Source organism: Rousettus aegyptiacus, unplaced genomic scaffold, assembly GCF_014176215.1.
Source record: "Rousettus aegyptiacus isolate mRouAeg1 unplaced genomic scaffold, mRouAeg1.p scaffold_m13_p_7, whole genome shotgun sequence".
In the NCBI taxonomy this organism is placed as follows: domain Eukaryota; kingdom Metazoa; phylum Chordata; class Mammalia; order Chiroptera; family Pteropodidae; genus Rousettus; species Rousettus aegyptiacus.
Window position 1 is genome coordinate 63,622,706 of NW_023416310.1, and position 144,179 is coordinate 63,766,884.

The following is a 144,179-nucleotide window of genomic DNA, read 5'->3' on the forward strand; positions in this document are numbered from 1 at the left end:
GGCAGCACTGTGTCTGCACAGTGAGAGAGGGGAGAGAGCTCAACATGGAACAATGGATACTGCCAGTACTTCTGTATGAAGCGAGTCTCTCCTCCACCCTCATTCCGACAATGTCTCTTTGTAAGTCACTGGTGCCCCCTGAGCGCAGCCAAACTAGCCCCTTTAAGAGGCATCTATCACTGCTACTGCCGCTGCCAAGGCTTCCGTCTCACTCAGCCGCCGGAGACCAGGTAACCCCGTGTCCTTGCCTTGTCCTACCTTCTGCTGTTGCAGAGTGCTTTCTTGGATTTCTTCCTAGTTGTATGGTTGGTTTGTCCCAGGCAATTTTTCCTTACTGCTGCTCCTTATTTCCATCACAACTTTGATTTAGTTGCCTGAGGGATGAACAGAGTTTCTATCATCTACACCATTTTTTCTCCATTTATTTTTAAATCCACTTTGTCAATCTTTGTTTCTTAACCGTTATCATTAGACCATTTACATTTAATGTAATTATTATATTATTGCTTAAATCTGCCATTTTACTTTTTGTTTTCTGCTTATCTTTTCGTTTTTCTGTGATCCCTTCCCTCCAAGTCTTCCAAGGGGTTAAGCATTTTTAAAAGAATTTAATCTGTGCATTTGAGTATATCTCTGTGTATATCTTTTCTTAGTGGTTGCTCTGGGCTTTACATTATATATAATTGTCAAATCTGATGGTGTCAATTTTTACAAGTGAGAATATGGACCCCTTATCTTGAGTGATGTGTGGAAAACTTACCTTCTTTTACCCTCCAACATTTATAATATAGTTCCTATTTATTTCCTTTATACGCACTGAAAACCACAAGTATTATCATCTTTCCTTAAACCATCAAACATAATTTAGAAAACTTGAGAAAGCCTATTACATTTACCCATATTTTTGCTTTCCCTGTTCTTCCTTCCTTCCTGATATCATAAGTTTCCATCCATTATCATTTATTTTTTGTTAGTTTTACTTTAGTTATTCATTTAGGGTAGGTCTGCTGGTAGAAACTTCTCATAGTTTCCAATCATATGAGGATGTCTTGATTTCCCCTCCATTTCTGAAGGATATTTTCACTGGCTATAAAATCCTGGATTGACAGTTCTTTTCTTTCAGCACTTGAAAAATGTGCTGATTTCTGGTCTCTATGGTTTCTGTTGAGAAACTTGCTGCCATGCTAATTGTTTTGCTCTTAGAGAAGACAATCTGTCATTTCCCTCTGGTTGCTTTTGAGATTTTTTTTCTTTTGGCTTTAGTTTTCAGTTTATTATGTGTCTTAGATTAGATTTCTTTGGTTTTATCTAAGGTGGAGTTCACTCAGCATTTTTAATCTGCTGGTTTATGTTGTTTTACCAAATTTAGGAAATTGTCAGAACTTTTCTTGGAAAAATGTTTTCAGTTCTACCTTCTTTCTCCTCACCTGGGACTCCAATGACATGGCAGTTTTTGTTGTTTTTAGTTCCACATATCTCCAATGTTCTGCTCATTTTTCAGTTTATATTCTTTCTATTGTTCAAAGTGGTTAATTTCTACTGTTTTATCTTCAAGTTTATGGATCCTCTCCACTGTGAATGAATATTGTTAAATTCATCCAGTTTATTTTGGATTTTTTTTTTCAGTTCTAAAAGTTCCATTTAGTTCTTTATATCTCCTCTTAGCTGAGATTGTCTATTTTGTTGTACTTCAAGCACTTTTTACTTCAAATAAATTTATAAAAAACACAGAAATGCAAAATTCAAAATGCACCAAAACAGTAAGACTTAAAAAAAATTAAGATTCTTGAACAAACCCTTTAACTGACATGTAAGGAGGTCGGGAAGTCATCACTCCATCCTAAATGGTAAAAAGCAGAGTAAACTGAAAAATCAGGAACTCCTCTCAGCTCCAACAGAGAAAAGAGGTCACAGGACAAACTACTCTTCCCGAAACTGGAGAAATCAACAGGCGAAATATAGAGAATCACAACTTACCAGAGTAGCAACCTCTATGTGACCCAGTGCTAGAATAGGAAAATCTAACTCAAACTGACAAATTGCTGGAGGTTCAATGTGGACAAATTTCAGTTTAAAAATACAGTGGGAGCTAGTCCCAGGGCAACCCAATAGTTTTGTGTTTTATCTCCAGGAGCTCTACCTGGTTCTAGTGAAGAGCAGAGAAAAATCTCATTCTCCTAGCATCAGGAAGGGCAAAGGATCCATTCTGAACTGTCAGAGCATGTGCTCCTCCAGACAAGGCCTGCCCTCAGGAGAAGCCAGGTGATCACTCTAACCTAGGGGGTTAGATCAGGGCCTAAGTGCCCTAAGGAAAGGGAAATAACGCCAGCCCCTCAGACCTATGGGCTGGGGGAAAAATTAAGGTTCTTGATAACAAAGTCTTTACTTTTTCCTTTCCACAGCTGTAGATAAAAATGACTCTCGTTTCCCCAATATGGCTAAAGTACAAACAGGACCCAGTCAAGAATTTTTAAGAGATAATAGGTGAGTTAATCATGGTAATTAGAACAAAGCCCCACTGGGGTCTTTGAAGCGATGTGCCTCCCTACCCCCAGAAACTATGGTAGCAGTTCTCAGGGCAAGGTCATTTTTTAATTCCCTATCAAAGATAAGGATCAAGCACTGAGGATATCTGGGGAAAGTGTATTTATCACTTTAATATGCAAACTGACCTTGGACTCATAGCTTCTCTGCTCCAGGAAATCACTGAGGGCTTCCCAGATTTTCCAACATCTTATGAGACCAAATTGCAACTCATTGTCCTGGCCAGACCAGCATTTAACTCAACTTCTAGGTTAAGAACGAAGTCAAACTCACACGTGACAAAGAACCCTTGACCAGAGGGCAGCTCATCTAGCTCTGAGACCCTGACCAAGACTCCACCAGGCCCCACTGGGCAGCCATTATGCTGTAGGAGGCTGCTGAAGTCTCCTTGGGACCCACGTCCTGGCTCTGTACCCATCAGGGCGTAGTTGAAAGTCCAGGGTCCTCAGCACTACTTCCCTCTCTCCCTGGGTCTTTCTTACGCTTAATTCAAAGTTTTCATTATTTCTCTTTCCTGAGTGAATTACACATAACCTCTCTCCTTTCTCCTTATTCCCTGAAAATATTTTGTTAAAATCATGGGGGGAAAAAGTCAAAAGGATGAATTCCACAGAAGAGTTCTGGAATTAGCAAGTAACAAGGTAGAATTCTGGACCCTGGGGCACCCCAAACTGCACCGCATAGCTTAGCTCCACGCAACTCCCTCCTTGTCTATACTTTGTCTTCAATGTCCAGGTCACCATCAATAGTTCCCAAACAAGCTTCTCAGCTCTGTTCATCCCTGTGTTACCAAACTCAAGGGGTTCATTTTGCCTGTACATGTCAATAGCCAAAAAAGACACAGACAGGAGTTCGCAGCAAAGAAAGTAGAGGTTTATTTAAGGAAATGGCACCAAACCCAGAGACTGAGATGAGCTAGTGCTCAAACACCTGGCTCTGTGATGGCCTCTAGGGCATGTTATACAGGGGAAAACTCATTAGTCCCATCAGCTAAGGGAGTTGGGGTCCTGGGCTAGAACTGGAGGTAGTTGATCATTGCATCAGGTACTGATGTCAGTTATGGTGTCTTTCTGTCTCGTTTCAAAGGGATGCTGGTAGGGTCTTCGCCTTCAAGGGTGTGGAGCAGCCAACGTATTATCTTTAGTTAGGAAGAAACTCTGTTTCTGTGGTGAACAGACCTGAGACTTTGTTCCTAAGACTGATGCTGACCTAAGGGCGTAAAGATTAAGGGAGTGGTCCTGCAGTATGCAGAAGACGCAAGTGAGCCCAAGGCCAGTTTCAATCAGGAGTAAGGGGAGAGAAAAAGTCATTTTAAAGAAGATTTGCAGGGTTATAACTACTCAGTAAATCTAAATGTATCACTTAATTCTAGCCAGAATGACAATTAAAAATAAGAAACCATTCTTGAGTCCTCTCTTTTTCTCTCATTTCCTGTCCAATCTAACACTGACCTTTGATTCCAGAGGCTTTTAGGGAATTTTAGCAAGACAAATGAAACCACAGCCTCCTTAGCCTGGCCTCCTACTGGAAAAACATCTCCAATTAAAAATAAATTCCAAGATGATTTTGAAAAACAGGCAAGTCTAGTTTATCCTGGTTAGTTACGGAAACAAATATTCTAGTCAAACATTTGATGCTTTTATTTCCTTGGTGCAGGCGATTTGTCAATACCATGCGGCCCCAACCTACTGGGAAAATGTGTTGCTTTAACTTCCTACTCATTTTTATATTTGTTATTACAGGAATACAAAAATCCGAACACCAAATTTTGAAAAAATTCTTAATAAAGGCAAAAGCTCTCAAACTCTTCATTCAATGAGTCTTAATCTCACAGATGAAAACAAATGGCACTTTTTTTTTTTTTTAACGATCTTGTCTGTGTTGCCTGAGAAGGACACACAATGATTTTAACCCTGGGTAAGATCTGAAGACTTCTTCTCACAGCAGTTCATGTCATATGTAAAGAGTCAGCCCAAGTAGCGTACAAATGTTTTCCATATCCATTCATCAAATTACATATTATACCAAGAGGGATGTTTTCAGGACTTTTAAAATTAAATTCTCCAATATTTTTTTGAACAATGCAACAGTGCGAAGCAGAAAGTCAACCTTTAAAACTGAACGTGAGTTTCAATATTTTATTAAAATAGCATATTTGACCACTGTTAACCAAGAATACGCTAACTTTGTCCCCTACCCAATCCGCCCCACCCCATCCCACCCCAAATACGCAGCACAACACAGTAGTGATTTCGAATGTCCTTGATCATGATAACCAACAGAAATATCTCAAAAGTCAAGTTTGCATCTGAAAACTAGACCTTGGAAAAATTCTGAATTAAAAGAAACATAAAGCTCTCAAACAGAATTCTTTATCCACACGAATAAATGCCGGTGCGCCATCCACCTGACAGTACTGCTAAGTTAGTTTTTTCTTTATGCATAGTATAATGTCTCATTCATAGGTACCACTTTTATAAATAAAATCGGCATTTTTCACCCCATTTAATGTTCCTTTTCAGCTTCGCAAAGAAACCAGTAAATAAAACTGTCAACGACAGTCACGACGTATGCTCTCACAGCAAGATAAAAAACTTGAAAATATGCAGAGATGCATCTAGGCTATTTTACATAAAAAGACAGATTTAAAAAGTGCAAGGCAAAATTTGCAGGTTTTTGAGGGGAGTTTTTAGGCACATCCATTTCTTTAAAGCAAGCTTCAGAATAAAATTCCAGTTTGTTCTTCATGACACCTGTTTAAGTCTCTCTTTACGAAAAACAAACAAACAGACAAACAAATATCCCATCAGTGTAAAACAGGGAGTCTCGGTCCAAGCATGAAGTTTTAGTTATGGCGCGTCCGTCCTTTTTTTATTCTTGCGGGCTTTGGTTTGGGGATGTATTGATTATTTGCCTGGTACTCAAGTTCTTTCCGGAAGTAGTGAATTGCTTTGTTTAAACCTTCTTCCAAAGGGACCTGTTTAAAGAGAAAGTGAGAATGAGACAAGGTCACTAATGAAAAAACCATACTGTCCCAGGCTTCACAGCACAACTTGTGGGTCACAATGGCAATAGGCCTGACTAGGGGAAGGCAGAGTCTTTCCAAAGCTGCCTTCAGAACACCCTGGGTGATCTGACATGTTATGCTCCGAACTGACAGAAAAGGAATGTGAAACCCCCAGAGACCCTGAACTACCCCTTGGGGATTTGGTGTCTACTCCAGATGGAATCAGCCACAAAGATCACTTCTAAAATGATGCACATGTGCTTCTACTGTGGGGGGAAAATGATCTGGCAAGCATCTGTATCTAATCCACATACCTCCTTCTCCCACATGACACTGATCCTATGCACTGTCACCCCCTCTGACCTAAGAGGCTGAGCCTGAGAGGGACCACATGAAAAGCAATCTTAATGTGGAGCAGCCCTGAAGCAAACAGGAAACAAATCAAATCATCTGTTCATTAGAAGGGCAAAGGGAAAAGTGGGAGGGGAGCATTGCCAAGGGGCACCGGAAACTGGTGGGGGCAGCGGGCGGGGGGCGGGGGAGAAGGCAAGCAGGATATGTCTATCTTGAGGGTAGAGATGGTTCATGTCAAAACTTATCAAACTGTACACTGTAAAGTAGGTAGTTTGTTGTATGCCAAGTACATCTCAATGAAGCTGTTAAAAACACGTGAAAATTAAGATGGTTATGACTAAAAGCTTTTATGGACAGTATCTCTCAAAATTTTCTTATGAATTAAAACTAATAGTTGGAAGAGAAACCAGCTGGATGTCTTATATTCCAAGAATGTTAGAATATTATACACTTAACTCTGCATAAATAAAAATACCTACTGTATATGAACCTCATATGATATAAATGCAAAAGTTATGTAGTGAACACACATTTGACTTTTTTCAAAATATTTCATCTAAAACATAGATAGGTTCTACTTACAAAGGAAAGAATGGCAAATTCCTTCTAAGTATGAAGATCCCTGCTCGCTATAACTTGTTTTCTACAGATGGTACTGTTATATAGTAGATTTTGTTAAGTCTGGATATAATCATATTTTTATTTCATTCAGTAAAAATCTGTGGCCTTTAGCAGATCACTGAGACTTGTAGATCACAGGATAAAATAAAGATAGGACTGAAATTCTCACATCTCTTTAAGGTTCAACATTCTACATTTCCACTTACTTAGTTCTCTAGCTCTTTGAAGGGTTGCGGAATATGCCACCTCAAAATATGGCTGCAGGAGTTCAGAACATGCCATCCCCAAATCTACCACTTTGGTATACTGATGATTTTGAGTTGTAAGCATTTGGAAAACAGAAAATGCAAGGAGGGGCTTTCTCTGAACTTCCCTTATCTGCCTAAAGATAGATTCCCCAACAAAACCCTGATGGTTATAGATTCCTTCCAGGGGGTTTCATCAACCAGGGACAGCTGACTTGTTACAGGAGAGGACACTAAAGTTGACATAAAACTGTCACAAATTGTCATATCCTCCATCTATTCTAAGAGCCCATTCATCATCCCTAAAACTCATTTACTCTCCCCTAAGAGGCTACATTCCCCTTCCTCTTTCCCTATTAAGATGGTATTTAAGCCTTAATTCTAAGCCACTTCCTTGAGTTACTCATTTTTTCCCAGGGTATCTCCCACATATAGATGAGGTATACATGTTAAACTTCTATCTGTTTTTCTCTTGTTAATCTGTCTTTTATGACAGGGGTCTCAGCTGAGAATTCAGTGAGGTAGAGGGAAAATTATATTTCCTTCCCTGTACTCTTTTCTAAGTAGTTTTTAAAGGTAAGCAGCTCTAGACTGTATCCTTCCCATGTCTGTGACCTTACAGGGAGGGAGGCTGCCACAACCCACAGGACCACACCTAGGATGGTCCTACATTTACTAAGCACCTACAATATGCCAGGTTCTACGGCAGCTGCTGGAGCTACTGCTATACACAAGCCCATATATCTCTGCCCTCAGTGAGCACACATTTTAACAAGGACCATGGGGTAAGCAAAGAAGTAAAAAGGGAAAGGCAGAGGAAAAAAATGGCATAGATGATAGAGGCTCTGTTCATCCCTCTGGTGACCAAATCAAAGTTGTAACAGAAACAAGGAAAAGCAGCAAGGAAAAATCACCTGGGATCTAGACGAAGAAGCCATACAAGTAGGGACATGTCCAAGAAAGCACCCTGCAACAGAAGAAGGTAGGACGGGGCAAAGATGCGGGGCTGCCCGGTCGGGAGTGGCTGAGCAAGACGGAGGCTGCAGCAGTGGGAGAAGCCTCCTAAAGGAGCCGTGTCTGCAAGTGGATTTTTGCGGTGACGGACCTGCTCACTCCAAGCACCAGTGCCTTACAGGGAGACATTGTTGGAGTGAGGGCCTAAGCGAGACTCGCTTGGTACAGAAGTGCTGGCAGTATCCATTGTTCCATGTTGAGCTCTCCCCTCTCTACTGTGCAGACACAGTGCTGCCATAGCCTGATGTCTTCAAACTGGATAACAGAGGTCGGTCCACCCAGAGGATTACCTGAAACCCCGCCTACCCCAACTCATGGCCTCACCCAAGCCAATTCCAAGTATATCCTCGGTGAGCCAGGTGCTCCTTGCTGAGACTCACACTGGCGAAGGCAGCTGGCCTCAGTTGCTGGTGTGGCCTTTTGAGGCAATGATAAGCACAGCATCTGTGGACTGCTTGCTGAATCTTAACAGGTGGCCCCGGAGGGGTAGAGGCTTGGGCTAAGTTTGGCCTGCAGCTGAACCCCTTTCAGGACTGTGCCACTGGACACCTACTTCACAAATCCACACTAATAAGACCGGAGACTTAGGAGCTTTGCTTAGTACATAGAAACAGACACAGAAAGGCAGCCAAAATGGGAAGACAAAGAAGCAGGAACCATATGAGAGAAGAGAACAGAGATCCAGATATAATGGAGTCAAGTAATCTAACAGATGCGCAGTTCAAAACACTGGTTATACACATGCTCAATAAATTTTTGGTTAAATTCAGTGAGAACTCCAACAAAGAGGTAAAAACACATAAAAATGGAAAAGGGAATTATAAAAGAGAACCAGTCTGAAATGGAGAACACATTACCTGAGATGAGAATTCTATTAAATTGAATAAACAAAGGAATAAACAAAGTGAATAAAGAAGAGGTTCAAACGCCCTGTCTAGAGGACAGGAAAGCCAATCAGGACCCACAATAAGAATGGCAAGAAAAAAGATGCCAAGACTATAAAAGTAATTTAAGGAGTATATGGGACACTATTAAGGCTCCAAATATTCATCTGATCAGCGTAACAGAAGAAAAGCAAGATGTTTAACAGCCGTTTGAAGAAACAATGATGGAAAACTTCCCTAACATGGTGAAGGAAATGGACGTAAAACCCCAGGGATCCAAAGAGGCACACACCAGGACACATCATAATCAAAATGCCAAAGCTTAACTACAAAGAAAGAATATTAAAAGCTGCAAGAGATAAACAAATAATTACTTATAAGGGGACACCCATAAGACTGGCAGCTGATTTCTCAAAAGAAACTATGCAAAACAGAAGGGCTCAACTAAAAATATTTGACAGGCTGAAGACCCGGGATCTACAACCAAGAATACTTTATCCAGCAAAGCTATCATTTAGACTTGAAGGACAGATAAAGAGCTTCCCAGACAAAAATAAGCTAAAGGAATTTATCACCACCAAGCCAGCATTACCAGAAATGTTGGAGAGACTTCTTTAGGCAGAAAAAACATGTATCAAAAATGGGAATAAACTATGGTAACAACTACCTTCTTTTCGATAAGTACCTTACATGGAAAAGAATTAAGTGCTCCAACCAAAAGATAAAGTGGCTTGAAAGGAAACGAAAATAAGACCCCTACATATGAAAAGGTAGGAGATGGAAAAAGATATTGCTTTGATGGACCTAGAAGGTATTTAAGTCAGACAGAGAAAGATAAACACTATATGACTTCACTTATGCGTGAAATTTAAGGAATAAAAAGAACGAAGTAATCAAAAACAGACTCACAAATATAGTGGACCATTTGGTGGTGGACAGAATGGAGATGAGTTTAGGGGGCTGGGAGACTGGAGTGAAGGGCTAAAGAAGTACAAATTAGTAGCTGATGGACGGTCACGGGGATGGGGAACACAGCATAGGGAATGCAGTTAACATTAAACCATTGGCTAGGTAAAGGCCAGGGGAGGGAGGGTGCAATTGGGGGGATAGTTTTATGATCTATATAGATGTGTGACCAACATACTATATACTTGAAATAAAATAATAATAAAAAAATAACCAAGAAAAACATTTTTAAAAAGGGTGGGCTGGGGAGGCAGAGACATGACAGATGATAAACAGGTGAGCTTGCTCCTGGAGATGTGGCTGCCCAGGAAGGCCTTTCTAATGAGATGGCCTCTGAACTGAGACCCGAAGGACAAGAATGCAGCAGCTACATGCAGCCCTGGGGAACACACAGCCCGAAAGGACAGGCATCCTAGGCTGAGGGAGAACTCTGCAGCTTCTTGCAGGACACGGAGTGACTTAGTTGAGGAACTACTGGAAAGCCCATGTCTTCCCCTCGCCTTCCTTCTCTCTCGCTTCCAACTTGGTGTTCTGCCTGCGCAGGAATGGGTAGCACTTGCTCACGACAGTCCACAGCATCTTCACCCAATGCTGCATGTGTAAAACCATCCTGGGCCTTGTGGTGGCAGGCGGGTCACCCATGGCTATGAGGGGCCTTGCAGGTATGTGGCCATCACCCTCGCTACTGCTTTCATGGGTGAGGCTGTGTGTGTGTTTGTGTGTGAGACTGTATAAAAGCAGAGGCCCCAGCAGGCCCAAGCCATTTCCCCAGTAACAGAAAATGAAAGAAACATGGTATGAGAAGTCACTAGATAAAGGTAATGGCCTAAAAACCACCCTACTGGTCTGCCCCGATGCCCGAGCCCAGCTGGCTCCACTGGGGGCTACCCAATAATGGCCAGCCCTGCGAGGACATGGATGCAGGAGGGGGGTGACCTTTTGACCCAAGGCAACATACACCCCACACTTACCACAGGCTCCCACCCCAGCATCAGCTTCGCTTTTCTGATGTCTGGTTTTCTTTTCTGTGGATCATCCTGGGCTTCAGAGAGAAACTGAATTTCACTTCTACTACCTGAGTTGTTTTTAAAAAAGAAAAAGGTTAAGAGCATTACAAACCACTGGAGAAGTGAAGTTTTACTAGAGATGTCAAAATGCCATCTGTGAGGTGGATAGGGTGCAGGTTGATTGTGTGACGCATCTCTCACGGAGTCACTTGGCCACACAAGGGTCTGCCTTGTGCTGCCGGCTCCAAGGCAGACCACCCACCATCAGCTAATGGACGTGCTCAATGAGCATAACTCCAGAGTAAGTAAAAACGGCAAATGTGGTCTGTGTTGAAATGCGGTGTGCGGTCGTCTGTGACACTGCTGCCCCCACTGAACACCCTAGGCGGTCGCGCCCTGGAGGAGGCCCTCACCTGGAATGAGACCGACCTTCAACTTGTTCAACCAGTTGAGTGCAGGGGCAGTGACCATCAGCCAGTTCTGGGCTGACACTCGATGAAGTCCTGGGCACTTGCGCACTTGCAAGGGTGAGCCCTGAGCCAACACATAAGCTGTCTAGCTACCCTGCTGGACAGGGAGCCTGGCTTGTTCGGCATCCTAGCTGGGTGCAGACCTCACTGGCCAGCAGAATCAAGCCATACCCATGACCGTCAGCCAGCCCTGCAGGAGAAACCGCCAGCGGAGGCCAGCCCCATCAGCAGTTACACTGCGGCCCATTCAGAGTTTAGACCAGCTCTTCTCAAACTTTAACACATGTGTGCATCACCTGAAGATCCTGTCAAAATGTAGACTCTACCACAGAAGATATGGGTAGAGGGTGCGATTCTGCATTTCCAGCATGTGCCCGGTGCTGCTGCTGCTGCCGGCCTGGGCCTCACTCTGAATAGTGAGGTCACAGATGGCTCTGACCCCATAGCAGCTGTTAACCGTGCACCCCCTTCCTACTGGGATGGGGATGGACAGATTCTGAAGAGAAAAGCTGGGGACATGGATCGGAATGGAGGCTGCTGGAGCCACGAGACGCTGTGACTATCATCTCTGGAAGTCCACCTCCTCCTTTATCTAGCTGTCAAGAGTTGATGAGAGCAATGCTGGTAAATGACAGCTCAATGCCAGGAAGGACAACCCCGCAGAATCAATCCAGCTAAGTGTAGGGTCTGGACAGCTACTTCAGAACAGCCTACCCAGGCTAGCAAACTACACTATTCTTGTTTTGTGTCGACTCAAATTTCTCCATCAACCCTGGAAAACAGAACTCCCCTCACCCCCACTCTCAAAGGCCAGATTTCCCAGAGCTCCAGTTAGCCCGATGGTGTGACAAAGGGCACACCCAGGGCACATCTGCAATTTAAGGGCCGACTGAAAATACACACACTTCTATGGCTGAAGTGCCTACCTCTGAGGCTACTCCCAGTATCTACACTGACTCCAACATTTCACCGCAGGCTGGCCAGACCTGTGAACAGATTCCATCAGAAACACAAGCTGGAGTGGCCCTCTCCTGCTCTCCGAAATGCCACGCTCAGCACTGCCAGTGTCTGGAAATCAAACCGCTGTAACCTATGCAGAATGGTCTATTATCATGTCTCAAGCACTAGGAACAAAGCTGTTTTTCCAGTTCCACACAGACCTGCAATTACCAAGGTGAACGATACCCATCTCCCTCCCTGCCCCTTTTGCCTTTATCTTTCCATTTCTTAATCAAAGAATCAGAAAACAATTAAGTGCTCTTAATAAAGTTCTGCTTTCTATCCAATTGAATTAGCTTGTATTAATTACACACTTTCCAGTTAAGGTGTTCTGATAGGGTAAATGCAGGCAGTTTCACTCAGGAAGGTGTATGTCTTACTTACCAACAAGGTTTTTAATTAACTGAGCAAATTCCAGGATTGTGTGTTCTTCTGGGTTCCCCTAAGGAAGAAAAGGGTTCTGGTTATAAGTGTAACTGCAAGAGCAAACACCACCAGCCACAAACATGAACATCTTCAAAGGTGTCGTGGGCTGACTTTGGCATCTCAGGAAGTCAGCGGGCTCCTTCCTGCCTCTTCATGTTTCACTGGGTGCTGCACTGTTCAAGATGATGACTTTTCAGCCTGGCAGGGTGTAGACTGCACCTACCGCTACCTGTGTCCTCTAGACTAGCATCTGTTGACAAGAACACCCTTCGGCAAGGTCAAGTGTGTCTAATGTGCCTACATATTCCCTGGCCGAGTTACTATGCCAGACAATTTCCATATCTAACCTCCCTGGAAGTGCAGTGTCACTCTGCATAAAAGTTGGGATCTGCAAAATTAGCTCTCCTAAGACAATTTATTTCTGTTTGAGTGCACTGTGTGAACAACTTAAGTAATAAAGGACTTGCAGACTTGCACATGAAAGCCAATTACAGGAATGAAATGCATTCATAGATGAGGGCTCTGGGCAAGCTGGAGGGCGAGGGGAGCTGACTTGTTTGGAAGCTTTAAGGAAAACCATTTTCTCCTTTTGTTCTTTTTATCACACATTAAAGCAGCCATTGCTCCTCTTCCCTTACCAAACTCCTACTTTGATCTGCTGCCACCCCATCATAAGAGACCACTATAAAGATTGGCAGTTATATATCCCAAATCCTTTTTATTCCCAGTTTCCTACTTTAGCCTGAACCTAGGAGGTAACAGACAGGCAGGGAACTTGGGCCTGGTGATGAGCAGAGAAAGGGCTGCTCAGCAAAGTGAGGTGATGGGAATTTGGGAGGAAGTAGCCCCATCTTTATCGGGGCTATCGACAGACTTATGCTTCAGACTTTAGGAAGACAGGTTTCTATAAGAAATGGGTGTTCCCAAATGTCCCTGTACAAAGGCTCCCAAAAGAGGACAGGAGGAACATGGTATCTAAGTAAAAACGATCAGTGACAACACTTACATTTAATACAAGAGTAAGGAAGGTATGTCTTTCACAGGTCGGTAAACACTCGAAGTAAACTGAGGCCCAGAGAACATGTCTCAGTCTGCTTTTAACTGCATGTTTCTTCAACAGGGTATGAAAGAAGTGCTGGCTGGGTGCTTCCGTACCTGCAAATCTGTCAGCAGCCCCCCCAAGGGAGTGACCTCTCCAGAGCTCACTCTTTTCTATTGGGTAAGAATTTGCTCCCAGATCAGGGAAAAATGAACAACATGGACACGCTAAAAATTGCTGGCTACAAAGCAAAGTACAAGGAAAAGTTTCTGAGTGGTTTCCAAGAAACAAGGTGGCATGGCCATACCTGTTTCTAAAACACTGCAGGATGCAGAAAAAGTGGTCTGGGAAAAGCACCTGCAAGAGACTCCCAGGCTTTGTCGAGGTGATGCTGTCAAGGTGAGGCAGTGCTCGGGTGGCTCCTGGTGAGCTAAGGGGCTCTCATGTCAGTTGTCAATGACAGAAGCAAAACATCTTGAATGCTGGACAGTCTACACTGGACAACTCACATTTTAAACAAGATGGAATGAGATCCTTCATAAGACTGAAAGGGTAAGAGGACTCCAGTGTGACATGACCTCTGGCTGAAAGAGCCGGAGAGGAGACGACTCGTGTGGGATGACTGACTGTGCCCTGCAAATCCATGGAAAGCTGCCACTCTGCAGAGCCATCACACCGGCTCTGAATGGCCTCACATGCAGAGAACACCAGCAAATGAACATACAAGGAATGAGATTTTAGTCCTAAATATAGGGGAAAACGTTCTGTCACCTACAACCAACCATCCAAGGACAGAATAAAGTACTCTAAGGAGAAGCCAGTTCACCAACACTGTGTTTAAGGCCAGGCAAAACTGCCCTACGATTCTTCCAATGGGCATTTTCTGAGACCGCAACACAAAAGTGGTCTGTGCAGCTGAGTTTACAGATGTGATCCGTAACTGGAAACCTTTAACTGCCTCCGTCTTCTCAAGTCCCATTTAATGAAGTCTTACAAAGATCATCTGTACATTAAATGATGGACAAGGGAATGCACCCAAAATGTCCATCTCCTGAAGGCTGTACAAGGTTGCAGACCTGGGCCCTTCAGTGAACGGAGTTGGTTCAGTGTCTATTACATTGTTCATCCTTGTCTTGCAGATGTTTTACTTCTTTATAATCTAGTACTTTATTTTGTGTTTGTCTTTTTTCTCTAGTATTCAGTAAGCAACAAACATACACGCCCTAAGTGTGAGATAGCAAAAAAAGCAAAGCCTGGTGCTTTTCATGATTTCCCAAAAGAATGAGCCTGTGACCTGTTCTGGAGAGAGCGAAAGGAGAGGGCATACTCACCAGGTTGACTGGGCTGCTGACATTGCTGTTCATGAGAGCCACCAGGCCATTCACCAGGTCACTAGAAAGAAGGGAAGGCCAGCTCAGGTGGTGTCTGCTGAGTAGCAGACACAAGCCACCTCCCAGGAGAAAACCCAAACCCAAATGGAAAACTGGATGTCAAAATAAAGTCCTGCAAATAAGAGGGTATTGAGAATGCTGAAGTTCTCATGGATGAAATGACATGATGTTTTGGGATTTGATTTCAGTGGGTGGGGAGTAGATGGCTAAACAGGATGGAAGCCGAGTGATGGGGTTTGGTGCTCTGCTTTTGTAAATTTCTCAAATCCTTTAAAAAAAAACAAATTAAAATAGGCCCACACCTCAAAAAGATGAAATTGATACAAGTTTCTGATGAAAGTCCAAGTGACATGTGAACCCAGGTAGTTGGCCAATACGAAAGCAGATGATTAAAAAAAAAAAAAAAAAAAAAGATCCACTGAAATGAAAGGACTCCAGTATTTAATTCCCACATGGGCAAAGCACAGATAAAGCCAAATAATATTGAGTGTTGAAACAAACTGGAACTTTGCTCCCTACTCCCTGGACCTTCAATTTGCCCACCCCCGGCCCCAAACACCTTGTATGAAACGGTCAGGGGTATCTGGATGTTTCAAATGGATCGTGATCAACTGGGCCATGAAGGTGAAGATAAGTAAGCAAATTTTCGCTTACCAAGGTTTGGTTCTTATTTTCAGAAGCTTTAAAGTGTGGCTCTGTTAAAAAAAAGTTACTTCGTAAAAATGACACCTCACTGTTACACACAAGTACTTTCTTTAAGTCTACATTCATTGGCTGTTTTTTAAAAGACTCAAAATTCAGTTCTGGCGATACGAATGAAGTCTATTTTGAAACCTCTCCCTCTTCCGTCGTTACCAGCAAGGAGCAGGTTACAGGGCAAACTTCCAAAAGAAATCCTCAGTTTTTGCTTTCCTTTTCACTGGAAAACTTTTTTTTTTTTTTGGTGGTGGTGGTGGTGGGGGCGGGGGGAGTATTGATTAAACAAGCCATTTTCTGTCTTTTTGTTTATAATAAATGAGTATTTTGTATGAATACATCCATCGTCCATTCTGTTCTCACTGTTCAAATAACTGCTGACTTGGGATGATTCGCCTTTCTAGAAACTGGCAAAAAGTCACTTCATCACTATGGCAGTAACTTACATTATAACACACTCTCTCATGGCATATGTTTCTGCATATGTGTAAAAGACATTAAAAGCTGCCATTTAGTATCACCCACAATCGTTTTTCATACGGAAGCTGGGAGGGGGTCCATATAAGCTGGAAGATGACTGACTCTTGCGTAATCAGACTTGTGGCAGGGGCGCACATCTTTTATGTTATAAACTGGCAACTTTTAAGGTCAACATTGCACAGATCACACTCATTTAACCTGAAGCTCTTTAAAAGTGTCATTTTGACAAAGTGACTTTTAAAAAAAATATATAGCATGCCTCTGTTATGTGAATGAGGACGTAACTGACCATGAAAATCAAACACGGTCATGCCAGGATGTCGATGCATATGACCCAGACCTTGGGGACCATGAAATGCTGCCGCACGGCCATCACAAATTTTGGAAAACAGTAGATTTAGTGCAGTAAATACAGATCCAGACATTGTGCAACTTTTAACTATAGAGTAAAAAGATACTCAGTTTCTAAAAAATAGCTTATTAAAGTAGCAAAAGTTTGATAAGTTAACTCCCTCAGCTGAGTCTTGAAGAACTAAAAGTGGAAGCGGGGAGAGGCCTCTGCCTAGTCTGATGAAGACACTGAGCCTCATTTTCACAGACCTCCCAACAAGAGAAGCAGATTACCATCGGAGGGCGGGAGCAAACAGTGCAGCACTACGAGGAAAGCACGGTCCACACCACTTCCAGTGATACCACTTCAGCCCTGTTCCCAAGTTGTTACTTGGAGTCTGAGTTGATGACCACACGTGTGGCTGTGCCTGTCCGAGCAGGCCTGGCAGTGTGGCCACGTGTGTCCAAGATGAGATGGTATGCGACACGTGCCTCACTGAATTCTTAAAATATTTTAATCACTAGCAAAGAAAAAAAGGCATCTAACACAATTTTCAATGAATTTATATCTGATGCTTTGAGATGAGAGTAGTAAGAATGGGTTCTAACTGACTTCCCTTATACCCGGTCTCACTAATATTTCATGAGGTGCTACAGCTGGAGAAGTGTGGGGAACAGTGATGAGGTGGTTCCAAGACATTCGGTGTAACCGGAGACTGCAAGACTCCGTCAGGAAAGTGCAGACTGGGAGTGGGGGTGAAGGAGGGTGGGGTGAAATGTATCATTATGAAAAGATGGTAATCAATACACAGAAGTCCAATTAACATGGTCACGACATAGACGTGCCACGACAGTTTTTTCTAAGCACACGGGGCTGGGGTTAAGCGATTTGAAATGAAAACAATTCTGAAGGAGGGGCAATGCCACTTCCGGGTTAAATCCCTTCTTAGAATGTCTGGGCAATAAAATGCCTCATTTTATTTCACTCCCAGGTTTTTTGTCCCACAGAGCAACATATTAATGGGAGGGGAGAAAAAACACTGACTATTACAGACATTTATTCATAGCTTCCTTTTGGACTAAAAGTGAAAATTCACTAGCAACAAACACTTTCAGGAAAGACTTATAATAGTTGTTTTTAAGTTTTTTGCCTTTTTATTTGTGTCCCTCCCCTCCCCCCACTAATAGGTCCATTTTTTCAAAGCAATTTCTACCCTGGACCTCACACGATCATACAAAAGTCTATGTGATTGCTCTGGCGGAGGTGCGGCTGGGTCTACCCAGACCCACGCCCCCACCATGTCACCCCTATAGCACCCCTGGGATGGCCTCGAGACACCAGGAACAGCATTTTCTGACAGGCATTCCAGGGTATTTGCACTGAAAACTCAAAATATTTGATGTCAAAATCTAGAACTCGATTTTATAATGATTTAGGACACTGAACATACAGAATTCACAGTAACTGTGATGCGGGGAAGTATTTGGGTACATATAACTGCTTATATAACTCTCCTTTTAGAATCCAAACTGCATTTTAAAATTAGTCATCAACTGAACTGACCAACAAAAAACTAAATTTATGAGGGTTACCATGACAACGAAAATTACCATGTGAGACTATTCAGCAAAGTTCTTAAAAATATTTTTATCTGGATTTAGTTTCAGCACAAAATTTGACAGCATTAGCACACTCTATCTTATTCTATCCACTCTAGAAAGTCATATTTAAAATGGGTCAGATTTGGATGATTATGGACAAATCTGGAGCTGGCCTGCACGGAAACCATCGTTGCCACGAAACTGGGCAGGTTTAGCTACAGAACACTAGGTGGCAGTAAAGGATAAGCACACGAGTCAGAAGGTACTGACTCGCATGGTAACTTTTAACTTTAAATAGAGAAGCAAAAGAGTTTTCTCATCTCAAAATTAAAACAAACTTTTCACCAAGCCACATTGCTAGAGCTATGAAGCCAATTACTGCGTAAAACAGACACTGCCTGTTGGGTCTGCAGCAGTGCTGCTGTAAGCATCGTGAAGACCGGGCTGCCGGCTGCGGGCCCAGCTGTCTTACCTGACGTACTGGAAGGCCCTGGTCTGTGACCCGGATCCGTACACCTGGAAAAAACCGACAGTTAGACCTCACGTTCTGTGCTTCACAATTATGCCCTGATGGTGAGAAGGTGGCAGAAGTACTTCTGCGTGTGTACATATACACATATACAGGTTTTCTTTGAAAGACAGTATCGGAAGGAGTGAGATGTTAGTCTTAGGATGTGTCATGCACAACAGGTCCTGGGGTCTCCGAGTCCAGCTGGGCGACAGACCCACATGAAGGGCACTCCGTACATTTCACTGCATCCTCTGCCGGGCTGCCATTAGCACAGCTGGCTGCTCCGCCAGACCAGGCCACAGAGGCCCTGGGAGGAGGCCAGCATCCCAGTATTTTTACAGCTGATTCCAAGGTGTGGCTGAGGTCAAGAACCACCCAGGGGGCTCTGGCTGAGAGGGGGCTCATGCTCTGCTTGTGTGCCTGGGTGCTTCCAAGTCACCGCCTCTCGCCTACTTTCCACCTGGCCAAGGGATGCTCATCTCTCAGGGACAAGCTTGGATGCCATCACCCAAGGAGGCATCCTCTGGCTTATTCCCAGGAGTGAATGTACAGTTGTGCCTTTTGCTCAGCAGTCTCCCCCTCCCCAATCTTCCAGACTCCACTGCTGATGCCCTCTGGGAGCTCCCTGGGTCAGGATGTCTGCCCCACTGTGGCTGGTAAGGTGCGAGCGCTCGACGAACATGTGTGGGATGATGGCCTTGTGAATTCTGCACTCTATGCCACTTAATAAGAGTGAAGAGACTGAAACAGAAGGCTCTTGGAGGGATGCCCTGACCCTTCAGTTAAAAAGAACAAAAGAGCCAGGAGTTTGTCTGCTTGCTGGCTTGAGGTAGAGGAGGGACTGCCATCTGGAGCAGCCAGACGCCTAAACAAGATAACGATACCAGCCCCTTCTCCCACTAGCCACCAGCCTCCGGACAGCAAAGGAGAGCCACCCACAGCTCCGTGGACTCCACCCCACTGGGCTCACTCACTGGTCTGGTCTTAACACTGGGTCAGTGGGTTTGCTCTTGTATTCGGGCAACATCCCCGGCAAGTCCCTGCATGTGGAGAGCAGCATGGCCTCTGACAAGCTGCCTGGGCTCGGTCTTCCATCCGATCACCCCTCAGAGTGGTGACTTCCCCCACATGCGCGGTCTCACAAAGCAGAGCTCACTCATAAACATGCACAGGCAGCTCTCAGTCCCACCCAAATGTGCTGGAAGAAATGTGTCCAGGGCACCCATGTTACTATTGTAATTGTTCTGGGGCACCATGAATGGCACCCATGTAAGACAGCAAACTTAATGTGTGAGTTCTGACTGCTCCACTGACTGGCTGGTCCCCCATGTCTCTCCATCTCCTCAGGCCTTCCTAGTCCCTGAGACATGACAGTATTGAAATCAGGCCAGTTAACAACCCTACAATGGCCTCTAAGTGTTCAAGTGAAAGGAAGAGTCACATGCCTCTCACTCTAAATCATAAGCTAGAAATGATTAAGCTACATGAGGAAAACACGTCGAAAGCTAAGACAGGCCGAAAACTTGGCCTCTTGCCCCAGACAGTTAGCCAAGTTGTGAATACAAAGGAAAAGTTCTTGAAGGAACTTAAAAGTACTACTCCAGAGAACACACAAATGATATGAAAGTGGAACAGCTTTACCGGTGACATGCAGAAAGGTATAGTGGTCTGGACAGAAGATCAAATCAGCCAAAACAGTCCCTTAAACCAAAGCCTCATCCAGAGCACGGCCCTAACTCTCTTCAGTACTATAAAGTGAGGGAGCTGCAGAAGAAAAATTTGAGGCTAACAGAGGTTGGTTCATGAGGTTTAGGGAAAGTAGCCATCTCCATAGCCTAAAAGTGCAAGGTGAAGCAGCTGGTGCTGATGTAGAAGCTGCAGCAAGTTATCCAGAAGACCTAGCTAAGAAAATTAATGAAGGTGGCCACACCATCAACAGATTTCCAATGTAGATGAAACAGCCTTATATTGGAAGAAGCCATCTAGGATCCTTATCCCTAGAGAGAAGTCAGCACCTAGCTTCAAAGCTTCAGAGGACAGGCTGACTCTCTTGTCAGGGGCAAATGCAGCTGGTGACTCTAAGTTCAAACCAGTGCTCATTTACCACTCAGAAAATCCTAGGAACCTTGACAATGATGCTACGTCTATACTGTTTGTACTCTATAAATGGAACAACAAAGCCTGGATGACAGCACATTGATTTACAACATGGTTTGCTGAATATTTTAAGTCCCCTGTTGAGACCTACTGCTCAGAAAAAAAGATTACTTTCAAAATATCACTGCTCACTGACAGCACACCTGGACACCTGAGAGCTCTGATGGACACATACAAGACTGTCGTTTTAATGCCCGTTAACACAATACTCATTCTGTAGCCCATGGGTCAAGGAGTAATTTAATTTTGTCTTTCAAGTCTTATTATTTAAGAAATTTACCTCATAAGGCTATAGCTGCCACAGATAGTGATTTTTCTGATGGCTGTGGGAAAAGTACATTGAAACCTCTGAAAAGGGTTCACCATTCTAGATGCCATTGGGAACATCTGTGAGTCATGGGAAGAAGTCTAAATATCAACATCAACAGGAGTTTGGGAGAAGTGGATTCCAGCCTTCATGGATGACTGAGGAGTAACTGGAGATGTGGTGGAAACAGCAAGAGAACTAGAATTAGAAGTGGAACCTAGAGATGTGACTGGATTGCTGCCGCCTCATAATGAAACTTTAACATATAAGGAATTACTTCTCATGGATGAGCAGAGTGGTTTCTTGAGATGGCATCTACTCTTGGTGAAGATGCTGTGAAGACTAGGGAAATGACAACAAAAGACTTAGAATATTAATAAACTTAGTTGCTAATGAAGAGGCGGGGTTCAAGAGGACTGACTGCAATTCTGAAAGAAGTTCTACTGTGAGTAAAATGGCATTGCATGCACAGAGACATCATTCATGAAAGGAAGAGTTGATTTATGGGCAAACTTCATTATTGTCTTATTTTAAAAAATTGCCACAGCCACCGAGCCTTCAGCAACTACCACCCTCATCAGTCAGCAGACATTGACATCAGGGCAAGACTCACTGAAGCCTCAGATGATGGTTAGCATATTTAAGCAATAAAGTGTTTTTCCTTAAGGTACATGTATTGTTTTTATTTAGACATAATGCTATTGTACAGTTAATAAACTACAGTATAGCATAAAAATACCTTTTGCATGCACTGGGAAAACAACCACTTCATGTGGCTCCCTTTATTGCGATACTGGCTATATTGTGGTGGTCTGGATTCAAACCTGCAATGCCTCCGAGGTGTGCCTGTGCTACCTGAGTTAGCCTAAAAGGCATCCTATACAACAGTGACTCAAGATCCTAAGACATGGCCCAAGAATAAAGTTTGCTGAGGGATAAGATAACAAAGGGCTTCAGAAAAAACGCAGTTGGAAGATAAGCAATTACATTAACCGAGCTTAAAAAAGAGAAGACAAGATATTGAGGTATTGTTTCCAACAAGGTCTTTTGATTTAGAAATGACTGTTAGAAACAGCAGAAAAGGAAAAAAGATGGACACATCTCCTTATTCTCTTTGCTTAATAAACTGTTTTTCCAAAGATGAGCTGGACTGAGAGAAACATGACGCCTCCATAGAAACATCTGACAAAAGCAAGAGATACTACCTCAACTAGACAGAAAAGGAGGAAAAGTTGGGACTTCATCAAATCATTGAAGGGAAACAGAATTCTGTGTGACAGAGAAAACAAACACATTCTGAAAGGCCTCCCTGGGGACTCCTGCCTCCTGCCACCAGAGGCGTCTAGAAAAGATGAAATCCTGGCATGTTTTGGACTAACTGCAGTCCTGGATGGCACTAGCCATCCTTCTCCTCTGTCACTGGCACAGACGCTTGCACAGCATGAAGGCAACACATGAGTTATTACCTCTGCCCACAATGGGTGTACTCTTGGGGCAGGCGGGGGACTTGCTCTTCCACCTGATACTGGGCCCTGGCTGCTGCCCAGGAGACAATAAATCAAAAGTTCTCGGAAGGCTTTTAACAGTTTGCTCTGCAAACAAAGCAGCTCTGATCTCCTAGTGTAAGGAAAAATGGCTAAAAAGGTACCAGGAGTGACTCTGAAGGTGAGAAATTCTCAATATGACAGCTGGACCGATGAGCTCAGTGCAGAAACACCTCGAAATCCAGTAGCAGGCAGAAGGGGAACAGGGAGTAAGAATGAGCCCCACCTCATATGGACACTAAAACCACTAGTTTCCAGAATGAGCCACTGAGCCGCCTGTGCTCATCAGAAAGAAAAGCAGTCACTGTAACCCCCACCATTAACTTGGCCATTTATCACAAGCTGCCTGGGTGCCAGGCACTCTTCCAGGAGCAGAGGCACAGCTGCAAGTCAACCGAAGTTCATGGTATCAAGAGTTTACACTCCAGAGAAGGTTGGTGGCTGGAAAATTAATGTTTCAGCTGGTGGTAAGTGCAATAAAAACAATAAAAAGCATGTTTACAAGGGACACAGTGACAGGTGGGTGCATTATATACACAGTGGTCCAGAAGGCTCCTCAAATAAGGGGACAACTGAACGGGGAGACCACCCGGAAGGAAGCGCTCCTGACTGGCAGGAGCAGAGGACTTGGGCTGTGGTGCAGAGTGGGGGTGAGGCTGGGTGTGGAGGGAATCTCAGGACATGAAAAGCCATTTGAGTTCCTGACTTCTCTCCCAAGGCTCCCTCTGGCTGCTGGGTGGAGAGTGCCTGACAGGAGAATGAGGGTGGGTAGGAGGCCACCGTGATGAAATGGGAGCTGGTGGCAGTACAGACCGGGGCAATGGGAGAAGAGGCGAGAAGGATCTGGTGTCTAGATGTACTTAGGGCAAGGTCACTAGGGTGTGCTGGTGGGTCTGATGTGTAGCGTGGGGCGGCGGGGGGGGGGGGGGAGATCGAGTGTGACCACAGCGTGCCTCTACCACCAAGGCGCAGAGCTGGCACCTGATGAGTGTGGAGGCAGGAGAGCAGGCTTGGGGTGTCCACACCTCCAACTGGGGTCTGGATTCACCTCTCCCCTGTAATGTGTTAAGCAAAACTTGCCTAGAAAATGTGTCTTGCCCTGGGGGAGCCACATCAGTGTTCTGGTTCTAAATTGGCTAAGCTATTGTCCTAGACTGGCAGTAGGGAACAAACACATGCAAGAAGAGCTGGAGACCATGAAGAATGGAGAATAAGAATAGGGGCTCCGGGTTCAAACAAGCTGCCACCATAAGCTTGGGCAGTTTATCTGATTTCTGAGCTTCAGTCTCCCGATCTGGGAAATGGGGAAGTAATAGCACCTGTACCCCACAGATTTGTTGTATCACATGAGTTAAAAGATGTAAAGATCAAAGAGCAGAAACGGTAACCAACTCTACTGGTAGGTAGGTAAGTAGAGAGAGAAAGGGAGACATGGATAGGTGGATAGATTCATATGTATATATATATATATATATATATTTGTAACTTTTCCCCTTGGAATGTACTCAGCTCAAGAGCGAACCATCCTAGAGCATTTTCAGAGTACCAGGATGCTTACCTAGTCTGGAGACCCACCAAACGCTGAGCTTTAAAGGACCATGAAAGGCCACAGGTTGAAGAGCAAAGAAGTGGAGGCAGAAAGGCAGGGAGAAGAATGGAAAAAGCAGGAGGGAAGAGAAGCAGGGAGAGGAGAAAGGAGGGGAGCACTGGGGATTCGGCAAAACCAAAGAAAACTAATTGAACTTAATCGGCAAACCCCTGGCAGTGCAGCCCGGGGCCCTCGTTCCCCAGGGAGGTGGCAGGAATGGTGGGACGCATGTGGACCAAGCAGGCCACACTGACTCACAGGGGCTATCTGAGGGCACTGAGCAGCTGGGCACACCCTTGTCGTACACTCAAACCATTGACCTCAGACCACTAGGTGGCCAATGGGCTCCAGAATTCTCCCTAGATGGAGAGCAATCAGCAGAAGGATCACTTCACAGCACTGCCAAGAAAACTGCCAAACCAAGAATCTCTACTTCCTGTCCACCTTAGGGCCACTGAGTGTAGGTGCACCCCTGACTATAGCCAGTAGGCCAGAACGTGCAGAGAGGTCTCTGCAAGCCAGCTGACCAGCCTAGGCAGACAGACTCTTTGAGGCCTGGGCAGCGTGGACCAAGCCCGCTGCCCATGGCACCAGGCTATATGTAGGCTCAGGAAGCAAGGAGGCCCGAGTGACATCAGTCATTCCTCCTCTGGATTCTGTGCGTGCAGCCCCCCTCCTCATCGCTAGGGGCGATGGGGATACACAGAAACACAGAGTGGCAACTTAAGTAATGTGATTTCCTAAATTGAGAGAGATATACTCATCCCCCGCTGGAGGTGCCCAATTTTGCTCTGGGCTCAGGGAAGCCAGCGCATACCGTGAGTGGCTCCCCCTGCAGCGCCTGCAGGATGAAGTTGCTGACGACCCGGCCGTCGTTCATGTGCATGCGCGGCCCGAATGTGTTGAAGATCCGTGCCACTCGCACCTCAACGCCTTCCTGGAACAGAGAGCAGAGGAACAGAGTGAGACAGGTGTGCTCGCTGTGCAGCCCGCATGCACGCACTCTTGGACTTTTCCAGTGCCCTGTGCATCGACAGTGTCCGAACGTGTTCTGCTTTTATTTCTAAATGAAAACGGTATTTTCTTTTAACTGTGTACACCGTGCTCACTGTAAACAAATCTGGACAACATCAAAGATAGTCAAATGTATCCCAGGTGTCACGTTAAAATGTTGCCAGAATTGACACTGGTAGAAGATCTGCAGGACACTTATGTATTTATATAATTCTTTCGTCCCCCAGTAAATATCTATTTTTCCGATTAGGATCATGCTAAGCACACTTTTTGATAATTTTTTTCACGCAACGTTTTTTGCAAATTTATCACTCAATACAGACTTAATTGTCAATGAATATTTAAGAGTTGATTTGAAGAGGCAAAAAAGCACTTTATCTCAGGAAAGGAGGGACATATTAGCATTCTTAAAGAACTATGCTGTGCCTACACCCCAGTCTGTTCCATTGAAAAACTGAAGACAACACAGCACTCAATACTGGCTATTAGCTAAACGGCCTGGAAAGAGATAAGTCAACATTGTTTAAAATGGCTGTATGTGGTGAAATTATAAACATTCATTTTCTTCTGTGCTTTTTTTATTGTTTCTATTTTTATTACAATAAATATATACTACTTTTATAATCAGGAAAAGCTTATTTTCAAATATGTAATCAGGAAAGTATATTTTTTAAACCTTAAAAGCTTTCTCTAAACTATATTATTTATTAGTAGTTTCCATGGATACGAAAGTTAAATGTTTTATCACAAACTCTGAATTAGTGGACTTTCTAATCTGTTGGATCCATCAAACTAAAGAAGTACATTTTCTGGGCATCTGAACAGGAAAGGCATCTGGGCAGGTAGAATGGGGATGTGAGGAATATGGCTCATGTGCCACCCAGTACCACCCTGTCATTTACATTCTCCCAGTCACAGTAAAATGTGGGAGCTGGTACTTCTCTGACACGGTTATTACAAAAAATCAAGCCAATCCCTGTTTAACCCTCAGCACAGGCCCAGCCATGATGTACATTGGTTGCTACTGTTCCTAGCTAACAGGGCTTATGCAGCACAGAATGCCACCTCCATTACAGTGCGTTAAAGGTGATGAGCTGCAGTGTTCCAAGGGCCCATGTTAGGTCTCAAAGTGGCTGCAGCCACTTGGCCAGCTAACTCTGCCCATAGCAACCTCGTCTGTCACTGATGTGAAATTTCTACATATGCTGAGAAAGAAAATGGTTGGGAATAACAGATTCAGCACACAGTTAACTTGGAAACCAAAGCACTGTGTTTTTGCCAACTCCTCCCAGAAATACATTATAATGCTTTCTCATGATTTTTCAAATTCTTAGAACTAAGATATGAGCCGTTATACTTGGTCTAGGAATTTGAAATCAACCCTTTTCTCTACTGAATTTACCAGAGAATATTTCAAAAAGTAGAGTGAGAGAGGTAGGAGGAAGAGACAGAGATGTCAATCTCAATAGACAATAACTCAAAGTATCCACCTGCATCTTAATTGTTAAGATGAAGAAACAATCAGAGATGAATAAATATGGCTTTATTCAAGAAAGAGTGTGGAAAAACTTCAGCAAGTTTACGATAGTCAAACGCCTGGCAAGAGGAAGCTCAATGGGATATACAAGGGTTGTAGCAAATCCAAGGCTTTCGTCTTCCTGACATCTTTCTATGGAAACAATGTTCCAGAACATGGCATCTTTGAAAGCACAGTTCCGCAGACAGTTAACTGGCCAGCTCGTAAACCTGCCTGCTTGTTTTGATTTTCTCATTTGGATCGTCACCTTAGGCAACACAGAATAACTCCTGTAGACAGGTGCAGTTGCAGAGATAATTATGATGCTTTTTCAAGAACTCCAACTCTCAAGCCTGGTTTACACCAACAAGACTAGCTCATAATAAGCCTCACCTCCCAAATCAAATCAATATAAATCAAGCCTCCCTCAGCTGAGACCTGCTCTCTGCTTGTGCACTGGCTCTATCTAGGTAACCTCAGGACTCAAAAGTTTAGCATACAGTCTACCAGCCACTTGACGCTCAGGTCCTGGGATCCTGTGGTGGCCCTGGGAGGGAGGGTGGAAAGTCAGCAGGTGCCCACTGCTTAGACAGTTGACCACAGGATGCCCACATCCTAGGCAGGTATAATCATTCTCCGTCTCAGGCCTGAGGAAAGGGCCAGTGACCCAAAGCCTGCTTCTCGGGATGAAAACCCAGGAAGCACCTGCCAGGCCACAATGCCTCTGAAGAGGGAGACCCCCTTCTGAAGGACCAGTGGGCGAACACACGTATGAACTGCTGACCCACATTCAACACCCCATCAGAGTCCTGCTGGCAACTATGCGAGTGCGCCTGGTCCCACCCGGGGAGGGTGCAGCTGCACACACAAGGCAGGGACAGCCGAGTCAATCTTAAGCAAGGCTGGGTTTCACTTTGTGTCCATGGTTTTGTCTCATGTGGGGAACCATGACTCACTCGCTTACGACTCCAAACATCCAGAGGTCCTTATCAAGGACCAGCACAACTCCCGTCAAGTGTGTCAGATCAGCACAAAACCAGTGGAAACTTGGGAGAGGCTGGATGCTCAAGCGCCACAGGGATGAGCAAACATAAGCGCACACAGGTAAGCAGCCCATAGAATAAGCATGGGCAGCACTGGGGGAAGCGTAGTGGGGTGGGAAGCTAGATACCTGGAGGGCCCTCATCGAGGTCACTAGCTGCATATTCCTGTGGCAGTCACTTCAGTTTTCTAAGATTTAAGAGTCTAATTCTTGGAATAGGGACAAAATATCCATCTGCCTCCATCACAGAAGTTAAAGAGATGAAGTAAAATACATGAAACTGCTTTGATAACAGTCATCATTCCTGTCTATCACCAACTGATGGTTCTAAAGTTAGTATTTGCTCTTGAACTTTGACCTTGTTCTCTGATTACACTCGGTCTTGGCATAATGGCAACCCTGTGTAAAGTGTCTCAGAAACATTTCCAGCAGATGCCCAGGATCACTCTGAGGACCGGGTTTTGGAAGTGGTGACATGCTGCAGTAATACACAGCCTAAGGTAGGTAAGCTGGCATCAGATGGCCTCTCTCCCCATTTGTCACAGCTGAGAGGGGTGAGGGGTTGGGGCAGGCAGCACTGGACTGATTAGCAAGGGTGATCCAGATGGTACAATGAAGGGACAGGGCTTCCTCCCTCCCCAGCATCTCCCAAGGACGGAAACATTACTGGCAAGGATTAAATGGCTCTCCCTCTAAAGTTCTCTTAAAATGTGACCATTCCTGGGAGAGGATTGTCTCAAGCCACTGAACATCACAGTGTGATAACACCCACTGCCTTCACTGATGGAAGGTGCAGGGGATGGGACGGAGAAACACGGCACAGGGAGGGTGAGTGCTGACCAGGAGGCGGCTATCACCCCTCCACCATGTGGACTGCCTGTCCTGAGGGAGGCACCGGGCATACTTACTTGTAGGGGACGCGACAGAGAACCAACAGAAAGTGCTCCCAAGTCCCGCAGGCCCTTTTCTGTGACGCTTTGTCTTCCTCCCTTGTACCCCCCAAGAGGCACATGTACATCCTACCGCAATAGGGCCAGGAGCTTGGAGGCTGAACCACACAATTCTTCTATGACCTCTCATACGTGCATTTTGGTGGGGGTCTGCTCTCTGTCTGGGGATAAGACTGAGGCCACTATAGAACACAAAGCTCACTTTGCTGAACAAGACTCTCAAAGGTCCTAAAAAGTTCCAAATCTCTCTCGGTGGTGGTGTGGGAGAAGGCCAAGGCCACACAAGGTCAGGGACAGTGGAATGTGTCTACCTAGCAACGTCCACAACAGCCTTGCTTTAGTTTATTGTAACAATTGGTCCCAAGTGTTGGCTATACAACAGACTACACTCACTGCAAGGCCAGGAGGGAACAGTGTTACTCTGCCACTTTCTAGGTGGGCAAGTGGGCATGGAGAGTGGGAGTCCAGGGAGCAAGACGGAGCTGAGAGGGTCCAGGCCACAAAGGTCTGGACTGCTAGGGTGTGAATCCTACCTGTTGAACATCTGACTTGTTTTAGTTGCTTGTTGAGTATTTTTTTTTTTAACTAAAATATAATATTCATACCAACCATTTAATTCTTTTAAAGTACTCTGATGCCAGAAAATAAAACGAAGCCATACCCTCAAGGCCTCTGGACTAGATAGATGATTTCTCAGTTTTCTGTCTTTCCCCTCTGCTGGTCTGTGGTTTTATGAATGGTGGCCTGTTTGCAGACCCCACCCAGTGGGTGGGCCACAGACCCAGAGCGTCTGGCTCAGGCAGGGCCATGAGCTCAAACACACAGCAACCACTGGCCACAGCACACCACAGAGGTCCCTACATTTATAAAACTACCACGTCCAAGTGCACGCAGAAGTTGCAATTTAATTTCTCTCTGACAAGTTCAAAGTATTTGTGTAAATGGTATGCCCTTTGATCCCCACTTCCACTTCATTCTATTCCCTGGGAAAAAAACTCAAGGGAGCTTCTCTTTATGTTCATATTTCTGAAGTATGTACTGCGATAGATTTTTCTGGGAAATCAAATTTTATTTTGAATACATTAGCATATTTCATTAAGAGAAACCCAGAAGAGAATCCTTGGGGAAAGGGAAAATCTATAAAAAGGTTATTTCTACCTTTATTTATCTTGTTTATATTCTCAATCTTTATATACTAGGGTAACTCAGAGTGAAATATATCCATATACTATATGAGAGAAATGAAATAATGATTTAAACTTAAGAGTGGATGTGTCATTATGTATAAAAAATAATTTGTTATTAAATAATTAAAAACATGCCAAAGACATACTATTCCACCCAGATCACCCTTCTTTCTGGTCATTTTTTTTCGCTGTTAATTTCTAGATAACATAAATTGTTAACACTTATTAAAAGTTTGGCATTTTCTCATAACAGCTGCTATCTTGAAAGGCTGCACATTCAGAACTGTAAACTGACAATGTCGCAGAGCGGCTCCTTGCTGATGAATCTCACTGCCCTGGGGAGCAATGGCAATTCTAGAGCAATGCCACTGGCACTGCGGGTCCTGGGCGTCATCATATGACTGTGCTTCATAGGAGGCCCATGCCCTGGCACTCAGAGCTGCATCTTTTACTCGGCCATGATTCCTGACCCGAAACGGCTGGGAGAGGGGGCAGCAGCACACACTGCGTGCCGCCAGTCATAGGTTCACACTCTGCTGACAGGCTGGGAAGGGGAAACAAGTTCTAGAGCCCACTCTTCCATCTGTAAAATGGGCCACCCACACCCACTTCAAAGGGGCAGTGGGACCGAGCGCTAAAACAGGCCGAGCCTCAAAGAGGCCGGCCCACTTGGGCACACTGTCAACTAGACCACCTATGTGACAGTTCCTGAGTCACCTAGGTACTACATTCTTGAGCTCAGCCGGATGACATGTATAAACACTTTTAGTGTGTGTGTGAAATGCATCCCCTGGCTGGTATCCAGGTTTATGTTACAGTTCCAGGCATACAGTCAGTGCTCAAAATATGCTGGCTATAGTATTACGAAATATTATAATTATCACAAACTCATATCCTTAGGCTAATATTTATACTTACAGAATTATCAATTAAGTTACACTATTAATCACTTAATTAAAAGTTCAATAAAAATGTCCTGTTTGCCTATTCAAAAATTCACTGAGAAAAACAAGACTGAAAGTAGGACAACAACTAAGAGACACAATCCTCTTCAATTTCCTATGTAATAAAATGTAATTATATGTCCCTCATGAACTCAACTTAGGTTTCTTAAGTACCAACGTACATATACGTTGTGCTATGTATCTGGGAGACCATCTTAAATTTTGAGGTAGAGACCAAGGGGTACGTCACATCTCTGAGGACACGGCGTGAGCCCAGACCTTCTGCTTCTCAGTCTGTGGGCTCCTTCCCCTATGGCACTTAGGTGAGCAAATCTGTGACACAAAACTCTCCATGGGAGAAGCCCCCTGTGCAGCAATGAGCAATTAAGAAAGCAGGAAATAATAGTAAATAAATGTAAATAACAGTTCCTAAAGAGGTTCAAATGAAAGCAAATAATGAATTCATTTTATACCTATTAGACAACTGAAAGCAAAACAAAAAAAAGTCTACTGATTCAGAGGCTTTAAGAAAGCAGAGGCACTTCTTAACTGCTGGAGGGTAATTAGGCAACAAAGCAGCATACAGCCCCTAGCTGTGTGACAGCATCCAAACCTAAAAATTTATCCCTTGGAAATCATTTTTTAAAAAAGGAGACACATGGGAAAACCTGTTGATACCACCATTAATTTACAATAGTGGGAATGTGGGCTTCCCCAGCCCCCACCCCCGGCAGTTAATCATGGCATTTCATCTCTTTGTAAAGCTTCACATTTCACTAGACGAGCGCTCTGCATATCTGCGCCCCCAGCCCCACACCTGCATCGATACCTGCTTCATGTAGGCATAGCACATGGTCTCCGCAGCGCGTTTGCCTTCATCGTAGCAGGCTCGGGGGCCTATCGGATTCACATGTCCCCAGTAACCCTCATTTTGAGGGTGGACTTCAGGATCTATGATGAGGAGAAAAACGAGACCGTGCTTTCATCTCCCCTTTGTTTTAAGTTCACGTGAATGACAAACACTGAATATTTATGATACAAAAGGGAGCTGTGGAAAGACCAAGATAAACTACACAAATGGAGTGATCCGTGTGACAGAGGGACCTCTACAATGCACAGTTCATTCTCCAAGTTCCAGTAGGACATGGCATTCCTACCTCTCATATTAAGTAATACCGTATTTTACAGGAAAATCAAATTAAAAGGTCAAAGTCTTTCAATTTTAAGTCTTTTCTCTCCCATAAACTGTTCTTAACTTTTAGATTATCATAAAAACTATAATTAAATATAATATGTGAAGAGATATATGGTTTAATTTTATATGGATAAAATACATAATTGAGGCAAAGCATGTATTTATTGAAAAAACTTTAAAAGCTTCTTTGTGGAAAATGACACTCACATGTGCCATTACCGGAACAAACCTGAGAACCTCAGAGAGACACCCAGAAGGCCTGGTCTAGTGTTGGTGGGAGGACAAAGTGTCCAGTGGCAAAGGGCTGCTTGTTCCTTTAGCGTTTTTCATATTTCCCAATTCCTACTCTTCTGGTATGTAAATCAATCATACTTTAAGATGTACCAGGGAGATGACTATTTAAGGGAATGTGGTAACAAATTCTTTAACACAAGTATATTTTTAGAATGTGAATTGATAGATATATCTGGTTCTCCAGGAATTTTATACAACCATAGTATAAAATGTGCAAATCTTTGCCAAGAATCCCAGACAAGGTACAGGAATCTGTTATAAATTCATTTCTTGTGTATCTTGTAGCATAAGTCTGACTTTGGCTTGGGGACACACATGGGACTAAGCTGGCTGTCCCCTTGGGAGACTAGCACTTCCTCCAGAAGCACAGCACAGATTCAGACCCTTTTATGTGCTGCTGAGGTTTAAAATTCTCTTAAGAAGGGGTACATTTTACTGCACAGTGAGAGAAAAGGCTTAAGGCAAACACTCTCTGAGAAGAAAACCAAAGACTTAAATTTACATAGATGTTAACAAGTGACTGACATCAGACCTTTTCTGGCTATTTGTGACAAGGGCTGGGCAAGCAAGACTCCAAAAGAGATGGTCATAAATTTGGCAAGTGATGAGAACAAGAAGGCTGGGCAACCCACCCACCTCCTGACTGTCCACCACCTGGGGCTGATATGCCCAGGATACCAAAGGTTCATGAAACAGCTTTTAAAAATTTCCCTCATGAAATCACTGAAAAAAAAAAAAAAAAAACCAAAGTGAAAAATCATTTTGTTTCTAAGAAAGTAAAGGGCTACAGTCAGAACTGCTGTTTAATCAATCTCTCCTTTTTAGCATTTTGTGTGGCTAACAGACCAAGCACACACTCCAAAAAAAGCCAGTTTACTGTAGTCATGAAACATCAGAGTGGCGTGCCAGGTGGATCCCAGAGTCGGACCCTGAGATTATTTAAGGCCCTGAAGAACACAAGCTCTTATCAAATGTGCAGGCAATAACTGAGATGGGAAGGAGAAAAGGGTGGGTGTGGAAGAGATGTCACTGTGCTTCCCTGGACAGGGACCATGAACACCTTTATTTACAGTTATTTACAGTTGAGGCATTTGAAAAGATTCAGCCGGTTGGACCGGATAGCACCACGCCTCTTGTGATGCGTGAAGCCCATCAGAGGAAGCTAGGGGGGATCATCCAATGCCAAGGGGAAACTTCCTGGTCCTTCCCAGAGTCTTCATATGGAAAGAACAGCAAGAGGAAAATTCGAGAGTCCACTCAACCACCTACTCCTAATGCAGCAGGGTGAACATGGGGATGGTGGACACGACCATCCTTCTAACTGCAGAGGATTTCAAAGAACATTAACTGCACGTGGTGGAATTTCTGTTTCTGTGATTATTTTCATTTGGTTCCCTGAGTTAAAAAAGAAAAAAAAAAAAAAAAACTCTTCCCATTTTCCCCTTCCACGTCACCATTTCTCCTGTCTGTAACAATAATGTGAAGGTGATAAATTCCATCATGGCAGAGCCTAGCTTCTGCTGCATCCACTAAGCAGTGCTCCGAAATCCTGCAACCCAGCTGGTTTGGAGTCAAATGGAAATACAGGTAAACTGAAAATGTAACCCCCCTCCCACCCCTGGCATTCTCTCTTCCTTGATAGGGATGGGGAGGGCAGTGAGGTGCTACGGGTTGGCAGAACAGGCCCTTGAGTTTCCTGGCACTATCCAAGATTCTTTGAGAAATCGTTATACAGTGAGGCATCAGCACAAGTCTTCAGCAAGCAAGCTTCAAAGGCCAATCCCCGATTTTCTGGTGGGTCAGGCTCATGGCATGCTTGTTTACATTGAAGAATAATATACACTAGCTAAATTGGCAAAAAAAAAAAAAAAAAAAAAAAAAAAAAATCCTTAATGAGGCTGATTTCTGGGGCACTTTCAGAACAGAATAGCAAAAACACTTCTGTGGGATCATGAATGGCAGGGTGACATGAAACAGTCCTCTGAGGATGTGCTCCAGCAACAGAAAAACAGATTTGTTCCACCCAGAGGAGAGAGCCTGGAGACCAAAGTCGGCCAGGTGGGAAGCCTCTTTGCTGTCATGCACTGAACAGGAAAGACAGGCTGGGCCTTCCTTAAATGGAATCCTGGGCTCAGTTTTGATTCCTTCTTCACCTAAAACAGGCTGCAAATGGTCCAGTGGGGCCAGAGCGAGTGTCCCTTGTAGGAGTCCCGCCTACGCACCTCCATACACCTCCGAGGTAGAGGCCAAGAGTAGACGAGCGCTGACTCGCTTTGCCAACCCTACAGAAAACAGAGACATGATAAGAGAAATTGTTGACTTCAGAGAAACAAGAGAAATAGACATGCATATGCACATTTTTGTGGCCAGTTTAGGCATTTTGGGGGTATTAATGGTATCTGATCATCCGCATGTCTTCAATTACCCACTTTTATTGCACCTACTCAGGAAATGAAAACAAAATAACAAAAAACAATAAGAAACTTAAACACAAATGAACCCTCAGAAGCACAGTATTTAGCTGGATACTCATAATTGTAAGCAAGACCAAATGCAGAACTTGTTGGTTAAATAAGGTGTGATCTGAGGAATTTCACAAAGATTCCTTTGCCTCAACACATCATCCAGTATTTTATCAGGTATTTTATCTGGTTGGCAGCAGACAGGGCCCTTTGCACCTTAACTTCCACCATTCCCTCCAAAATGGTCCACCTGCCACTTCTCCAATGTGCCCTCTACCATCCTCCAACTGTGCCCAAGCCAGTCCCCATGTCTGGGCACTTCCAACCCTGTCCTCCTGCCTTCTTTCCAGGTTTAGCTTAAATAGCACCTTCTTCAAAGCAGCTCGCCACATTCCTCCATTCTGCATGAACCCTTGCCTGTATTTACCCTTCATACCTAGAAAAGACTACAGTACAACACCATTATCTATGGTGGTCACAAAAGTGTAGAAAGTCCTCCAAAAGCCTGCAGAGTCCCAATGCATAGGTCACCAGAGACTCTGAGAAGTCCTGCACAAAAGAACCCCACTGCCTTTCACTTAACCAAGCACTTTCCAAAGGTCCTCCACCACGGACCCTGGCGCACACACATAAGAGACTGTGAAGGCTAGCTGAGCCACGTGCCCTCAGCACCCAGCACTGCACTCAGGGCCTGAGGAGGGAGAGGACAGGTGAACACCCACAACCTGCAGTCACTTCCGGGAAAGGCTGGACGAGACGGAAGGGTCCCAGCACATGGGAACCAGGGCTGAGCGCAGGAGCACCTGCGGGAGCCAAGAAGATGCACATGAAGAACAGAAGAACAGAGATGCCGGAAGGTAAGGATCTGAAGATGACCTGCGCTGGTGCTGCCATGTGCCTGAGGATGAAGGTGGTAAAAGGGATGCAGCATGATGGATGTGGAATTTCTAGGCTCCCAAGACCACAGGCCCATCTCCTTAACTCTAAGTCACCCACAGAAGTCTGTGAAGCGCCATGCCACATCACGCACAGACAACAGAGCTTCAAAAGGAAACAAGGTCTTTTTTTTCTATCAAACTTTTAATTTGAGATAACTGCAAATTCCAATGCAGTTGAAAGAAATGAAAAAGAGATCCCAAGTACCCTTCACCCAGTTTTCCCCCTCGGCAGAAACTTGCAAAACTACAGTTCACTATCACAACCAGGATATTAACGTGGAGACGCTCAAGACACAGAGCATCTCCTTCACCATGGGGTCATTGCTGGGGCCAAGCCAGGGAAGACACCTGTGCTGCGACAGCGCCAAGTTCAGAGACTGGACAAAGAGGTTTCGTCATGAAGAAGCCAACCACAGGATGAGGGAGGTGGCTAAGCCACAGAGAGGAAGGGCCCCACCAGGAAGGAGCCAGGTGACATTCAGTGCATCTTGTCTTAAGTGCAAAGCAGCTGGTGAAAGCCACTCTCAGCTCACAATAAAAGTTCCATGTGGGCCTCTTTCTGGCCTAGCGATCCTTTCTCTTTAGCTTCTGTCCATGTCATTCCCAGAGAACTCTTTGTTATTCCTTCAAGACCTCCAGGTCCAAGGGTCCACGCTCACTCATGGTTCGAGCCCTAACCCAAGAGTCACCTGCACCTTGAACTCTACAAGCACTTCACTGATGCCTCCCTTGTGGAAGCTTCCCCTTCCTGCTTGGTGTCACTGATGGCTGTGCCCACATACTGTTGCCCCCGAGGCATCAAGTTCCCTGGCAGAAGAGCCTGAGAATAATTCTTGTCTGGCTCAGGACGGTGCATCAGGCAGTGACCTCATCACCTAAACCCGTAGAATGAATGACCTCTTTTTAAACATTACACGCTTGGTGGCTTTTCCTCTATTGTGTCTAATTCTGGTATGAAGGAGGGGTCTGGGAGGCAGAGGAAAAGTGTGAAGGAAGGAGCTCACAGTGGCCAGAATGGGGGCAGCCTGTAACACAGCCTATCTCTGAGCAGAAGTGGGGGCACGCTCTTCTGTCTGGTGACCAGGGCAGCAGTCATAACAGGACAAATGTCCTCCCTAGACTATAAGAATAGATCATTTTACTTCAGGCAGAGCTTGATTTTTTAAAAATGTGTAGTCTTAGAGACTTGGAAACCCATCTCTGGCTGCCTTTTCAGACCCTTGCCTGATGCTTTGTTCAAATTAAAACTTAGTGCTGTCTTTCCCAAATCCATTTATAGGATCTGTTTTAAATGTTTCTATTATTAAATCTATTTTTTTTTTACTTGACATTTAAAAAGTGGTTCCTTTCTTCAACTTTGCAACTTAATTAAAACTCCTAGTTTTTGAAACCTGTGCCAAGCTTAGGCATGCTTCTAATTTCAAACATTAATATGTGCATATTATCCATAGCATGTAGTTTGTGAATACACATGTGTGGCCACCTTCAACAACACTCACTCTTATCTTGCACTTCTAAAGCGAATCCTGCAGTTCAGTCTGGAGCCAGGTAACCAATTCAAGGACCCCATAAGGATGGCTCTACCCCAACTCCTTCCAGGACCTCTCCTGAAACCTGCATGTGTGTGTGTGCACGTATGTGTGTGTGTGTGTGTGTGCGCGCGCATGTGTGCGTGCTCCCTCAACCCAGTCTCAGAGCAGAGCTGCCAGCGCCCCTTTACAGCAGTGAGGCACACATACTGAGTGTCAGAGGGGAAAGTGGTGGAGGGCTGGGTTGTCACTGGGAAGCACAGGTAGTTGTCCCAGGAGACTGAAATGAGGCAACACAGACTGGTCACTACAGTGACTGTCTCCCCTATGACCAATTCGGATGGCAAACAGAGTCACACTGAAATAGCCCGGGCAGGAGCTGAGGGAGGGGCGTAAAGACCAGGATCAAACTCTCATAGCACAATGACATATGCCTGGAGTCGGCTACAACATTTCCGACAAAAGCTATAAAATCAGGACAGGGGACTTACCCAGCATGTTCAACGTCCCAATCGTGTTGGTCTTTAGCGTCTTGATGGGGTTGTACATGTAGTTTGGGGGGGAGGCTGGAGAAGCCAGGTGGTATATCTGGTCAACTAAAGGAGACAAAATGGAAGTATGTAATTTCCAAGAAAAACACTAAAAAAGTTCTGAACACATAAGTGTTCAGACTGTATAATAAAAGTGTTCATGTATCTTTCACTGAAATTCTAGTTATTTTATTATTCTTCATAGATACTAATTATATTTGCAATTAGAAGAATTTTAAACAAGTCTAATTATCTGAACAAAAACATGGGCCAGTTATTTGGGTCGGTCCTCCCCTAATTAGGGTTAATCTGATTACAGAGTTGATTGTCTTCTGAGAAGTTCTGTCCCAGATAAAGCATCCAAATCAGAAAGAAGACTGATTTTTCAGACAGAATTAAGCATGCATATCTAAAGTAAACAAAGTTTCTAATCTGTAAAACAAATCTGACATAAAAGCAAAGGCACAAAAGTATGTGAAAAAATAGTCTTTGTTTTTTTTTTTTTTTTAATGTGTATCTTGTACACATAAAACCAGAGCCTGTTGACAGTCAGAGGGTGGTTTTTAAAGCCACAAATGGCAGAACAATTCAGATTGCACACACCTCCCGTGTGCACAGGCAATCACTTTAACATCTCACCCACAACCCTCACTCTCTGGGGTTAGGTAATACCTGCCATGCAGCAGAGGCCCTAGGGCACAATGTCTCCCTTCAAAAGGCAGTGGTGATCAAGCATGTAGGAGGAAAGCCATTCTTCTACAGTCTGGGCCATGCCGTCCTACTTTAGCCCCAGAGAAAGAAAAAATAAGCACCATGACAGGAGGGCCGAGAACGGGAGGCCTGAAGCACTGCTGCCACAGGAATCCTCCCTCGCACACTGCTTTGGCTCCCTCTGCAACCCACCCCCTTGGCTCCCCGTGGACTCCCACCTGCTTCCCAACCAGGCACCAGGGTTCTGCTTTGAGGTACTAGCACATTAGGGGTTAGGTTTCAGAGATGTCAGGCAAAACAGGCAAACTCAAAAAAAACAGTCCCCACGATGAATTCTTCAATAGAACTTTCTCGGAAAACACCTCCCACCAAAAAAAAGTGTCCCACCCATACTTGCACATCACGCATCCCCCTGAAAATCTCCTGTCACCTCCAGGAAGGCGTGGGCATCATTAGTACCTTCCAGGATCTGGGGCTGTTTCCTGACATGTTCTCCCACCCAGGAGTGAGAGTCGGAGGACAATTTCTCACCCTCAGACAAGGGACAGAAGTGGTGCCTCTACATGAGAGCATGATATTTTAGGCTGTGAGCTTGGTTTCCACTTAATGCATCCTAATTATCATAGTCTTTCAAGATTGAAGTCTAGGAGACTGCCACCAAGACTGGGGGTCAGAGGGTGCCGAATGCTTCTGCAGAGTTGGTCTCTGTGGAAGGGTGTCCTTGGTCTTCCACAGGTTCACAGAATAAACCAGTAACTATATATATTTTTCCCCATACCAGGACCATATGTCAAGGCAAGGACATGTGAAAGACTGTAGATTCCATTTTCAGCAAACTCCTGAGGTAACTTTTTCTTAAAAAAGAACTTTTTAAACAAAGGTCTTCCTATTTCAAAAGTAATACTTAAGCAACCCCATCCCTATCAAAATCCCAATAGCATTTTCTGCAGAAACAGAAAAAAAAAAAATCATCCTAAAATTCATATGGAATCTTAAGGGACACTGAATACCCAAGACAATTTTGAAAAAAAAAAAATTAAGTTGGAAAACTCACACTTTCTGATTTCAAAACATATTACAAAGAAACAGTAATCAAAACGTAGGCTGGCATAAAGACAAACACATACGCTAATGAAACGGAACTGAGCAGCCATCCCGTCATCCCTAACTTTTTTGGCACCAGGGACCGGTTTCGTGGAAGAAAATTTTTCCATGGACTAGGATGGGGGATGGTTTGGGGCTGATTCAAGTGCATTACATTTATTGTGCACTTTACTTATATTCTTATTACACTGTAATATGTAATGAATTAATTAAACAACTCGCCTGAGAGTCATAATTCCCTGACATCGAACAAGGACATGAATCTATAACCTGCACCATCACCTCAGGCCTTCTTCTGCAAGGATCAATTCAGAAGTGACTTTGTGTGGGAAGCCATCCCACAGCCTCTGGTCACTCTCCCCGCTGGCTGCCTGTGTGCTAGTTAACAGTGACTTTGGTCTGCCTTGTCAACTGCTTCGTACAAATTGTTACTAGGCGATACACTCACTGAGCACAAGCAGCAAGCCATTTTCTTCCTTATGACCTTTGCCCCAGCTTTGCCATCAGCAGGGAGGGCAGCCCCCTCAGTACCTAGGAGCACATATAAATGCAGATTCCTAAGCAAATGTCTAGGCGGGCCAGAAATCTGTATCTGGAATTGAAATCACATACCCCTGGCTGGTGTTTTGGCCCCAGGCAGTTTGGGAACAGAGCTTAACAAGTTAGCTGAATGGAGAGATGAGCCACAAATTAGGGCTTTTTTCATCCAAAAGGCTATCTACCTGGGGTTTGTTTGTTTTCTCATCTTTTGACAATTTAGCTAACTCTGCTGCATTCCATTCACTCACTCAACTAAAAAAGGCTTATGTATGCCCCCCAAAATATTTTATGTTTATTTAAATAGTGACATTGATGCAATCTATTTAAATACCTGAAAACCCTATAAAATCAATGTTTTCAACAGCCCTTTTTTCCAATGAGAATGTGTTCTGTCTGTAACACTGACAGTAACTCCTATTCCTGTCCTAAAAAGGACATGGTACCAGAGTCTGCTGACTTAATTAATCTGGTACAGAATTATGAAGAGAACAGAGAAAAAACTTAGAAACTGTTACAAGCATAAATAATCAGCAGTGAGAGGTGCTACAAAAATACAAAGTAATATTACTAACAGAGCAGTAAAATTAACCCTCACAGCTCAGGGAAAAATAGCCCTCTAAACACATCAACTGCATAGTTCAAAGTATACCAAAAATGATCATGGCATTCAAAACTCTAAGTTGAGGGTGGAGAGAGAAAGAAAAAAGAAGAAAGGCTCATTCATTTGCTGGATATTGCTGGATGTGACTGCCAAATAACCCTCCCCCACAACCCTGTTACTTTTACAACGGCCATGTGCTGTAATCACAGCTAGAAAAATAGAAGCCTTAAGAAATGAGCCTAACAGGGCTCAAATTAATAACCAAGGAAGGGAAACAGTAAAAATTAAATAGTAAAGCAAACTAATGTTTTCCCTTTTCACATAACTTCCTTAAATGGGTTCAAAATGGCATTCCTGGCAGAACGCAGGCATGTTATGTTGGGGGTGCGGATGGGCAAGGGGTGGGACAGCTGAGGAATGCCCGGGCCTACAAGGTGCTCTGAAAACACGACTAGCCTAACCACGAATGAACTGCCCATAGGTCTTTATAATGAATTTCACTGTGCCTGAAATCCCCACAAATGACACATAAATATGAAAGAAAAAAAAAACAGTTGAAATTGAACTCTTGAGATAACTCAAAATTATTGTTCAGAATCCATAAAGAAATCAAGTATTCTCTTCTACCGAAGGGGAAGTCCACATAGAAACCAACTAAACATATATGTTTTCCTTTGATTTTTTTTTATTAAAGTTCCTAGGATAGGCTGCATATACCTTCTCCATGGGCCAAGGCCACACTTGGCTGAACTGATAAGACACCAAATGCCAACTAAGGATTTGCAGCCTGGAAGCAAAGACTTTGGGAAAAATAAAAAATAAAACACAGGGTTGGTTCTTTCCGTGAACGTGCATGATTTAGTATACAGTAAAATCCCATCGTAAAGACACTTGCTACACATTTCCTTTTACCCATGGCTTAAGTCAGAGGCCTGGAATAAATACTGCAGAAGAATGTCACTCTCTGCAGCATGGAATGCATGGCCTAACCCTTGTCCCCCAATACCAATATTTAGAGAAAGAAAGATTTTAAAAGATACAGAACTCAAAGTGTAAAGACCAAACTTTTCTTGGCATGGAAAAGTAAACGACTGGGATTTCGCCCTGATTTCATATCAAATAATACTGACAATGCAAAAGTAGGTCTGCACATGCCAGACATCTGGCTCAGCCCCAGGATCAAAAGTTATGTTATAGGGCACTACCACTTGTTGATTTCCTCCAGGCCAGCAGCCACCCTCCTCCTGTCTCCTTCGCTGTACCCTAAATCTCTCCCAAGTACTGAGGGGCTCAGTGTGATGATGCCATGACCAGAAAACATCCACAGTGTCTGAGCTGCAGCATAGGAAATCCCCGCGGCCCCAAGTTCAACAGAGAGGGGGATCTCTGAGAACTACAGCCTCTGCATTTTATGTTTACATTTGCAACATAAACCAAAAGTAAGGAATTTTTAAGTAATTCAACAACAGCATTCTAATCAGAGCAGCACTCCTCAAATGTCTGCATTAACATGGACCCAGCAGCTTGGCAAATACTGTTTCGCCCCACCTTTCCGGTCACTCAGGGTGTCTAGGCCAGCCTCGCCTATTGGTGGCCACCCTTCTTGGCCTTGTATAGGATTTCCACACCGAGTTAAAGGTAGATAACAGAAAGGGCTCCAAGCATTATACTATACTCGTAAGATGGAGAAATGCTAACACTATACTCGTAAGATGGAGAAATGCTAATAAAATAACGTTGGGGGAAAAATGTCTCTTGGTAAAGAGACCTGATATAGTCACATAATAAAACACTAAGCAGTTGCCAAAAATCACCAGGATACAGCAAGTAGAAAAAAAAAAAGATGCAGGAATAAAGACTATATTACTTTCTCTACAATAAGGGAGAATTGTGAATAATTATATTCACTGGGCCACATAAACTACAAATGAAAAAAAAAAGTGTTAACAGCAATTTCTTGGGGAGAGTTGAGAACTGGAAAGATGTAAGGTAGAGGCACAAGGAAGACTTTTTACAGTGTATATATTAAATTAAAAAAAATTTTTTTTTAAACCATATAACTACATTGAGTATTGAGCATGTTTTTAATTTAATAAAATCACAGAGAAATGATTGGATGTTAACATAAGCAGAGTTTTTTGTATAGAAGGATAAGAATAACGATCTGCCTTTTATACTTCTCCAATTTTTTTAAATGTGTATATAGTTCTTTTATTGCCTGAAAAGAATATTCTTTTGAAAAAAAAAATTAAGATTCCATTCCATCTCATTCTTTATCAAATACATAAATTAGGAACCAAATTCTCTCATTTAGTTCAAAATATTTCATTTCTCTTGAGATTTCTTCTTTGAACCATTTGTTAGGTTGTTTAAATTTCCAAATATTTTGTGGTTTTCCAGTTATCTCTGTTACTGATTTCAAGTTTAATTCCACTATGGTCTAAAAATATACTTTATGTAATTTCTACTCATTTTTTTCTCTATTAGCAAACTTAAAAGTTTATTAAAGGGTATTTTATGGCCCAGAATGTTCCACAGGAGCTTGAAAAGAATGTTTTCTGCTGTTGAACTAAGGAGCCTACAGATATCAATTATATCCAACTGACTAACGGTGTTGTTAAGTTCAACTATGTCCTCATTTTCTGCCCACTGGATCTGTTTCTGACAGAGGGGTGCTAAAGTCTCAACTAAAACTTCAACTATTCCTCCTGTCCCGTCATTTTTTGCCTCACGTATCTTGATGCTCTGTCAAGTGCATACACATTAAGGACTGTTCGTTAGTCTTCTTGGAGAACTGACCCCTTTATCGGTATGTAGTGTCGCTCTTTTTCCCTGTTTGTATTCTTTACTCTGAAGAGTAGTTTACTTGAAATTAATACAGCTACTCCAGCTTTCTTTTGTAGGGTGTATCTTCCTTTACCCCTTTCCTTTCAATCTATCTGTATCTTTATATATAAAGTATGGGTTTCTTGTAGAAAACAATCAAAGTTGACACTTAATGCAGGGTTAGAGGCACTAACCCCTCACACAGTTGAAAATCCACGTGGAATTTTTGGCTCACCAAAATCTTAACTGATTTTGGTGATAGCCTACTATTGACCAGAAGGCTTATCAATAACGTGAAGTTAATTAACATGTATTTTGCATGTTATATGTATTATATACTATATTCTTAAAATAAACCTAGAGAAAAACATATTAAGAAAATCATAAGGAAAATACATTTATGGTATTTACTGAAAAAAAAAATCCATGTATATATGAACCCATGTTACAAACTCATGTTGTTCAAGGGTTAACTGTAGTTGGGTCTTGTTTTTTTATAAACACTATGAAAGTCTCTGTTATTTAGACTATTCATATTTAAGGTGATTATCAATATACTTGAATAGATAGCATATTTATAACTATTTTCTATTAATTTCCCTTGTTCCTTGTCTTCCACTTTCTGCTCTCATTTTAACTGAGCATTGTAAATGATCCCATTTTCTCTCCTCTTTCAGAAAATCAATGATTCCTTCTTTAGATACTCTTTACTCTAATAATTTTGGTATAGTTGATATATAATATTGTTTCAAAGTATAAGTGATTAGACATTTATATAACTTAAAAAGTGATCAACCCCTATAAATTTATTACCCACCTGACACCATACCGTTACTACAAATATTACTGATAATATTCCTTATGCTATAAGGAATGGCTTTTTTGTAACTACCAATTTGTACTTCTTAATCCCTTCTCTTTTTCACCCATCTCCCCAAGCCTCCTCCCATCTGGCAAACATCGATATGTTCTATGTATCTTTGTTTCTGATTTTGTTTGTTCGTTTTTAGATTACACATATAAGTGAAATCATATGGCATTTGTCTTTCTCCAACTTACTCCATTCGGCACAATACCATCTAGGTCCATCTACGTTGTTGCAGATGGCAAAATTTCATTCATTTTGATTGTTGAGTAATAGCCCATTGAATATACGTACTTCTTTAACCATTCATCTATTGATGGACACCCAGGTTGCCCCCATAGCTGGGCTCTTGTAAATAAAGCTGCAATGAACTTATGGATTCACATGCACCTTAGAAGTAGTGTTTTAGGTTTCATCATATAAATACCCAAAAGTAAAATTACTGGGTCCTTCTTTGTTTCTTGTTATAACCTTTGTTTTAAGGTCTATTTTGTCTGGTACAAGTATTGTTGACCAAACATGTTGTTTCCATTTTATTTATTTTTATTTATTTTTATTTTATTTTAATTTTAATTGTTTATTGGGGTAACACTGGTTAATACAATTATATAATTTTCAGATGTACATTATCATTTGACATCTGTATATTCTATTATGTTTACCACCTAAAGTCCAGTTTCCTTCAGCTACCAAATATTTGATCCCCTTTACCCACTTCGCCCTCCCCCTAAACCCTATATTTATTTTGTTTCCATTTTAATGATATATCTTTTTCCATCCCTTTACTTTCAGTCTGTATCTTTTGATCTGAAGAATCTCTTCATCCACCCTACATCTTTTAATTGGAGCATTTAATACATTTACATTTAAAGTAATTATTGATAGACATGTAGTTATTGCCATTTTATTATTCATATTTTTGGCCCTTTTATTCCTTCTTAAAAAAATCCCTTTAACATTTCTTGTAATAATAGTTTAGTGGTGATGAACTCCTTTAGCATTTTTGTCTGGGAAGCTCTTTCTCTCTCCTTGGATTCTAAACAATCACTTTGCTGGGTAGAGTAATCTTGGTTGGAGGTCCTCGGTTTTCATCACTTTGAATGTTTTCTGCAAATCCCTTCTGGCCTGCAAAGTTTCTGTTGAGAAATCAGCTGACAGTCTTATGGGAGTTCTCCTACAGGTAAATCATTTGTTTTCTCTTGCTGCTTTTAAGACTCTTTGCCTTGAACCTTAGGCATTTTAATTATGATGTGCCTTGGTGTGGGTCTCTTTGGGTTCATCTTGTTTGGGTCTGTGTTTTCTGGTCCTGTATGTCTATTTCCTTCACCAGGTTAGGAAAGTTTTCTTCAAATAGGTTTTCAATTCCTTGCTCTCTTTCTTCTCTTTTTGGTACTCCTATGATGTAAACGTTGGTATGCTCGATGCTGTCCCAGAGGTCCCTTAAACTGTCCTTTTTTTGTTTTGTTTTTGGATTCTTTTTCTTATTGTTGTGATTGGGTGTTTTCTGCTACCTATCTTCCAAATTGCTGATTTGATCCTCAGCTTCATCTAATCTACTGTTGATTCTAATATATTTCTCATTTCTGACCGATTGTTTTTTGTTTTCTATATCCATTTTTATGTTTTTTAACTCTTTGTTGAGTTTTCACGGAGAGCATCCTTATAACCAGTGTTTTGAACTCTGCATCTGGGAGATTGCTTATCTCCATTTTGTTATTTTCTGAAGCTTTGTTCTGCTCTTTTAACTGCGACATGTTTGTCTCCCCATTTTGGCTGCCTGTGTTTGTTTCTATGTTAAACATAGAGCTGCTATGTCTCCTGGTCTTTGTAGAGTGGTCTTATGTAGTATGTGTCCTGTGGGACCCAGTGGCATAATTTCCTTGGTCACCTGAGCCAGGTACTGCAAGTGTGTCCCTTATGTGGGTTCTATGTGCCCTCTTGTTGTGTTTGAGCCTTGGATGTTGGTTATACATCAATGGGAGGGAATGACCCTTAGGGTGATTGGTTGTGAGTACTGGTTGGTGACTGTAGTAGAAGGGCCATTGTGCAGAACCTGACCTTAGGGAGCAGGATTCACTTTATTAGGGCTCTGGTGTCTGTCCAGTTTGCTCTCTGAGTATGTCATCAATAGAGGCAGAGGATGGTGCTATAGTGTAGTCTGAAGCCAGCTACCAGCTACGTCAGCCCCGAAGCCTCTTGGGAGGGACCCCACCACAGGCCAAGTTCAGCCACCACCTGTGCCCAACCCAGGGCAACCTGGCGTAAGCCACAAGGCAATCCACAGATGGCTGATAGTCATGCTGCGTGTGGCAGTGCCTAGAAAAGGCTAAGCTGTGATACAAGGCCGGCTACCACTAATGCCAGGCTTGGAGCTGCTCAGCAAAAGGTATGGGGCACACCGAGGCCAGATGCTGCTTGTTTGGGGTTTGTGAACCTTTGAGAGACTTTAGGAAAGTCCGCGGCATGAGCCAAGACAGGCCGTTTATATGGAAAAGCCACTAGGAGTGACTTGGATGGACCACACAGTTGAGTGAGGTGGAGGTCTCAGGTAACCCCCAAGGCAGGGCAAATGGTGTCAGCCGGGTTGATGGGGACTCAGATATGACATCTACCTGTGTCTGCATGCTGGGAGCGAGAAGGACTCAACAAAGGAACAATGGCTTCTGCCAGCACTCTGTCTTCTCTGGGAGAAAGCTGTCCCTTTGGCTCTAGCTCTGAAGACAGATAGCTTAGTTCTTCCTAGTATGTCTCTGGGGCCTTTCAGGTTGGTATCTCAGCACTGGAGCTCAGCGTGAATCTGTCAGCAAGTAAGTCTATGCGCAGGCCCTTTAAGTGGAATGTCTGAGACTCTAGCTGCCCTCTGTCTCATTTGGTCACAATCCCCGCTAGTTTTTACAGCCAGTTGTGGGGACTTCTCTTCCCGGCCCTGGAGCCCTAGAGCCTGGTGTGGGGCTGGATCCCCTTGCTTCTCAAGAGATTTTTAACTGCCACGTGTGGGCCAGCCTTTTCTGAGTCTCCACCCCTCCTAAAAGTCTCTAGGCTTCTTCTGTATCTGCTTAGTTACAGGACTTCTGTTCAGCTGGATGTCAGGCAATTCTGATGGTTGTTCTGTAGTTTAGTTGTAATTACGATGTTGTCGTGAAAGAATGCAAACACAGCATTCACCTACTTCGCCATCTTGACTGGAACTCTACAAATCAATTATTTAAAAAAATTTGTTTTTAGTGGTTGTCCTAGAATTTGCAGTTCAACTAGTTTATATCTACTTTTAAATGACACTATACTGCTTCACAGGTAGTGGGTAACTTACATAACAGATTATCCCCTTCTTCCTCTTGTCTCTTATAACACTGTTGTCATTTGTTTACTGTTGCTTTTATTATTTTGGACAAACTGTTATGTTAGATCAATTAGCAAGAACCATGCCTTGGATAAACCTCATTGGCCATGATACTGCCACTGTGAAAACTGTTATCTGTTAGATAAATTAAAGATAAGAAAAATAAAAGTTTTTATTTTACAACAGAAAATCCTGCGATGTCCTAAATTAAATTGCAGCAGGCAGGAGGATGGGTGGAAGAGACAAAGGAGAGTTAATCATTTAATAGTCCCAGGCTGAAACGGTCCTATTTCAGAGACTAGCTAGAAAGATAAGCTGACCAATCAGATGCCACCACATCCTGCTTACCCATGACCATGCTGGACTGTTGCCTACAACCAATCCAGAAGCAGCGAATACCTCTTCCTTACGGACAATTCAACTATCACAGCACTTTCTCCACTTCATCTTCTCCTGTCCCTTTATTCTACAGCCAATAAAAAAATCTTTCCAAACAACTTAGTGTCTTTCTTCTCCAAACTCATTGTACAAAACAGTCATATCAACCGTAAGATGGCAGATGTGTCTTTTCCACCTAACGCTGCTGCTGCTGGTTTAAACCGCGTGTCCCAGGACCTGGTCCTCTCTGGCTAGCATATGGCTCAATAAACCCTTCCTTTCAGGATAACTTTTGTCCTTGAAAGGTTTCTGTTTAACATTTTCCATCACTTATTCCTTCTCTAAAATTCTTTCTTTATGTAAATCCAAGTTTCTGACCTATATTATTTTCCTACTCTCTACAGATCTTCTTTTAACACTTCTTATAAGGTCTACTAGGGACAAATTCCCTCAACTTTTGTTTGTCTGAGGAAATCTTTACTTCTTCACTTCTGAAGGATTTCACTGGATAAAAATTCTAGGTCGGTGGGTTTTTTCTTTCAACTCTTTAAATATTCTACATTGTTCTAGTTTGCGTGTTTTCTAAGGAGTATGATGTAATCCTTATTCTATTCTTTTATAAAGTGTTTTCCCTATCAGTTTCTTTTAAGATTTTCTGTTTATCTTTAATTTTCTAGTTTGAATATGTCATGCCTTAGTGTAGATTTGGGGAGTATTTATCCTGCATGGTGTTCTTTGAGATTCCTTGATCTGTTGTTTGGTGCTTGTCATTAATTTCAGAAAATTCTCAGCCATTATCATTTTAGATATTCTATTCCAGTCTTTCTTTTCCTGGTATTCTCATTATTGTGTATGCAACACTTTTCATAACCATCCCGCAGTTTTTGGATGTTGTTTTTTTCTTATTTTCTCTTTGTTTTTCAGTTGGCAAGTTTCTGACCTATCTTCGAGCTCACTGACCCTTTCCTCAGCTTTGTCCAATTTATTGATAAGCTCGTCAAAGGCATTGTTCATTTTTGTGATTTTTATTTTAGGAATTTTCTTTTAATTCTTCCTTAGTTACCATCTCTCTGCTTTCATTACCCATTTTTTCTTACATGTAGCCTCCCCGCCCCCCGTCCCCCATTGCAGTCTTTAACCATCATAGTTATTTTAAATTGCCAGTCTGGTAATTCCAAAATTTCGGTCTTATTTGTCTTAGTTCTGATGTTTGCTTTCTCTTTAGATTGTGTTCCCTGCCTCTGAGAATCTCGTAATTTTTTATTGAAAGGCAGAAATGATGTTATCAGGTAAAAGAAACAGATAAAAAGGCCTTTAATGTGAGTGAGATTTATATTTATCTAGCCAGGGGTAACTGTTTACTAGTTGCTATAGTTCTAGGTGTCAAAGGCTAAAATTTTCTCTAGTGTTCCTGTTTTTGTCTTCCCTGCTGTCTTTGGGTTTCTCTAGAGACTCATTCTTGACTAGGGCTTGAGTCTTAGAGTTCTCTCAGTGGTAGTTGTTGTTATGCTAGATTTTTACTAATGTGGTGTTAAGTGTTGGAGGAGCGGATGTGTTCTGTAGCTCTATGATTAGGTTTCAGCGGGTCAGTGAACCTGGGTTCAGAACTTCCCTTTTCCCCTTCTGGCAAAACAGATTCTCTTAAGGGCAGGCCTTTGGTAGGGAGAAGAGAATGCTCTGGGTTCATTTCAAATCTGGGTTCATTTCAAAATGATTGTTTTTCCCCTCCCACTGCTGGAACTACAGAGATTTTCCTCCGATCTTCACTGAGAGCCTAGAGGGGCACCTTGAGGTAAAACTCACAAAAGTGTGCCCCCCATTCCTCAAAATCTGTGACTCTGGAGATTTTAAGTCTCAAGACTGTCCACACTCAGCCTCTAGCGATTGGTCAATTTTCTACAAAGTTTTCCTATCAGGCTGCTTGTAAATTGTGATTTACGATTGTGATTCTATTTTCACCTGTGTCTCTAGTTTTTGGGTTGCAATTTGCCCTGTGACCCTAATTCACTAATGAAGCTAAAATAAGTTGCCGAATTTCAGTTTGTTTACCTTTTCTTGCAGTGAGTACAGGAGTGCTGCTTTCCTAGCAACTCATATGCTGGACCAGAGACCTAAAGGCCATAGTCCCACTGTTAACTCCTTCCTCTCTCTCACAGTTTACCCACCGTGTGGACTTCCTGCTGAATGGGTAATTCCATCTCCTTTCAGCAGTGCTGGATCACTTCTGGAAAGCCCTCTGCAATCATTGTTCGATGTTCTGCATGTTCCCATCCTCACTTTCAAGAGCACAGGGCTCCTTCCTTACATACCCTCTCTTCTTCACAGAGCACCTGATGGCCGGGCTCACTCCTCAGTCCTCCAGGTGGGAAGAAGGAGGTAATGCAACACTGCAGCCCCATTTTCAACATCTTGACGGCCTAGCATATCCCTCACAAAACCCAAACACACTCTGCTACCCTGGACCCAGCTTCTCAGAAACCTCCCAGTATCCTGAATAGAGAGGTTGGAAGAAAAAATAACTTTACTCCTTCCAGAGCTAAATATTTGGCAGGGTAGATTCAACACTGGAAACTGAAATACCTGGGTTGGTAAAATCCAGTTTTAAAATCCATTTTAAAACTATATAAAGTCAGATTAAGTCATTCAATTCCAAAGCAACAATATTCTTTCTCTACAATCTAACCCACACAATACAGAGACTCCCGTCATAACCCCTATGACAAAAGTACCTCTTTATCATTTTTATAATTCACCACATGGCTGTCCCTGAATTCTATAGTACCCCCTCTCAATCCTGACTCTAACGACTGCAACCGCATTCTTCTTTTCCAGTCCTACCACCACATTCTTAATCCAAAGTTGATTTCCCACTAGGAATGTGAAATTATAATAAAACTGCTAATGTCTTTGTTTCTGACACATAATGGTTAGATTCCGAAAATAATAGAAGGGAATTTGTGCTAAGGAAAATTTAATGAAATTCAGCTATGAGGTGCTGCCAAATTAAGTGATACCATTACCTCAATAAAATCCAAACAACGTGCCATCCCCAGCAAAACAAATGAACAAAAATAAATTCCACAAAATACTTTTCAAAGCTGAAGCACATTTCTGCTATGGTGTAAGATATCGGATCAACTAAAGCTTCCTTTATTAGGAAAAGAGTCCTAAAAATAGTTATGTATTAACCGTTGGGTTACAGAATCTGTTATACACTCTTACCAGGCAGAGGAAGAAAATAATTGATCAATCGACAGAACACACTAATTTGTTCATTGTTGCTAAAAATTCTCAACTTCACACTACACCAAATAGTACTCCTACCTAAATGAGCATAGGCTGTACAACACAATCAGAGAAACAACTAAAGTGTAAGTGAAATGTGACAGGCATTAGACATACAAGGCAACAATAGTCAAGGGGGCCCTAAATTATGTCATCCTTTGTGTGACAACACAACACTGAGGAAAGGGGAGGGGGCACATGAAGCTAAGTTCATCTGGTTAAAGTTATTTTGTCTGATGTAAGGGGAAAAGGATGGATTATTGCCTTTGAAAAGCAAAACCGCACCCACACAGAGGATCAAATGATACACTTCTTCACATAAGGAGTTCAGAGTCGTGTGGGCATTGTGCGGCAGAAAGAGTGAAGAGGTGTGGGGACAGAATGGGGTGGAGGGATTATCAAGAGCATGAAAGAACTCGATGCTAAGATTGAGAAAGTGAAAAAAAACAGGCCTTAAACTAGGTGAAAAAATGTCTTATGCTCTCCCACCTTAGTGCCATTTGAGGGAATTTACTGTGAGCATAAGACAAAAAGTGTTAAGCATGGCTGTGTGCCTCCATTCAATATGTGTGTGTGTGTGTGTGTGTGTGTGTGTGTGTGTGTGTGTGTGTGTGTGTGTGTCCCCTACACAGAAGCTATGGTCAGAAGCAGCAGAGACGGCCTAGAGTAGCTCTGGTGTCAGAGCTCGTAGCCAAAGCAAATGATTTACTTGCCAACATATCATTTTTACTAAATTTTGGTTTCTTGGTAGTACTGAAATTATTTGACCGATATTTATTGCCATGTGCAAAAAAGGGGAAAAGAATAGTAACAATAGCTATAATTAAAGGAGCATTTACTGTGGGCCAGCCTCTGGGCTAAGGCCCCTGTGACAGGTTTTTATTGCTGCCCTAACAAAGTTAGAGGCTTAAAAAATATCTATTTATGATCTCAGAAGTGTGAAGGTCAGAAGTCCGGGCATAGTGTGGCTCAGCTGGTTCTCTGCCCCGACTCTCACAGGATGAAACCAAGGTGTCAGCAGGACTGCGTTCCTGTCATCAGAGGATGATTCAGGTTACTGGCAAGATTCAGTTTCACAAGGCTGCAGCACAAGGTTCCGTCTCCTTGCTAGCTGTCAGCCAGGACCTCATGGAGGCTGCTCTGGCTCAGGGCCCTCTTCAAAGCTGGCAGTGGGGGGTCATGTCCTTCTCACATGTAAATCTGATTTCCCAAGGCCTATCTCTTCAAAGTATCTCTTCTACTGAATCTCTCTGACTGGCCCTTCCATCTTTTTCTGCTGCTTCTAAGGGCTCATGTGATTCATGGTGTGGGGCCCACCCAGACCATCCAGGGTAATCGCCGTATCTTAAACCAGTTGATTCACAATCTTAGTTGTTCAGCACAGTTCTTTCACAGCAGTAGCTAGATTTGTCTTTGGCTGAAAAACTGGGAGGGAGCATACTGGGGGGACACCTTTGGAACTATGTCTACAAGAGCACTGTCACATGCATTACCTCAGTTAACCCTCATAGCAAGCCCATGATCAAGTCCAAGTAGAAAGTGAGACAATTTGTCTATTATCTACATAATTTGTTTCATTTAAAAAAACTACAGCCTAACCCCCAAATTAACCCCAGCAAGTAAATTAAAAAATTAAATGTTTAAAAATGAAAACATTTCAAAAAGAAACAAAAAACACCATGGGTAAATATCTAATCTTGAGACAGTTATAAAATAAACAGAAAAAAAATGGCGAAGACAAAAAGAACAGATGAGACTATATAAAATTACAAAAGGTCAATGAAATTAAAAGGCAAATGTCCGGGTAAGAGGGGCAGCGCTAAACATATGTCCAGTGATTAGCATCCCTATTATGAAGAACTCATACTAAGAGCAAAAGGTAAAAGAAACTATTTAGATTTCTTTTGTAAATTCATGCTAGAAAGTTTAACCTTTTTAGTAATGTATGTTGAACTATGGGTTTTCTATCAAATTAACAAAATATTTTTGTTAGTAGTTTAAGATAATGTCCAATGCTACTAATATATTAGTGAAACAGATACCACCAGACAATGAAGGAGGCAGATTATTATTTGACAAATTCATATTTGGACTCTTTATTGAAGAAATAAAATTCAAAGATATTCATAATAAAACATTGGAAAACTTTAAAGAAGGGTAATATTAAATAAACCATGGTATATCCATATAATAACATTGCTGAGCAATTACACTGGCTCTTCAGGATACATTTTATCAACATGGGAAAATGTTTGAGATTTGAGAATGGGAAGAGCAGTGTGCTACACTATCCATGCAGCAGGAGGGCAAGTGATTACAAGCTCTGGAGCCAACGACCTGAGGCTGATTTCTGGCTCCGCTGCTTAAAGGCCCTGTTACTTTGGGCAGGCCACAGCCTGATTCCAGTTTTCCACATAAACATAAGTGGGATGATGACACTTACCTCTCAGGGCTACGGTCAGATTTAAATGAGACAGATGTGAAGCCTCTGTGACCCTAAGAGGCCTGCTAATCAAGCGCCTGGTGGCAGTTCTTATCAGCACACCTTACCAGGAGTCCCCAATCCCCGGGTGGACCGGTATCGGTCCGTGGCCTGTTAGGAACTGAGCTGCACAGCAGGAGGTGAGTGGTGAGCCAGTGAGCGAAGCTTCATCTGTATTTGCAGCCGCTCCCCAGCACTGGCATCACTGCCTCAGCTCCAGCTCAGATCATCAGGCATTGGATTCTCATAGAAGCACCAGTCCCTGATGTCAGAAAGGTTGGGGATTGCTGCTTTACACAGTCTCTGAAAAGTCGACTTAGGGGGCCCTAAGTTAGTTTCGTAAGTACCGCAAACTAGGTGAACTTAAACAACAGAAATTTATTCTCCCAGTTCTAGAGATCAAAGGTTTGAAAACAAGGGGCTGGCCAGGCCACACTGCCCTCCCCAGGCTGCGAGTCATGGCCCCCCTCGCCCTTCGGGCGTTCTTGGACACAGGGCTGCGCAGCTCTGGTCTCTGCCTCAGTCTGCATGTGGCTTCTCCTCTTCTCCCCATGTGCTCGTGTCTTCTCCATCCCATCTCTCATAAGGACACTTGCCATGGGAATTAGTGCTCACCCAGTTAATCTAGGTCAATCTCTTCTCAAGATACTGAATTTAATTACATCTACAAAGACCCTTTTTTCATATAAGGTCACATTCATAGGTTCTGGGGGTTAAGATGTGAACATATCTTTTTGGAGGCCATAATCCAAACCACTTTGGTTCCTAAACCATAATTCCTTTAAAGAGGCAAAGTCACTAGAAGGATTTAAACTTTTATATGTTTAAACTTTTTTATCTCATTATCAATTCCACATCCTGCATCAGCTACATTTCTATAGGAAGCTCAAAGTAATTCATTTGCAGGGGGGAGGGGGAGGGAAGCACAGATCAGTCTTGTTAGGCAATAGGGATGGCTGTGAACTATACAAGCCCTACTTCAACAGACCGTGAAGTTCAAAACCAGGGGTGCCCTGTAATAGCAAAGTCAGATACTCACACTGTCATAACCATTCTTTATCAGAGAATCAGGACAGTGCTCTGTACACGAAAAAAATCATTTCAAGAACAACACAAGACACGAACTGAATGTGGCCAAGTCACAGAGCTTGCCCTTGGGAGCTGGCCGCTCTGGGGAGCCCACTCGCCAGGCTCTAAATGACAGCAGCATTCGGTGTCACTCACCTTCAATGTAGAGAGGCTCCACCACATCATGGTTAATCAGCTCAAAGTTCTCGTGGCCAATCCAATGCTCCACGTTTCTCTTCCTACCCGTGAAGAAGTTGTCCACCACAGTCACTTCATGGCCATCCATCATGAGTTTGTCGGTGAGATGGGAACCCACGAACCCCGCTCCTCCAGTTACCTGCATCATGATGGTGTGTAAAACACCCCCAGAGAAAGCACAAGAGAACATGGGGACAATCGATTTAAGACATATTTCTAGAGTGGCCACAACTTAAAACTTGGGTCTGGGGGAAAGAAAGGAAGATGGCAAAGGCTTTGGAGCAGCATCTTTACTGCTTTCTCCAGAGTGGAAGTCATACTACCTGCCAGGTTCTCAATAGCCTAAAAATTTTAACTACCACCCAGTAAATAAGACAGAAAAATGATAGTTACAGAATTCAAAATATCTTCAACAGAGAATTTTACATTATTAAAAGGTTCATGTTGCAGCACTATTCACAATAGCCAACAAGATATGGACCTAAGTGTCCATCGATGGATGAATGGATAAAGATGAGGTGTATAAATATAGAATGGAATACTATTCAACCCTGAAAAGGAAATCCTGCCATTTGTGACCATGTGAACACACCTTGAGGGGATTATACTAACATAAGTGAGAGAAAGACACATACTTTATGACTTTCACTTACATGTGGAATCTAAATGTAAAAGCAGAAAGTAAAAAAGGGGTTACCATGGGCTGGGAGGTGGGAGAATGAGAAATGTTAATGGTACAACTAGATAAGTGAGTCCTAGAGACCTAATACACAGTCCTGTGATTACAGACAACAGAACTGTGTTATGAACATTAAGCTTGCTAAGAGACTGGATCTTAATTGTTCCTAACACTATAAGAAATGATAATTATATGACGAAATAGATGTGTAAGCTAATGCAATGATGGCAACCATAACATAATATAAATGTATCAAGTCAATATATTATACACCTTAAATTTACACATTGTTGAATGTCGAATATATGTCAACTAAAGTAAAGACAAAAATGGTTCTTGTTTTATAATAAATGGGATGTTGAACATCACTTATATGGTTCTAATACCATTCCTTCAAGTTTTAGAATTACTTTTTGAAAAAAGTGATTAGCAAAATGTAGAGATCTGGTGACTGCTAAAAAAAAATGTGGTATTTAAAATGGACCTTCGAGAATCTCATGAAAAACTAGTAGCTTTCAAACTGCTCATAAGAACAAATTTATAAGCAACTGATGCTGTTTGCCCTGAATGATTAAGTTTCACTGTTTGGTTAATGTCAGAGCAGGAATGAGAACACCATGCTCTGCTACCTGCCCAGCCAAACAGTGTGAAATGATGCAGCTATGAGGGGCCGATGAGAGATAGGAGTTTAGCAATAGTTTTAAAACTTAACCACAATAAATGTGAAAAGTTATTTATATTTGAAAAAAAAAATTTTTTTCATAAAAAGAATTTATTCAAATTAAGTATTGTAACTAGAGGGCATTGATAAAGCATATTTCATTTTTGGGAGGTAGGAGTAAAAAAATAAACTAAAAAAACAGACATGTGATGTGAAACTATCCGCCGTCCTGTTCTGTTCTCTACTTTACTTTCTCCTCCATCAAAGCTGGCATTCACTTCATTCTCCTTCTTCTAAATTAAAAAAATTAACAGTAGGAAAAACACCAATTCTTTGTACCTCTAGGGCTATGATTTTAAAACATTAATTTGCCATGAAGTCCTCTGTTCAAATAAAATCTCACATACAATTTCAGTGTTTATCACAGTGAGAGCAAAGCTGCTCTGGGTGAAAAAGGCAGACTTGGGGAAGCAGGAGGGTGAGTGTTGCCTTAAGAAGAACCGTTTGTCAACCACCAACTAGGAACTTACATATGCTCGATGGAAATACAAATATGGTTTAGAACGTAAATGACTTAAAGTCCTGAGGCTCAACAGCTTTCAATCACTGTAAGCACTCTTCAGTGAGAGCACCGTTTTCTAAATCCTGTTTGGAAGTGACACCCAGAGGAACTGAGTTTTTGATCAAGATTCCCAGTTCACTAAAAATGATATGTAAGCCCACAGTCTTCTTACTTCCATATTCCCTTCATTACCTGTCAATTTGCTGGGTTTGTGTTTTACCTTAGCACTCCAACAGTCTACTCACAAAGCTGAACAATGATTTGAAAAAAGAATTTTCTGGAAAAGTAACTGAATTTCAAATGTGGCTTATCAGTAGGGCTTATTAACTTATGGGGTGAAATTTCATTTTATTTTAGCTTCATTTTATTGCACTTTCTAATGCTTTCCACAGTTTTTAAATAAGAAAAATTATATCTTTTCAAAGAAAATTTCATCCCTCCTAATGTAATTCTATATTGCAACTGTTCCTTAAAATAAGATGTCTGCGGCACTCTAACTTCATCTCAGCACCTAAAATAACTGAGTGACGGTTCAGAGCCAGCAGAAATGCATTGTATTAAATTATACACGATCACTTCCAATAGGGGTAACACAGAATTGCTGGAAGCACCTTAGCTTTGTTTAAAATGGATCTGAATTGCTTTTGTTGAACAGTGCCTTTCTATCTAAAATACTGAAAGATTTATGTAACATAGCTGGATGGTTAGACAAGTATTTCAAATGGAAACAAAACCAGTGGACGCTTACCACTTATGAAGTGTCCTCAGGAAAACTAATCACCAAACCAGGCATACCCTCTAAATAACAAGGAGCTAATAGCCAAATAGCGTAGGAAAAAAGGACATCAGACCTCTTACAGTGAGATAGATTAGACCTTCCAGTTTTGCATGGCTCTGCCATTTGTGAGCTCATTTCAGTGGACTTGTACTTCCTGCTCTCGTGGGAATTAATATGCAGCTAAAGTGGTCCAGTTCAAGGTCAGCATTCGCTCATTCTGCTTAGCAAATCAGCAAAAAGAATGTCTCTCAAACAAACCTCTTTGTGCTAAGGCTTCAATAACTACTGAAAAGGCTTTTTAAGTTTTAGCAACAACATGCCACATTTAGACACCAAAATGACTCTGAAATGTGGGCTTAATCTGTGAGGTGGCAGATGAGTGAAAAACACTAAGTGCATTTATTGTGGTTATATGTAAAGTGAAATAAATTCGATAATACTAAGCAGCAGCAGGAAGATCATCCCACATGGAAATAACAATGACCCCTGCAAGACTGCAGGGTCATGTGTCAGTGGAAGTCATCAGATTTTCTGACCACGCACACACGTGACAGAAGATTAGAAAAATTAACTTGTTCTGCTGCTGAAGACACTGATAGGTTTCTCAATTCATACTTAAATGCATACAGATTTTTGATGTGACTATGGGTATACAAGTAGAACAGACTTTAGAGTCTGTTCAAGGTGAGATTTATGTTAAACCATCTAAAAAGGCAAGAGGTCTTCTATAGTTTCTAAAAGTCAATGGAAATTATGTAGGGAAAACACTTTAATACTGATTCAAGAGTGTTATTTTGGTGTTTGGGATATACACTCTTACAACATAGATGATGGATAGAAGAACAAAAACCTTGTGTACTAACCATTTATAGATCAAGGGCACAGGTAAGAAATTTTTACAGAATGGCAGTGTGAAGCGCTCCGTAGACCTGATCCCCGGCAAAACAACCATTACTGGTGAAAATTAATTTAAATACAAAATAACCATTAAAAATCTATAGAATTTGTCTTAAGGGTATACAATAAATGAAGAAACATGTATGCAAGAAAATCTATTAAAGTTCAATAAGAGTCTGGGACACTTGAGCCATGGCTCACTCCCCACTTCTATCCTCCACCCTCCCAGTTCACAGTGAGTAAAAGTGGTGGGCATGGCCCAAATAATGGTGCTGCCACTCAAAAGACGAAATCTCACCAGGAAAGACAGGCCACCACCACTTTCCGTCTCCTCCAGCTGTGAGCTGTAGAGAATAAATCCTGAGCAAGTAGCCAAGTAGTTAAGCATCCCCTTCCTTTTCTCAGCTCCCAGTCACAGGACAGAAGCTCTACCCCAGGCAGGGCAGGCTATGAGCAATGGGACTCTGGCCATCCTTGTCTCCACTGTCTCCTAGAGTGGAGATTCCAGGCTGATACAGGCAAGGCAAGGAGATCAGTGCTACTGCTCCTGCCATCCCCCTGCTTGCACAGCAGCTGTGTCACTCACTCCCCCAGGTACAGAGATTTCCCCAAGGAGAGAGGCAGTCAATAAACACAGAGATCGCCACGCTCTCCCCAAAGGAAACATCTTTATTTGAAAGAGAGTGTAGAGAAGTTCAAGCATAAGGACGCTCTCAAAAACAATGGAGAGTTAGGTGGTAAGCAATTAAAAAAATAAAAAAGGCTGGTGGTCCTATGAGAAAAACACCTAAACCAAAAGCCAGCAAATTTTGTAAGAACTCAGTGAAAGAGACACCTAAGAGACCTCATGAGGTCAGAACAAACCTCAAAGAATGGCCTCAAAATCTACCTCTGCAAAGGCACCAGAATTTAATGGATTAGACTGAGGAGCAATTTACAACTCATAGCACTGCTGAAAAAATAGTTCATTCAACTGGCAATTACTGGAGCTTAACATTTGGTGTGATACCACACACGGCAGATGGTTAACAGAGAAATCAGGGAAAGACACTGTGAATAAGAGCCTTGCTAGAGCCACAGTCATTCCAAGGTAATTGTCAGGGTGACTGTATCCATGCCCTGGGCTACAGTCTCTGAGGAGCAACCACCAGACCTCCACACTCCAGGGGACACAGACATCATTAAAACAGACAAGCCAAGTCACTAAATAAATACATAACAAGCAAAAATAAAACCGGTCTCTTGATGAAGGGCAAACGATATCCAGAATTGCTATACTACTTAAAATGTCCAATTTTCAACAAAAAATTATGAGATATGCAAGGATACAAGAATACATGACCTGCACACACACATACGTACACACAAAACCAGGCAACAAAAACTACATGTGAGGGCCCAGATGTCAGAGTTAACATGGTTCTTTAAAAAGCCATCGTAAATATGCTCAAAGAAATGGAGAGAAACATGCTTAAAGAAGTAAAATGAAACTAAAAAGAGGTAAATTATAAAATAGAAACAAATGAAAATTCTGAAGTTGACAAGTACAATAACAAAAAAAAAATCACCAGGTAGATTCAACATTAAATTGGAACTGACAGAATAAAAATATTCAGCAAACTTAAAGATAGATCAAGAGAGCTTATACAATCCAAAGAGCAGAAAAAAAAAAAATTAAGGAAACTGAGCAGAGCCTCAGACAAATATGGGACACCAATAAGCACACTGACATGCATTTCGTGGGGGTGCCAGAACGGGGGAAAGAGAAACAGAAAAAATAGTCAAAGAAATAATGGTTGAAAACTTCTCCCAGAACTGATGAAACATATTAATCTACACATTCAAGGTCAAAATACTCCAAGTGGGATAAATGTAAAAAACAAAGAGATGCATACAGACACACCATATTAAAAATACAGAAAATCGAAGATAAAAATAAAGTTTTGAAAGTAATTTTATTGAGTTGAATACTATCCTGCAAAATTCATGTCCTATTTGAAAATAGGGCCATTGCAGATGTAATCAGTTAAAGCAGGGTCACACAGGAGTAAGGTGAACCCTGAATCCACTGAGAGACCAGGGAGAATATCACATGATGATGGAAGCAAAGACTGGAATGATACATCTACAAGCCAAGGAACTCAAGAAGTACTGGCAACACCAGAAAGCTAAGAGAAAGGCATGGGACTGAATGTGCCCTAGAGCTTTCAGAGAGAACATGGCCCTGCTTACATCTCAATTTCAGAATTCTAGCTTTCAAAACGGGGAGAGATTAAACATCTATTGTTTTAAGCTGGTGAGTTGGTGGTAACTGTTATCTCAGCCCTCAGAAACACAGCGGAAAAAGAAAATGACTCCTCAAGTACAAAGGAATCCCAATATGATTAACAGCTGACTTATTGTAACAAATAAGGAGAAAGCAGTGGGATGACACATTCAAAGTACAGAAAAACTATCAGCCAAGAATCTTATATACGACCAAAAATATCTTTCAGAAACAAACAAAAATAACTCAACAACAAAGCAGACCTGCCATATAAGAAATAGTAAAGAACATTCTTCAGGCTGAAAACAAATGATCATAGTAACTTAATCCACAGAGGGGAAAAAAAGGGGGGAGTCAATAAAGTAATTATAATGATGATAAAATTGCATTTTCTCGTATTTACTCTTAAATGATTTAAAGACTTAAAGCCACAGAACTGTACACTAAAAATGGTTAAAATAATCTTATGTTATTAATATTTTACTATAACGAAAAAGAAAAGATTGGTATAAAATGTTTATAATTATATTACTGATTCTGTAAAATAAGGAAATATATTGTCAATAATAATACAAAGAAGGTAAGTGGGAGCCAAACTGTATTGCAGTGAGAAAATGACACCAAAAGTTAACTCAAACTCTCAGCAACAAATAAATCAGTGGAGTCCACTTAAACTATTAGAACTAACCAATGAGCTCAGCAAGGTTACAGGATATAAGATAAAACAAAAATCAACTGTGTTTCTATACACCTGCAACATACAACATAAAATTAAAGAAAATTCTAGTTATACTAGCATCAAAAAGAATAAAATACTTTAAGTTTAACAACCACGTAAAACTCACATTCTTAAAACTACAAAAAATGTTAAAAGGAACTAATGAAAACCTAAATAAAGGAAAGGATACCTCATATTAGGATTGTATGACTTAATATTGTTAAGATGGCAATCCCACCCAAACCGATCTACAGATTCAGTGCAGTCTCTATCAAAATCTCAGCTGGTTTCTTTGGATAAATTGGAAAGCTGATCCTAAAATTCAAAAGGAATTATAAGGAATCTGTAATAGTTAAAACAATCTTGAAAAAGAACTAAATTGGAAAACTAAATTGGAGGACTCACATTTCCCAATTTCAAAACTTACTACAAAGCTACAGGAATCAAGACTGTGTGGTACTGGTATAGAGAAAACATAAAGATCAATGGAACAGAATTGAGAATCTAGAAATATTTACATTTATGGCCAGCTGACTTTCAGCAAGGGTAACATACATTCAGTGTGGCATGATCAGTCTTGTCATCCAATGGATAGCCACATGCAAAAGAATGAAAAACCCTTATCTAACATGACATGTAAAAATGAACTCAAAATGGATCATAGACTTAAATTTAAGAACTAAATGGGATAAAATATTTGCAAATCATATATCTGATAAGGAACTTGCATCTAGAATAAGGAACTCTAATAAATCAATAATAAAAAGAAAAATAACCCAATTAAAAAATGGGCTAAGTCTCTGAATAGACATTTCTCCACAGAAGATACAGAAATGATCAATAACCACATAAAAAGAGGCTCAACATCATTAACCATCAGGGACACTGAACTCAAAACCATGAGATATCACATCATACCTACTAAGAGGACTACAAACAAATACATATAATAAGTGTTGGCGATGATGAGAAGAAATTGGATCCCTCATTCATCGCTGATGGGAATGTAAAATTGTTTGTGCAGTCACTTTGGCACATAGCCTGGCAGTTCCTCCAAAGGTTAAAGATAAAGTTACCATATGACTCACGTCATAAATGGATAACTAAAATGTGACACATCCATACAATGGTTTAGTATTTGGTAATAAAAACATATGAAGTATTGGCACATGCTACAACATGAATGTATCTTTAAAACATACTAAATGGAATAAGCCAGTCACAAAGGGACAAATATTACATTATTCCACCTACATGAAATATCCAGAATTGACAAATCCATACAGACAGAAAGTAGATTAGTGGTTTCCTAGGTCTTGGGGTGTGGAGGGGCTTGAAGTAAAATGGAGAGCGATTGCTAATGGGTACAGGGCTTCTTTCTGCAGTAATGAAAATGTTCTAATATTGGTACGAATTCACAACTCTGTGAATATACTTAAACTACTGAATTGTACATTTTAAACAGTGAATTGTATGGTATTTAAATTATATCTCAATAAAGCTGTTATTTTTTTAAAAAATGCAAAGGTGCTAATCTCTTTGGACAGAATTAGCTACATAATAGTTAAATGGAACTTGTACATGTATGTTCACAGCAGTATTCACAACAGCCTCAAAAGAGAAACAACTCCAAAAGGCATCAATTGATAAATGGATTAACAAAATATGATACATCCACATAGTGGAATATTGGTCAGTCATAAAAAGGGAGGAAGTACTGATTCATACTATAGCATTGATGAATATTGGACACATTATTCCGAGTTTAAGAAATCATATACACAAGACCATATATTGCATGGTCCCATTCATAAGAAATGTCCAAAACAGGGAAATCCGAGACAGACAGTAGTTTCATGGTTTCCAGGAGCCAAGAGGGTGGGGAGAGAGGGAATGGAACATGTCTGCCAATGGAATTTCTCTTGGGGGTGATGAAAACATTCTAGAATTAGAATGTAGTGCTACTTTACAACTTTGTTAACATACTATAAACCACTGCATTGTATATTCTATAAGGGTGAATTTCATGGTGTGTGAGTTGTATCGTGATTTAAAAATTTTCTTAATATGACATATATTAATTAGATATGCCAACTTACCAAAATTCTTTTACGATCCTTTTCTGATAAAAATTTTACTGGTGGGTATTTCTGGGTGAAGCTGTATAATACAAAAAAGATTAAAAGAGAAAGTCAAACATCTCACATGAGTATTTTCTCGGCCTACCATGAAAATAAATTTGATAACTGTTATTGCTCCTTCTCTCTCTACTCCAAGTGAGTTTGTAGGAACCAAGCAATCACTGATAATTTGAATTTAAAAAAATAGCTAACCTGCTACTTGTTTCGAATCAAGCTAAGGATATGTCTTGAGATTCTATCCCCGAAAAGGAAAAATTCAAGAATATGTAGACTATCAGCAGCCAAAGCTAAACACAAATTGAGAGAGGTGGCGGCATCTCAAGATGCTCTCTTAGGGCCTAGAAGGAAGAAAGCAGCTGTGTGATGTCACAGATGTGTCTTGGAGGAGTAGGAAAATAAGGTCTCAACAAAGCCGACTCGCCTGTTTGGGGCAGGTTCACAAGTGCAGCATCGCCTTCCCACCCAGTGCCCCGGGGAAATGATGGAGCATCAAAACTTTCTGCTTCTCTCAGTCTGTTCAGCACCTACTAGATGTCTCATCTTTCAGTGCCTTTTGCTCCTACCAAAGGTGCCAGGGGTCCTGACCCACACTGATGTTTCAGGAGGAGAGAGTAAATGGCATATACGATGTTACATGGGAGTTGATACATGCAGATTTCAAATATCCTTTCTTAAAGTGCTTTAAAAATAAAGTACAAGCAATTGGCTTTACAGTGATTTTAATTGGAGAGCTGCTGGGCCAGGGGCATTGTCGTCACGTTGCTGCCTGGGATGCAGAATGCATTTCTTTAATGGTCACAGAAGTGAACAGAATGTGACAGGTCATCAGAGAGAGGGCCTGAAGCAGGTGTCCCTCGGCTCCCAGAAGCATGTGAGCTCGATGAAGCTGAGCACACAGTGGGAGGGCAATTCCCCTGTTAGGAGCTTCCAGATTCTCAAAAGGTCAAGTTCCCTCTGTGGACCACTAAAACAGAGGTAGGCAGGTGGGAAAGTCTGAGGGAATGGGAGAGAATCAGGCTTTCCCCCTTGTTAGCTCTGTGCACCTCAGAGTTTCCTGCCGTCACCTGGCAGGGGACATCTTTGGCACATCCTGCCATAGTGAGTTCTTTCTTCTGTCACAGAAATACTGGAGTCCTTGAGGGAGCCTGACAGATGCCTTGTTTGTAAAGTGACACTTTTTGTCATTCTGAATACTTCCTCAATCACTCAGGTAGAAGATGGCAAAGCAAATTCAGCAATGCCTGTGAGCAACCCTCACCCCTGCCCAATCCCTGATCTCCTGAGTACTTCACACCCACCACTCCAGACTCAATTCCGAGTTCCAAACCCCACCAGTAGAAACAAGTATGAATTGAATAATGAATCTTTTCTTACCTCTCAATTAATCCTTTAGTAATTACTTTATGCCACTTCAGACTCTAACCTTACTATTTAATAAGACAGACTGTAAAGAAGTACTTTCACTTAGAATTTACATGATCATTACTTGCTATCTATTCAAAGGACATTTAAAGATATAGAGATGAAATTTTTAAAATGGCATGTAAGCAAAGAATTAAGATATGAGAGGATGGTGAGGAAGACATAAAGCCCATGTAATACACTTACTCGGACTTCTAGAATGGCAATGTCCCCATTTCTTTCCCTGTATAAATATAATCATTACTTGTCAAAAATATTATTATTTCTTAGAAGCTACTTTGCTCAAAATGAGAAGCATATCAAGACAACATATTTCCTGTTACAGTCTTATCTCACCAGTATTGAGATGGTTGTTTGATCATTCTTATCACACAGTTAGGAAAAATAAAACTAGACAGAGCTCCACTGATTTCCACCACAAAGTCATGTCTGTATGTGACATTCTAACTGAAATGTTAACTTGGGCTCATCTGTCACCTAACTTGTCCACCAATCTGAAGAACAGAACCACGTTAGAAGCAGTAACTAGTAAAGCAGGGCCAAGAGGCAAATTCTTAACCTCTGCATCTATTTTAAAGGTAACCCTGACAGTGTGACAAGCCTAAATTACAGATAAATTCTTTAAGATTATATTCATACACGTGCTTCTCCTTCCAGTTTAAAAAGCGCAAAGAGAAGCTTTTGAATCTGTTTAATAGAAAATCTACTCTGGGCACAATTTAAAAGAGAAGAGGGCTAAGGACAGAATCACAGGGAAATTCTGTATTTAAGGCACACAGAGAATAAATAAAACCAAGAGAGGAAAAAAGAAGTAGGTACCATTAAAACTAGAAAGCAGTATCCTGAATAACAACAGCAGTTAATATTTACTGAGTTAAGTGCATTTACATCACTTGATTTAAGACTCCTCATAACACCATGAGAGAAAGCCTAAGAAGGACAAACAAAAATGTCCAGAATGGAAATAGTTAACTGCATCAGACTCTATTTTAAAGGTATTTTTTTTATAAATAAAAAAAATCATTTGGGTTGGTAACCGGAAAGCCATCAGCTACATTTCATTAGAGCAGTTTCAGGACAGCGTAAGGAATTTATGACTGATTGCAAAAGATTAAAAAGTGAGATTGTTGCGAGGTAGTGGATGTGGCAAGGATAGATTTTCTTTCAAAAAGCTGGACAGCAGATGGAAAGTTAGGACAGTAAGAGAAGCTTGCGGGATCAGGTGACATTTGATTTTTAATTAAACTTGGGCTTGTCTGTAAACTGATGAAGAAACAGATGAAGCAGATTCCTGGAGAAAGTAAGAGAGAAAAGGATATCCAGACCCAGGAGGGGAAAGAAGCAAAATAACACTTCTACCTTGGAGCCACTGAAGGCAGATATTTCTGAGGATTCAAGAGCAGAATCTAAAACGATACCAACTCCATTTTGTATCATTAATCAGATACACTTTCCTGAGTGAAAATATCCTCCTGATATCCCATCATTTTTGCCATCACCTATTGAGCCTTTTTTGGTCTTGTTTAGCACCTGGACTGATCAGAGAGAGTGAGACGCTGCTGCCATAGTCACGGGCCTCCAGTCTGGAACCAGCCTCAAGGGAATATGTTAACACTTTGCTCTCTGGTACTATGAAAGAATGAGACCTAACTGCACCTGAAATCCCATCTGACTTATTCATAATTACTGCTTTTCCTTTCTACAAGACAGTGCAAATTCTGCCCTCTATGAGTATGTGACTGGAATGTTTTTTCATTTTTCCATAATGGGAGGGAGTCTACTGCTCTGTGAGCTTCCCCAGAGATCCTCAATAAGTAGGAAAGATTGCAAAGTTGGAAAACTTTCCAACGAAGACATGAACTTGACTGAAAAGCATTCCATGTGGTCTGTGGTGAAGCCAGCACCTGTGTGAGTGTATTCACAGCCTGACACTTTTTACGTGTTGTCACATAGCTGAACAGTGTCATTTCGTGGTACAAGAGCCAGTAGTAATTCACATACTCGTGAAGTGGTTAGAAGGGTCCAGCAGGCTAATGTGCCTTTATGTATATTTTGTCAGCACTTGTTCTAAAAGAGAAGTTGCTACTATTTTTGGTTTTGGGAGTTGCATGTTCCCTTTGCTGCACCTTACGTTGTTAATATGAGAAATCACTACTACTGGATACTCTTCAGGTATGGGAGCAATAATTAAAATTACCCAGATGCAAATGATTCACAAATCCAAATTAATTCTGCTAAGCCTGCATAAAAAATCAAGAAAGCTAATATACTGAGGTCAATGTCAGAACTGAAAAGATCTTCAAGAACATTTAATATGACAATTTCTATCTACGGATAAGGAAACTTAGGTCCAGCGAAGACACTTTGCTCAATATCACTGAACATGTTAGAAGCAGAACTCAAATCTCTCTTTTTTTCTGTTTTTCTTAATCACCACATAGATGGCCATCTCTCATTCTTTACCACCACATAATTCTTTACATTCTAGGAGAAATAAACACGATTCCCTGACATACTGGAAAAACCAAAGTTTCTTACTACTTCCATGACACACTAAAGGGGTGAAACAGAGTGATAAGCAAGCCATTACCTTCCTTGTTCCTGAATTTACAGAACTACCTTCCTTCAATCCTACATGAAAATAATAAAATTTTGAATTTATGGTTGAATAAAACTAAATGCTTTCACATGGCTCAATTCATTTGGATATATTTGCATATTGTAAACCATCACGTTTTAGAAATTATTCCAAAACAAGTCCTTCAATATCTTGACCACATCGCCAGCTTTCTCTCCCAGTGAGGGATTATTTAGGCCCAAAAGCCTGGCACCCTTTAAAGTATTGCGGTAAATTTATATTAAATTTTTCTGATTACTGATAACATGCTGACAGCTGTAATCTGATTTCTATGGTTACACACCAAAAAATAGGGCCTTGATTGTGAAGTACCAAATGGATTGATTTAGCGTACTAAGCTAAACCCAAGAAATAAAATGGAGAATGATGGCTTGAAGATGTGCTGAGATAAGTCACAATAACAGATCAAACAAAATTCCTCATCTTTGGTAAACTTAATAAAATGGTATTTTATTGATATTGCTATTACACTTGATTGAAGCTTCCTAGGACACTTTCGGAGACCATGGGAAAGAAATGAAGCAACAAAAACAAAAGAGGAGAGAGACTGAGGACCTGACCTAGAAAGTGAAATGACAACTAGCTGATTATCCTTAGCACCTTTAGGATAAATAATCTGGAGGCTGTAATCTTGTTGATTGGTAAATAATTAGATACTGGCAGGCAGTTGGCTTGATTAGGGATTTCTTTGAGATGCAACTCAGCTTTGTGGTTCACCAACAGGTTGTTTAAGCTTTGAACCAGATTCATTTAAGCAGTAAAGATTTGAAATGATAATAGCAATATAACATTGCCTCACTTCTGGAGAACTCTCTGATGCAGACTTCAGAGAATAAAGTCCAACTGACATGGGGTGGAGAGGGAAATACAAAGAGAGGTGCTCCAAGATGTCAGCTAGGAAGATCTGGAACTTACTTCCTCCCACAGATACAACTGATCGACAGCTACATACAGAACAATTTGTTCTGAAAAAGACCTGAAAAGCAGGTTAACAGTTCCTCCACAGCAAGTATACAAGGGCCACATTGAGATGGGTCGTACAGGCAGAGACTTGGTGTCACTAAAAACTCCACCCCAGCCCTGGTGACACACGTAGAGAAGGATGTCAGAAATACAGAGCTTCTCCCTAAGGAGCAAGGGGTCTATGTCGCTCTTAAAGGGCTCGCATGGAGACTCACCTGCCCTGGGACCCAGCACAAAAGCATTGGTTTGAAAAGTGCCTACACTGTACGTGAGAGGAAGGAGAATCATCTACTCATGTTAAAGAATCTCCAGGGGCAGGAGCCGGATCGACTCTGTCCAGGAACAAAAGTGTTGGCGGAAGCCACGTTTGTGCTTTGCCTCTAACCAGCTGCAAGGGCCAGTGGTATGCCTGGCATCCGCATCCGTGCTGCTCCCACAGCCCCATCAAAGGCAGCCTGCCAGCGCAACCTACACAAGGGACGCCTCTTGAGCACCTGGCTCTTGTGGCTAAGAAGAATTGTTTCTGGACCTCACGAAGCTAAAACATTAAGCAAGACAGTTTTTCACAGGCTACCACCCCCACCCCCAAAGTCACCACAAAGATAGTACACACCCCCAGTTCTCCTGTACAAAAGGGCTATTTGTCCTGGAGCTTCAGCCTGAGGGGCAGGCTTCAGGTTTACCACATACCAGAGGATAAAGAAGTGCTCTCAGACACAGGCCAGGGAAAGCCAACACGTGCTCTCCCTGAGACTTGCTGCAGCTTGCCAGCACCTCCCAGAATGGAGTCATACACTTGTCTGGAGCTCTGATTTTCTGAAGCTACCACCAAGGAGGACACCTCCAGACCACTGGTCTAGCAGCCAGAGGGTTCACACTGTGGCCCACAGAACTGTGTATGTTTGCAGTTTGTAAAAGCTCTGCTTGAGGATCTAGATTCCGGTCAGCCAGCAACTAAATGCCGACTGAGGACCCTCTCTCAGGAACACTGAGAACACAGGTCTTGACATACTTTCAACAACTGGGACCCACCGAGAATAAACTAGGCTGCTTAAACAATCATCAAGGTTCAAGAGATGACCAACAGCCAAGGCAAGGTTAAACGATAAAATTTGTCTCCTAGACATGGCTGTTCCTTTGAACTGGGAGAGAGAAGTATTTCACTAATATGTAGAAATAAACAGAGAATCAAGCAAAATGAGGAAACAAAGAAATAAATTCCAAATGAAAGAGCATAATAAAAACCAAGGAAAAAAAATAAAATGGAGATAAATAACTTACCTGATTAAGAATTCAAAGAAATGATCATAAAGATGCTCACTGAACTCGGGAGAATTGAAGAACATAGTGAGAACTTCAGCAAGGAGATAGAAAATGTAAGAAAGTACCAAACAGAAGTCACAGAGCGGGATATAATAATTAAACTGAAAAGGACAGTAGTGAAACAATGGCAACTAGATGAAGCAAAAGAAAGAATCAGTGATCTAGAACAGGGGTCCCCAACCCCTGGGCAGCGGACCGGTACCAGTCCACGGCCTTTTAGGAACAGGGCCACACAGCAGGAGATGAGCAATGGGCAAACAAGCAAAGCTTCATCTGTATTCGCAGTTGCCCCCCAGCGCTACCATCACTGCCTCAGCTCCACCTCAGATAATCGGCCATTAGATTCTCACATGACCACTGGTCCCTGGTGCCAAAAAGGTTGGGGACTGCTGATCTAGAAGATAGGGCAGCAGAATCACCAAAACACAGTAGCCAAAAGAAAAATGAATTTTAAAAATTGAAGATGGCTTAAGGGGCCTATGAGATAACATCAAGTAGAATGTTTATATTCTAGGGGTTCCAGTAGGAGAAGAGAGAAAAAGACAGAAAACGTATTTTACAAAATAATGAGTAAAAACTTCCCAGATACAGGGAAGGAAACGGATATCCAAATCCAGGAAACCCACAGAATCCCAAAGAAGAACTGAAAGAAACTCAGACTAAGACACATCATGTCAAAAGCTGATAACAATGAGAAAATTTTAAAAGCAGGAAGAGAAAAGCAACTTATTACATACATAGGAGCCCTCATAAGACTTTAGCAGATTTCTCCGCAAAATCTTTGCAGGCCAGAAGTGAGTGGCATGATAATAATTCAAAGTTCTGAGAGAAAAAAACTTCCAACCAAGAATACTCTAACTGACACGATTATTATTCAGAATTAAAGGACAGAGTTTCAGACAAACAAAGACTAAAGGAGTTCACTACAACTAAACTGGCTGTATGAGCAATGTAAAAGAAACTTCTTTTTAGTGAAAAGGGTACTAATTAGTAAAAAGACAACACAATAAAAATCTCACTGGTAAAGGTACATATATAGTAAAGGTGGTAAATTAATAACTTATAAAGCTAATATGAAGTTAAATGATGAAAGAAGTAAAAATAACTATGTAATAATTAGTTACGGAATATACAAAATAAACGTAAAATGTGACATTGAAAACATAAAATGCGGGGGTGGGGGAGTAAAAATGTAGAAATTTTGAATAAGTTCAAACTTAATTGCTAACAACTTAAAATTGTGTGTGTGTGTGTGTGTGTGTGTGTACACATTCGTGCACTGCAAATACAGATTAACATTAGTAGAGCGGTTTGACTGCATAGAGACCATAATAAATCAATTGCTTGCAGACCCATATCAAAACTCTATCAGTGAGTGGCAAGTGACAAGCTGCACCTGGTGGCAAGTGTTACAGTGGCAAGAGAGTTGATGTACTTCAATTGTACAGCTACATCTAGTGGCATCTGTTTCTACATTATAGTAAGTTGTAGAACTATTTCATTATATATTACAATACAATATATTATTAGAATAATAGAAATAAAGTACACAGTAAAGATAACACACTTGAATCATCCCAAAACCATCCCCCCACTCCCTTGTCTATAGAAAACCTGTTTTCCACAACCCCTTGTGCCAAAAGGTTGGGGACTGCTGTATTAATAGATATATACAGAACATCCTAACCAAAAATGGCAGCATACATTCTTCTCAATACACATGGAACATACTCCAGGACAGGTCACACATTAGGCCACAAAACAAGTTTTAGTAAATTTAAGAAGACTGAACTCATACCAAGTATCTTTTCCAACCATAATGGTATAAAATTAGAAATCAATTTCAAGAAGAAAACAAAAAATGAGAATTATGTGAAGGTTAAACAGGCTACTGAAACAAGTCAAAGGTGAAAAAAGTCAAAAAAAAAAAACCTTGAGACGAACGAAAAAGTAAATACAACATATAAAATCTATGGAGTATGGCAAAACAGTTCTAAAGTGGGAAGTTTACAGCTATACAGGCCTATCAATAAACAACAACAACAAAAATCTCAAATAAACAATGTAACTTTACACCCAATAGAACCGGAAATAGAAAAGCAAATGAAATCCACTATTAGAAGAAAGGAAATAATAAAGATCTGAATGGAAATAAATGAAATACACACTAAAAAGACCAAAGAACTGGTTCTTTGAAAAGATGAACAAAATTGACAAACTTTTAGATAGACTAAAAAAAAAGAGAGGCTCAAACCAATAAAATAAGAAAAGAGAAGTTACGACCAATATCAAAGAAATACAAAGGATCGTCAGAGACTACTATGAACAATTACACATGAACAAAGTGAACAATCTTTTAGAAATAAAATCTTAGAAACATACAATATTACAAGACTGAACCATGAAGAAACAGAAAATATGAACAGACTGATTGATTGCTAAGAAGGAGACTGAATCAGTACACAAAAACTCAATAAACAAAAGACCAGGAAAAGATGGCTTCACTGTTGAATTCTATCAAACATTCAAAGATTTAATACCTACCCTTCTCAAACTCTTCCAAAATACTAGAAAAGAAAATGCTTCCAAACTCATTTTAAGAAGCCAGCATTACCGATACCAAAATCAGAAAAGGACACCATAGAAAGGAAAACTACAGGCCAATATACCTGATAAACATACAGGTAAAAATCCTCAACAAAATATTAACAAACTGAATTCAACACATTAAAAAGATCATACACCATGATCAAGCAGGATTTCTTCCAGCGATGCAAGGATGACTCAACGTCTACAAAGCAACGTGATATACCACATCAACAAAATTAAAAATCATATGATCATCCCAACAATGCAGAAAAGCATGTGACAAAATTAAACATCGATTTAGATAAAAACTCTTAACAAAGTGGGTACAAACGAAACGTACCTCAACGTAATAAAGGCTATGTATGGCAAGCCCACAGCTAACATCATCCTTAATGATAAAAAGCTGAAAAAATAATTTTTAAGACCATGAACAAGACACGGATGCCCACCCCTGCCACTTCTATTCAACACAAGATTGGAAGTCCTAGCCAGAACGAATGGGAAGGAAAAGAAAAAAAAGGCATTCGAATTAGAAAGGAAGTAGTAAAACTGTCACTACTTACTTATGACTGTATATAGAAAACTGTAACAACACCAACAAGCTGTTAGAACTAATAAAATAATCAGTCATGATGTTAGGGCGCAAAGTCAACATACGAAAATCTTTTTTTATGCACTATCAGTGAACCATCAGAGAAATTAAGGAAATAATCCCATTTATAATTGTATCAAAAGAGTAAAATATCTAGGAATAAATTTAACCAAATAGGTAAAAGATCTGTATGCTAAAAATTATATGACATTGAAGAAAGAAATTGAAGAAGACACAAATAAATGGAAAATGAAAAGCTATTCGATGCTCATGGACTGGAAAAACTAACATTATTAAAGTATCCACATTACATAAAGCAATCTACATTCAATGAAATTCGTATCAAAACTTCAATGATATTTTTCACAGAAATAAACAATCCTAAATGTTTATGGAACCCAACGAGATACTCCAAATAGCCAAAGCTAGAAGCATCATGCTCCCTGATATCAAAATTTATTACATGACTATGGTAATCAAGAGTACGGTACTGGCATAAAAACAGAAACATAGACCAATGGAACAGAATAGAGCTCAGAAATAAGCCCATATCTATATGATCAAGCACTTTATGACAAAGGAGGCAAGAATATACAATGGGGAAAGGATAGTTCTTTCAATAAATGGTCCTGGGAAAATTGAACAGCCATTTGCAAAAGAATAAAACTGGAAAATTCACTCGAATTGGATTAAAGACTAAATGTAAGACTCAAAACCATAAAACTCCTGGAACAATGGTCCCCAACCTTTTTGGCACCAGGAACTGATGCTCTTATGAAAATCTAATGTCTGATGATCTGAGATGGAGCTGAGGTAGTGATGCTAGTGCTGGGAGCAGCTACAAATACAGGTGAAGCTTTGCTTGCTCACCTGCCGATCAACCCCTGCTATACAGCACAGTTCCTCACAGGCCACAAAATGGTACTAGTCTGTGGCCTGGGGGGATGGGGTCCCCTGTTCTAGAAGGAAACTTGTGATAAGCTCCGTGACAATGGTCTTGGAGATGATTTCTTGGATCTGACTCTAAAGGCAAGGGCAACAAAAGTAAAAATAAATAAATGGGACTTCATCAAACTAAAAAACTTGCAGTGAAAGAAACCATCAACGAAATGAAAAGGCAAACTACTAAACGGGAGAAGACATTTGAAAATTATACATCTGATAAGGGATTACTATCCAAAATATATAAAGAACTAATAAAAGTCCTTCTAAGGTCAACAACTAAGGTAGAGCTTTTTCCTAAACATGAAACAAAAATATACATACCTTTTTTCCAAATCTCTTATTTTCTCTCTTAGTGGTTCGACAATCTAGAACAAAAATAATATGAGTTTTAAAGCAAAACAATCCTGCATCACCTTCTACCCACTCTGATGTTCCAGAGAGGCATGACACAAAGCAAAACAGACCTTAATGTCTCCTAACAATTCACTTCCAATTCGAATTAGGTTATACCACCTCAACTGCAATTCTAGAATTGAGATGATAAATTCCACATTGGAAACCTTATGCCATAGATGCACAAATCTCTCAGAAAAATAACCTTTTTACTTTCCTTCCTATGAGCAATGTTAAAGGTGGTTCAGGCTCATAGAAATAGGCAGATCAACATGACTGTTGTCTTTTCAAGAACTAAAAAATCCCCTAGTTGCTGCCCACATAAGCTTAACATCTTGTTTCTGCACATTATCTCCACATCATCAGCCCCAACACAGAAATCACAGGCTGTGAGACCCCTCATCCCATGCACTAACACCGTGCGCACAGAGAGAACAAGGGAGCTCTAAGGGCTTCCCCATGACTCCAGCATTTGGCTTCAGATTAAAATGAGTAATTCTTCATCCCCTCCCAGGGCCATGTTACAACAGTCTGGACATATCTATGTTTATCTGACTAAAATATAAGCAATTATTTAAAATAGAAGTTGTATAATCAACCAGAGGAGCTAGCTTTTGGTGAGGTAGGTGTGTGGCTTCCCCATCTGCGGATGTGGAACCTCTTTATGTTCCTGGAGTCCTAGCATCCAAGCTGGGCATTTTCCTTTCAGCATCTGCTCAGGGGAGTAGATGTGGGTGCATGCCTCCATTCCGGGTATAAAGGTAATAATCGTTTTCCTTTCTCTAAGAAATTCTGGAAAAGCTTGCCTGAAAAGTCACTTAAAAGTCTAAATCCATTTTGTGTTTAAGGTAGAATGTTAGTCTCCAATTAAGAGAATAAATTTCTGAGAGATGGTTTCAAAATCATAGATCAGCATCAAGTTGCCACAATAAAGACACCAGTACAAGCAAAGGAAATAAAGTTGACAAACAGAGAAAAAACAGAAGCAAAATATGGGAAAAAGACTAACCTCTTCAATCTTCCTTTCGATTTTTAGTTCACCATTTTCCTGGATAGACCTGTTGAGCAGAAAGCTACAAAACTGAAATCAATTGAAAGGCTTTATGACCTCAAGAGTTATTTGTGAACAATTTCTACAACACAAACCAAAGGTTACAGACGTCTCCCTTCCTTCCCTAATATGCGTCACAGGTGCTAATTCTCTCCCAGGTGCTAATTCTCTCCTGGAGGGAGTGCACCAGAGGAAAATGAGACAATGGGAGAGCAAATCTAAATAGAACCTCACAGACTCAAGACTACTGCATGCAATGTTTCTATTAAAGTAATTTCACTTTCACATTATATCCAACATGAGATTTCAAATGCAGAAATGAGATTTCAAAAGCAGAAATGAGTCTTTAGGAGTACAAGTCTGACTGCTGGGCTTTTCTGGGGATTTAATACAAAATGGAGTTTTTCCAAGGAAAACAGCAGAGCTTTTTTAAATGGGATCTGAGCACCCCACCTAGCCAGACACAGAGGCCTTTGTCAGGAGACACACACAAGGCCTGGTGGTAGGAATAGGATCTACAACGCCCACCGGCCCTGTGAAACCAACCTCTATGAAAAGCCTGGTGGGGCACAACACACCTTACCCTTGGAGCCCTGCGCAACGGCATTAAGCTTCCAAGTCCAACTCAAGTCACCACAAACGTGATTTCTATTCTCTCATTTTTACTATCAAAAAACAGGAAGTGGAGCAAATTTTTCTTTAAATCAAAACTGTACTAATAGCACCAAGTTAGTATTTTTATAATGAATGTTTATTACTTTTAGATTTTTTTTTTTAGACTATCAACATAAGTTAACTTTATAACTGTCCCTTCTGTCCTGTGAAGCAGCACAAGTAACGCACACTCAGGCCAGGGGCACCTAGGGACAGGCAGGTGGTCTCAGTATGGTCTGTTCCCTGAGGCCAGGGGCCAGCTGCTTTCCTCAAGAATATCCATGGGGGAAAAAGACAGAGCTCAGATGTGTAAACAGTAAAACACTCAATTTCACTTTTAAAATACCCTTCAATTAACTCATGACATAAATGGTATGTATATATCTAACAACTGAAATGTGTCCATAAAACCCACCCACAATACCCAAGTTATTAAAAACAATTACCTCATATTAACAAAGTTGCCCCAAACAGCTGTAAGGAAGAAAAGAGGAAAAAAGTCAATATTTAGGTTCATGGCAAAGATTTCAACTAATACAATTTTAATTTTTAACCAATGTTTTACAGTTCACTAAGAAAACCAAATTATAGTTAAGACAATAAAACGCATACTTTTAAAGTATTAAGTCCTACTAAAAAATAAGTGAAAACATGATCCTATATATCCCTCTAATTTTGGAATATTTCTTTTGAGGTCTGGAGTTCAACTATGCATGAATTTTGATAAACGGTAAGTCCCCAACCTCCATCCGAGGAAGAGCCAGTCACAAGAATCAGTGGCCTGTGAGAGAGACCTTAGGGTTCAGTACAAGCTCTTCCTTCAAGTGTAGGTAAAACCAAAACCCAGAGAAGTTAAATGGCCTGATGTGGCTTAACCAGGAAGGTCATCCCTCCTTTCTCAGCACTTACCACACCCCCTTAATATCAGTGTCTTGTCACTGGTCTTCCTCTTTGACACAGACACCAGGGGGGCAGGTAATTGTAACAGCAACCAGATTTCACTTACAGCTTTTTCTCCGATTCAAACTGGCTTTGTGACTCACTCGTTTTTCCTGTCATTGTCTTTCCACTTTGTATGCCTGCTCCCTTAAGCCTTAGAACATAAGGTTCCGGCAAGTGTCAAATCTTCTAAGAATGAAGCCTCAGGTCTATGGATCATGAGAAAAATGACTTTCAGTTAAACTGAGGATAACATTTTGGCTTTAAATGTGTTTCAGCCCCAGGCCCTTTGAGGCAAGACAGCCCCACTGGCCATGGAACCAGACAGGAAGAAGCCAGGGCTGATTCCAGAACCAGATAAGATGATCAATTACCCTAGCCCCATCTAATCAGTAGCACCCACAACCCCAACTCCCTTTGTTTCCATGACTGATGATTTTCCCCTGTATAATCTGTCCCCTCAAGAACTAGGGAGTTAGGTTTTCGAGAGCAATAGCTCACCTATGTCTCTGGGACTTGCAACTCTCTAAAACAAATCCTTATTTTCTTTGCTGCAAAACTTGTATGTATCTCATTGGCTTAGATGCACGCAGGCAGACGGGTCCCCTTTTGCTCCGGGTAACATTATCACATATACAGCTGTCATTCAATAAATGTGTATAAATCGGCCCGGATGCAACAGCAAAATTTTACTATGGATGACTTTAAAAACATAATACTGGACCATGAGCAACGATTCTAAGTTATAGAATAAAGGATCACTTCATAAAGACATCGTCCCCATGCATGAGTGTCCTAATACTTTGTACACATCCTATTCAGCTCTTATGCGGTGACTCCCCAAATGCTGAAATTTTCCCAAAGGCCAGATGTTCTTAGGTGCTTCTCAGTGCTTGAGAAGGAGGGTAAATATAAACACTCTCTCCATCCCAGGACTGGTGACTTTGTGAACTTGGGAAGGCCCTGAGATTGGGGTTACCCCCAGCACTCCCAAGCATCTCTTCCCCACCACCCTCTGGGGCACAGTAGGGCTTTAATTAATGTTTACTGAAGAGGACTCAGTGTCCAAAATCACGCCCCCAGCAAGCAATTCCCACTGTTAACAAGGGACATGTCAATCCCATAAATGCGTCTCCTTTCAAATAGTGGAGGAAACTAGGATAGAAGAGAGAGCAATAAAATACTGCAATAAAAGTGACAAGTGAGCAAGAAATGACAATACAGCTGTACTAGATTCATATTAAAAAAACAACAAGTTATACCTTGAACCATTTGATCTTTTGAGCATTATTCCTAAGAAATAAGCATAGAAAAGCTGCCTTCACAAATCAGGGCTTTATTTATAAAGAAAAAAAAAAAGACAGGAATAAAAAAAAATATCTGACAACTGTGGAGCTGCTATATAAATTATATGATACAGTCATTCAACAAAATCAGAAATCCACTATGACTATGAAACTATGTTGTAACATGAGAATACCATTATGACAGTTCCTGACAAAAAATTTTGCAGAATGACCTCTGCTTCTAAAAAATACAAAGGAAAAAAACCTGTGAAAATGCCAAAACACAGAGTTTAAATGGTAACATGAGTAATTGCTTATTTTTCCTTGTATTTACGTGCTTGCTTTGCTTTTTAAAAAGGAGGAAGAGAATGTTAAACCCTTGCTAAACTGTTCACAGTCTCTTCCTAGACAACTTGTGAACATGTGGGTCAGTCTTCAGCTCAGACACCAGGTGATGCCACCACCAAAACAGAGCCCCAGAGATCAGTGACCAGCCATGAGCTGCCAAACCAGATGGAGATTTTTCTTTACTGTGAAACTCAAACACATTGTCTCTTTCTGGCTTTAGAATTTTGCTGCTTGTAAGAGTAGGTAGGCTAGGGTCAGTCCTTCCCTTTCAGGCTATGAACAGATGCAGGAGAGGAATCACAGGCTCCCCAAGGTGCTCTCTGGGTGGTGGGTGTCTTCTGACAACCTTTTCAAATCATTCTGTTGTTATTAGTTTAAGTTTTTTTCCTTTTTAATCTTTTCTCGAGTCCGTTTAAAATGTCTATTTCAGACTTATTTCTTGATCCTTTTATAATCACTTAGACCACTTCAGAACATGGAAGGCTGCCTCCCCTCCTGAATACCTTCTCCTTCTTGAAAGTAAAGACACAAGGGTCTGCTGAGTCCTCCTACCTCTCCCACTGGTCCTGTTTAAGCATCTCTCCCTTGAGAAGCAGGGTGGGGGCGGGGGAGCAGGCCCGGGATCTGCCCCAGGAATGAAGACACACACAGCTTCACCACTCTTTATAAACAGATAATCAGAGATATAAGCAGATAATACCCACATCTATTTCTGTGGTCCAACCTCTACTGCTGACCCCCTGCACCTGGCAATGAACCATCTTCCCAGCAACCTGCTCTTTCTGGTTAACCCTCAAGCTTCACAAGCCCCTTCTCCTCACCAATCAGACCTCCACAGCGGCCCCTCCATGGGACTCCCGAAACCACTGCCATCCCAGCCCTTTAGCTGTCTGCAGGTGGTCTCCTGGCCAAAAGTGCACTTGCATCTCATCTGAGCGAGCACTCAACCTCCCTCCCTGCTCCAGAGGACACTGCAGCCCCTCTGTTGACAAAGGGCCCTCTACACACCTCTAAGAGGTGGTTCACAGGTGGTCTTCCTGCAAGATTAGGTGTTCCCTTATTCACATTTGCAACACAAAGCACAGGAGGGCCAGGCACCAAAATCAGGGGAATGGAGGTCAAGAAATGTTTTCACTTTCTTCTGTTTATCCCTTACTTAGTACTTTTTTTTAACCTCAGAAGTGTTATTACCAATTCATCTTTAAAATGTTTTTATGTCAAATGCTTTTGGCTTCCTTTTAAATTCTCTAAAGCTCCACCTGCTTTGCTTTGAAGAGTGACGAGGACTCACACCCAGCAGAGACAGGCAGGAAAGGGTTCTGCATTACTGCAGACTCATTTCAAGGAGAAAACACAAGTGATTTCCCACAATCATGGAGTTCTGGTCCGAGTGCTTTGTGCAGACTAGCTTGGTGTGTTGCCAGTTAAACATTACCTAAAATTAATGTTACTTTTAGAATTCTGCAATCTGCTTAAATTTATGTGACACACCTTACAGTGCCTCAAAGGAATAGCTGAGCATTACTAATAAATGTACTCAATAAATATTGGAACTGAACTAAATTATGTCCATTATGTGTAATACAAGGACTAAATATTAAAGTATAAAAAGATAATCAATCACTGTTATTGAAAAGAGCTTAAAACCAAATTCCCTCACACAAGTTTCAAGATATTTTAAATTATTCTAATTCTAATATAAATTTTTAAAATACTTTGTATGTGAACTGAGGCGCACTGGTTTTACAATGCTCATCATGTCTGTCTCTAAACTTCATGCTATGCTGAAAACCCCAGATCAAGAAAATCTACCACATAGAAACTGTTATGTAGGGCAAAAAAAAAAAAAAAAAAATGAGTTACTTTTAAAGAGTATGATTAAAAAATGAGTGGTCTTTTCCAACAAAGAAAAAATTAAAATGCTAACCCAACACTTTTATTGTCGTATTAATCTAACTTGGTTTCTGAAATATTAATCAGCTATCACTTGAGATTAATCCTTTTCAAGAACATTTGTGGGTCTCCCTGGATTCATGGATGTGTTTCCAGAAGTCTGGGGAGGGGAGTCCTTAAAAGTCTATGCAAACCCTGGGCCATACCATAGCTTTCAAAACTCCTCCAGAGTTCCAAGACCTCAAACAAATGAAGACCTACCAATTCAGAGTCCATAAAAGCTTGGACTTTAGGAGGCTCATTAGTTTTAGAATGGGGACCGACTTCTCCTTAAATGCTGGGCCCTAAAAAAGGGCAGATTCCTCCTCAAGACTCCTGTTTCCCTATTTTAAATACTGGTAGAATGTCTGATCCAGCATTATAACATTTCCATTTCCCAATTAGACATTTCAAATGGCTGCAATATGCTTTAGCATGTTTTTATTGGGCATCTGATCACCACTTTCACCAGGAAAGTAGATGCACTTTTATCCTAAGTCACAAGAAGAAGTGTGAACTAAAGGAATGGCTTTCCTGCCTCTACATGGGCACACACCTACTGACACAGTATGTAAGGCACGTGCATGGACAGTGTGCTGGGGCCTCACCTACTCTGATATTACACAGTGCTGACCCTGCAGGAAACCCATGGAGGACTTGCCTTCTTTTGTCAGTATTTCCTAAAATCGTTCTACCAGCCAACCAAACAATAAAGATGGTGCTCAGAGAAGCACAGAGGGGTAAGACCCTGTGCATAAAACTTCATGTGGCTGCTGTCAACGTGTGTATGATGTACAGGGAGGACCCCAAGAGAGGTGGGCAAAGCCCAGGTGACAAAAACAGCAGGGGTCCACCTGGTGCTACAGAGGTTAACAGTTTGACCCCATTTGTGCAGGAGAAGGTGGAGCACTTGCCACTGGTAAGACACTGAAGAACTGCCCCAAATCACAGACACTCTGGGCAGAAACAGGACAGGGTTCAACAGCAGCAACAGGGGTCAGTCACCTGTGTAAATGCAGGCGGGTCTCTTTTTTAAAATGCAAACATTTATTTACTGAGCCACTGCTAGTGGCCAAGCAACCTGTGAAATCTTGCAGCAAAGGCTCCTAATCCCCAGTGAGCTCTCCAGGACCTCACAATGGACAAGAATGGGGTTGGGGAGTGGTTGGGGTCTGCATTCTCCAGTCTCGACAGATAAAATTTAGGCTTCCCAGAGCCTATGAAACTCGACATGGTCTGTACTTCAGCCCTCCAGATTCAAAATCTCTCTCAGGAGCCCAGGCATCAGTGTTTTTTAAATGTCCCAGATGACTCTGACCCCTGGGGGAAGTGGAAACCTTTGCCCTAAGGGATTTGGTGACCAGTCACTGCCACACCTCGACCTGTGCCTGAAGTTCTTGTTCTTACAGTCCAAGCTGAAGCCACAGTTTTCCTATGTAATTTCTCTGATATCCCAAGCCTGTTCCTGCCTCATGGCCTTTTTGCATGTCTCCCAAATACCTTTTCATCTGCTTTCCTCTTTCCGTTCATCTGGTCACAGCCCAAGTTACCTTATCAAAGAGATCTCGTGACAGATCCCATCTGTAAGAGCACCCTCCACCTACTCTTCTCTCCTCACCGACACCTTTAACATGCTTTATCTTCAGAGCAGTTATCACAAGCTAATATTAATAAAAATATATGTCAGTTTACCTGTGGATCCATGTTTATTGTGATCCCCTCCAAGAAAATGTAAGCTCCAAATGGCAAAGATTTTCTGGTTTGTTGACTGCTTCTATCTACAGCACTGACAGACAGCCATGTAATACGTGCTCACTAAATGTTTGCTGAAAGAGTGAATGAAAAGCTCTTCCAAACAATCGGGAATCACCGCTCCAAGGCAAGAGTCAGCAAACCTGTTCTGTAAAGGAACAGACTGCAAATATCTTAAGCTTTTCAAGCCGTATGATGCCTGAAGCAACTACTCAACTCCGCCACTGTGGGACCACTGGTCATAAAAAATTCGTAAAAGCCAGGCTGTACTCCCACACAACTTTATTCAAGGACACTGAAATCTGAATTTTCTGTTACGAAATAGAATTCCTCTTTTGATTTTTTTCAACATTTCAAAAATTGTTACAACTTTCTTAGCTTCAGGGTAGGCTAGATTTGGCCACAGGTCAGTGCGCCCATCTCTGCTCTAAGAGATACCAGAATGACCAAGTATAATCCCCTTGTCCTTGAGGGGAGAACAGCCACCTCTATAGAACAGGCACCAGAGTCAGTCTCGGGGAGCAGACAGAAGGAGGCAGGTCACTGAACTACGAAAACGGGAAGGGACATCTACTGGGCTCTGAAGGAAACACTCTTGGAAAGAAAGAGGTAGGAAGGAGGGGTGCGCAAGGCCAGCAGCGGGATGCTAGGGAGAAGACAATGAGGCTGCAGGATCAAGGTGAGCCATGAAGGTTTTCTTAAGAAGCTGACAGGGGATTCTGTCAATGAACCAAGTATAGACACCATTGTTTTACTGTCTGTAGCATTCCAAGACAGCTGGGCTCTGGTTAATGGGCAACCAGTAAGCACTCAGTGTGATGACAGGAAGCCTGTGTTTTAGCATAACAGGAAGCAGGGACAGATGAGCAAGGAAGAAAGTGAGCTGAAAGAATGCCAAGGACAGCAGGCATGTCTTGGGGGCAGGTGGTGTATCAATGAGAGATGAGAGGTCAGGGTGGAAAGATGTCATGGATGATGTCATGATATAAGAACATTAAGGGTGAAAGATGGCTGGGGGCAGGGGATAATAGACTGGAAGGAGCACATGCTGGGTTCAAGACACCTCACAGTAATGCAGCTGAAAGATGTCTATAGGCCAGTAGAAACAGAGCCCTGGAGCTGGGAAAGCTGGGGTTGGCCAGAGGGGACCCTGAGGCCAGCATGGCGAAGGTGGCACTGACTGCTGCATGCAGCCAGGCAGACACCACAGCCCTGGGGGATCCCATGACAAAGCCAAAGCATGAGGCCAGGGAGTGCAGCTGCCAGTCTTGCCATGTGGGCCATTCACCCCAGCTGTTTCTAACCCTAAGGTCATGTTACTACTTCCACTTCACAGCCAAAGACTGAACTAAGAGAAATATCATGTGACTTGCTCAAGGTCACATGACAAGTGACTACCCATAACTGGGCGAACACTTGTAAATGTGAGGCCTCATTCCAAGGTCTGTATGATCTGTCTGTCCAGGGCTCCAGAGTCATCCCTGTCTCCACAGAAAAAAAGTCATCTTGTCTCCAAACTTGTCTTCTAAGTCAGCAGTTCCCAACCTCTTTGGCACCAGGGACAGGTGCTCCTAGGAGAATCTAGTGCCTGATGATCTCAGGTGGAGCTGAAGCAGTGATGCTAGTACTGGGGAGAGGCTGCAAATACAGATGAAGCTTTTCTTGCTCACCTGCCGATCACCTCCTGCTGTGCAGACCAGTTCCTAACAAGCTGCAGACAGGTAACTGGTCTGCAGCCCTGGGGGGTTGGGGACCCCTGCTCTTAGTTAATCCTCTCCCCTCAGACTCCCTGTGTGTAACATGTCCCCAAACTCAAACTGGGTAACACTAACCTCATGACGTCCTTGTGTGGGGGTGGGAGTGGGGTGGGGGTGAGGGTGGGGGTGGGGTGGGGGGGGAGGGAATTAGGCCTATTCGAACGTGGAAGATGCTCCCCATTTCAGGAGAGTAACTAGCAATTTCAACCTTCCACTTGCTCAGGTCAAGAACACTTTCATTTAGAGAAGTGTTCAGAGTAGGAATCCTGTACAAACACAGGGCATCTTGAAAGTTCCAGAAACGCTAGTGTGATGCTGCTGAATGCATTCTGCTATGACTGTTTATTGTTCCTCTCAAGATTTTCTGAGCGTGTTAACTAAAACAAAACACCTCATCTAAGCTGTGACTCAGTTTGTCTGCCAAGTACTCACTGAAAAACTGTACGGTGACACTGTTTTTTACACAAAAGGAGACTCCCTCTGTTGTGGCATTTTTCAAAACCTGTTAAAAAATTCTTTGACATGCCTTCCATGAGGAGGTGGCGTCTCTGTCCTCCCCTTGAATCCAGAGGACTTATGACTGCTTCCATCACAGGGAGAGCAAAATTGACACTATGTGACTTTTGGAGCTGGTCATAAACACTGCCTTATTTGCTGGGACACTGGCTCTTGGAGCCTGGGCCGCTGTGGAAGAAGTCTGACCACCTTGAAGCCAGACAGGTCACTATAACAGCCAGTGCTGCCTGAGCCCATCCTCGGAGGCCAGACTTACCACGAAAATGCTGCCTGGAGTGGACCCACTAGCCCCACCTATTCTGCGTTATCCCAACTGAAGTACCAAATATCACGAAACAGAGAACAGCCGTCCATTTCAAATTCCTGACCCACAGAACCCGTAAGGGTCATAAAATGCTTGTCGTTTTTTTTGTTTTGTTTTGTTTTTGTTTGTTTTTTTTTTTTTTTTACCACCAAGTTTTGTAGTAGTTAAGTGGTAAAACCCAATGAGAACCAAAACAGGCGTGTCGCCACCCCTTTAATCTACTGATGTTCAGTGTTCCCGCAGCAGCCCTCAAATGAACCAGATTCTGAGTTAGATCCTTCCCCACCTAGTGTGTTCCCTACCAAGGGCACATGCACCCTCCTCCCATCAAAGGCACAACTGTGCACAGACTCGCCACCTGGGTAAAGAGCACAAGTCAAGGCTGATGTCCTGGAAAAATCTTACTCCCCAACCCCCCAGGCCGCCTGCCTCCACCTGAACACAACCTTCCACGGGCCTAGGAAAGATGCACCAACAATTCCAGTACTGGAACAGCAAATATTTGACTCACCTGGATAAACTCTGAGGTAGCACAACTGAAATGTTTTTCAAAGCAGATAATATGCATTATTCTTATAATAAAAAAAACATTACAAGAGTTGTTTAAATAGATCTGAAAGTTCAAATTATTAAGAAGAAATTATTGTTTTTAATTCTTCAAATAAGCAAGGGAGAGGTGCAGGAGGAGGGAGCTTCCCAGTGTCCAGTTCCCACTATGAGAATGAGGCGCTAAATGGGCAGGCAGCATCACCCACCAAAGAGCAGCTGTCACTGAAAGGGGACTCCTGCCTACTCCCAAAGCTGATGAAGCCCAGCCAAAACCCTCAACCCGCCCAGCCAGTCAGGCTTGTTTGTCCACAGTGGTGATATAGGATGAAAAATGTCCCAGATGAAAAGGGGAATGGGGTGCCGAGCAGGCTCTAGTAATGGGCATGCTTCTCAGCCTTGGGCAGAGGGCACCCGCTTCTTAGACCTCTCCACGCCACCAGCCTTGCTCCAGGCACTCCCCAAGGCTGACTCCAAGGACAGCCCCAGAAGTAGGCAGGATAGCAGCAGTCTTTTCAACTCCCTGGTCTGCGGTCCCCGTCCGTCCCAGTTGGCAGGTCTTAAACTTCTGCTATAAAACATTTTTAAAGGACTCACACCTGCCCCCCGTGGGTGTACCTAATAAAATCACACTGACATTCCCACAGGAAACACTTTTACCTCAAAAAGTTCCTTTATTTAAAGTGGTGAAAAAGGTAAGAAACCGTGGGCTTTGTACATGACATGTGGTCCTTTTTAAAAGTCTTTACAAGTAAAAATGTCAATATTAAGTGAGAAGGAAAACTCAGAGGATACTTGTGGTAGAATCCATTTTTCTTTTTTTTTGCCTTTTAAAACTATATGGTTGTTTAAAACTACAAGTATGTATACTTATTCACAGAAAAAAGTCTAGAGACATGAAGACCTTTCTATACTTTCATATTAATTTCTACAACTCACAGGAAGAAAATCTGTAACACATCTGGAGGACACTGATTTGACTCTGTCCATTCCAGGCAGGGCAGTATCGTGGCTTGCAAAGTATAGGAAACGTATTAAAAATCCCCCAAACTGGTGGGATTAGAAAGTCCCAAATCCAAAACCATTTACTCTACTACCAGCACAAGGAAATCCCTCTTTTTTAAAGGCTGAGCAACTCTACTGGATATTTACCCCAAAGATTTGAAAACCCATATTCAAAAAGATATTTGCACACCGATGTTCATAGCAGCATTATTCACAGTGGCCAGGACATGGGAGCAACGGAAGTGTCCTACGATAGATGATTGGCTAAAGAAGCAGTGGTACATAGTACATATATACAATGGAATATTACTCAGCCATAAGAGATGAAATACTGCCATTTGCAACAACATGGATGGACTTTGAGATAACCATGCTAAACGAAATAAGCCAGACAAAAACAGCTGAAAATCACATATCACTGTATGTAGGATATAAACAAATCTAAAAGCAACAAATGAGCAGGACAAACGAACAGACTCATGGACATGGACTATAGACTAGTGGTTACTAGTGGGGTGGGGAGGTAGGGGGAGGTAGACGGGGTAAAGGAGGTCAAATATAGAAGGATAAGGAGAGGGTGACATGGGTTAAGGGCTCAAATATATGGTAGCCGAGGGAGACTGGACCTGGGTGGTAAACACAAAATTAGAATATACAGATATCAAATGATAATGTGCACCTGAAAATTATATAATTGTATTAACGAATGTTACCCCAATAAACTTAATTAAAAAAAAATAATAACAAATAAATAAATAAAAGGCCGGGCAAGAGAACACCCTTCCTCAGGGGCCTCTGCAGATGGACAGGCAAATGGTTGTTCTGATCACAGCTGCAGAGTTGTCCTGGAGCATTGGCAGCAGCAGCGGCACCTGGGAACTTGCAGGAAATGCAGATGCTCAGGCTGCTAGGGCTTCGACTCAGAAACTCGGGGGTGGGGCCTAGACATCCGGGTTTCACAGCGCTCCCAGCAATGCCAATTCACCTGCCCTCTGAGACCTTCTGCAGCACACAGCCTACACTGTTCATGCCCCTCCCCCAGTCCTAAGACACGCTATGTTTTGTTAAGACAACAGAGTTAAAACGATGTCAAAATAAGGCCCCTCTCCCTGGCAAAGACATTCCCTCTACTAGACACAGTTCTCGATGCCTTTTCCCTCTGTAATGTCCTCCCTTTCTTCCCAGGCATCTGGCAAACGCTTATGATTCTTCCTCAATGCAGCCTTCAGCTTATGTCCCCCTCTATCCCCGTGCCAGCCCCACATCCAGGCTCTGGCCGCTGCATGAGCCGACCACCTCCATCACTGTCCTCCCATTTCTGCCATCTGCACTTCTCCCTTCACACCAGATCATTTGTCCTTAAGCTGTGTCCTTGTCATTTTCTTGATCAAGATTTCCAAGTTCTCCAAACTACTTTTTTTAACCACAAAAAAATGTATTTGTAGCAGAGCCCAGTTCCCATTGCTTCAATACAACGCAGGAGTAGAGTCACACTGCCACATCACGCAGTCCAAGGCAGAGCTCTGTGCCTTCCCAGGGCAAACTCAAAAAATTCTGTGTAAGCAACCTGCATATATGTACATGTACCACTGTATTACCACCATTATAAAACAAAGGAAGAAGATTTAAAAGGAAGAGGTAAAAAAAAGGTGTGTGTTCTGGAACTTATATAAATGTACATATATATAATATGGAGGTTCCATGGAGCACCCCCACCCTAATGCCAGCCCCACAGGATGCCCCTTCTGTCCCTCACTCCTACACGACCTGTTTCCACTCCTCCATCACCTGCTGTAAGCAGGCAGAATGGTACTGAGCATACCCCGCCCCTGCCAGCCCAGTCTTCCTAATTCATTAAATGCCTTGGAGCTTCTTATGTTCTGTTTGTGCCCCTGGATTATGCAACAACCAGCACCTAATCATAGATGGCCCCATCTCTGATGAACGGCATGGTGGCAACTGAGATAAAGTTTGCTCAGTAGTGGGTCCCCATGAGCTCAACTGGGCACATTTAGGGGCAGGGACTCTGTGTTGCACAGGCTCCACATAACAAAGCAATGGTGGCTGACCTTCTCTCCTAGGAAGGGTGTCCAGGGCTCCCTCCCTCAGCTTCCCAGGCACCAGACCTAGGAATGGTGCCCTCTCCAAGCACAGGCCAGTCCCAGGCCTCCCCCACTCACGCTCATGCACAGGACACCAAAGGAACACTTCCTGCTACTCCTCTAGCCTTATCTCCCATGACCCACCCCACATAGTCTTCTCCTTCTCCCAACACTGAACCCCACCCATGTCTGAGTGCACCTCCCTTGCTCTGACTTCAAAGTCTGGCCCCTTTTCACAGAGGCCCTTCCCCTCCATCTCTCCCGGTTGGCTGGCTCTGATCCGTCACCTGCGTGGGCTCTGCCCCTCCTCAGATGCCCCCTCTGACCCCTTCTCAGGACCACTACAGAGCCTCCACCTGCTTGTCTCTGCCTCCAAGGTCAGGGTCCCTGTCCCATTTACCCTGTATGTACTCTGCAAGAATAACACTGCAGCAGAACGAAAGTTACAACTTCCACACAACTGACCTTAGAAACCCAAGACAGTCTTGAAGGTAAAGCTTTCAAATTGTAAATAATGAAGTGTACCCTTAAAAGAGTTAACTCTTATTCAAGAAGAGTGTTAAAATAACAGTTTGAAGGAAAAGAATTCTGCCACTGGAAGCCCTCACCAGCCAAAGCCTACCTTTCACCGAAACGAGGGCATCATATGATACACATCTACCACTGAGTTCTATGCAGCCAATTAGATGAATGAGGCAGATCTCTGCATTCAAAGATTGTCTCCATGTGTTAAGTAAAAAAGCAAAACACAGAACAATCAATAGTATAAGACCATTTACATTTTTCGAAAACCTAAATACACTTTATAAACACATAATGCAAAGGAAACTTATCTAGATGATTTGTACATACAGACTGGTGTTCAGTAGTGGCCAATGGAAAGGGAACAGGGTTATTAGCTAGAGGGCGAAGAGGACAGAGAATAGATCTTCCAAATGCTTCCACACTGGATGTTAAAACCATGAATAACAACCAAACCCCCCAAAAGACATAAAATATCAATATCTCTTGTACCTTATTATCCTAACTATAAACTACCCTCAACCACCAAACACCTTGGTTTCCAGATTCTTCAACTCAACTTAGTACTCAGAGGCAATAATCATATGAAAAGAAAGCTACCTGTAATCTACTTTATGCAAGTAACAATGTGACTGCTGTGTCTTACAGCTGGAATTAAGATACATTCTGTTCTCAAATCTTCACCCTAGAAAATCACAGGGTCTGTCTGTTCACACAGCCAGGACCCCAATAAATCTGTGAACAGGTTCCATTTGAACACATTCCCAAAATTCAGGTTCCACTCAAACATATTCCCAAAATTCTAGTATTACTATTTAATAACATTCAAAAGTCCTTTAATCTGAAATACTAAACAATGTCATCGAATTTGGAGATGTTGGTACAAAGAAATAGAAAAATGCCAGAGAACTCCTGAGCTCCAGAAAGCAGATGCACTTTGATTCTTTAAATTACTAGAGACAAATACAAATGACCAGACGAAGACTCTCCCTTCTCGCCCCCTCCTCCCCTGCAACTTCACGAATACCAACACATCTCTAGTGAGACAGATGTCTGGTGAGTAGGAAAAGTTGCCATGTTATTTCTCTTGCTTTTTCCACTTAAATACATACTTAGCCTAAGGAAATGTAACAATATTTTCAGTCAAAGATAATAAAATAGACTTTCCCTGAGACCACCAAATGAAAGCATCTCAGCTTTCTGGTGGGAAGAAGGAACAGATTTATTGACGAAAAAAACAACAAAAGCAGAAAATATTCCCAGTGCCTCCTGGCAATCATGAAGGCTACAGAAACACATCTCAGACCTCACTTAGCACAGAGGACACGGACTGGGGTGGAAGCAGGAGTCCAGATATGGCAGTGTTTTCCGGACCGCCTGCACAGAGCAGGCCACTCAATAAACATGTGCTGCCTAGTTGATAACAAATCTGCTGGGAACTGCTGACTTGCAACAGCCCTGATGCAAACACTTCCTTCTCAGCTACTTCAAATGAACCCCGGATTCAGTTGAATAATAACAATAATGGTGGACGAATCTATTTTTAGAATGCCTAAGGCAAAGAAAGCCAGGAGGGAAAAAAGGTTTTAAAAAAAGACCTAACTAGGAATAAAAAGGCTCCTCACCCCAACTTCTAAATGGAGGAAGGAAACCCAAACTTTGGATAGGACATATATGCAAGGCTGTAACTTTTTTTAGAAAATAGAACATTATGATTAAAAACAAGGTAGGAAAGAATGTGCACATATATGGATTCATGCAAAAGGCAAAGGAAAAAACTTTTTGAAAACGCAATATTGCTTTGGGGTTAATTTTGCAACTTGCTGTTGAATAGTTGTTTTGTTCATAATATATTTGCTCTTGGATCTTTATTTAGAATGCTAATGAGAAATTCACAGATATGAACTTCTCAAAAAATGTAAAAACCTAAATGAAAGAAATTATAAAACTTGTCTGGGCCAAAAAGAAATATCTCACTAAATGAAGAGACATCATTACCTCTGTAGGGGGAGGCATTTTAATATGAGAAAATGCTGAGGACTGTGATTTTATTGTCTTTGCACTTCACTCTCTGGTTTTTCCACATTAAGCTCATTATTCTCTTATTTCCAGTTACTTTGTAATTTTTAAATGAGCTTTAAAACTCTTAACAATGATTTTAAGTCTGCCTTTTCATTTCGCTTTTAAAGGAGCAGGCAAGGAAAGGCAGCGTGGGTGACCTAGGAAGGCCATCTCCAAACCAAAGCGCCCGTGGGCGTGGAAGGTGTGCTCACCGGGACCGAGGGGCCCCGTCCTGGACATGTCACAGACAGGGCCCAGGCCAGGCATGCCACTCCACAAGTGACCAGGGCACTGGGTCCTCTAAGCTGATTTCCTTCCAGTGGCATGGCCATCCAGAGACAACCATGTGGAATGGGTACATCTGCAGATCACACCTGGAGAATGCCAGCCATCTACCCACAGCTTTTATCAAGGATGACAAGAGTCCTGGAGAGTACGAGGACAGGGAGTATGTGGGGCAAGTGCAGAGAGGCTGTGTGTGCAAGAGAAGTGAGGGGAGTGGACAGTGGGGTGTGTGGGCATGCGGAGAGGGTACGAGTGATGGAGACAGGAGTGCGAGCAAGTGGGAGAGCAGAGCAAGGGGGTGAAGAAGCAGGCAGAGGGTGGGGTGTTCCTGCAGGAGGGTGTTAGAGGAGGAAAAAGGGTGGGGAAGGGTGGAGTGAGAAGAGGGGGAATGAGTTACAGGTGAGATGGGGTGTGATAGGAGCAGGTGGGAGTATGGGAGGGGGAAAGGTGAAGAGTGGGTTGGCAGGCACACGAAGTTGGGAACGAGGGTGGCAGGTATCTTGGGAGGTTTCTGGGGGGTGGGGGAGCCTGGGTGGTCACTTTCCAGGTCTGGGAATGGGGGACGGGGCACAGCAGGGTGGGACCTGGCCGGTGAGCCAGGCAGGTACACGGGTGTATGGGACAGGTACAGGTGAGTTTGGCAGGTGCTAGACTCTCTCATCTGGAAGGACCAAGGGCCCACAAACGCAAAACCCTGGCCTAAACAGAACACTACTGCTGGGTCTGAGGCGCGGTTCTCCCAAGCTGCGGAACTGGGGCTGTTGGGTCTGCAAGGCAGACAAGTTGGCCTGGGCCCACCACACTGCCTCCTCATTAGCCACATTAAAGTTGTAAAGGAAGAGGAAAGGGCTCCTACTGCAGGACCAAGCAGGAGGCCTTGAGGCAGCTTGACCACCCCCGACATGACAAGGACAATACTCAGGAGTGGAGTTCCCCAAAATTCCTCCTGCTCCACCTTGTAGGCACCCCATCAAGGGCAGCCTCAATGTATAAGATTTTTTTCAGGACACATTTCATTAAAATCCTACCCCAAGCTAAGGAATGGGGTAGGTGCAGCCTTGGGGTTCCTCAGGTCCCTCTACACTGCCAGGTAGCCAAACCAAGAGCTGAGACAGGTCATGTAACCACTCTGTGCCTCAGTTTCCCCATCTACAAAATGGAGAGAGCATCTTCCCCGTCATATTCATTTATTAAAGTAGGTCTCTCCTGCTGCTTCATTTCAGCACCTGCCTGGGGGTGGGAGGCTTAGGGGAGGGAACACGGGCAAGAAGAAGCCTAAGGAGGACTCAGAAAGCCTAGTGTTGGTGGGGGAGACTCTCATTGTTTGAAGAACCTGGGAAGGAAATTTTGTCTTTTAAATAATTAGGATTCACTGGGAGAAAAGAGAGAAGGGGATCTGAATTAAATTCAGTATAATTTGAAAGGAAGAGGAAGGAAAGAACTAAGATCCTGATTTGGCTGCATACAAGATTGACTAAGAACCTGTTTATGAGTACCTGATCACTGACACCTAAGGACCATTTTTACAGAAATCGTCACTGGCCCTGATTAATGTGATTCTTTCACTTGACTACAACTGAGTCTTCGGACACTTTCGGTCTTCTGCTGCTATGCTGCAGTTGTCTGCTTACAACTTTAAAAACCAATAAACGAAAGCCAAGTCACCTACATTATGCCCACTGACTTCCAACTTGGAAGCGGCATGTTGTTAGCAGTTTCTGAAAATACCATAAAAATATTCAAAGACACTAAGAATAAGATCCCCAAATCTCACCACCCTAACAAAATGGTTTTCCTTTTCTAGGACATTCAGGCTCCTTCTGGAAAATATTGTGAAGGTGTATGAGTGCTCTGTTGTTGCTTTATTTCACTTATTTATTTTTGTTAGAGTAATAAAAAGTTGAACCAGATAATCAAAGAAACTGATGGATTAATTTGGAATTCACTCCTTGCCTTTCTAAATGAAAGAGATATAAGGAAAACAGCCCACCCTCTGAGAAACACCCTCTTGCCCACTGCCCTTTCTGCCTGAGAACAGTCCCTCTGTTGCTTGTTACTTTATGACACCCACACCTGGAAACATTTTTCTCAGGTGGCTCATCTATCATGTATTTAAAGAAATCCTTTCAATTCCTCATAGTTTTTAAAAAAGTATTATTACCTACAAGGTATGAGAACATAGTATTTTCATTTTGTAATTGAAAAAATGAAACAGCAAGGTTAGACAATTTATCCTAAATTATAAGATGAGTTGAATGAGAGCCAGTGAAACTACTCTTTTCAGAAAAGAGCCAATTCCAAAGTATTCCTCTCAACCCTTAGGAGATCCTTCAGGATCTCCTAAGACCCAGCACAGTTGTAGAACATAAAGCAAGAAAAAAAACTTGAAATAGCATTAAGGTGTGTTCAACACACATGGAGAAGCTGGCAACCTGCCTTGCCATTCATGAAAGTTTATCAACTTTGTAACAGACTTATTCAACTTCTTGGCCTACACAGTGGTGCCACATACCAGAGCTATAATCTACCAGCATATCTACTGACGGCAGGGAGATATGTACAGCAGAGCATAATATTTAGGCTAGACAGGCTGCTCCGAAATGCAAAACTGATATTTGGCCCTTCCCTCATGTTTGAATACTTAGGGCATCTTCACTAAAATCTCTATCTTCTTCTCATGCTGCATGAATTCTCATTAAACGTTTATTCATCTCACTGACTAAAGTTTATGTCGGGTCAGACTTCAAGTTCTGCCTTTAAAGACCCAAAGGATCCTGGTTCCTTGCACCCTGCCTGTGGCCATATTGGCACTTTTGCCTTCACCTCCACTGTACAAATCCTATCTAACCTATAAATACCAACAACTCCTGGGTCTCAAGGCCTCCCCACTCCTTCAAAGTCCCGGGTCTCACTTCTCTCATTTAATACCTTCATCAGTTTAAGAATCACATGGAGAAATAGGAAAGCCGTTGAAGATAATTCACAGGTCTTAAAACCTGGTTCTATTCTCAGAACACTTATCCCACTAAATGCGTGGGCTTTTCCACACCAATAACTAATTCTGTCATCCTGTGAACACCAACTGAGCATCCAATTCAATCCAATTCTGACACTAACAGACTGAAGTTAACATCAGACCCCACATGCTAAGGGCTCAGTCCTATAAGACTGTCCCTACTTCAGACTCCAAACACGAGTCCCAGGGACTACCTATACTTTTGATGAACAAGTTGTAACTCCCTCCTTGGATTCAATAATTTTCTAGAATAGCTCAAAAAATTCAAGAAAACAGTTTCTTCATGTGAACCCTGAGAAAAACAATACCTACTAAGAAGGGCTCCTGGTGACTGACTGGGCTCAAATTAAAAAACAAAAAAAAAAAGAAAGCACAACAAAAAAAAAGCCTAGCAGCCATTTCTACACAGGAGCTCCTCTCAAATGCCACACATCAGGGAGAAGCCTGCAGTGAAGCGTCTGCCTCCCGCGCTGTGTTCCTTTATAAAGGAGTTCCTGGAGTAGCATTGCAACCAATAGGACTGAGACTTTCCCCGTCCAATCGGAAATGTGCAGCTAATTAGCATTTTCATCGACCATTTAGAGAAGCTCCATTCTGACCAATCAGGACATTGCCTTTAGGACCAATCAAACTTTGAATATTTGGAGTCCTCATTTGCAAGAGGATGAATCAATCATGACCCAGGGAAGGAGCTGTCTGGCTTTACCAGTCAGCTCTCCACTGCCTTAGAGAGGGCACCTTCCCTTTCCAACCAACAGTAGAGATTGTGTCTCCTGGCTGGAGATGAAGTACCAACAATATCTCACCAGAGCATAGTGGACTGGAGTGGACTAGGCTGGAGCAGGAAAGCACAGAGGCGAGCTGTCTAGTCAGAGGGGGGCTTTGCTCCAGGGCCACCTTGCAGCAGTGCTGTTTCACAGGTGTTCTCACAGCTGTGCTGTATCACAACTGAGGGACTTGCACTGACTAAACTTTCCTTCTTCACTGCACCTCAAACTGGGGATTCCCACTGGTGCTGAATTGATGCCAACGACCATAGAGCAACATATGGGGAAGAGACCGGGGCTTCCGTCCCCTCTTCGGGTGCGCCGCCCTCCCAGCACTTCCACGTGTTCACCAACTAGGAAGCTCAACAAATCTCATTGTTGGAGAGTTTTTACAGTGCTCAATCTTCAGTCCCTTAACCCCAAAACTCTTCCGGTGGGTCAGTGGGTGGGGCTAGAGGTGCCAACCCTCTTAAGCACAAAGTTGGCCTTAATAGTGACCAGTACCACTATCCAGGGGCCCCACTCTAAGTCAGTTTCTTGGCATAAACGCAGGTATGGAAAGGGTTCTTACAAATGACAAAAGCACTCCCATCACTCAGGAAACCCCAAGGATTTTAAGAAGTCTGTGCTACAAATAGATGAAGACCAACTATACATTCCCCTATGGCACATCACGCATGAGAAAATGGTTGCAATTTACTTCACAAAGGACAATTAACATCCCAAATGTATAAAGAACTCCTAAATATAAGGGGAAAAAGAGGACCAAAAACTCAGTCAAAAAATGGGCAAAAACATACAGTTCTCAGGAAAAGACATATTAATAGCCCTTAAACATTTGACACACAATAATAAGAGAAACACACATTAAAGCAATGAGATACCATTTTTCAGATTGATGAGAATTCCATCTGCCAATACGGTCTGTTGGGAAGGCTGAGAGGAAACAATTGTTCTCTTGCATTGCTGGTGGGAGCATATGCACAAGTTTATTCACTGCAGCACTATCTGTAATAGCAAAATATCTGAAATAACTTCCATAGGAGACTAGTCAAATAAACTACAATGCACACATGCACAGGAGTACTAAGAAGCTATAAAACAGAACAAAGGCGATCTCTATACGTGGAGCACTTTCCCGGAAATATTGAGCAGGAAAGAAAAGAAAAAAAAAAAAAAAGGCAAAACTGTCTGTATAGTATGCTGTCTTTGGGGTAAAAACAAATAGTATGTGCATAGATACACACAGACTATATTTACAAAAAGAAACCAAGGATGGATAAAACAGACTAATAAAAATGGGAATGGGATAGAGACTCACTGTAACTTTTTATATAGTTTGACTTTTGAAACATGTACAGGCATACCTCCAGAGATACCGTGGCTTTAGTCCAAGAGCACCACGATAAAGTAGGTATCACAATAAAACGAGTCCTAATCTTTTTGCTGGTGAAGGGTCTTGTCTTCAGTTTGTAAAAAACATAAAATGTGTGAGGCACAATAAAATGAAGCTCAATAAAATGAGGTATGCCTATAAATGGTTTACATAAACAATTAGAAAAAAGCGAATCCTAAAACTGAACACAAACAAAAAAAAATGAACCTACTTTGAATAAGGCACAGGAAAAAATTATTTCAAGTAGCTTTTGAACACAATAAACTGCATATCCTTAGTGGGCTATATTCTAAGGACAAAAAGAACTACAAAAAAATCCTGAATTTTTTTAAGTTTGTTGTTAGTAGTGGTATTGCTGTAGTAATTCTAAAACTGTTCTGTGTGTATGGGAGTTTAGAGCAAATTAATTTTTACTGACATTACAAATAAAATTTTCATTGTGGGGAAAAAAGGAAATCGCAATACAGAATGGGGAAAGATAAGGAAGAAACCCGTTAAGAGCAAAATTGGGGGTATCAGCATAAATCCAGGAATGGAAAAATTGTGTACATTTCCTGGCTCCATCCACTGAAAGAAAGGTCTGGAAGCCATGACGCCTTTACAGCAAAGGGCAAGACTACTGCTCAGACTCTGACTGTTAAACAATGATCTGTGCTGCAAGGAAGCAGGGCTCCTTGGAGAAATGGCAGATTCCAGGTTTGGGGCAGGGAAATAAGACGAGCTAGGAGCAGCTGAAGATCATAGAAGCACTCAAAGAGTAACAGAACCTGTGAGTCCAGGGTGATTTAAACAAAATTGTAAATTGACTGGTCCCACCCACCCCGGCCCCAGTATGTCCGCATCCTGTTCCTAGACCTGTGAATATGACCTTACTTGGGAAAAGAGTCTTTGCAGATGTAATTAAGGCTCTTGAGACCAAAAGATCATCCTGGATTATCCAGTTGGGCCCTAAATCCAGTGACATATGTCCTTGTAAGAGATGTAGGGGAGCTGTAACCGAAGAGGAGGCAACATGACCACCCACAAAGGCAGAGTGGAGTGATGCTGCCACAAGCCAAAATTAGGTGCCTTGTTGGAGTCTGTGGAAGGACAGTGGCCCTATGAACACCTCGATTTCTGACTTCTGACCTCCAGAACTATGAGAATACATTTCTCTTTTTTAAAGTCACCTGATTTATGGTAATTTGTGAGAATAGCCAAAAGAAACTAAGAGAGAGAGAGAAGAGGGGGAGGGCAAGTTATTCTTTTCCCTTCAAAAGAGTACCACTTCATGAACAAAAAGATTTACAGAATCAGAAAATCACCATTTTGCAATTCCCAGTATAAAAACTGCTTCAGGCAAAACGCACCAAAAGTTCCAAGAATCACAACCCTCGTGTACTGGGGAAAGGTGCCTTCAAACTTTCATGATATGATCCAAACTTATCAACAGTGGGACAACCTTGATATAATGCAAATCACATAACACACAAGCATTACTAAAAAATGTTTACTCAAATTTAATCATAAGGAAGTAATCAAATAGAGTGTGGGACATTTTACAGGTCAAGAGACCTGGGATTTTTTTTAAAAAGGTAAAATTTAATGAGAAACAAAAAAAAATTGGAGACATAACAGCCAAATGCAATGTGTAGACCTTCACTAGATGCTAGATTTAAAACCAAACCAAACAAAAATAAATGAAAACAAAACAAAACAAAAAAAACAGAAAAGACTATAAAAGACATTTATGGTACAATTGGGGGAAATTCAAATGTGGACTGGGTATTAGATGACATTATTTATGTCAATTAGTCTTAGATTATATTAAAGTATTTAAAAGTGAAGTATTCTGTCTGCAATTTCAAATATTTCAACAAAAAAAAAAGTATTAAAACGTAGAAAGAACAAATGTAGCAAAACAAAGAAACAACTGGTAAATCTAGGCAGAGGACTGAATGTTTACTGAATTATTTCTTCACTAGAAAGAGTAGAAAATAGGTACAGAAATGCTTAAAATATTGAGGGTTAGACATAATCTCCAGGTTGCCCCTCCCAACCCCTAAGGAGGGAAGAGAGCAAGAGCCAGGCTCTGACCCAGAGGTCTGGGGACCATCCTGGGAACCTGCATTTAACCAGCGCTGGCTAAGTCTCGGTGCTCCCACTATTCTGGAAACATCACCTATACTATAGTTTGCTTGCTTGTTTTTCCCTGTCTTTTCCCACTAGAACATCAGGATGGTATCTAACTTACCATGCCTCCTCCCGGGCAGCAGGCCAGTAAATGTTTACTGAGTGAATTTAGGAGGGATTGATTAGATTAAGGGCAAAACCGCCCCCAACAAAAGTCCCTGCTCAGAGAAGTTTGAAGTCTATTATCATAAATGCAAAGCTAACAGTCATAATCATGCTTCTATATGGTTTTCAGGGTTTAATTTTGTCTTCTCTTTTCAATGGAATAACAGTGACAGGATAGACTAGAAAGGTACCACAAATACAAAGCCATTACATCCATGACAAGCTAAAAATTAAATAAATGTGACTAGATATCACAACTCTAGTTTTCAAGAGCTGAAGATGAAAAACTAGCTGCTAAATGCCACTAACTCATCAGAAAATAGATTTTTTGTTGTTGTTGTTCTTGTTTAAGACACAGACCTAGGTGGAAGGGAAAAGGGGAACAAAATGCTGCTGGAAGATGAAAAAAGGATGACTGAGGGCAGAATTAAGAGAATGAGAGGCCAGCAGAGGGAAAGGCCCAGTGATACCCTGGAAGGGTCAAGAATGGTCATGCCAGGTGCAACTGGACATGGGGTAACAAGGCAGCTAAGACAGGAGTTTGACTCAAATCTGTCCAAACAGCAGTAAGACTGCCAGCTTCACTCCCTGCCCTGGCATATGATGGGCAGTTCCATCTCCGGAAAGGGCAGAATAGGGGATCTTGGATTGGGGAGTCCCATGTCCAAGTGGGACAATGATGAAAGTACTATTCAGCTCACTATCCACTGGGTTCACAGATTGCAGGCCGCCAGGCCTCCCAGTCCAGCAGGGGCCTATAAGAACCTTGTCACCACAGCTCAAAGGACAGACCCATGGTACTGAGGACAGGAGGCTCTGCCAGTAAGTGACATAGCTTACAGTCAAGGGACAGCTCAGGGATCCTCACCCGAGTCCTCCACTCAAACACCAGCAGATGACCTCAGTCACCAGAAAGCTGAGGAAAGCCTTGAACAAAAAAGAAATGACCTGGAGGAAAGAGACTCTTCAGTGAGAAAAAACTGAACAAACAAAATTATCGTGAAGAGAATACAATCATGAAACAAAGACCACATTTTTTTAATTTATAAAAATTCAGAAAACAACAAAGTTTATAAGTGAAAAATGATAGCAAAAAACAAAATGTTAAAATCTCACTAGAAGAGCTAGAATACAAAGAAGAGGAAGTTTCCCAAAAGTAGAGCAAAGCTTAAAACAGGAGAAAATATGAAATTAAAGGACCAGATCAGGCAATTTCTACACCAGCATAATAATATTCCAGGAAGAGAAACTAGAAAGGAAATAACCAAAGAATACTTCAAGAAAACTCCAGCACTGAAAAATTTGAGTTTTTGGATTGCAAGGGCTCAAAAGTATCCTGAACATGGGTACAAAGGCACCCAGACGAAGCACAGAGACAGGTAAGTCGGGCAGGCTATGCACAGCTGTGGTAACAATCAACCCAGGACCCTCAGAGGCTGAGAGCAGCAAAGATGGATTCTCAAGTTTATTTCACTCTAAGGGACAAGGAGAGATTGGGGGCAGAGGGAGACTCTGACACTGAGCACTGTCATCTGGAACACTATAGAAACAAACTTGAGTTCACTACTAACCACTGAGCCCAGAAGTGAAGGAGACACCCCCTCCGCCCTAGGCATGGTGATGATATGAGGCCACCCAAAGCCAGGAGTGAGGTAAGGCAGAGGGCAGGACTGGAAATGTGTGGTGCACACCACTATCACGGGCAAAAAGATCCTAAAATCTTCCAGAAAGAAAATGCAAGTCAAACACAAAGGGACTGGCTTGAAATTCCTCATCGACACTAGAAACCAGAAAAGAGTGGAATAATGCCTAAAAACTTCTGAAGGAAACTTTTTCTAGAATTCTACATGATCAATCTATCAATTAAATGCGAAGGCAGAAAAGACACTTCTGGACAAAGTCTCAAAATGGTCCCTCCTCGCCGCCCCGTGCACATCCAAGAAGATGTCAGGGGACAGGAGATATGTGATGAGCAGAGCAAGTCCAAGGCTGGGCCATTCTTCAGGAAGGTGCCCCAACTGAGCCCTGTCGATCTGAGGATCTTTCAGGAAGATACAGGCAACCAACAAAGCATTTGGAGTTCAATCGGTAATAGCACATAAAAAACAAAGTAATTTTTTTAAAAAGCTAATTATTAGCTCCAGGGGAAACAAAAAGTTATGTACAACATGGCCCAGTATGAATGGCATTTAGTCATATGCACAAATACCAAATGCTGATCTCAAAATTCCACCAAACTACTTGGAGGTGGTGAGCATGGGTTAGGAGGAAAGAAAATAAACAATCAACTTCCAAAAAAGAAAGTCACTAGGTAATGAATATCTACAAACGAAAAATCAAGAAGCATATCATTCTACAGCACAAAGGCAAATACCAAAATAATCGCCTAAGAGAATTGTTTGCCTCTGGGGAGCGGTAAGTAGTGGCAGGGGACACCGTTTTGCCTAACAACCTCTGCAGAGGCTATCTGACTTTTTAAACTACAGCTATGTCCAGGTTAAAATAACACTAAAGGTACCTGAAGCTGAGTCTCTGTCAAGGAAGCTACCTAGTAGGTGGGCAGGATCCTCAAACAATCTGAGCTCTTCCAATGAGATAACAGCACTGACCTAAGTGCCACAAGAGTTGAAACATTGGAGACATGTCCCCTGCCCTCAAGGATTGGGGATTTTACTGAGAAGAAATCATGCATGGAAAAGAACTCAAGGGCAATGCAAGGTGGCATATGCTCACCACCAAGGAAAATTATGGGTAGCAATAAGAGAGACTCTGGGCCCCAGGAGGCAAAAATGACTCTGAGAAAGAGGAGGCAAAAGGGGAAGAGGTGGAAAGAGAAAGACTAGTAGAACCTGAGAGAGGAATAGGGGGAGTATTTCTAGAAGGGGGACTAGCTAACAATGAAAGTGAGTGTAATTTGGGAATATAGACAGTTTTGTCAACAAAAGTACTCATAATGGGGGGGGGCACGATTATTAATATGGAAAAGCAGAAGCTGATAATCACAGAAGTCATTGTTAACTTACTACATTTTCAGTATCCTTGGACCCTATCAATCAGGGGCCTGTAACATTTTTCCTGCAAAGTGTCTCAGATTTACCTCCCCTGCTCATTAGTAAAACTGCCTCCACCTAAATCTTAAACGTCTCATAGCTGAAATCCCCCAATTCACAAACTGGCACAAAGCCTCTCTCCCAGGCCTGTTCAGTCCCTGTGTGGTGGAGCAGCCCTGTCACTATACTTCCTTTTCACACTCCAAAGTCATTACCCTTCTTTGTATTCCCAGACACTCCCTGCTCTTGGCTGCCATAGGACCTCTGCGCACACTGTTCCTTCCTTTCCAACACATTCCCTCCTCTACCTTCCTATTAATTCCTACATATCTTCCAATCCTCAGCTCAGACCTCAATTCTTCATAGAAACAAATGTCCCTGGTTGCCCTAACTCAGGGGTCCCTGTTATAAACTCTTTGCTTCTACCAGTTTGTAACTTAACCTTCATTTGGGTGATAGCTAAATTCACGGCCACCTCACCTTCTAAGCCAAGTGGTTCTCAAAGAGGGGGGCCCAAAGACAAAAGCAATAGCTTCCCAAGCAAAGCTGTCAGAAGTGCAAACAGTCAGGCCCCGCCCCAGATCTACTGACTCAGAAACTTCAGATGGTAGGGCAGCAACCTGTGATTTGCAAACCCTCCAGAAGATTCTGAGGCACACTCCAGTTTGAGAACCACTAGATTCCAGGACTGCACAGCCCAGGTGTTTTGCACTCTTTGGTGTCCCCTGGTGCCAAGCACAGCGACAGACAACAAGGACTTGGTAGGATTTCCTACTGGCTTCCCTAGATCCCCTACGTTAATTCTAAACCCCTCTAATGTTAGAAGCCCCCATAATCAACACTGAACCTGCTGCAGACCTCTGCTCTAGCCTTCAGCTCCCCAGCCTTTCTGTGTTCAAAACTTGGTTCTCCATAACTTGTCATCTGAGTGAGAAACCATCTGTGTGAGAAAATTAGAAATTCTTCTAATTTCTCTTGGCTCTAATTTTCTCACCTCTAAAATAGAAATAATCATAGTACCTATTTCCTAGGACTGTTGAGATAACAAAAAGAGACAATGAAAGAGAACTGTGCCTGCACAGCCACTGTAAGTGTTAAGAAAATTTAGGAATTATTGTCATAACAATAATTATGCAACTTTAAGTAGTCTTTCCCCTTGGGTCTCAGCTTTCTTACCTCAAATTGACCACACAAACTTCCTCCCTTGCAAACTATTCACATCTAAACCCACTCCCGGCTTGAAACCTTGCCTAGCAACCAGGAGCCCTACTAGAGCTTCCTCAGCTCCACCTCCTGGAACAGCTGGGCTCCACCAGACAGGCTGGGTCTTAATCACACATGTTCTCTTAATGCTCAACTGAAGCCACTTTCCCTAGTACCCCTTCATCTGGGGAATCAGATATTGGTAACTCAACCGGTTAGCAGGTGGTTTCATTTCAGTGTGTACTGTCTGGTGGCTAGGATTCAAACGGAGCTCACACTGGGAGTTATTTCTAGTGCAATTCTGTTTTTTGGTAAAGTATTAGCAGCAACAATTAAAATATATTCCCATCGAAAAATCTTAAATCAAGAAAGAAAAAAAAGAAAAACAATGGTTCCTGCCTTTAAGAAGACACAGGGTCCAACATCTGCCCTTTCTCGGGAGCGGCCGTGAGTGATAACAGATACGAGAACTTAACACACGGAAGCGCCTGCCCGCTGGGCCGGGGCGGGCTAGGAGCGCCCACCCGCCGCGCCGCGGGAACCCCGCGAGCCCGCACACACCTGGGAGCGGCCGCTGGCTGGCGGGGGCCAGCAACCCTTGGCTCCCCGATAGTTAAATGCTGAGTAATTTTCCTGCCGAGAGAACACTCGGAGTGGGGGCTATGCCAACGACAACAGTATTTTTATCCCACTTAACCAAGACGGCACGGCGGCGCGGCCGCGGGCGTCCCCAGGGTGTCCCCGTGCGGCACAATTCGGAATCGTCAGCTGGGACCCTCGCCGGCTCCCGGGGCGACGTGGACAGTAGCCCTACGCGACCGGGGAAGGGGGACTTGGGGCAGTGGGCTGGCGCTGTGGCGCACGGGTTCAGCTGAGGACAGCTACGCCTCCGCCGCGCAGGGCTCGGCGGTCACCGCGTCCTGGGGCAAGGGCCCCTCCGCCCGGCCTCCGGGTCTCCGCGCCCGGGCCTAAGCAGTCAAGGGTCTGCGCCCAAGTTGGCCGGCTGTTTTGCCGCAAAAGTGGAAAGGGTGAAAGGGTTCCGGAGCCCTCGCGAAAGGGTGAGAGCAGGAAGCACAAGTACCCCCGGAGGGAGGGAGGGAGACTGGGCTGCGGGGCCGCCCTGGGGCCGCACACAACTCGCCGGCCCCCGGACCCGCCACCGCGGTGCCCAGGAATGAATGAGGCTCCCCGCAAGCCGCCTGCGCGCACTCACAGGCGACGTAGGCGATCAGCGCGATGCCCAGCAGCAGCTTCATCCTCCTGCGGTTGACGGCAGACACGAGGCGCTGGAGCGCCTTGCTCACCATCCCCAGGGGCGCGCCAGTCCAGGGCCCTGCCGCGCGGGGACCAGCCTGCTGCACAATGCGCGGTGGCGGCAGCAGCTGCGGCCCGGGAGAGCCCCGCCCACCGCTCGCAAGGCCCGCCCCGTGCGCCGGGTTTCCTGCCGGCAGAATCACTGCGCACGCGCGACCCCGCCCCGCCCCTCCGCCTCCTCTCTGGTCAGACACTGCTCCCGCCGCTCTCACCTCGGTCTTCGAAGAATGTAGCTGCAAGGGGTGGCTGGGCGGGCGCAGCGCATGCGCCTACTGGCGTGTTTTCTACGGAGGTGCCCCTTGCGCAGAGAAAGGGAAAAGTGCGTGCGTCCCCAGACTGAGGGGAAGGCCATAGCCGCCAGGTTTCGTTGCCCAAGCCAACTGGTGAAATGCGGTGGCCAATCAGATATTGCTATGGAAATAGTTATGCTAAATTTGGCCTTGTCTTTCAAGTTCTTTAAACGCCTGCCTTAGTTGACCTGTTCTCTGGGCTGTTTTGTTGGCTTCTTTAGTTACAGTAGCGGCAACAAAGATTAATCCCCTAAACACTGCTGAAGTCGAAACCCGGTGCATTTTTCTCTGTTATGATTGGCATGCCTTTTAAAAATAAATAGTTTATTATTATTATAATAAGGTAATACTAGTGATATAATTAGGACAAACCAGGAAAAGAAATGGATGAAATCATGCTTTGTCTCTGTCTAGAGAAGAACATAGAACATGTCATCACATATGTTTGTTTCATTCCAACCTTTTTGTTGAGTGTATATATTTTAACATAGTTATGTGGGTGAATTGTGGTGGTGTAATGATGGTATATGTGGTATCTGAATTTATTTCTTTCATAAGCATTTATTGAATGCCTCCTACAAGCAACCAGGTGTGTTTAGGGATACACAGATATCAGTTCATCATGAGATGCACAGAAAGGGGACAGAAGATGGTACACGCAGATCTGTGTGAAGCCAAGTCAAGAGAGACTCCAGAAAGTGTTGTGGAGCGGCAGACTAGAAGTGCTGATCTTGAGCCACAGGGACAAATCAGAGCAGAGAGCAATGTCTCTGACCTCTGATTGCTAGGCCCTTTTGCTAAACTTAACAATGAAATACCTTTCTTTATGAGAAATATCAGACAGAAGCTGTAAATAAATTTCAAGCATATTAGATCGTAGGTGGGAGTTGATAAATATCTATCAATTCAAGCAGGCCAGAATTGTGAAATACATGCTATTTCTGTACAAAATGCCTTTAAAACACAGTATTCCTGGTTGAGCATTTTCCTGCCACCAGACACTATTGGCAACTTCTTCTGCCCCATTGGATTATCAGCAGCTTCAGGTAAAAGTGCAACCACTGTCATTATTACCACCAGAAAACTGTTGGTGGCCCAAGCCCCTGATGTCCAGCTCAACCAAAGCCAGAATCAGGGAGTAAGCAATAGTGAGTTTGCGCCCAGTGGCTGTGAGACTGCCTGGGGGAAAGGAGATGCTGAACAGGGCCTCCAGGCTCAGCAGAGAAACCTTGGGCTCAAGCAGATCTATAACCTGTGCGCCTTTTCTCTTTTCCCTTCTTCCAACCAGCCCATCCCCACCACCTCATCAGGTTCTGGGCTCTCACCTCACTCCACTTTGACCTTGCTATCTACTTAATACTTTCAATGGATATGTGAACAAGAATATTTTCAACAATTTACCAGTTACAAGGCACTGTTCTTGATATATGGGGTAATTAAAAAATTATTAATAATATGGCTCCTCTCTTAGATTGTTAAAAGCCTAAGAAGGATAAGAAACCAACATTTATTAAACTTCTACCATGTGTCAGAGACTCTTATTTGGAATGCTTTCATATGTTATCTCATTTAATTCTGTTACAGGCCAGGGATGTTGGGTTGCTGCTGTCTTTAATAGATGAGGAACTTGAAGCTCTGAGAGCTTAGTCAGTGTCCATGTAGCTGTGAGTGTGGGGCTGGGGGTTAAACTCATGCCTTTTTCCTACACAGGGATGCTTTTCTGTGGAAGACTAAAGACGTGTAGAAACAACTATAATTCATAGCAGGAAGTGGGGAGTGCTGTAGGACAGGCTCAGATGATGGCTAAGGAATTTCACAAGAGAGATGTTGCTTCCAGGGAGTGTGCCAGCCAATCAGCTGGTACAGGCTCACTCAAGCTGCCTATTAGGGACTCCAGTGGGAGCATTAATACTATCGAAAGAAGCCATTGCCACAAATCAGGACTTTTTTTTTTTTTTTTTTTTAAGCATGCCTCCGCTTCCAGGTGAGAACAGTTGGAAGAAGGCCTTGCCAAGCAGGTGGTACGTGACTTGATTTTCAAAGCATGAGTAAGACTTCCTCATATACATTGGGCAAGGGCATTCCTCAGGAGCCCTGGGGAGGGAAAGGATCCCATAGGGCACAGTGGAGATCTTAGGCTGGAGGAACAGGGAACAAGAGAAGGTATAAATAATGTTGGAAAGGAAAGACTCTGAAAGGCTTTGAAGGGTAGTAGAAACCAGGAGTCACTCATGTCCTTAGCAAGCGAAACTTCCATGGCTGGTTATTCACCAGTCGTCTCAGCTTCCTTCTGCGCTTCTGAACTCCTTGCTATTCTGCTGGGGCTGGAGTGTGTACACTGCATCGTGCAGCTCCCCGGTAGGCTCTGCAATTGCTTCCCCTTCTGCCTCTTCTAGCAAGGCCATTACTAGTGGTTGCTGGAAGTTGCTAACATTGGTCATAGCCATACCCAGAAGCCCAGAGGCAGCACCTGTTTAGAGATCCATCCCTCCTAGAATCAAAGCCTCTGTTCTGGGATGATTCACAGGGAGCCACTCATGAGAATTTGCAGCTTCTGATCTCTGGGCGTCACTTCCTTCTTGCTCCTCTAGAATCTCTCTGTTCTCTTTTGCTCTTTTAGGAGCTTTGTAACCAAACTCCTACGTTAAATTCCTTTTGTTTGAAATACTTAGAACAGTTCTCCTGACTAGACCTTAATGGACACATCTTCCTCTAAGAAACTGAGAAAAATTGGTCTCAGGTTTGCTCCCGAGTTGCCTGTCCTGAAGCTGCTCCTTCTTCCCATGCCAGCTCTGTTGTGGGTTATTGCTGTTTTCCTTCTGGTCATTGACCATAATGCCTACACTGGAGTCCCCTTCTAGAGGACACTATTCCCTTCTATGGATCTCAGGAGAGAGATAGAGGGGAGGTAGGCCCCATTGCCCTATCGTTTTTTTTTTTTTTTTCCCACTCTGCTTTCACACCAGGATCGATGAATGCATAAAACCATGGAGAGATAGGAGGGTTTGATATCACATCGACATAAGGAACTTGCAATTACATGTCTAGCATTCTCATTCCTATGAGTCTTTTAAAAAAAATAGATTTTATTTTTAGAACAGCTTTAGACTTACAGAAAAATTGAAATGGTACTCCAGAGAGTTTCCTACCTCACACTGTTTTCCCTCATTATGGACACCTTGTATTGTTTATGACTATACCACTTCACATTAATGGTTCACACTGACAACATGACTTATGATTGTTGATATGGGCCTTGAGCACCTGGCCAAGGTCATGTCTGCCACCATAGAGTTACTCTTTTTCCCCTTTTCATTCTGTCCTCTTTGGAAGAAAGTCACTGCATAGTCCATAGGTAAGGAGTGGAGAGTTATGTTCTACTTTTTTGTAGGTATAGTATACGTGAAAGTTATTTGGAATTCTTTATTGAGGGAGATTTGTCATTTTTCCTACATTTACTTAGTTGACTGTTATTATTTATTTATATCATTATGGACTCACAGATATTTATTTTATACTTTGACTTATAATATAATACTACTTTATTTTATTGCTAAAATTCTTCCATCTTGAGTCATTGGAACTCTTTATGTTGGCTCCTGTGCCCCTGTGATATATCTACATCATCATAGTTGGTTTTTTAAAGCATTTCTGGCACTACAAAATACTCCAGGCTCACCTTGTATATTTCTTTCCCCAGTCCTAGAATCAACTATTTCTCCAAGGAGCCCTGGTACCTTTTCCTGGAGAATGGTACTAGAAACCAAGACCTGAGTGCTAAATGTGCTGGTACTACTGGGGTGATATTTTCAGGCCTGGATAGATGACATATATTTTAGGCCTTCAGAGATGACAATATCAACTAATATTTCTGTAGGTAACAATATGTATCTGTATTAAGCTAATGTGAATTCATCCTCATGTCTCCAACTCTAAACCATTGTGCACAGGTCATTCTAGCTTCCGCCCTTGCTTGTTTGTAACCTCCTACCCCAACAGTGAGAAACTAGGCTCCTACCATCCACCATTCATTTACTTATTTTTCCAGTTCCAGTACACATGCATACAAGTTCTTTGACCACTTTACTACTGGCGATGGCCGTCTGTATAGGCTTCCATCCCTACTCCTGACATACATACCCCATTCCTCTTCATCCTCTGCTCTCCTCCCACCCACCCCCCAACAACCCAACCCTGGAATTCCTGTTTATTTTTATGCAGGGCAGTTGATTTCCTCTTCTGTCATTTGTACCATAGTCGCTTCACCTTTCTTAACTCAACTTGCTAATAAAAGCATCTTTCTTAGCAAATGCAATTCCCTCCTTAAGAAGTACCCTGGTGTTGCCCTTCAAATATCTTCTTAAGCATGCTTAGGAAAAGAGTCTAGTTGTTGGTCTATAGACTGGACAGCAATAGGAATACACTAGTAGTCATGTTAGAAAGAGCATAGTAATAAATTTGAGGGTTATTTAGGAAGTAAAACAATAGTAGTTTTAGTTGATTATAGAGATCAAAGGGGAGAAAGATTACTCTAATAGGACTCTTCATGTCATATCTCTGGGTGATAGTGTTAGTCAATGAATACTGAAGGTGCTTTTCCTCTCAGGTATTTGCATTTTAATGAGACTCCTGGATGAGAATTCAAAGTTGACAAACAGGTTTCAAAGGCATGCCAACTCCAGCAGAAAGATAGTGGTTTCCTGAAGCACTGGGTTAGAAAGGGGTTCCTGCATCCAGACACAGCAGGAAAAGTGCTATGATATTGGTGATGCCTCTATGGTTGAAGAACAATGGGATAGGGGCTGGGAGACCTATGACACTTGGTTTCATGGTTCTATCTGCAAGTTTCCTTCCTGTTCAGGAATTTTACGCTGAACTTTAAGTGCTAAAAATTACCATTGGTGGAGATAATTTGGAGCAAAAGCCTCTAGATCATATCGTGTAGGCAGCATCTTTGTCTATTCTAGGGACGGTCCTGTATTTCAGACTAAAATAACCAAAGAGCTAGAAGAGAGTAGTAATGAGTTCCTCAAAATCCAGCCAGGTCTTTGCTCAGAGTACTGTGTGATAAGGCAATGACGAATATCATAGATTCATGCTTTTCAGACCTCATGATTATTTTAAGTATTACAGAAGAAAGTTTAAAATGGCATTTTTTAGGAACAAAGAGCAGGCAGGAGAGAAAATTGTGTGTGGGCAAGTGTGCACAGGCACAAGATTTTCAGAAGCTGAGCTGCTGCTAAGGCCATGTAGCATTTTGGTAGGAAGCAGAAAAAGGCTCCCCTTTCTCAACACACTTTACTACTATCTGGCAGGAAATTGTAATAATAAATATATAAATCTATGTTTTCCATGATGTTATGCCTTCAATCAGTGCACAACTTTCACCACTGTACATGGTATACAAGGGCAAGAATAGAGATTGGATGTAGTTATGCAGTGATAAGGTAGGGGAGAAGACAGTAAGGAAATGTCTATGCATCTGGGGCCATGGAGTTATGACAACTAGACTTGCTCAGATTGGATTTTCTGGTGTGCAGCCAATTATTACACACTAAGGTACTTTGAGCAGGCAAGCAGCTGATGTATGAAAAAATTTTCATGAAATAATACACCTCCTATGTCCTCTACTTCCACTTCACTGTCTGGACTGCTAATCGGGGAATGTGGCAGGAGAAGCTGGGACATGATCAAATTAAGCTGAACAGAGGAGGAAGTAATAGGTGGAGGCCATGAAAGTACCCTGTGACTGTACAGTAATAAAACTGGTAAAATAGATGTGACGATAATTTCACACACATTTTGAGAAAGTGATCATTTTGAAGGACAACATACATTAAGACATGTGAAAAAAGTTACTGTCTTACTTCATACACAGTGTTCTGATTGAAATTACCACTATAAGGAAAAAGCAGAAATCTTGTGATGGTAGCAAATCTCCATCATAAGATAATGTGCAGAACTCAAGGTTGAGATGGGGGAATTTTAAAATCTTAATGGGACAACATTAAAGCATTCTCACTGAATAAAACATGGAGTAGAAGGGGAAAACAGAAGATTCAGTGCAAATAGATGCCAGTTTACTCATTTAAAAGACAGGTAAGCCCAGTTTAATGTACAAGTTCAAGGTGAAGCACCAATAAAATAGCAGCTCAACAAAGCCCGAGACCCTTCTCCCTTCATATCCCAGAAGCGGCTAGTCCTGAATGCTAGGTTTGCTTAAGGAAGGTTTTCACTGGAAAAGAAAAACTTCAAAAGAGATATTGTAGGTGAATTTCTACATAAAATTAAAATAAAGTAACACTGCCTAAGTGTCCATCCATGGATGAATGGGTAAACAAAATGTGGTACATACATACAGGGGAATATTATTTGGCCAAACACGAAAGGATGAATGTTATATGATTCCACTTACATGACATACTTAGAGTATTCAAACTCATAAAGGAAGTAAAACAGTGGTTGCCAGAAATTAGGAAGAGGGGATAAGGAGTTATGTAACGGGTATAGGGCCATTAGGGAAGAAGAAAAGTTCTGCAGAATTCCGAAGAAGGATGGTTGTGATAGTTGTCCAACAATGTGAAGGTACTTAATGCCACTGAACTGTATACTGAAAACATGGTTCAAATGGTAAATTTCATGTTATATATATTTAATCACAATAAAGAGGATCATTCTTACTTTCCATCCTCACTATAAAGTGAAAAAAAAGCTAAACTCCTCGAACTTGAAATTATGTAACAGAAATGTTAATCTTCTGGTTTGATATTCTCTCCTGTTGCATTAAAAAAAAAAAGTAAAGTAACGCTAAAACACCCAGTGAAACCTTTTTAAAGGTGTTTGTCAAATTTCTAGAAGGAAATTCTTATATAAAATGAATATGTATAAAACAGAGATATAAAATGGAATTATATAAGATGGAGCTAGTCATTTACCATGTGATTTGCTAAAATGGAAGCAATGTCATAACTATAAAGAAACAAGCGCCTATACAGTAGATTTTAGCACTGTAGAATTCAATACACAATTTGTGTGAGATATGTCTCAGAAGTTCCATTTAATTGGCTTAATAGCCTTTGGGAAGCTTTATAGAATGTAACTGTATGTGCATCTGATTAAATGGTGGTCACTTTTATGAGAAGTTCAGCATCAAAAAGAGAGAGAGAGAGAGAGAGAGAGAGAGAGAGAGAGAGAGAGAGAGAGAGGACACAGTAGTGTAACTTATATGTGTTGTTCGAAATAAAATAAATGGTTACAGTGTACTATTCAAGAATTTTATCTGTACTCTTGTGTTTTCTTCTGCTGAGAAGAGAGGTGTATTCATGCACATTAGCATGAGAAAGCATGTTAAACTTTCTTTAGTAATGTAGACTAATATTTCATATCACAGAGACTAATGCATTCCCCTACAAAGGATAACTAGCAGCTACACAGTGGATGAGGAGGAAGGGGCACGAAATTTAGTATTTGAAGCCAAAAGACTCCCTGTAACAGAAGGGCTCTAAACATGTTACTTGGCCTCCTTTGAGCCTTCATCTGTAAAACATACTTCTCAGAGTTGCTGTAAGGATTAGCGATCATATATGTAAAACAGTACAGTGCTGGTAGCAGAATGAATGCTAATACATACTAGATATTATTAATGTCATTAATGTTGTATTTATTGGAGTTTTGCTCTTATGACATTGCACTGGCAAAAGTATGCTTTTTCAAAATTTTGAGATGAGTGCTAGATTGAGAGCATTGATAACTAGAAATTAGCATCATTGGTTAATCTCAATAAAAACCTTCACATCTGGATTTGTTAACTCTTTGAACTTTTCTAATAATTTTTTCGCTATTTTTTTGTATTGAATATCATACAGAAAATGTATGAAGGCATGCCGACAATTACCCTCACTAGTGAAGAAAAAGAAAATCCCTATTCTATAATGTGTTACATCACTTTATAAAGATTGTCACAAACAGCAGACGCAAAAATACAAGTTGTGATTTTGTGGTTGGTGCAATAAGAAAGTCAGTCACCAAGAGAAATGTCACACTAACTCTCCTCATCCTTTAACAATGTTTCATCATATTAGTATAATGGAGCCCTCAGGTGTGACATTACTAAAGATATATCTCAGCATTTGAGAAACAAAAGTTTTCATCCCATCTAAGGTTGTTGGCTATTGATAAACTTAGCTGTACTATTAGGATATTTACAGTTGCAAGTGACAAAAATCAATGTCGTCTGCCTCCCAAAAGAAGGATACTGAAATAATTGACAAGATCAAAGGAAGAACAATAGAAAACAAGGGCTCCAGGAGTAGAACTGGGAACTCAATAACTGTCTTTTTCTGTCACACACATGCACTCTAATTCTCTCTTATACTAGATAGAATTTTCCTTAAAGGGGAAACATGGTCCCAGGGAGTTCTAGGATTCCCAGGCAAGGTCAACGAGCTGCAACCTCATGACGTGCTTTTGTGTGGCCTGCAAGTCAAGAATGGTTTTATATCTTAAACACTTTTTAAAAATCAAAAAAAGAAAAGTAATATTTTGTGGCATGAAAATTATCTGAAATTCACACATCTGTACCTATCAAATTTTGTAGGGACATAAATATATTCATTTGGCTGCTTTTGCTACAAAGGCAGGGTTCAGTAGTTGGAACACCCTCGTCACGTTGCATTTTTGCCCAACATACTATGAATCACAGTGACACAGTAAATAACTGGACAGCATTTCAATTGCCACAGACATCAATATATTATAATATTTTATTTTTATTATCTGTGAAAACTCATTATGCCAAAGTAAGAAAAGAAAAGTAGGCTTTGAATGTCTGCCTTTAAGGCACACTAGAGTATGAATTTTCTTTTATTGGATTAAATGGCAAAGCATTGTGTTTATCATACAGCAACACTCTGGCTGTGCTAAATGAGTACTACATAAGTTGACAATACAAGACTAAGCACTCACAGCAATATTTCCAATTCATAGGAAAACAACAGTCAGAAAAATGAGAACACTTAAAATAAAATGTCTTATGAAGCAGAATTTCTGCACAAAAAATGAACAATAAAAATAAGGCTGCAAAGTAAATTTCCTAATGGCTCATCTGTTAGCTAAGCAAGGACAACTATTGACTAAGGTGAATTAATTAAATCATATTTTATTGCAGCAGCCAAAGAAATGTGTTCAGAGAAAATAATTTATTTAGCCTTTTGGTAAGAAACAGTTCTTTAAAGGGTTGAAGATATTGGGAGCAATATCAATAGACATTTTTTTTAGAAAGAAATTATTTCAAGGGTTTTTCCTTCACTTCTGATGAATCTGAATGTTACTGCTATAGTTCAACTATTGTTATTTATTTTGAAAGTCAATGGTAAATTTGAAGTACATGAAGAATTAACTTCTATAAATAATCTGTATGGAAGAACTGTAAGTGAGAATATTTCCAAAGAGGTTGAGAATATACAAATTCAGGATGACTTGAAATGGGATCTTCTAGGATGTGTTACATGTGATGGTGGTATAAATATGTACAGAGTAGAAAAACAGCTTGGTGGGATAAATTTACAAAATTTGTGAAAATGCAAGGTGTTTAAAGCCTGTGGTTACTCATTATTAGGTACTCAATAGAAAATAGACATAATGTGCTATTGAACTAATGATGTCAGCAGTGGACCTCGTTCACTCTTTTGGGCTTAATTATTATCAGTTTTATGAATTTTTGTCAGAAAGAGAAGCTGAATATCCAGAACTGTTCTACTACACAGCAGTTTAATGGCTTGACCGTTAAAGTTTTATTGCAGTTTTTTTTTGAGATCGGGGCTAAGATTGAATTTCTGAACAAAAAGAACTGTATTTAATCCCTATTATCAAACTTTGAATAGGTTTGGAAATTCTGCTGTATACTTAATAATGTTTCTTAATCCTAATATTAGAAGGCAAAACAACACTTACGTGCAAAACTTAAACCATAGTAAAGCCATTTCAATAACAACTGTTTAAGTCACACATAATGTCAAAAGGCTTTATACACTGTTCATTCTTTCAAAAGTTGAAATAAGAAATGATATCTCCAGTTCCACACAAATTTTCAATGTATATATATTTTTGAGCTCAAATAGAGTTCTAGCAGTGTTTCTCAGACCTCCCAGAAAAAGGAACTAGAGGAAAAATGAGTAGAAGCAGTCTTGAAGAAATCATGTCTCATAATTTTTCAGAATGGTAAAAAAGAATGAGCCTTCATAGATTAAAAAATAATAATAAAAAAATCCATACAAGACAGATCTACTAGAGAAACTGTAAAACATCAAATCAAAAGAGAAATTTCTAGCAGCTACCAAAGAAAAAATATATTAGGTTAAGAGTAAACATCTGAACTGCAAAAAAATAGGAGCTGAAAGATGATGAGACAACTGCAAAATACTAAGGGAAACATAATGGTTGACAAATTCTATACCTAGTTAAGCTATCATTCAGAGGGAAGGTGAAATGAAGACATTTCAGCTTACAGATACTGAGTTTGCTACTCATAGACTGACACCAAGATTGGTTGGAAAAGAAGGAAAAACAGATTGTGTGGGAAGAAGGAACAAATTTAATTTTGGACACACTGAGTTTGAGACATGCATGCAGCTGCAGATGTCCAGTGGATGATGCAAATTTGAATCTGGAGCTAAGTAAAACTGTCAGTTCTAGAAATACAAATTTGGTATTCAATTAAATTTAATAGTATCAAAGCCTTGGACACATATTAATTTGCCCAGGGAGACAGACTAGAGTGAGAATAAAGGAGGACTAAATACAAGACCTTTAAGTAATTAGTAGAGAAGGCAGAGAATGGAATTGCAGGAACCAAAAGCAGAGTGAGTAGTAAGACAAAACTTGGTCAGCAATATCAGAAGATACATAGAAGTTCAGACAACAAGGATCAGAGTAGGTTTTAGATTCGACATTGTCTATAGTGACAGGCATCCTCATAACCAGATTCCAATGAAAACCTCCTGTTCTTAAAGACCACACTGACTTTTTCCCAACTAAATAATCACTTGATTCAACCAAGATCCAAACAAAAAAACAAACAAAAAAAACAAACAAACAGCAACTACTCAAAATATTTTAAACCTGGAGAATTCCAGGGAATATAATATAGGTACTTGATTATGGTGAGGGCTAGGATGGTGAAGCATCCTAGCTACTGGTAAAGGAGAAAAATCAGTAACTCCTGCAATAGACTGAATACTGGTGTCCCTCTAAAATTCATATGTTAAAGCCTAAATCCCCATGTGATGGGAAGGCATTTGGCAAGTAATTAAGTTACGAAGGTGGGGTCTTCGTGAATGGAATTAGTGCCCTTATAAGTAGCTGAAGATACCAGAGTTCTCTCTTTCTGCATTGCGAGGAGACGCAACCTGTAACCTGAAAGAGGGCCCTATCAGAACCAACCGTGCTGGTCCCCTGATCGAGGACTTCCAGCCTCAAGAGCTGTGAGAAATAAATTTCTGTTTACAAGCCACCCAGCCTATGGTACTTTGTTATAGCAGCCTGAACTGACTAAGGCTGTGCCTTATCTAGTGGAACAAAGATAGGAGCCAGTGTTACCAGAGCACAGATGCTGTAATTACCATGAGCCTGTCCAGTGGGAATTGGAACCATGGAGGAAACAGCTATGATTGGAACTGGGACTGAAAAAGAGAAAATTATGTTCACACACCTGGCTTCTCTCTTTCTGCCAGTGCCTCCTGGCTAACTCCTGAGGCCGGTTGGCTCAGAAGCTGATAAATAACAGCTCGAATGCAGAGTGCCTGTGTGATATTGGACAAAGCAAAGGAATGGTAAGAAATGGATCTGAGAGCAAAGAGGCCAGGCCTCCAACCCCTGGTACTATATCTACTTTTCTTACTTCTACTTCTCTCATTAATTCTACAACAATCAAATAGATGCACTGTGCTTAGGGGTCTAAGCATTGACTCACATGATTCACTGAGTTTAATTCTCTGCTCTTTTTTTTTCTCCTCTGAAATCTCTCATTACCTACACTGTTCAGCTCAAATGCCACTTTGTTCATGAAAATTTTCTTGATCCCCTTCTTAGAAGTTATCTCTTTCTACTTTGAATTGTATTAGCATTTTATTTCTAGCTCTCTCATGATGCTTATATATAGAAACTTGATTGAAATTATTATGTCCACATATTATCTGTCCTAATAGATTGAGATTCTTGGGAATAGAGAACACATCTTCCTCATTTTTCTATTTCCCATGGCGCCTTGCTTTTTGTAGGCATTAATTGAAAGTTTATTGAGTGGTCAAATAAATGCAGGTAAGAAACACGATAAGTTCTATGAGTTAAAATGACCTCACAATTCAAAAGTAAAATTCCAATATGTGTTTTAAGGAGGGGACTTATTAACATTATAAACATTATAAACTTATTATATTACAGCAGAGGAGAGTCTGTAACCTTTTTTGTTCCTAAAGATAATGGCTCCAGTTCTATGTGATTGCCTCTGGTATCTCTATTCTATTCTTTTGGCTTCCCCATTGCTTGGTCTGTAATTTGCTACTTGCTTCAATTGAAAAACAAACTGTTGATGGTGGTGATGATAAAGATTTATTAAGATTTTATTTAGATTTTTCGAGAACCATCAATCTAGGTTTTTCAACATAGTTGCACATTAGAATATCCTGGGCCATTAAAAATAATACTACCTCCAGCCTCTGAAGATTTGGATTGAGTTGGTCTGGGTAGGATCCAGACATTGATAGTTTGATGTTAGAACCAACAATCAACCATTGAGAGTCTAGAAATTTTTTAGAAGGAACAAAATTTGTTTTCATGCAGTTTAGCCTTTTACAAGTAAAAGATAGGGAATCAGATGATTTGTTGGATTCAGATCAAGAACTTTGGCCAAATTACCTACTGCCTCAGTTTCCTCTTATTTTAATTTAGATCAGTACTAGTACCTGCCACATAGAGTTGTTTTATGGATTTAAATGAGTAAATACATAGAAAACACTTAGAAAAGTGCCTGGCATATAAAAATGCTGAATGCTATAAGATGTTATTCCAAGTTCTCAGCCTTTAAGACAGCCATCAAACACCTAGCAGTGACTAGGGTATTCTATTGTTACAAAATTATTTTAAACTTTCATAAACTTTCATTGTGTCCTTGTGCTGATCAAACAAGATAATATATCATACGTTTCCTAATATAAGGCAAAGGTTTCCCTCCATTAAAGTTTACTCTTCAGAAAAGTTACTTTATACTGAAAAGATCCACAAAATGGGATATGATCTCAATTACTTTGTTTTGCACAACATTTAAGTTTAAAAGAGCCTCAAAAATTCTAGTTTTGCTTGTATGTAGAGATCATTTAAGGAATCATTCTTTTAGAAAAAAGAGGGAAGACATTTGGTCCAGGTTTAATAATAGATCCGAAGGCATGACTTCAACTTGCAACTATTGAATGTCATTGCACACAGGCTTGTTAAAGATCAATGAAACAAGTAATAGAGTATTCAAATTATAGCAATCATGTACAGGATGAACGAAAAAAAATAAACTATATTAGTTAATTAAGAGAATGGATATTTGTGAATTGGGCTGAATTTTCTATTGGTAGAATAAATACCGTTCAAAAAACTCTTATCTCAATTTAGCCAAACACCAAAAGTATAGGCTATAGAAAATTGTTTTAGAGGCTCAAAATTAGCTCTGGTAATGACAGAGCCCCTTATATACTACACGAGGAGTTTGAATAAAACTGAAAAAAAAAATGAGTGGAAAAATTAATATTTCTAAATTTATATATTATTGAATGTTTTATAACATGTGTAGTAGCTGATTAATAAGTTAAATATTACAAGTAGATATTTGGTCAAATCCACATTTACATCCTTAAAGTTTCTATACTTAAGTTGTCTATGAAACAAAACAAAACAAAACAAAACAAAGCAAAACAAAAGATACTGGGTATGGAGAGCATTGCGCCTAGGATCTGGTTCTTAGCAGGTCACAAGAAATGTTTTCTTTGTTTTGAATGGAAATCCTGCTTCATCAGATGCACATACATCCTGCTCTTTGAAAAAAGAAAAGAAGCGACACCTGCTCCCTGCCCTTCCATGTCAGCATTGCCAGTGGCTGCCTTCTTACCAATGCTTTTGTACCTGTGAGCAATGGTTAGTCACTGTTTGCAGAGCAGATAAGAAGGTGGTCAGCTCTGCAAAATCAGCATGTAAGCGTAATGCCTATGTGCTGCACCTCCATCATATGGCCTCCCTGCAGATGTCTGCAGGAAGAACTAGAGGAAAACACACAAAGCGAAGAAGAGGGCTTTCACTCTTGATTTCTGCCTTCTTTCCCAAGTCCTCTCCTTTACAGTACTTTCCCTCTGAGCAGCAGCCTGGCCTGAGGCTAAGGTCAAGTGAGTGAGGCTGGAGGCTTGGGGAACACTGTTTGTCTCTCTGTACCCCTCCTTGTCTGACCACACACGGACCACACTGATTGATACCTGGTGTTCATGGGTCTCCCTCTAGCATCTTTTCACCATGGCCTTAACAACTGGCATGTGAAAGAATGATCAATATATTATCTTTGGAAAATTGTTAAAGAGGGGACGATATTAAGAATATATTCAGTGTGGCAGCCACGCCCCTCCTCCCTTTTAATGCCTACAAGTCCATTATTGAGAGGACATGGTGGGGGCTCACCTTCTATCTGGGACCTTCACAAGCTGGACGAGGATCCAGGAGGTGGTCACAACTGTAGGAGAAGCTGGTGACAGAGCCAGGGAGAGTACATGAGTATGTGTAATGGGGTATAGAAGCAAGCTCTGGGGTGCTTGCCTCTATTCCCTGCCCAGGTCCGAGGTTTGTTTTATGGACAAGTGAAGTCATTGAAGAGTGTGGGCAGAGTGTGACAGGTGAGGTGGCTGAGGACCCTGAGGGCTACTGCAAAACACACGTGACTGCTATTCTAGCCAGTGCCTCTCTGTCCCACCTCTCTGGCGTGCCACAGAGCATCAGAACAGAGGACTTCGCTGGCCATAGAGTAAGACCAATTTTAAAAGTAGACCACTCTGGTGTGACTAGTAAGTTTCAAAGTGATAATACCAAACTTCTGCAGAACTCGAAAGATCTATGAGTAGAAAACAAAGGCCCGTGTGGTGAACTATTTGTTAGTGAGGAATGAATCTGGGAAAAGATGCTTCCTTCACTTACTCCTTGTGTTCTTTTGCGCCATGAAAGTGAACTGTGATTTGTATATCTGAGTGAAATCATTGTCTCTCCCTAGGGCCATGTTTCTGATGAGCAGGTAGTAAATTCTGTACATTACTGTGCGTGCCAAATTGCAGTCGTGAATGCTCAAAGAATGCTTATCGACCAGCTGACACCAGGGAAGTCCATTATACATGCAAAATACATTTTCAATTTGTGATTTTTTAAGGTTTGCATTAACCATCAAAGTGCATGATTCCTTTAGGGTGTGTTGAGTAATTAACTTCCCATCAGTGAAGAATAAAGCAGCCATCAGACATACAACATCATGCTTCACAAAATCTGCTTTTGAAAATGGTTATTATCATCAAGTTTTGAGGCTGACTTCTTGCCTTTTAAATACTCACCTTCATCTACTGTCAATCTGTTCATTATGAGAAGTCCAATTAATTTTTAAGCACTGCAATTACATGGATACATAGTGATACCAGACAATTTTAAAAGTGAAAACACAAAAGGCTTGCAGAAAAAGTGTTAATACTCCATCTTTGGTTCTTGCTTTCCCAGGAGGAGAGGCGAGGCTATTAGATGGAAAGGGAGCCCTGTAGCTGTTTGAAGAGATAGTCCATTACTAAGCCGCTTTAATCAGTGTCTAAATTGCAAATCGGTAAGGTATATTATTATGCGGGAGGATAGCCTTGTAAAATATATGCTTGGTCAAATGGATTTGCATTATATCTTTCTCTCTTCTTTCCTTTACCCAAATACCAATTATGTTCGGAATGGGCTACCAAAAGTGTGCTTCAGAACTTAAATTTGGCTCACCTAGAAACAATTTTGCTTTTTAAATTTAAAACAGTGAAGCTTTGTTTTTTGAAGCACAGCTGTTGGGAAGTTTATTGTGCATAGTGCAATAGCTTCAGTACTTTCCTCAGAATTATTTAGAAAGAACACTATGGTTTTCTTTAATGATAGTCTCTTGTTTTAAAGCGATTGATGAGAAATCACATATTTGTTGGTGGACTGTTTAAAGCAATGGGTAAATGGTCCCCACTTGCCCACAATTGTTCAAGAACTGGCATCAGAATTGTTCAATTGTGTCCTACTTATTATGTCTTAGACACACTGGGGTGACAGCCTTCTTTCCAGGAATGCCTCTTTGCATCAGACAGGCTCAACTGGGAAAAGCACAAAATCTCAAGCAGAAACGAATTCAGTGGAAACTAGGCATTTGAGAACCAGAAGGGGTGATTAATCTGGATCAATTATGAAAGCTTTCTTCAGGAGATGAGTTTTGAGCTGGAATTTTAAAAATTTACAGAACGTGGTCTGGCTGAAAGAAAAAAGGGGAAAAGACAGAGGTACTGTTAGAATGTGACACAAAGTTGTGCCGAGTTGGAGCACACATTGATTTTGATCTTCCTAGAATCTTTGCTAAAAAAAAGAAAGGAAAGGAAAGGAAGGGAAAGGAAGGGAAGGGAAGGGAAGGGAAGGGAAGGGAAGGGAAGGGAAGGGAAGGGAAGGGAAAGGAAAGGAAAGGAAAGGAAAGGAAAGGAAAGGAAAGGAAAGGAAAGGAAAGGAAAAGAAAGGAAAGAAAAAAGAAAAAAAGAGAGAACCTGAATTTTCAGATTTTCTCCCCGAGCTGCAGGTTGGGGCTATGAGAATACCAACCACATGGTTTGTGGCTCTTGATGGTTGGTCCCTATCTTTTTGTATTTGGGGGCTCATGAGGATTCCTTGTCCCCTAGTTTTGTAAGTATTTTCTTAATGGGTTTAACAATTAGCTATCTAGATACTCTGTTTTTATGTGGAGATTTGGGAAGATCTCAAAACTATGCTGTCATTTTCCTAGGTCTTCCTGTGTGTTTGCGTGTTCCAATGATTTTTTTTTTTAAACAAATATATTGAGATATAATTCACAAACCAAACCAAAAAATAAATTAACAAATGGCAATAAGTACATAGCTATCTATAAATACATTAAATTTAAATTAACTAAATGTCCCAATTAAAAGACATAAGGTGGCAGAATGGATTCTAAAAGACCCATATATATGCTGCCTACAAGAGACTCACTTCAGATGGAAAGACTCACAAACATATTTAAAGTGAAGGAATGAAAAAATAATTCCATGTAAATAGAAACAAAAAGAAAGCTGAGGTAGCAATCTTCATGTCAGACAAAACTGATTTTAAGACAGACTGTAAAAAGAGAAAAAGAAGGGCATTACATAACAATAAAGGGGTCAATATAAGAAGAGGATATAACAATTATAAATATCTATGTATCCACAAAGGAGTACCTGAATATATAAAGCACTTTAAATATTTCCTGCCACTCTCTTTGGCTTGTAAATTTTCTGCTGAGAAATCAGCTCATAGCCTTTTGCTGTTTCCTTTGTATGTATCTAATTGTTTTCCTCTTGCTGCCTTCAAGATTATCTCTTTATCTTTTACTTTTGCCATTTTGATTACAACACGTCTTAGTGTCAGTCTCTTTGGGTTCACCTTGTTTGGAACTCTGTGCTTCCTGGACCTGGATATCTGTTTTCTTCATCAGATGAGGAAAGTTTATAGCCATTATTTCTTTAAATAAAGTTTCTTTTCCTGTTCTCTCTTTCTCTTCTTTCTGGGATCCCTATATGTAAATGTTATTGTGCTTTATGTTGTCCCAGAAGTCCCTTAAACTATCCTTGTTTTCTGACTGGGTGATTTCTGCTATTCAGTCTTTCAGGTCACTAATTCATTCTTCTATGTTAGCCAATTGCTGTTGATTTTCTCTAGTGTATTTTTCATTTCAATTATTGTATTCTTCATCTCAGATTGTTTTTTTTTTATTAAATTCTCTAACTCCTTGTTAAAGTTCTCTCTGAGTTCCTCTATTCTACTCTGAAGTTTGTTGAGTATCCTTATGACTGATTCTTTGTATTCTTTATCAGGCAAATTACTTACCTTTGTTCATTAGGGTTTTTCTCTGAATTTTTTCTTGTTTCTTCATTTGTAACATATTCTTTCATTTTCTTTTTTTGTTTGACTTTCTGGCTTTGTTTCTAAGAGTTAGGTGAAATAGATATGTCTCCCAATCTTTAAAAAGTGTTCTTGTGTAGAAGTGACCTTTGTGTAGGCTGTGCGTCATGTGGTCTTAATAGGCTAATTGAAATTGAGGTGAGTTTGTGCAGATCCTAGAATGCCAACTGGCTGGAAGGAGTGGGATTGGGGCGGGGTGGTGCAGGGTGGTATAGCCTGGTGTATGCACACTGCTGTGCCCTGTTGGTCTCCCTGGAGCAAGCTTCAGGTGGGGTGGTCCACTGTGCATTCATGCTCAGCAAAGCCCTGTTGACTTTGTTGTCCATGGTCAGAGCATCATTTAGGTGTGGCAGCCTGGTACACATATGCCACAGTGCCTTGTTGGCCCCACTGGAGTGTGCTCTGGGGCACTGGGGCTAGGAATGTTGCTGTGGTCAGGTAGGTCGGCCAGAGTACCTGGACAGAGCTCCCTCTCATACTGTGTAGGGGGAGGAAGAAATGTAGACAGTCATACTTACCAGCAACTCTGATCCTGGAAAGCTCCCTCAGATCTTTCTCATGGTTTCCAGCTTTCTCTCTGCAGTCTCTTTCTATCTTGTTTATCGTGTAGAAGCTGTTCAATTGTTTCTCAGTTGTCTCTCAGGAGAAATTGCTCTAAATGCAGGTGTATAGTTAGTGTATTCATGAGAGGAAGTGAGTTCAGCATCCTCCTCTGCTGCCATCTTGGACCCACCTCTAGCACATTTTTGTTACTCCAAAAAGAAACCTCCTACCCATTACCTATCATCACCCTCACCTCATCCTTACAAAACCACTAATCTACTTTCTGTCTCTGTAGGTTTCCCTGTTATTGCCATTTCTTATGAATATAATAATTAATATAATATAATATAGTATAATATAATATAATATAATATAATTAATTTGGCGATTCTGGATCCCTTTTAATTCCATATGTTTTTTTGTTTTGTTTTGTTTTTTTTAGAATCACCTTATAAATTTCTACAAAGAAGTCATCTAGAATTCTGATAGAAGTTGCATTTAATTGGTAGATCAGTTTGAGGAATATTGCCATTTTAACAGTATCTTGCAATCCATGAACATGGTATGTTTTCCCAATTCTTTAGATCTTTAATTTGTTCTATACTTTTCAGGGTATAAGTTTTGTACTTCTTCTTAAAAATTTATTCCTAAGCATGTTATTTTTTGATGCCATTGTAAATGGAGATGTTTTCCAAATTTAACTTTTGGATTGTTCTGAAAGTTTTTAAAATATGCTTTTTATTATTAAAAATTTCAAATATATGCAAAAGTTTATCATCAGTTTAAGCAACTATCAACTCATGGCTGATCTTATTTTATTTTCATCCCACCACTCTATTCATCCTGAATTATTTTAAAGCAAATTTCATATATGGTATAATTTCATTTATAAATATTTCAGAATATATTTTTAAAAGATAAAGACCTTTAAAAATCACTACAATATTATTATTGAACTTAACATATTAACATTTATCTCTTTATATCATTATAAATCCAAACAGTTATTAGTTTTATTCTTTCTCTAAGAGTACTCATTGCCTTATCCTTATATATTTTTTCTGTTTCACTTACACAATTAACTAAAATCAGCTTAAGAAAAGTTACTGTATTATATTCATCTTTGTGAATAAATGTCTGTTAAAAGAATTCATGATGCTTCACAGAGTTTGTTTTTACTTCTGAAGACTTGCTTAGAATTAACCAACCAACCAATCAACCAACCTATTCTTATTACAGAATGAAAGAGTACAATTACATGAGGCAACATACATTTGAACTTGATACATTTTGTTTTAGGAATTTCTTCAGATCAACTGCCCCAAAAATGTAGGAAAACCATTATCCTATTAAGGATGGGGTTTTGAACTATGTGATTTTAAATTAAAGAATTAAATATATAATATTTTCTAAATTGTCCTGTAATATGATTGTACTTCTATTATATTTTCTCAAGAGAAAATATAGTTATATCTTTGTACAGTTTCTATAGCTTTGGATAAAATTCTTTTTAGTTGAGGACTTTCGTTAGTAGCTTGCCTTTGTTTTGACAATAAATGAGAATCAGATGTTAAAAGCTTGCTCGTAAGTTTCCATTTCCTCCACTTTGTGCCTGATTCCTATATCAGACACAATCAAATTATGTCTAAACAGAATATGAACACCTCTTCTGGCTTAGTTTGGCCCTTGTTTTGTCTAAGCCATGTGTATATTGTCGTGGCAAAATTACATTGAAAATTACATAAACTATCTACCTATCTACTTATATGTATATAGATCACCCCTCTTCTAAGCTTTTGCCATTGAGAGCACAGACACTGTAATAATGCTTTGCTTGTGATCTGAGGGCATGCTGACATAGCTGGAGATAAGATATTAACAAATCTTCCTGCAAACCTCAAATGTTAACTGTGAATTTCAATAATGTGAAAATTTATCAGACACCAAAGATATCTCTTTTATGTATTAGAAAATAAATTGTTTTTAGCATTCCTACTGGTAGTCAAAATTTGGGGTTTTCTTGTCTTTCTCTTACATAGAAATATCAAAAAAACAATTTCAATGTAAGGCAAGGGGGTTATAGTTAACAGTAGGAAAGTGTGATTCTATGCCTTCCTTAGGAATAGATCCACATTATTCTTCATGGATTTCCTACTCTGAATCATCTAGGGCTTGCGGAATACAGAAAAAGGCAAAATTTAGAAATTCTGTGCTCCCTTTTAGCCTCTAATTATTTTTATTTATTTGTTCTTTCATTCATTATATTCCCCCATTTTATTAGTACTGCTTTTAATTATAGTGTATTAATTGTGAAAGTCTATGTAACAAAATCCAAAATCATTCCTAAACCATGAACAGTTTCTAAGAGAAAATCTCCAGTTGACAGGCATGTATATAACCCTCAGTTCTTTTTTATCTCCCAGCTTTACTGTGGTATTATTTATATCACATTTGTGTTTATTAACCAAAGAGAAGGAAGCCAAATATGTGTGGACTCCAAAGCAGTCCTTCCTGTAGTTTATCCACCTAGATTAGGCCACCAAGGACCAGGGAGGACAGTGTATGAACCACTCTTCCATGCCCCCACCCCAGGTGAGTTTTCAGGGAGCCAGGGACCACTGGGTAAGAAGAGGAAATCAGGAAAGAATGGAGGCCAAAGAAGAAGGAAGGAGACACAGGTGCTGGGTAGACAGGCCTGTGAGATCCCTTCACTTCTCACTCTTAATGTGGACTAAGTACCTCAAATCCAAACCCATGAGAGGAACCAAGCAGGGATGCACTTGGTTCTTTCTGTCCCTGGGAGTCCCTCTCTCTGATAAGCCACACCTCTAAAGAGAAAAGGGCTAGGCTTTGATACAGAAGACTGGGATTACATCCTGGCATTGTCGTTTTGAGTTTTCTGGACTTACGGAATTAATTGTATGTTTCTGAGCTTCAGAATCCAGCTCTGCAAAGGATTATTGAGAAGATTAAGGGACATACATATCTAGAAGTGCCCAGTACCTTGTTGTGGGACCCAAGAGGTTCTCAGGACAGGGAATAGCAGCAAATGGTCTTTGCCTCATATCTTGATCCGCTTAGTTCAGGTGAAGCAGACACACAGACAACATCCCTGCAACTTGCAGGCTGCCGAGCACAGCACCTGGCATACAAGGCAGATTTTCAAGAAATAATTGCTAAAGGGCCACAGCTGTAAAACCAGCTGTTGGATGCAAAATGACCACCTAGCAGTGCTACCAGTTAGGGAGGACAAACCACTTTAGTCTGTGCCAGCCATGGCATGTCTATCAGGTCTCATTTGTCAGTGCCTTCGTCTGCCCCTAGATATATTTATAGCCACACTTTCCATCTGTAAGGAAGGTACAAAGCTTGTTCATTGATAATGCCATGGGCTGAATTGTGTACCCCTCAAATTCATTTATTGAAAACCTAACCCCCAGTACTTCAAAATGTGACTGTATTTGGAAATAGGGCCTTTAAAATGAATGATTAAGTTGAAAATGAAGACTTTAGTGATTGTAGTTAATAATACTATATTTTATACTTGAAAGTTGCTAAGAGAGTAGATCTTAAACATTCTCAACACTCCAAAAAAAGGTAATTACGTGAGATGATGAAGGTGTTAACTAACTCTATGTTAGTAATCATTTCACAATATATACACATTAAATCATCATATTGTATACCTTACATTTATACAATGTTATATGTGAGGACCTAACCCAATGTGACTGGAGTCCTTATACAAAAAGGAAATTTGGACAAAGATACTAGCAATGTGCCTGCACAGAGGAAAGGCCGCGTGAGGACACAGCAAGAAGGCAGCCACCCATAACCCAAGGAGAAAGGCCTCAGAGGAAACCAAACCCACCAACACCTTGACCACAAGCTTCTAGTCTCCAGAACTGTGAGAAAATAAATTTCTGCTGTTTAAGCCCTAGTCTTCAGTATTTTGTTATGTATGCTGTGGTGACTAATATAGATATTATTCTACATATCTAAAAAAAATATATAATATACATATATATATTATTCTATACATCCTTAACAACAATCCTGTGAAGCAAGTATTGGAACCCTAGATTTACAAATAGAGAAATTAAGTTGTGTAAAGTTTATATGACTGTCTTACAATCACATAGTTGACTGGAGCTTGGACCTTCTAGCTCCAAATCCAGTGCTCTTCTTTCTGCCACAGAGTTGTCTTCATCCAGTACTTGCTCTTCCCCTGCTACCCAATCTGGCTTTTCATGGGGGAGATCCAGGCCTGTCTGTAGAGGAAGAATCTCAAGTTATAGTTGATTTCAAACAATCCAAGTGAAGACAACACCATCACTACAGCAAATAGATCTCTATTTTTTTTTGCTGCCATTTTTCTTTGCTTTAAAAATCAAATAAAAGAAGATGTTAATATTAGATTGTCAGGAAGTTGGTGAATGTTCAGTTCCCTAGAATACTACTAGAAATAAATAAAACAAGACCTCAAGCCCAAAACTACTTTGAAAGAAACATTTAATAGACTCATAGATTTTAGAGCTGGAAACTTCAAGATTATCTGGACAAACAGGAAACTGAGACTAAGGGAGACCGAATGGATTACTCAGTGACAGAGCATAGTTCGAAGGTTCAAAGGGCTCTGTGTCTCAGCTCATAGACAATTAGCAGTAAAAAATTAAATAGAGGGGTGAGGATAGTCAGGGGAGGTACAGTAACAGAAAGAGAAGTGACAGTTTGACTGCAAGGAAGGGAACTGCCAGGCTGACTACCAGATCCAGCGTTAACCATGCCTCACAGCTTAGGGATGTTTTATGAAGGGACAAGCAACTCCATGGGTCCTAGTAACTCTCAAGATATCCCAGGATTCAGAGCTCGATTAAGTAATTAATGTTCATTAATTATTTGATGACCCTTGGCCATCAAGAAAGGTAAATTACACTCTACTCTGATTCCAAAGGCAGAGACTTACATAATATATTTTGTGAACAACAACAATAATTAACATTTATTGAGTGCTGTGTGCCAAGGTCTGTGCTAAATGCTTTATAAGGATTATCTCATTTTTGAAATATTTTCATCCAAATATTTTGGTTCTTGAAGCTGCAATTGGCTGAAAAGTTCACTTAGATACAAAAAATCATTTGCTAAGGATTAATTAAATGATAGCTTCCATGTTTCTGTGTTCTCTCTCTCTTTATTTTTCTCTGTCACTCTCACTCTCTCTCTCTCTATATATATACATATGTATTTATTTATATATAATGTATATATTATATGCTCTTTTTATATCTGCTAATAAATCTGTTTATATGTATATATAAACATTCAGAAACACAAAGTAGATGCCTAAGGCTAATTCTGCTGAACCATCTCCATGTAATTCCTAATTCTTCATGCTCTTTGGTCTTGCAGTTTATCTATGTCTCATGAATCTTTCAAGAGTCACTGGAATCTAACCTTTTGGGGGCAGTCTTCTTCAACTGCCTTATCCCTTCTCTAAGGTCTTCCAGCTCTCACTCCCTTTCTGGTTCATTTAGCACATACACATAATGTGTGAGCTGGTTTCAGCCTTCATCTTTTTATGTGGCTGATGACGGCCCCTGACATGGGTAGCACCCATGTCCTTCTTGAACGATCAGCACTTCGTGCTCTGAATACTCTACCAGCTCCTTTTGATCTTTCCTAGTAATGAGTGTAATTACTTGTGTCACAATACGTCATTCATTCATTCATCCTCTGAAGTTTTATTTTCTCATCTACACAACAGAGATTAAACTACCTACCTCATGGGGGTTGTTGTGGGCACAAACTGGAATAACATGTGAAAACAGTTTTTTTAACTTTAACATTGCTATGTAAATGTTAGTTATTTGTAGTGCATTTTAAATAGAACTCTGTTTACTGAAATGTGGTATACACACAGCTTTTCAAGAACATACCCATCATGGACGACTTGAGGGGAATCTGCCCAGGGCCTCACCTGCTGCCTGGACATCATGCCTCAAGCGGGGGCTACTCAGATTTAAGATTGAGCGATTGCGATGTTTATTATTCTTTATAAATTGCTTGAAATAGAAATAAGTGTTAACTACAAGTCATCTTAGATGTCTTTAGACAAGAGAGGGCAGCTTTGAGAGAATGAGAATGAAGCCGACTTTGAATAAACAGCAAGGAGAAGACCTCACACAACTCTGCCAGGATGGAGATGATGTTCTCCGTCTGACTCTCCTGTTTCCGGTTCTTCCTTCGGGAGGCCCAGCTGTTTGTCTTGCTTCTGGATTCCAGAAAATACTATTCTTTTATATGTCACCTATATTTTGCATAAGCTTTTGGGTGATATTTTTAAACCAAAGGATACTCAATTAAGGCAAATCTATAATGGTAGATATACCTGTCTTCCATTTTCTAATCAAGCCATATATAAAGAACTTTAAAATTATAATAAATTTCAGAAAAGAAATATAAGACAAATGCCTTTTCATTACAAAGGTACCCTAAAGGACTAAAAGGAATGTGACAATATGTTTTCTTAGCAATTTCTTTCTTGAGTTTGAAATGTCAAGGGAATGTATTTTGTTATTCAAAACATACTGCTGTATTTCATAAGTGCTAGTAATTATGTAGTTCTTATAAAATACTGCAAAGCAAGCCAACTCCAAGAAATAGGTGGGGCTGGAAATAAATCACACTGCCTTTTCTACCTCCAAAACAAAAATCCACTTTTAATTTTCATGCTCCTGACCTTTTGGTAACCAATGACACTGACTACTGATTGATTATTTTCTTTCATTCATTCATATGAGTTACCCTCTATTGAAAGTCTGCTTTTATTTAAACAAATTAACCTTTTTTTTTAAAAAAAGTCACTTTTTAAAAGAATCTTTGTTGATTCTTTAAATATAGGTGTTCTTAAGCTTTTTTTTTCTTCACTCTTTTGCACTCCTTTTATTGTTGTTGTCCCCTTCTTCTTCCAGGTCTTCTGGGCAAATTATATTTCTATGCTGGAGAGTTTTTGCATGACTCATTGTGGCCTACAACCAGAAATCCAAACTGTTTACAATGGTATTCAAATTCCTTTCAGCCCTTCAGGATGGAATTTTCCTACTTTTCAATTACCTTCTCTGCTCCGCCCATCTTTTGCCCCCTCCCCTCCATGCAAGGCTGCATACTTTTCCTGGAGCCTGCCGTCTATTATAATGTCATGCTTTCGTTCACCCTCCTTTCTCTTCTAGGACTGGCTTTCCCCTTATCATTGCCCATTGAAATACTCCTGGAAGTCTCCCCTATTGCCTCAATTGGATTTAGCTGTCCTCCCCCATGGTCTTATACGATACTGTGCTTGCACTGCCAACTTAGAGTTCTTGTATATCCATCTTATATCAGGGATGTACCTTCTGGCTGCCTTTCTCAAGAAGCTGTTTGTTCTATCTTAGGAAGGGCAGCACATCATTCTTATTTTATCCACTACTTGCTGTGCATTTTTCTGTAAGTAATAGGTTTTCAGTGTATATTTGCTGAATCTAGGAGGCTGTTAAGAGAACTGGACCCTGACATCGGGTGACAGAGGACTGGAACCAGCTCTGTTCATGGTATGTAAAGATTTACCTTGGACAAGTCCCCCAACTTCTCCAAAATTTTAAGGGTACATAGACCTATGAGGTGAGAATAATAATAGTACTGACGTCATAGGTTGTTCTGATGGTTAAACGAGAGGGGCTAATATAGAGCCTGCTACATGCAGTGCTCTATATTAACTCAGTATAAATTAACCAAAATGCTTAGGGTGGCATTGCAAAGTAAGTCCCAAAGTATTTGTCCACAAAGGAAGTTTATACAGAGAGAAAGGGCATTTTTATTCCTTTTACCTTGCTGAAGATTCAGGCGTTTGTAGATTGATTTTAAATTGTCTTATTTAGAGCTTTATATTTTCAGGATGTGATCAGCTTTTTGTTGTTTTGCTGATTTCTTCTTTGTCCTGATTTCCTCCTAGCCACGGAACACCAGAGGTTCTTAAACTTGAATAAGCATCAGAATGCCCTGGAGGTCTTATTCAAACACAGTTGACTGACTTCACCTCAGAGTCTCTGATTCAGTAGGTCTGGGTGGGAAGTGAGAATTTGCATCTCTCACAGGTTCCCAGGTTATGCTGGTGCTCCTGGCCTAGAGACCCCACTCTGCTGCACTCACAGGACTCAGCTCCCCTACCAAGGGCCTCATTGTTCTTGTCTCAAGTAGAAATATTTTATTTGTCATATTAGACAAATGCTGATGGGAATTCTTAGGTTACAGCTTACCATATTTCATTAGCTTGATGCTGTGGTGTTGTTCTTGCTGGGCAAAGTGTACATATTCTTGGTGTACATGTTGGTAGCACCACCTGGACTGTGGCCTTGTATTGGTCCCTGCTGCTGGCTGTTCTACCAAGGAGTACTTGCCTATCTTGTCTGATAGAGGCAAGTTGGGAGAGGAGATGGAACACAAGCCAGGAGAGTTTGGATGAATCTCCCTACAATCTATAAAAAAAACCTGCTCCCTCTGACTAATCCTGCCCTGGGATCGACTCAGCAAACTGGAATAGCTGAGGTTTCCTGCTTTTTGAAATATAGAATTTCTTAAACCTGAGATTATGTTATTATAATTTCTATTGTGTGTGTATGCGAGTGTACATGCGTGTGTGTGTGTGTGTGTGTGTGTGTGTGTGTGTGTGTGTTTAGGGGCAGGAAGTAGATTTTAACTTGTTTAATCATCCCAACTTTCTTCTATAAGAGTATTTGCTGGTCGAGGTTGTTGAAGTTCAGTAGCATTCCCAAGCCACTTACAGTTGATAAGTGTCAAAACCAGGTTACAAGCACAGATTGAACTCCAACTAATAAGGAATGAGCTAGCAAAGTAATAGCTTTGTCTCTTACTGCCAAGGCTTTATATAATTAGATAGCTAGTTGTCTTTTTTCTCTAAACAAAGTTCTCACATATTTATTTATTACTGAAGTAGCCTTTAACACAAAGCATAAAAGCAAAAAAAAAAAAAAAAAATTAATAAAACCAGTATAAGCCAATAAAACGTCCAACTGATCAAATATAGTAGTGACTTTCTCACTTTGCTATACTAAGAGCCCAGTGACCATAAGGTAGCATAAATTTATGTACCATCACATGCAATTTCTTATAGACCACACTTGGTTCTTCTCCAATGTCTTCTTTTGGAGTTGAGCCTGACTTTGTTACCAGTTTTCATTTACATCCATTGAGAATGGATTAAAGTTAGCAACTAATCATAACATGACAAAATGAAAATATTGGCTATCGGTATTATCTAATAGAGGAACAAAGGGTAGAATATGGAAGAGGCTGGAGTGATGGTAAATCCAGATTTAATATAACCTAATGCTCCCACCATCATTAAATTGTATGACAAAAGTGACCTAGGGGTTTGTTAAAGACTAAGGCAAACCTTTCCAAGAAGGTCCCCAGAAGACTTACCCTCAAGGTTCATTTGGGCACCCCCTAAACCAGTTCCCAATAGAGGATTGCCAGGTTTGCCTTGGATCAATCACAATTTACCTGAGTTCAGAACAAAATTGGGAATCTGCCAACATGGAAGGGGGAGGTGGCCATTGTAGGCAATAAATGTGTCTACTTCAATATCCTAATATTTAGGCTGCCCAACAGAGATATATTGCAAAATGACATATATGATAAACAGTGCTGGCAGTAAGACCTTGTGCATTTCTTACCTTAAATGAGAATAGCAATTAAACTATACTGTTTTTCTTGTCTTGTAAGTCACTAGATAGGCATTTATAATAATCTGCATGTAGCTGACAGCAGGCTTTTAGTGACTCATTTGAATAGATGCCCATGAATTTGCTGGAACTTATTTTTGTTCACATGAAAATAAAGATATGTTAATTAACAGGAACTATGATCAAATTTTCAATAACTGTGTTAGAAACAATTTCTTCCAAGTGGATTTTCAATGTGGGGGATTGTGTGAACTCTGAGTTATATATGTGATTACATGACTTATAGAAGGTGCAATGCCCTCAGATTCTAACCACATAAAATCTATTTGGTAACAAAGTACAGGGTTCAGGCTGAAATGTTTGTGGTCATCTTGGCACTATCATTCTCATCTTACCTGAGGTTAGGGACCATTTTTTTTTTTTTTTTTTTTTTGCCATGTTTGTCTCTGGGTTAGAATTAGCCATGAGAAAGACTTCTGAGATCTGGAAGGTGAATGAAGTTCAGTAGGGGCCTTCACTTGTAGAGTGTTTGAGTCAGACATGGCAGGGTCACAGATCTTTCCATAAGCTCCAAGTTTGTGGACACAGCAGTTTTGCAGCCCTTTTCAGAAACTCCTGCTTTGTAGATATGGCAGAACATCAGTTTTCCATCTGCAACCTGCACTTGAGTGCCCAGGCTGAACCTTTTACTATAGCCTTCCTTGACCTGTAGTCACAGCTTTCCTGATAACTATCCACTCCACTAGCTCTTCCAACAGTCACAAAGCCCCGGATTCTATCTTAAAGGGTTAATATCCAGAACGCGTAAAGTGACTACTGTTTCCCTCCAAACACTGACAGAGAAGATGCTCTTACATTTCTTTTTCTAAATGTACCTCTCAACACACATACACATCCCATAATCACATATACACATAAGTACACATTACACATACACCCATCTACATACATTCACTCACCGGCTTTGTTAACTACTATTAGCAGTCCTATGTGTAACATTTTATTTACCATCACATAAATATCTCACATATTTAGCATTTAAAAAATTAATACAAATGGGGTATGTTTACTAAGCTATACATATCATTTAGCAATATTCTTTTTTCCTTTTATGTATTTTCAATATGTTTTCATTATCTCAAGCTTATTTCTTTTTATTTTTAAAAGTTTCATTGTATTCTATTATATGGCTACAATACAATTTGTTTAATAATCAATTTCATATTGATGAGCACGTAGGCTGTTTCCAGTGTTTTGGCATTCTTAATAGTGCTGCAACGAAATCCTTATAAGGTAATCTATGTGGCGAACGTTCTGTAGGATAGATTCTGGAGGTGCAACTGCTGCTACAGCAGGCATTCACATTTAATATTTGATTTGATACATATTGCAAAATGCCCTCCAAAAGTTGCGGCAAGTTTTATTCTAGCAATATCATATCACGATTATTAATTCTTTATTTGTGTGTAAAAAGCCAAGATAAAAGGTCACTTATTGCTCCTTATAACTATAATCTTTTCAAATTTATGTTTTATATCATTTTATTTCTACAACCTTCAGGATATATGCAAAAACTAAGGGCCAAAAAGGTTGTAACAAAAAAGTTTCTGAAGAGCAAATCTAGAATGAAAATCCAGGTTTTTTAATTTTCAATTTTTTGTATTAAATTTACCCTTTAATTCAGCATTTTGGCTATCGGCCTCAAACTCTTTCAAGGAGGGATTTAGAAATAATTATTAGAAGTTTAGAAGTTTGGTATTAGGTTACATTACATAAAGTTACTATTTTTGAGAATTGAAGATGGTCTACTATCAGCACCTTGAATGTGTCATCCTAATACCATGGCACACCTCAACTTCTAATTGATGGACTGATGACATGTTTATGTCCCAGGCACTTAGTAGGATTCAAGATAAAATTAGGGATATGATAATAATGATGTTAAACTTAAGGAATTCACAATGATGAGAGTAAGTGACTCTTTTCCTTGAGTCTTTGTGGTTTGAGTTTGCTTTTCTCCTTTCCTTTTCACAGGATCACAGCACTTTGAGGCAAACATTTAATTTGTCACTTCTTTTGTCTCACCAATTAGGATGCTTTGCACATGGTAAGTAGGTCATACAAATAACTTTCAAGTGCTTTCAAGCTTATATTCTGATAGAAGACAGATAATATAAAAGTAAACAAAATAATATATACTTGTGAGGAAGAGCCCCTCATTGTAGAGAATGACAAAAATGAACCTGCTGCCACGCTAGAGGTGCCCCAAAATAGACAACAAGATTGTCGATTCAGAGCAAGGAAGTTTTTTTACTCACAGTGCAGCAAACAGTAGGAGGATCAACATACTTCTGTTAAGTCCTCTTACCCCAAGTCTCAAGAGGTGAGGCCATGGGCCTAGATGGAGGTTACACACGCAGTGGGTTGCACTATACGCGAGCAATGCAAAGCCAAGGATTCAGCACCTTGCATAGCCAGCTGCAAACAAGCCAGCGTCTCTCTTCTGGGGGAACAAACAATAGTTCCTCTGTGTTTGTCTTGACAGACTTACTTGAATGCCTTTAAAGAATCATAGAAGTTGAAGATAGAAAATAGAAATTATGTAGATTGAAACACAAAAAGAAAAAAGAGTAGAAAACAGGACATAGAACACAAGAGCTGTGGGACAATCTCAGTAGGTTTTACTTACAGATTATTAATATCCAAAAAGGAGAAAACAAAGAGGAAAGAGTAGAAGGAATACTTGAAATTGCTGAGAATTTTCCAACGTTAATGCCAGATGCCAGACCCCACAACCAAAAAGCTCAGAGAATACCATGCAAGACGAATATAAGACAAAACGGAAAACTGGCCAACCAAAAAATAAGTAAAAAACCTGTAAGTAAAAAATCCTATCATATTTAAGTTTCTGACAAAAAAAAAAAAGGATTTTGAAAGCCAGCAGAGAAAAAAAGACCACATTACATACAGGGAACAAATATAGGAATTATCATAAAGTTCTTGTCAGAAATTATATGTCAGGAGATATGCTGGTTAAAGACATTTCTTTAACAGTTGAAAGGAAAAAAACCCTATCTACCCAGAATTCTATAATGAGCACATCTTTTGAAAATGAAGGGGAATGAAGACTTTTTCAGGCAAACAAAAACTGAGAATGTACTGTCAACAGCTCTACACTACAATAAATGTTAAAGAAAATTCTTCAGGTAAGAAAGAATGTGATACCAGACAGAAACTTCTATCTACACAAAGAAATGGAGAACACTGGAAATGGAATAAATGAAGGTAAATAATCTTTTTCTTATTTTTATTTGGGCTAAAAGAAATTTGGTTGTTGAGAGCAAAATAAATAGCAATTATGTATTTATAGAATATATAAAAGTGAAATATATAACAAAAACACAAAAGATGAGCAGGAGCAGTTGGGAATATATTTTCAAAAGGTCTTTATATTGCATGTGAAATAGGGTAATATTATTTGAAGGTACATTCTGATTAATTAAAGATGCACATTCTAAACACTACAGCAACCACTAAAATTTTGAAAAACAACTATGGTCTTTCATCTTGGCCACTGACGTGCCATCTAAACTGAGAAAGACCTAGAAACTTCAAAGTGATGTGAGCCACAGTCACGGACCTGGGAGGCCCTGGCAACGCCGAAGGCTGGCATCATCACAGAATCAACCTCGACAAATATCACCCAGGTTATTTGGGGAAAGTCAGTATGACACATTACCACTTAAAGAGGAAACTAAGCGTCTACCCGAATGTCAACCTTGATAAATTGTGGACCTCAGTGAGTGAGCAGACGTCTGTAAATGCTGCCAAAAACTAGACAGGAGCTGCCCCATTACTGATGTGGTATGATCAGGGTACTATGAAGTTCTGGCGAAGGGAAAGTTCCCAAAGCAGCCTGTCATCGTGAAGGCCAAATTAATCAGCAAAAGAACTGAGAAGATTAAGGTGTGTGTGGGGAGCGGGGCTTGGATAGGAAGCTGGGTCCCAGTGCTTTGAAATTGTATGGAAGGAGGTTCATTAAATGCTTTTAAAAACAAAAACAAAGACAAAACCAAGTACACAGAATAACTCAATAGTAGAGATAAAATGGCTAATAAAAAAAGTTCAATTAACCTAAGAGACAGCAGGAAAAGAGGGAAAGAGAAACAAAGAACAAATGAAACAAATAGAAATATGATAGATTTTAATTTAAACATATCAACAATCACATTGAATATGAATGGTCTAAACATACCAATTAAAAGAAAGCAAATATCAGATTGAATAACAAAAACAACAAGACTGAAGTTTAAGCTATTCACAGAAGAGCCACTGAAATGTATTTAAATATTAAATATATGATAGGTTAAAAGTTGAAGGTTGAAAACATATGGTACAAACATTAATCAACACAAAGCTGAAACGGCTATATTAACATCAGATAAAGTGGACTTTGGAACAAGAAATGTTATGAGGGATGAAGACGGGTGTGATGTAATGATGAAGGGGTCACTTCTATAAGAGTATTTGGGAATCATAAAGGTGTAGGCACTGAACTAAAGAGCTTCAAAATACATGAACAAAAACAGATAGAACTAAAAGGAAAAATGGGCAAATCCATAATTATGTTTGGAGACTTCAATACTCCTCTCAGTAACTGAGATAACAGCAGGTAGTAAATCTGTAGAGATAAAGAAGTAAACAATATTATAAATTAACTTGACCTAGTGAACGTCCATAAAAATACTAACATTTAACATACAGAACCTAACAGCAGACTACATTTTTTTTTTTACCAAGATTGGCCATATTCTGGGCCTTAAAACAAACTTAACACATTTGATAGAATAGAAATTATACAAAGGGTATTCTAAGATTACAATAGAATTAAACTAGAAATCAAAAGCAGAAAGACAATCTGAAAAATTCCCAAATATTTAAAAACTATTTGGTTATAGTTATCCTTATAAATAACCTGAGAGTCAAAGAAGAGGTATTGAAGGAAATTTAAAATGTTTTGACAATGAAAAGATAATGTATCAAATTTGTGTGATGAAGCTTATGCAGTGCTTAATGGGACATTTACAACAATAAATGCTTATGTTAGAAAAGAAGAAAAGTCTTAAACTAATAATAAAAGCTTCCACATTAAAAAAAAGAAAAAAATAGAGCAATATGTATTTCATATATATTTCATATATACATTATATATACATATATATTATATGAAATCAATCATTGTGAAAAAGTGAGATTTAAATACATCCAAATTAGACAGGAAGAAGTAAAATTATGTTGTTTACACATTACAAGATTGTATATATAGAAAACTCTAAAGACTCCACCTAAAAATCCTGTTAGAACTAATAAATTCAGTAAAGTAGCAGGATCCAAAATCAACATACAGAGATCAGTTGCATTTATATACGCTAAATATGAAATATTTGAAAGAAAGTTAAGGAAACTATCCCAATTATAATAGCATCAACAAGAATAAAATACTTAGGAGTAAATAAACTAGCTAAAGAGATGAAAGTTTTGTACACTAAAAACTGTAAAATAGCTGAAAAAATTAAAGAAGACATGGTAAATGGGAAGACATCCTGTATTATGAATTGAAAAACTTAAATTGTTCAAATGTCTACACTACCCAGTGATCTATAGATGCAAAGCAATTCTTAGCAACATCTCAGTAGCATTTTTTATAGAAATAGGAAAACAACCCTAAAATTCATATGGAACCACAAAGGAACTCAAGTAGCTTAAACAGCCTTGAGAAGGAAAAACAAAGTTGGAAGCTTCATACCTTCTGATTTTAAACTATATTACAAAGTTCAGTAATTAAAATAGTACAGTTCTGGCATAAAGACAGACATACATACAGACCAAAGAAACATAGTGGAGAGCCCAGAAATAAATCCATGCATATGTATAGTCAACTGATCTTTGACAAAGATGCCAAGACTACACAAAGGGGAAAGAATAGTCTCTTCAATAAATGGTTTTGGGAAAACTGAATTTATGGAATAGGAGAAAATATTTGCAAATCATATATCTGATAAGGGGTTAATATCCAAAATATATAATGAACTTCTACAACTCAGTAGCAAAAAAGAAAAACCAAATAACTCAATTAAAAAAAAAAAAAACAGAAAAGAACTTGAATAGATATTTCTCCAAAGACATAACGAAAGGCCAAATATGAAAAGATGTTCAGCATTATTAATCATGAGAAAAATGCAAATTAAAATTACATAAGTTATTTCTTTACACCTCTTAGGCTGGCTATTATCCCCAAATCCCCAAAGGTGGTGAGACTGTGGAGAAATTAGAACCTTTGTACACTATTTATGGGAATGTAAAATGGTGCAGTTGCTACGGACAATAATATAGCGGTTCCTGAAAAGTTGAAAATAGAATTACCATATGATGCAGCAACTCCACTTGTGGATATATAGCCAAAAGAATTGAAATCAGGATCTTGAAGAGATATTTTTACTCCCATGTTCATTGCAGCATTATTTACAATAGCCAAGATGTGGAAACAACCTAAATGTTCATTGATGGATGAATGGATAAAGAAAAATGTAATATTTACATACAATTGAATATTATTGAGCCTTAAAAAAGAAGAAAACTCTACAATGTGAAACAACATGGATGAACCTGGAGGACATTATGCTAAGTGAAATAAGCCAGTCACAGTTGAAAAAATATTGCGATTCCACTTACATGAGAAATAGTCAAACTTACAGAAGTAGAGAGTAAAATGATGGTTGCCAGGGGCTGAGGGGAGGGGAGAATTGGGAATTGCTGTTCAATGGGTTCAGTTATATAAATGAACAAAAGGTAGAGAACAGCTGTACAACTTAGCACTTGTAATTAACAGTACTGTATTGTACACTTGCAAATTTAAGAGGATAGATATTAAGTGTTCATACCACAATAAAAAATGGATCAATGTAATTCTAAAAGACTAAAGAAGAAAAACCATTTGATCATCTAAATAGACGCAGGAAAATGATTTGACAAAATTCAACATTCATTCATGATTAAAAAAAAACTCTCATAAGACTAGGAATATAAGGCTACTTCCTTCTGTGATAAAGAATATCCATGAAGCACAAACATACAGCTGACATTACACTAAACAATGGAAGATTAAATGATATTTTATCTCTACTACCCACCTCTTCAGCACAATTTGTCATTGTATGGATATATTATAGTTTGTTTATCCATTCACTGGTTGAAGGACATCTGGATTGTTTTCAGTTATTGGATATTATGAATAAAACTATGAATATCCATGACTTTTGAATAAACATGTTTTCATTGTTCTTAAATACACAGAAATGGGATTGCTGAATCACATGGTAAGTATATGTTTAACTTCAAAAAACTTGACAAATTATTTTCTACAATGATTTGACTACTTTGATTCTACCAGCAAGATATAAAAATTCTTGTTTTTCTTTCCTACATTGTTTCCAACTTTTGAGACTGTTGGAGTATTTTTAAAATTCTGGTTTTTTAATTGAATTGAATTTTTAATTAACATTGGTTAATAATACTATATAAGTTCCAAGCGTCCAATATTAGAACTCAATATCTGTATACACATAGCATGTTTGCCACCCAAAGTCTAGTTTCCACCTGTCGCCATGTATTGGACCCCCTTACTCATTTCACCCTGCCTCCATTCACTCCCCTCTGGTAATCATCAACTTGTTGTCTGTATCTATGAGTTTGTTTTTGTTTTGTTTGCTCGTTTGTTTCTTTTGTATTATATATTCCACTTACGAGTGAAATCTTACAGTTTTTGTCTTTTTCCAACTGACTAATTTCACAGCATCAAGATATTCTTTTTGGTATTTCATTGTGGTTTAAATATTCATTTCCCTAATGACTAATGGTGTTAAACATACTTTCATGTGTTTATTTTTCATTTATGTGTCTTCTTTGGTAAAGAGTTTATTTAAATCCTTTGCCCATTTATTTCTTACTGAGTTGGTATATTTCTATTGAATTTTAAGAGATGTTTACATATTCTTGTTGAAAATACTTTGTTAGAAACGTCATTCAAAAATATTTTCTTCCAGTATGTGGCTTGCCTTTTCATTTTTAAAATTGTGTCCTCAAAGAAAAACGTTAATTTGAATAAAGTTAAATTTATTAATTTTTCTTTAACTGATTATGCTTTAATAGATGCTACATCTAAAAACTACTTCTAAGTTAAGATTGTGGAGTTTTTTTTACTCTGTTTTCTTATGCGAGTTTTATAGTTTTAATATTTTGTCTTTGGTACATTTTGAGTTAATTTGTGTATAAGGTGAGTATGGATTAAGGTTTATCTTTTTGCATATAGATATTTAATTGTTCTAGCATCATTTGTTAAAAAGGCTATAAATTTTCCATTGAATTGTCTTCTATTTTAACTTCTGTCACAAGTCTTGTGTGCATCCCTATTCTATTCCATTGATTTAATTGTCCTTTCCCAATGCCACACACACTGTCTCGATTACTCAAACTTTAGAGTAAATCTTTATTTACATATTTATATATTATTTAGTTAGTTAGTTAAAGTATAGATGGTATATAATATTATTAGTTTCAAGTGTATAATGTAGCGATTTGACATTTATATACCTTACAATGTGATCACCACACTAAGTCTAATAATCACCTGACACCTTGCAAAGTTATTACAGTATCATTGACTCTGTTCCCCTTTGCCCTTTTCATCCATCCCCGTACCCCTCCTCCCCTCTGGCAATTATCTGTTTCTATGAGTCTGTTTGGTTTTTTTGTTTTGTTTATTTGTTTGCTTTGTTTATTTAGATTTTACATATAAGTGAGATCATACAGTATTTGTGTTTCTCTATATGACTTATTTTACTTAGCATAATACCATCTAAGTCCATCCATGTTATTGTAAATGGCAAGATTTCATTACTTTTTATGGTTGAGTAATATTTATTGTATATACATACCCATTCAATTATTGATAGAGACCTAGGTTGCTTCCATATCTTGGTTATTGTAAATGCTACAGTGAACATAGGGGTACATATATCTTTTCAAATTAATGTTTTGGGATTCTTTGGATAAATATCTATAAATAAAATTGCTAGATCATATGGTAGTTATAGAGGAAACTCCATATTGTTTTCCATAGTGGTCGCACCAATTTGCAATCCTGCCAACAATGCATGAGGATTCTCTTTTCTCCACATCCTCACTAGTACATGTTGTTCATTGATTTATTGATGATAGCCATTCTGACCAGAGTGAAATGATAACTCACGGTGGTTTTAATTTGCATTTTTTGGTGACTAGTGATGTTGAACATCTTTTCATATATCTGTCATCTATCTGTATGTCTTCTTTGGGGAAATGTATATTCTTGTTCTCTGCCTATCTTTTTTTTATTAGATTGCTTATTATTATTATTTTTTTTGTTATTGAGTTATGTGAGTTCTTATATATTTTAGATATCAACTCCTTACTGGATATATTATTTAACCAATATGTTCTCCTGTTCAGTAGGTTGTCTTTTCACTTTGTTGAAGGTTTTCTTAGCTGTGCAGAAGCTTTTTAGCTTGATATAGTCCCATTTGTTTATTTTTGCATTTGTTTCCCAAGCTTAAGGGGACATATCTGAAAAGATAATACTAAGACTAATGTCAAATAGCTTGCTTCCTATGTTTTCTTCTAGGAGTTTTATGGTTTCAAGTCTTACATTTAAGTCTTTAATATATTTTGAGTTTATTTTTGTGTACAGCGGTCAGTTGTTTTTTTGTTTTTTGTTTTTTGCATGTATTTGTTCAGTTTTCTCAACTCCACTATTGAAGAGACTTGTCATTTTTCCATTGCATATTGTTTCTTCCTTTGTCATAGTGTGAATCCTCTGATCTTTTTATTTTTCGAAAAATTTGGGGGCTATTTTAATTTCTTTGCCATTACATGTAAATTTTAGGTTCAGTTTGTCTATACCTATAAGATGGCCTGCTGGGAGAATGTCTGGGATTATGTGGAATCTCTAGATCAATTTGGTAAGAATTTACAATCAAAAACCTGATTCAGAATTGTGAATGGAGGTTCTCCATGTGAGATTTTCCTTACGCTGTGTGCCTAATTCAGGTTGTGCCACCACAGTATTATGCAATCGGCCCTGAGAATGGGAGAGGGAGGGGGGTGTTTTGAAGCCAATGAATGACACGTGAAAAGGGTGAGTAGTGAATCCATTTGGAAAGGCAGAAGAAGAGTTTGAAAAGCATTCATTTCTGAGTGGCAGTGGGAGTAGAGTTGGATTTTGAGAACCTCTGTCCACCACGGAGAGGCTGTGCTAGTTGCAGTGTGCTGCTTTGTACATTTCTATTCTCTACCCTGGGATGGTGCCCCTGCCCACTGTTCCCCAGGGCTCCCTCACCCTCTGAATTCTGGCTGAGTGCACAGAATCAGTGGTTCCCCTTGGTCCCTTGCTCACTTCACCATGGCTCTGTTCCTTTTCCTAGTTCATGGCAGGTGGCCTT

General features: G+C 40.7%; 1 protein-coding gene across 5 annotated transcripts; it reads right to left on the bottom strand.

The window, feature by feature from the left end:
• Positions 1-3,395: 3,395 nt before the first annotated feature.
• Positions 3,396-104,906, bottom strand: UXS1 (UDP-glucuronate decarboxylase 1). 5 transcript variants are annotated; one of them, XM_016142271.2, is made up of 15 exons: positions 104,731-104,905; positions 76,900-76,927; positions 75,758-75,806; positions 74,677-74,720; positions 63,842-63,902; positions 55,140-55,320; positions 37,745-37,849; positions 34,547-34,606; positions 31,665-31,786; positions 25,000-25,119; positions 18,548-18,591; positions 14,908-14,968; positions 12,496-12,553; positions 10,607-10,710; positions 3,396-5,521 (listed from the first exon to the last, which is right to left on the bottom strand). In XM_016142271.2, the coding sequence occupies exons 1-15, from the start codon at positions 104,822-104,824 to the stop codon at positions 5,390-5,392; spliced, it is 1,263 nt and encodes a 420-aa protein (XP_015997757.1). In that variant the 5' UTR covers positions 104,825-104,905; the 3' UTR covers positions 3,396-5,389. The 5 variants fall into 5 exon arrangements, with proteins under 5 accessions (XP_015997757.1, XP_015997756.1, XP_036080040.1 ...); XM_016142270.2 differs by having other exon boundaries at positions 75,758-75,821; positions 104,731-104,904; XM_036224147.1 differs by having other exon boundaries at positions 75,758-75,829; positions 104,731-104,827.
• Positions 104,907-144,179: the final 39,273 nt, after the last annotated feature.

Bases quoted from the DNA above. Each gene is read 5' to 3' on its own strand.
- UXS1 (XM_016142270.2), bottom strand. From the start codon at position 104,824: ATGGTGAGCAAGGCGCTCCAGCGCCTCGTGTCTGCCGTCAACCGCAGG. The intron at 75,822-76,899 runs GTAATTGTTTTT...TCAGTTTTGTAG, and splicing joins GGCAACTTTGTTAATATGAG to CTTTCTGCTCAACAGGTCTA. The intron at 55,321-63,841 runs GTAAGTTGGCAT...ATCATGATGCAG, and splicing joins AGGATCGTAAAAGAATTTTG to GTAACTGGAGGAGCGGGGTT.